Source organism: Gouania willdenowi, chromosome 17, assembly GCF_900634775.1.
Source record: "Gouania willdenowi chromosome 17, fGouWil2.1, whole genome shotgun sequence".
Taxonomy (NCBI): Eukaryota; Metazoa; Chordata; class Actinopteri; order Blenniiformes; family Gobiesocidae; genus Gouania; species Gouania willdenowi.
In genome coordinates this window covers 24278788-24422966 of record NC_041060.1, presented here as the reverse complement: position 1 = coordinate 24422966, position 144179 = coordinate 24278788, and the positions used below count along the sequence as shown (strand labels likewise).

Genomic DNA, 144179 nt, shown 5'->3' with positions numbered 1-144179 from the left:
AAGCAGTTAGAATTAAGACACCAAAGCAAAGCATGTCATGTGATTTGATTGTGCTGGTGCAAAAAAGCATTTCCTTGCTGAGCAGAAACCAGGATGTTTAATCGATGTAAACACTGATAATCAGGATGCTTCTGACACAAATTTTCTCTCCATAGTCAGAGGATGTCCAACATGACTAGTCTAGGTCCGGCACTTGTCCTCACATCCCCCACTTTAAACACACAAAGACGTCATTGAAAGGCTAAAGAGGCCTCTTCAGCACACAAGTGTCCTGACCTCATGCTCTGCTGCTTCAGGACGATTCGGCCTCAGCTCAGATTCAAGCTTTGGTCGAATTATCCAAGCCTTAAAACATCTGCAGCACTTTATTTATCGAGCCTTCATTGATGACAAATCAGAACAGAAGTAGATAAACAAAAAAGGCTACAAACAGGGATTTAATGAGGCCGTGATAAGTTCAGGTAATAGCAGACTCTTCACTCCTCAGGCTAGTTGGACTACAGTGGAACTGACATACAGTGGGAGGAAACCAGAGGGAGAACATGCAAACTTGGAATGAGGGGAAAAAGGGTGGACTCGAACTTAAACTCAAACATCACTCTCTTCATTTTAGATCAAACATATTCGATACTTCGAGATGATCCTGAGAACCTGAAAATATTCCCTCTCCAACAAAGGCTGTGAGTAAAGCCGTGCACATGAAACCGATACATTAAGTTCTACTGATTTCTGTAGGTTACACATAGACACCCAGCTGTTACCATGGCAACATCCCTCCTTACTGTTGCTGAGGCGAGCTCTTACCATTACTTTGGAGACTTAGGGTACTTTCTAGTGCTGTGGTAGTCGAGAACGGTCTCGAGACCAAATTCTAAAGGTCTCGGTCTCGTCTCGGACTCTGAAGCATTTTGACTTGGTCACGTCTCGGACTCGGGCTGCCCGGACTCGGGATTTTCCGTCAAGACCGTTCGAGACCAGCACTAATTCCTGCTATTTTTGAACTTTTTTATATTGTGATAATAACATGGAGAAGAACGGGATAAAATAATCCTTTATTCATTATTTAATCCATCCCGTATAATGACCGCAACCTTCCTTAATGTGACTGAGTGACGTGTGTGACACACTCATACGTGTGTCTGGCTACGGTGTCAATTTGGACCGCGGAGCGCAGGGGAGATATGAACTAATCACCAGTAAAAATCTCAGTAAAACTCCAGAAAACAATCACCAGTAATAAATATTATCTCCCTGGTAAAGACAGTAGCTCTAATCACTGGTAAAATGATAAACTGGTGATATTACAGCCTGTGGATGCAGTATGAAGACGCACTTACTCTGCTTCTGGGTCCTAGTGCCAGCCTACCGGTGAAGCCTGTTCCGTTTACCGTGTGTACCGAGGTCCATGTGTGTTTAATAAGTCCGTGTGTGTCCGTGTGAAAGTCTGCATGTTTATGTCTCTGTCCATCCACTCTTTTCATTATATGCATGTCTTTTAAGGCTTTATTACATAATGTCGGCTGTAGTCCGGGCCGCCGCCATCTTGGATTATGTCGACACCAGCGCGTCATCGCCGTAAGTTGCACTAGCGCAGAATGAGCCAAATAACTGTAAAGAGGTCTTATATTAGTCTATTTTCTTTTTAAAGTGGTGTTTTTTTATGGCTTTAGACTCCAATTACATTTATGTATATAATATGTTCCGCACAATATAAACAGGTTCACAATATAATTATTTTTTATAGTTTCCGTTTCCACTGTATCCATAATAATAATAATAATTCTCAACAAGAACTATTGATTGATTTGTCACATGACTGTTCCAGGGTTTGAGTTTGTTTTATTTAGTTTCACATCTACCTGTAGCTCTATGTTTTTTACACTGCTGACAACTTGTTTGTAGTTTTATTTCAGAAAGTTTCACTTTTATAGTTACAGCTGGAAACCTTTGTTAATTGAATATCCTAGTTACATTACAGTAACCAAAATAAACTATATCAACTAGGAGTGTGGATAGATGAGAAACTGACCTGGAAAAAGCACATACAAGTAGTTAAAAACAAAGTTGCTAAAAGCACCTACATCCTATGGAAATTACAACAAACACTACATTCCAAATCACTGAAGACAATCTATTCTTCCCTTGTTGGGTCACATTTAAATTACTGCTCAGAAATCTGGGGAAACACCTACAAAACGTATCTTGAACATTTATTTAAACTACAAAAAAAAGCAATTAGGATTTTATATAAGGCAGAACACAACGCACACACAAATGAACTATTTGAAAAGGCCAAATACCTAAAACTGCAAGAAATAATACACTACAACACACAAATTCTCGCATATAGGGCATCACTAAAAACACTCCCATACCAAATACAAAAACGTTTCACATACAAACACACTGCTTATGAACTAAGACATAATAATGTGTTTATACAAGAAAGGGTTAAATCTAACATTGGAAAATACAGCACTGTCAACAGAGCTATTACCAGCTGGAATAACCTTGATGCAGAGACAAAACCAGCTGCAAACTTGGCTAGATATAAAGAAAAAACTCGGAAGACATTTTTGCAAGAATACGAGATCAACACATCAATGAGAAAGAAGATGAACTTTTCTTTTGAACTGGAGGAACACAAACAACGTCTGGGAATGAAATCTACGGGGAAGAAGGACGACACGAACAACGATGGAGAGGAAGAATAAAAAAAAAAAAAGAAGACTGACTACAGATGAGAATAAATCCTACACAAAAAAGGACAAAAAAAAAAAGAAAAAAAATGAAATTGTGTTCAGAACCAAAGAATGTTTGACCAGAGAGACGAGCTCTGATGTAAATTTTCTGAGTTCAAAATAGGGGACGGGACTCGGATAAGCAACCTGCTTCTCTCATCTCCTTTTTCAGCATGTACAAAAAAAAAAAAAAAAAGAGAAAAAGAAAACTTCTGTGAATGCAACAATGTCGGAAATAAACTGAATAAATAAATAAATAAATAAGTGAATTAATAAAAATAACCTGTGTAAAGGCTTTTCAAACTAAAAAATTATCTTGTGAAATCTGTGACCTGTTGACCTCGCACAACTCAAAGAATCAGAATCGAGAATAATTATTTCTTGGCAAAAATGCTTTTAAACACTTGCTGTACATTCAGCTGAAATAAAAATCTTGTTTTCAAATATGTACAATAATTAGTATTTTAGTTAATTTTTTGCAGGCACCTTTTTTGTCCGTTAAATGTATTTAAAATAAACTAAAATTAAGGAGAGAATGTATTTAACTGTTGAACCTTGTCATAATTTTATTTATTTATATATTTTTTTAAATTGAAAAAAAAAAATGTTTACGGTCTTGGTCTCGGTCTCGGCTTGTCTCGGTCTTGGTCTTGACTCGGTCTCGGCTCCCGAAAGTCTTGGTCTTGTCTTGGTCTCGGTGCATTCTGGTCTCGGACAAGTCTTGGTCTCGGATAGTGTGGTCTTGAACACAACACGAGTACTTTCACACATATAGTCCGGTGGACTCACAGCTCTTTGCCATGTGCACCAAATTTTTAAACGTCACACGGGCAAAATTGTCAGTCGTCTAAAGACAAAAACGACACTACTGTCAAAAAAATGCTTTTTCCAAAGGAAATCCTCAAACAAACCCAGCAGAAACGTATTAGTTATGATTCAAAATAACCCATTAACACAATTAGGGTGGAAATGTTTTTGATGTGTATGAATGTGTGCTGTCTGCAGGACGTAGGAGAGTCTGAGTATTTGGTCCCTCCTCCTATATTTTCCAAAGGAAATCGGAAAACAAACCCCCCAGAAACATAATTAATAATAATTTAAAATAACCCATAATCACATGATCCCACAACCCGCGCTAATGCTCTACATGAACACAGAGATGGTGCCGCTCCGTCTCACACCTGTCATCATGTCACCGGAAAGGGTGTATAATGTGTGAAAATGTGCAGTCGAGTGTGCACCCATGGCTGACCATGTGAACAGTTTGGGAAGAAGAGAGAGAAGTGAAATAAATTAACTGTCATTTGAGCTATGAAACGCACAAAATGCAGACACTTTCAAACTTATAGGTACTGTAGGCTATCGGAAATTGAAAAATAAATCATTAATAATTATATTATAATTAAAACAAATAATCAAAATATCAATTCACCCTTGGGTAGGCACTACCTACCTTGCCTACCCTCATTGCATGTCACTGGTGTAAACAGAAGAGGAGACAAGACATTTCTTAGCATTATACTTGAAAATTATGACTGCCACATCAGACAGCAAACAACAATGGAATACATGGAGTTTTATAAGGAGGTTTGGAGCGTCTGTCTTCCTGCAGCGATGTCTAGCGGGATGAGATTTTATGGGAGTTACGAGGCTCCTGCCCAAAACAACTTTCAATGGAAACACGTTCAAAGCGTCGACATTTAGAAATATTGCATTTATTTTGCAAAAATCTGGAATGGAAACACAGCTACTGATAATATGGATAATATAATAAATATTATGGCCAAAAATTGTAATTGTTCCTGCAGTGTGAACATAGCCTTAGATCACTGCTCAGCATCCACATGGACAATAGGGTCAGACTTTAATCTTCATTTTATCTTCATATCTGCTTCTCAGAGGTTTTTCTCTGTAGATGTTCCCTGGAGCATGGATTTGTGTTTCTTTGTCAGGTTTGGTGGCAGCGTGAGGTGGATCCTGTGTATCTTGGCGTGGAGCAGGTGCAGTCTTTTAGCCTTGGTCGGATCTCTACGCTACGTTTACTCACAGCATTGTGTTGGACCTTTGTGTCCACTCTTAATGGTGGGCCTCCCAGCTCCAACGCACACGCAGGTCCATCCTCGGGCTCGCCACACGTTAAGTTGCCCAACAATGACACTGAGGACCTGTTCGATAATCACTGGCTTGCCTTGCTTTTCTCCGGTTCAAAAAGAAACCTGCTTTGGGAGTTGGCTCAAGTGGCTCTTTCCTCAGAGTGTTAAGAGCAAAAATGCACATCCTTAAAGATCCCTGTAATCACTAATCATCTTTGAAGGACAATATGGCTTTGGCTAAAAAGTGGTCGGTCACGCCACATAAGGCTGAGGAGGTCCAGAGGCCAGAGCCTGATGTCAATACAGCTTTCAACGCCACACAATCACACTCCTGACACATCTACAGGTAATGGTGCATCGTCGTCCTTTGTAGGCACTCAGTGCTGTCGGTGCCTCGCACGAGGTTAAATGTGGTCGCTGTGTTAATGACCTTTGTATGAAAACCTTTAGTTTGAGAAGAATGACATGGACAAGACATTAACCAGTGTTTGTTTACCATTAGATATCAATTGATTCTGTGAACTTTTTTGTGTACATTTTTTTCATACGTTTTAATCCACACAAGGACTACCTGCAGTTTTATTATTGACAACAAATTTTTTTATTTACTATTAGTCATAATCGTCTGATTAAAATGTAACTTAGTCTAGTTTTAGTCAAGAAAAATACATTAAGATCTTGGACGACTAAATCTGTTACAGATATAGTTGCCAAAAAATATACAGCATCAGAGTTTAGGCAACTGTTAAAGATTGAAATACTAATGATCAACCTGATATTAGATAGTATTTATATTTGTAAATTCACAGACATATTTGATGTGATCACTGTGTAACACCACATGATCAATTGAGTTTTAATTGAATTTTGTCCCATGTGACAAAATTATAGTTTTGTTTTTCATCCAAAAACTAAACATATTGTGATTTAGTTTTTCTTAACATGTATTTATTTTAAATTAGATTTTAAAAATGTAGTTGACGAAAAATTCCCATGATGCTCCTGTGTGATCTGATGATGTTGGCTGACGTCGCGTGCAAATCTGCACAAACACAAAGATATCATTTGAAAGGCTCAGATTTACATGTTTTCACACGCTGAGGGTTCATCACTCATCAAACGACATTAAATCATCAATCATCCTGCACATTATACTGTACGACTGTATACTGTATATCTGTATCACACTAGCACTTGGGTATAGTGAATAAATAGATGGATAAATCAGTTTAAAGGTCGGATCATGAGTATCAGTGAAGAGTGGTGAGGTAGTGACTTCATCAGATTTATTATATTATGAACACTGGGTATCTTATTTACATCCTGATTGGTTTGTTTTTGAAAAGAACAAAATTATACTTTTTTTATGGTCGTACCTTCACCTTCACTCCTCATTGAAGCTGATCCTCCCGGATAGAAATGTCTGTTTCACAACCTTTCGCTGCCTTAACACAAGCTGGTAGTATCTGCTTACTGTTCTTACTCTGAGACTGAACAGTAGAACTATATTTGGGCCCATGAGTGCCCCTAAATAACCAATCTACCTTAGTTCACTGATATCAAAGACTCGTAATAATGCTATGGAGGCACAGGATAAGCTAATCAAATGTGCTGCAGTATCAATCCGAGACTAACGTCCAGTCTTGGATGACAACTGAAACATCTTCATGTTAATCTCTACTAAGATACCAGATACTGCCTCACTTTGTCATTTCACAGTGGTTTATTGATCACTCAGCGACATGTGTTATACACATTATATACATCATCTAGAGCAGTCAGGTGATGTTAATCAATCCGTGTATCATTCGTTCATTTGTTTTTCATTTTGTAACAAAAATATGAAAAAAAAAAAAACACTCATTATTTGATATTTGTTTCCAAAACCAAAATAAAAAAACGGAAAACGCCTTGTTTTTCAAATTCAAGCTCTTTCGCTTCGGTACAGAAAATGAAAAACGAACACCTTTATTCGTTTTCTTCATTACCGATTTGCCAAAGTATGTGACCCGGAAGTGAAGCGTTACACATTCTGAGATATCTTTAGCTCTGCAACACTTAGGAGTCTCTAAATCCTCCGGAATGTCCGTGAGGAACACCAGCTAAAGCGAAAAGGACACGTTTCGGATGCACAATTGGAAGCAGTGATCTAGTCATGCCGAACTGCCGTTAGCATAGCCATTAGCATCGGATGAGAGTACACTTCCCGGTCACGTACGTTGGCAAATCGGCAATGGAGAAAACAAATAAAGGTGTTCGTGTTTTGTTTTCTATACCGAAGCAAAAGAGCTTGAATTTGAAAAACAAGGCGTTTTCCGTTTTTTCATTTTGGTTTTGTTAACAAATATCAAATAATGAGTGTTATTTTTTCATATTTTTGTTACAAAATGAAAAACAAATGAACGAATGATACACAGATTGATTAACATCACCTGACTGCTCTAGATGATGTATATAATGTGTATAACACATGTCGCTGAGTGATTTTTTTTTCATTTTTCATGTTTTTGTTACATAATGAAAAACGAATGAACAAATGATACACGGATTTTAATCAGTACTTGCAAAGCAGTCACAAGTTCTCCTCATCATTAGTGGAAGTTTCCTCCTGGGAATCACTGGGATCTGCCTCTCTTCTCTCTCCTGTTGGCTCCTGTGGCACAAAGCGATAAGTTGCTGGCCCACAGTTTAAATAATGGAGCTGACCGCAGGCTGTGGTTCCAAAGAAGATTCAACACACCCTCGTGTTGTCCATAGTCATGAATAAAAACAATGGAGAGAAAAGCTCCAGACACCTAAATAAAGAGGAACCTATAAGAAAAAAGGTGGAGCTAATGCTAAACACAGAATCAATATATCTATACATCACATCACATAAACACTGGTTAGTTTAAAAAATTTGAACTGTTCAGAAAGTACTTTAAATAAGTTTTATTGAACAATTGTGCACATCTTTGTTTATTAGTAATGTAAAACTGGATTAATGTTGTAAACCTGACTTAAAAACATTATGTTGGTAACAATGAGAACCTGCAACTCACTCTTATTTCTCAGCAGGTAGTATTGAACTGATAAATGCATCATATACGTAAGTATATATATATATCAGTGATGTGCCGTGACCACTAGGGTTGTGTAGGCACGTTCCAAATCGAGACCACCAATGACAATTCCATATGTTTCTGCTGACAAGTGTTAATTCAATTGAATTCAACTTTATTTGTATAAAGTAATTTCCAACAAAGTCATCTCAATGTTCTTATCAAAATATAAAATTCATACTAAGAAAGAAAAAACCCAACAAGATCCACATGAGCAACCATTTAGCCATCTAACAAAATCAACATCATAAACACCATTAAAGAAAGTTAAACAATTATTTAATATAGCCTCCATTCTCTCCCAACAAGTTATATCTCATGACACGGCAGCGCATTCGTTGTTTGTGTTGGAAACACAGATACACAGAGAAAATGACAACAACAACTCGGAACAGCCTCAGTGAGGCTCATCCACAAAGTCAATCCTTCCTTTTGTTCCATTCACTGTGAAAAGTATGAAACATGTTCTGACCTTACCTTTGCTGAAGCTCTGGTAGCTCAGGTGTTGGTCTCCCATCTTTTAAAAGCTGTATTTTTTCCTCAAAAAAAAGTTTCTTTATCGTCTTTCGTGCTGTCATCAATTCACTAATGCACTGTGAACTTACGTATAGCATTTAACATTGTGCGGTTACGTCCAAAGGCAGTGTTTTTACGTAAATGGTTTTCATCTTGGGGAACTGACTGCGCATGCGCAAACACATAAAAACATGCTACGAGATGAGAGGCAGAGCAGCAATGTGCTTTTGAGAAGGGGTGTGGCCTCCTCCTGCCTTACAGCGGAGTGAGACTGTGCAGCGTCTCTGCCGTACCAGGAAATAGCGCTGTTTAGTCATTTGGGCTATGAAACGCACAAAATGCTGACACTTTCAAACTTATAGGTACTGTAGGCTATCGGAAATTGAAAAATAAAAAAATTATAATTATATTATAATTAAAACAAATAATCAAAATATCAATTCACCCTTGGGTAGGCACTACCTTGCCTACCCTGACTGCACGTCACTGTATATATATATATATATATAGTATGTATATAAACCTACTGCTGGAGATCTTTAATGTCTTCCTGCTGCAATGCTCTTGAATATTAAGTAACTCAAACTTTTCTTATTAATTCACTTCAATTCAACTTTATTCATACAGTGCAAATTACAATTTCCCTGAGGGAAATTAGTAGACCCAGGAGGATTAGAGAGAAAACCACACAGCAGGACACAAAGAAGGTCAAACACAACTTGGTAATTAAATACTATTGATTAAATATGTATTATGTCCTCATGCATGCATAGGAAGCAGATATTGTAGCAGGGAGATGTCAAAGACACTAACATTTCTCCAAATTAATATATGCCTCTGAGGAAAGCAACACCTTCAGCTCCTGCTGCATTGATCATGGGTTAATGTACGACTGACTCAGTGCAGAGTCAACAATGAAGCAAATTCATCAGTGTCCATGGAAACATTAGTCAGAAACATCAAAGGGGTAGTTTTATGCAAACAGGTCAACATAGACACAACACTCTTAATCGTTTTTCCAGCCGTGACAAATTATTGTAAATATGTCTGTAGTGAGACCAGCCGTAATGTATGTGCCTGTACTTTATTACAAATGTATAAAGCACTGTTCATTTTGTCACCCAAAAATCTTTGTTGACTACATTTTTTTTGAAGTGAAAATAACTAGAGCATGACTAATTTTAAAAATCACATGTTGACAAAAACTATGTAATATATGGATATTTTTGTGGACTAAAAAAACGGAACTATAATTTCGTCACATGAGACGAAATCCAATCAGAACACATGTGATCATGTGGTCATTCACATTGATCACATCAAATCTGTCTGTGTGTATTTACAAACATTAATATCAACCCATATCAGGTTGATCTACGGTAATTTAATCTATAAAAAAATGCATAAAGTCTTATCCTGTATAGTTTAGTCGACCATATCTGTAACAGATATAGTCAGCTAAAGTCTCAACGTCATTTCTTTGACTAAAAATATACTGACTATAAATGACTATATATTTTCTGTCAAAATGAACACGAGATCTGTTCCTATCCTTTGTGTATAAAAAATAGATTTCTTTTTCTGTTCTCTTTTACAGATGTATACAGAATAGATCTGTTCCTGACCCTTGTTACAGACGTATAAGAGAATAGATCTGTTTCTCTCAAAGTGAAATGCCTAAATGTACAGTCATGAACCAATCATCCATCTAGGCAATTGTATGGTTTTATTAAACTAACTACCTTTAATCCTCTTACTCCCTCCATAAAGGGTGTGTGCTTAACTGGTGAAAAAGTGTGTGACTCAAGCTCGGACATCGCATTGCTGTCTTTTAACGGTTTTATTTCCATGTGCGGTGCACATGCAACGCTATTACTAGCACAGTAATATGAAGGTAGATATGTTGCAAAATGTGAGAGTTTGTAGATTGTGATGTGAGGTTGTGTATAAAAAATCCACACGTGAAATAAATTTAATGTCAAAATTTAGAGACATTAGAGATATTTACACGTAAAGTTACAGCTGCAAACTTGTAATCCAACATTTATTCACATGTTTTTTAATTACTTGCGTAAATGATCGTTTACAACCACAACTCTCCGGTTACAACTTCCCCTATCCACCGCTAAGGAAACACAAACTACTTTACTTGTGTGAATCTGCGCTGCTTGAGTTTGGCAACACATTTTGCGAGACGTTTGTAGTAAAACTGATTCGTGCTCGTAGAAATGGCCCTCCCCTCCCCCATGTGTGGGATTGACCAATCAGAAGCGAGGATTTGGAGACAGAGGGCTGTGTCTTTTTAGCGCAGCAGCTGGTACATGACTGAAACAAAGTCATTTTTCTTCACTGTAAAGGAAGGATGCTGAAATTTGCCTCCACAGATTGTTTGAAAAAGGTTCTTAGAGTCATTTATGAACAAAAATAGTCATGGAGAGTGATTCTCCTTGTTTATATTTAGGCTAACGCTATGTGGAGATGAGGATCGAGAGCTGGCAGCTGATACAGTGGCCAAGCGTTTAACGTATTTTACAAAATCTTAAATTTTATGAGACAGTTCACATACATGTTCATTGTTTTATTGCTTCGTCACATCATACAGATTGTAGACTCCTACGAGCACGAATCAGTTTTGCTACAGACGTCTCGCAAAACGTGTTGCAAAACTCAGATTCACACAAAAAACGTGAATAAATGTTGGATTACAGCTTTGCAGCTGTAATTTGATGTGTAAATATCAGTCTCTGCATTTTTTTCCCATCATTTGTGACATTAAATTTATTTCACGTGAGTGGATTTTTTTATACACAAGCTCACATCACATTCTACAAGCTCTCCCATTTTGCAACACATCCACCTTCATACAGTAACCGTGTCGTTTTGCCATTCAGGTAATCAACTGAAACGACATAACACAAACACACCCACAACATTAACAACACGGACAGAATATCGACTGTATAAACTGCACACATGAGCATCTAAGGTAGTTAACACTGGTTTAACATCTACACATTAACTCACCAACTCAGCTTCACCAGTTTAAACAGTGACATCCGTACAAATGAAATCCAAATGGTAACACATATCACGCCCTATATTTTGCTAGATTAATCCGCCCCAAATGAAATACAGAAAAATGCAGTAATTCCTCAACATAAATACAGGGGGTTCGATTGGTGATAAATCAAAACAAATATTAAATATTCACCAACATAAAAAAATAGGAGAACTCCACACAGTAATGAACATAAAGTTGTTGAACAGGGAAGATGGAAAACATCTCCTGTTCAGCAGTCGTTTCATTTTCCTTCTCAAAGCTCTCCTGGTGGCGTGATGAATAGAGAAAGTTGGAAATGTTTTCCCTCTCCTGGAAATTATAGTATTCCACATATTTTGTGTGTTTTTGGAGTCATGTTATGTACTTTCTTTTTATGACACTGTTTCACATTCCAAACATTTTTGGCATCTTTCCCGGTGAGGGATAAGTAAACTTGAAAATGAATCTTTGCGTTCCATGTATTGCACTGTAAATGTGCTCTCCTCCTTAAAGACTTTGAACTCCATATCAGCAACCAGTCCCACATGTTTTGGGGTAGCTTAGCACGTAGCAGCACTGGCTGAGCAGGGTGGAAGTGGAAAGGGGCGTGGCTATGTTGCTTGGTCAACTTATTGGTTACAAAGGTTTTACCGGGACAAATACAAGATCAGACATTATAGTTATTGTGCTAGTGCTAGTGCTAAGGGGTGACTGTGATCTGTCGTATAAAACACTCTGATTTAACAGAGAGTCGTCACAGATCGTGTCTAATATCTGTGCTGAGTTGGTGTCACAGTTTTTGTTGCAGCTGCATTTGATCAGCCCAGCAGGCTCAGAGGACTGGTTTCAGTCCAACACCTACACATTCACTGTCATGCTTAGCTAACAAAGCCAATCGAAGCATGGATGCACCGAGGGGGGGGAAACATCTCTTTTTCATCCATTATTTCAGCCGCACTCTTTGTTTCCTGACAGACGGACATACACGCCCACCAACACACCCCACCATGGCTAATGCAAGGCTGTGTGTGGGTGTGGGTGTGTGTGGGTTATCATCGACCTGTCACATCATCAACAGGAATTGAACCAAGTGCATAAACAGCACTTGGGGTGTTTAACACTGCTATTTATACCACTTGTGGGAAATTTGATAAATGTGATTGGGTGTGCTGCAATAATGTATTTACATTTGCGTCTCTTAATTTTTTGCGCTACACATATTAATCAGCGGCAAACGCTCTGAATGGATTGTGCGAGCTATGCTGCATGCCTGACAGACGCAAACCTGATTTATTGCGTGTTTGCACCGTTTATAAGCGGGATTAGTGACGTTTGCACACATTTTTACAGGTTCAAACCTGCAGTAAATCTGTCCCTTTTAAGAGCTCTTTTTTGTTAAGGTGCTTCCATATGGATTTCCCAACACCTCAGCACAGAATGTCAAAGAAGGATCAATAAGTGTGTGACATGGAAATGTATGTGATTTCTGATCTAAACATGTTCGTTTTTCTCTGTCTTCCAAAACACTTTGGTGCACAAACAAAGTTTCCAGCACAGCTTATGATCAAATTGAAACGAAAAACAACAACAAAATTTAATAAACTTGAAATTGAAAGTAATGTTCAGAGGAATGTGGAGGATTTCTTTGTACCTGGGCCATCTGTAGCAGTCTGACTCCTTCCTCCTCCTCCTGCTGCTGCTGCTGCTGCTGTTGTTAGGTGCCTTCAGTTTACCTGATTTTAACTTTTGCCTATTTGCCATTGGCTGCAGGCACTGATTATTCAGCAATGTTGCTTACAAGAAACATCCATCCATCCATCCATCCATCCATCCATCCATCCATCCATCCATCCATCCATCCATCCATTCATCCATCCATCCATCCATTTTCAGACCTACTTGTTCCTGTTTTTCAGGGTCGTGGGTACCAGGAACATGAAAGTGAAAAGGATTCCAACCTTTGTCGTCGTGATTTATTTACTCATATTATGTACTCATATTTACGTTAATTACTCTTTATTGATTTCTCCAGAGTCTGAAATGTGAACAACAGAGAATGATGGTGAGAAGTTAAAGGAAAGAGCAGCTTTAAGCAGTCTGGATGAGTTTTTGAACCTAAATCAGAAAAATGTATGTCAAAGACCATGCAAGGAAACAGGCAGTTAGTTTGTATTACGTGTACGGTTCTTCAACTACTGAAACCAACATTGGTAGCTTTTAAACGCAGACTTAGGCCTGTCTGTAACTCAGATTCCATTACAGATTTTTGCAAAACGAAAGCGATATTTCTAAATGTCGACAAAGTCTAATTTCGCTTTAAACGTGTTTAAAATCTCATCCCGCAAGACTTCGCCGCAGGAAGATGGACGCTCCAAACCTCCTTATAACACGTATTTCTTTGTTGTTTCTCGTCTGTGGCAGTAATAATTTACAAGTTTAATGCTAAGAAATGTCCCTGTCTCCTCTTCTGACTACATGTACCGCGTCATGTTTTCTCAGAGAGAAGTGGTCATGTGACCAGGTAGCTCACGTCATGTGACCATGTACGTCGCATTCTGTCACGTGTATTTGCGAAAAAGGTGTTTCCATAGCGCTTTTGTGACACATTTCAATATCGAAACGTCTAAAATTCCTTCTCATAAAAGCGTTTTTTTGAAATGCAGGTGATTCCATTACCATTATTGTGCTGTTTATATTTTGCGCGTTTCCAAGGGTAATGGAAATGCAGCTTAAGACAGCCATCGTAAATAGGTGTTGTGACAAAATGATGGTTTTGTGTAAATAAGGAAAGTTCATTCTGAGAAACCTTTTTACAATTAGCTTCGACACAGTGCCGAGATATCTTTGAGAGTAGCTTGTGTACTGATAATAATGATGATGCTATTTAACGCCTTAGATGTCAAGTGTGAGCTATCAGCGCTGCCGTGAAGATTAGGGATAGGAATTGATAAGAATTTAGCGATTCCGATTCCATTATCGATACTGTGTATCGATTCGATTCCTTACCGATTCTCTTATCGATTCTCATTGGGTGAGGGAATTAAAGAATACAAATGGTTTTGTTTACTTTAACTCTTTATTATCTTATCTTTGTCACTTTAATTTCCTGCAGGAATATCAGCTCTCTCTTAATCCACCAGGTATAGATTGTTTTCACTGGAAAATAATATATACAAAAGCGCGATATAAAATTGATGAATTATTATTATTATTCCAACATATGACACATTTTGGCTACAAACATTTGAGAATATTTACAGTGCTCCTTTTGAACTTGAACAATTTGATCCAAAACTAATTCCGACATGAAACAAACAATTCTTCTGTAAATAAAAAGAACATATTAACCAAAAGTACAGCTGCACTTATTGATATGTATTTAAATGGTAAAGCTTTGCCTTTGTTCACTTTTCTATAAATGGACCTTCAGAGACACTGTCCCCGTTGTTACATGTGATGTCATCAGCCGTGTGTGTGTGTGTGTGTGTGTGTAAGAGCAAACTAAAGACAACTATCAGTACCAGTCCGTCTCCCGTGTCTGATTACTTGTTATGAGGACATAAACTAGCGCCGAGGTGTGTGTTCTTGCTGAAGTTTGTGGTTTTCGGAAGAAAAGTTCGCGCAAGAAGCAACTTTAGCGCAAGTGTACACAACCCGGATGTGAGTAGCGTAGCAACAGAGACGCTACAAACACACAGCAAGGAGGGCAGCACAGCTGTGGGTGGAGGAGGTGGATTGTCAGCAAACAACTATATGGTGGAAGGAGGTTCACTTGGTACTAGCATAAACACAATATACAGGACCTGGAGGAGTTTATTGTTACGTATTTGCGACGTAAGAGGAATCGATAAACGGAATTGACAGGTAAGCAAACAAACGATTCCTAGGAATTGGATTACTGGGAACTGGTTCTCAGAATGAACCAGTTTTCAATTCCCATCCCTAGTGAAGATGATGCAAGATCCACTCCAAATATATGGTCATTCTCTGAAAAACAGACCGGCAACATACTAAACGCAAAATGTATTGCCAAATTTTATGTTACGATGGACATAATAAGGTAAAATATTCCTTGGACACACTATTTAAGGTGTTGTCTTGCATTTAGCATTAACATGGAAAATGCTGACAACGTGACTTTAACAACTCCTGGGGCATCTATCACTGTTGCACCAGCACATAATCAATAGGATAAACTATCCTGAGTCATGATGATATTTAGGAATTCATCTCTTAATTAAGACTTATTATCTCTCGTATCAGAAAACGGCAAGGCTGTGCTGTCATCTCAGTGTGAAGAAGCACCCCCCTCCCCCTTACTCCCTGTGACTGCAGCCATAATGAAGCTAAGTCAATCATACGGTGTGGGTGCTGCCCTCTGCGGCCCTGACCTTCACCTCCCACTCTGACCACAAGCTTTAAATCAGCTGCTGCGGCCCTTTCACAATAACTGCCCCGGGTCCCGAAGAAAGAACTGCAAGCCCTATTGATGAAAGGCCGTGGGCCATCAGAAAGGAAAGGAGCCGGACGGGTCAGGCCAGGCGCTTTGGAGCTGGAGTTAATAGCAGAGCAAGCACTAAAAATACAAGTAGGGCCATTTAATAGGTGGAGCGAAGAGAAAGGCTGCAAACATACAAAGGAAACATACGGAGCAACGCCTCCTTAATCAGGACAGAGTCTGAACACTGATGGCTTTGACCTGCAGTCAAACACACGGGGACGTCAGGCCTGCCTCAGATCCATTAACCCCTCACCATCCGCCTGAAATATAAACACAATTCATTTTAATTCATCCAATTAAACCCTCAAGAGAACTAACAAAAGCCTCACAGCACTCTTTAGCATCACCTGGGAAGACGACTTAAAAACGACAGAGGTTTAGACGAAATATGAAACAGCCTCTGCAAAGACTGTTTTACCATTTTTGGACATTTAGTAACTTTTCACCAAAATGGAAGTAGAAGATACAGGATAACCAGGATGATTAATCTAAGCCCTTTCTGGGCACACTGGCTTTCCCATTTCACCAAACTCAGATCAGGCTAAAGAGCAACGGCTTAGCCAAGCCACCAAGACTGGTGAGTTAGATTACAGATCTACTTATCAGAGATCAACGTATACTGAGACAAGGACTTGACATCATTTGTTACTGAGCAGCAAAAACAAAGGACTGACACAAGGATTCGGTTTCAGAAGTTTCTCGTTACCAGTGTTGGTCAAGTTACTTGGAAATAGTAATTACTTACTCAGTGATTACTCCTCCAAAGAAACAATCCACTTACTTTACTGGTTACTTGTTTTCCAAAGAAACAAAGTACTTTAATTACTTTACGCTATATAATTAATTTATATTTCGAAAATATGACAAAATATTAATCGGTAGATCTTTCAACCTAATTCAGTTATTTTGGCATGTTCTACATCAAATTAAACATTACATTCCACCAAATTTTGAATAAAATGAAACAACTATTTCTTCTATTAACTTATAATTCTGACTTTCTCTGTGGCAGCTGGATGCTGTTTTTGGCTTCAATGGTTCAGCAGCACTAACCCCTGTCGCTCTTCTGTCTATTTTCACCTGTTTAGCACTCGGTGGAAGTGGATGTTATAGCAGCAGCGGGATCTGGGACTTTCTCAATGACTTTTACTATTACTTTTACTTTCCTTTTGTTGGCTAGCATAGTGTTCTACCCACGCTGAGTGCACTGATGGTTAATGTGACACTAATGGTTTTGTAATCTTTTACCGAGTAAAAATCTACGTAATGTTGGTACTTCCTAGAATGAAAAGCTGTTTGGATGTGCTCTCTCTCCCACTCCATTTCCGTGTGTGTTGTTTACTAATGATGTCGCACTTACAGTACATCATTGGCTGGAAACTACGGTGGCCGACTGTGTTATAATGTTTTATAAAACGCGAGACGCCCAAGAAACAGTAGTGAGACGGTTTCATTTTGTATCGCAGCCCGCTTGTGGGAAAATAACTGTACTTTATTGTTTCTTCATTTAAAATCCCTGACTTTACCTGTTAATTAGGAAAATTAATCAGATGACATTTTACTGTCCATCACTGCTCGTGACTTTAAATTAAAGTTGTAAATGGTTGAAGTTGGTATTATTCATTAAATGTGTCGTAAAGAACAACAGCAGCATTAATGATCAGACACAAATCCATATGAGTAGTTACTGTACTGTGGTTGTTGTTGTTGATTTTTTTTTTTAATCAGTCAGAGTTAAAACAAAAACACACAATTCAATCATATATGATTCCTTAAGACTTTTGAGTGTTTCAATGACAAGTTTGTTGAAAATCAGACCAAACAGCTGATAAGGAATGTGATTTTTTTTTAAACATACATATACAGTATGTGCAGCCTTAATGACATAATATAATTGATACACTAGTGTGTAAATGAAATTTCATCTCAATACCCACATTTCTTCCTTATTTTCCTTTTGGCTGTTTCCTTCAGTGGTCGCCACAGCAAATGGTGCACATCCATCTACCCCTACCTTCTGCATCCTCTTCTCTCACACACACTGACTTCATGTCCTCTCTCACTACATCCATAAATCTCTTCTTCGGTCTTCCTCTGGGCCTCCTGCCTGGCAGTTCCAACCTCAGCATCCTTATCTTTCCCTATTCACTGTCCCATCTCTGTACATGTCCCAACCATCTCAGTCTGGCCTTTCTGACTTTATCTCCAAAACATTTTGTGGCATCTGGTGGTGTGGATGGTGATGACAAAAAAGTGGTGTAGAAGAAATCTTCGGGACAACTGAATTGCAAATATTATGACATTTATTGTACAATCAGACTCCAAAAACAGGGTGTCAAAACCTGCTGAGAGCTGCTGGCCAGATCATTGCAAACACTGCAATCTCTGCAAACTCAAATTCTGCAAACCCTAAAGCATTTCTTAGCAAGCTAGTGCCTCTATAGACAAGAGAAAGGTCATCCTACAAGGTCATATCTCTAACCTTAGCTCATCGCCATATATGGAATTATCTTGCTCTTGGAATAGTTGGAGGAAAAAACAACCAATCAATCAATGAAACAGGGAGCTTGTTGTTTGACCCCCAAGTTTAAATATTTCTCAATGGTACACTGACTCAAAAATGAAGACCTCTAAGCTCTTCACTGTGATGTATTGAAAACAGTTAACCTTTGTTCAAAAGAGTGTAAACCTTATAATATCAAGATGTTAAATACTTTGATACACTTCAATTTAACAAGTGTTGTCCCTCCGATGGACTCATTTATGATCCTATCTATCCTCGTCAGTCCCAAAGTGAACCTCAACATCTTCAATTCTGCTCCCTCCAGCTCTGCTTCCTGTCTTTTCCTCAGTGCAATACAACATGGCTGCTCTTACTACCGTCTGTACACCTTTCTTTTCACCTTTCATTTTTCCAGAATTTCCATAATTTTGAATTGCCCACGGACTGCCCGGCGCTGCGCCGACATTCGGCGTTGTAACTCTACACAAGCGTTGACCCTCAGATACTTGGGTATTTGGAGGGAGTGAAACATCGCTTGATCATGTCCATCTGTCACACGGTTGGGTGCCCAGCTCATATGTTGCAGCGAAATTGCGAGAAAACTATGCCTGCTTGTGGGTTTAACTGTTGATGACATTGTAATGGTGCATTCACACCCAACGCGACTGTAGCGCTGCAGTCACTTTAATCGCCCCTGATGAGCTGCTTGCATATAGTGGTGCTTTTTTGGTCACTCCATCTCTCCAGTGACGCGATTCAAGAAGTTAACTGCTTTAATTTTGTCCCGATAAATTGAGGAAGTTGTACAGCCCTCCACTGCAGCCATCTGCACTGAAGCGGGAGGGAGCAGGGAGGGGCTGCAGCCTCCGCTCTACAGACAGTGAAGGATGGGAGAGCTGTCGCTTGAAGTCGCTTAAAAAGTTCAAATTTTTCAACTTTGAGTGACAAGGTCACACTTGACCTAATCGATCAAATCACGCAGGTCACGTCGCTTGAGGGGGGAAAACTTGAGGTTGTGTCATTTCCATTGAATGTAATCTAGTCGTTTCAGTCGCATCAGTCGCTTCAGTCGCTTCAGTCACTTCAGTCGCGTTAGGTGTGAACGCACCTGTAAAGTGTTTAGTGTTGTCAGTCATCACCGTCAGATTGTCGATCAAACAATAGGCAAAAAATTCAGTGAACAGCCCCCTCATCTGCATAACATTTCATTGTTATTTGTGCATAAATGAAATAATACATAAATAAATAGTATTTATGGAATATTGTATATTTAGATATTAAGTGATTTTTTTTTACTCATTTATATCATATATATTTAGCTATTGAGTGATTTATTTATACATTTATTTATCAATGGTATATAACTGTAGGTATTTATTTATTTATTTTTAATTATGGCCATAGCATTCAGCTACACTGTTGACATACCTACGTAGGAGAGAGAGTGGACTTTCCCTTAAATCACTCCCCTAAAAAATAGACATGAACATTAAACATAGGAGTTATTATATATATTTATATTTATATACTTATGTATCTATTTCTTAAATTTTGTTTGGTTTTTATTTCTATGAATATCTGATGATATACTGTTGACATTGATAATTAACATATCATAAATTAATTCATAAAACCAGGTATAGTTATCATTATATTAGTGTACATTGATGTGTAAATGTGTTACTATATGACCATATTGACAATCATATAGAGTTGTAAATAGGAAATTGTGTGTATGTGTGTATAGATATATAATAGAGAATAGGTGATAGAATTAAATACATTTTTATACTTCTTCCTACTCTTTTTCTAGCATGTTAATGATAATGATTGATATATATATACAGTATATATATATATTTATTTATTATGGATTATTGCATTTTTTGTTTTGTTGTGTTGATTTCACTGTCTCACATTCGAAAAAAAAAGAAAGAAAGAAAGAATATTACTCCTAGTTTTGAACCTCACTGTATAGTGTCTTTGAGTTCTTTAACATTATTTCTGACATAATGTTTTTATTATAACAACTGGAAAAAAAAAAAACTTTGTGAGATTAGTTGGAAACTCTGCTGAATGACCAGCAGAATAAACCATGAAGCCTTCCTTTTAGCCTGGTTAGGAAGAGGTTAGTTGCACATAATAAATGGCAACTTATGTGTTTTCTCTTTGCTGAAATTGCTACATATAAAATTAACAGTGTTATCTTTTCACAGGCTGTAAACACAAATAAGTTTATCGATTTTAAAGGATATGAAGCTTTAACTTAAACTGTAGATATTTTTTGGCCCTGAAATGACTGCAGATAAACCCCTTGACCATCCTCAGCCAGTCACGCTAAAAAATACCAAAAACAAACACAAAAAGACAACAACAAAAACATGCACACAAAAATAAAATAGGAGCAATAATACAAAATTAACTTTCATTAACACTATAAGGACACAAAAACTACACCAAAAATGTTTTCTAGTTTCCTTCTCCCTCACCTAAAATATGAATGGTTTGTTCTATTATATTCTAACTCATTCTTAGAGAATTCATCTCTGAATAAAGGGGACGTAAAGATATGGTATGTAAAGAAGGTATTCTCTAACCCGGTGTGAGTGATCTTTGCAGTCTTTAACAGTTCTTACTCAATGATTTCAGGGATTTGAGACTCAGCTCAGTCAACACCAATGTAACAGATCTATTCGCTAAAGTGTCAGATCCTAACACACGTATTTGTTTGGTGCCGACTGACAACGTTGGTGTTTTCTTAAGGCCGGTGATGAAGTGAGCAGAGAGCAAAGATCAGGGCTTTGCTTCCTGAAGATTTGAACCAAGAAGCTGGGACTGAGTTTGACCTGCACAGCTGAGTTAACCCCAATAATCTGCTGCTTCTGATATTGACTGGGCCGTAATTGGCTTGTGGGATTAATGACCTTAGTTTACATGGTGAGCTACAGATAAGTGTAAGCGGGTGGGGGAGGGGGATTTAAGCATTTAAGCCTTTCAGTCAATATGGAAGCTCCCAGTGCAGACTGAGTGATCCACTGCACAGAAGCCAGATCATTCATCACAGCAGAGGAAACATCAAGAGTCCATGTCAGGGCTGGGAAGGAGAGGGATGATCTCACACGTGTCAACACAGACTCAAAAAGAACAAACTAACCGTAAAATATAAATGTTCAATGGCCACGGTTACATGATGTTTATTCATTCCAAATGAATTATTCTGAATTAAAGTGTTTGTATTTACATGGAAATAGTGATTCCGATTTGAGGTTTACATGGAAAACACATTTATTCGGCTTTATTCAATTCCGTTTTAGGTCTGCGGGTTGAGAAGGGTTCTGATTGGATAGGGGGTGAACTTGACGTATCACCCAACAAACCTTTTCTTTTCGGCTATACAACATAGAAAACCACATAATAATTTTATTTTGATTCTAGTTTTGAAGCAGCAGCTCGACAATAACATACGGTTTCACTTTCATCAGCTGAGGAGGAGAAGGAGATAGAATAACGGAGAAGGGAAGCAGACAACTGTACTTTGGCCAATTAAAGCCAGCGGTTAATGCAACGACTGCTTTACCTCCACTATACAAGAGGTTGAGTGAAAAGAGAACTTTATGATGACCTGCAAGTCTTTAGTGAAGCTCTGTGGATCTGATGCAAGGCGTCATGTCCCCTGATGAAGCCTATTCCATTTGTGTAATATGTCCGTGTGAATGTCTGCATGTTTATGCTCGTGTCCATCCACTCTTTTCATTATATCCATGTCTTATAAGGCTCTTATTAAATTAATAGTCTCGGCTCAAGTCACCAGCACGTCATCAGGGTAGGACGAGCATGCACAGAACAACCGGAATTAAGTCAAAGTGGAATTAAGCGTTTACAAGATCTGTGAATTATTCTATTCAGAAATTTAAATCTCAATAAACCAGCCACTAAATTTGTATTTAAGTTTAATTCTGAATGAACATTTTCATTCGGAATTAAAGCTGCAATATGCAATATTTTTTTGGGCATCATTTGGTCAAAAATCTATAATCGTCTCTGAGCATATTGTAATCAAAGAGTGGACAGTGAATCTCTTCTCCTTCTCCTGTCTCTGTTTAATGACATTCATAAATCCAGGAGCGTGACGCTGGACTTCAGCCAATCAGAGATCTTTCTACAAACACGTGTGCTCCATGAGCTGTTTTTGGCATTACTATTGGCTGCTCTACTGAAGTCGGGGGGCGTTCAGGTAACCTTGGTAGTAAAAGTGTAATGACAGACGTTCCAGCAGAAGTCTCCATAACAGCGTTAGACACAACAGTTACACAGCAAATCAAGAGGAAGAAAGCAGACCGAGGTGGAGAAGCAACAGTTTAAATCCACAAACATACTGAGGAGGAACGGATCGCTTTGCTTCCTCATGGATCCCCCTGACTGTGCAGAGGGAATATGAAGCAACTGCTGCACAGACTGTTTGAAAAAACTCCTGAAAGATGTAGAGGAGATTAATTATTTAGGAGTTACTGTGCTTTCACCAATGATTGTACATTTAGTCATTTTACAGATCTATTCTTCATTTGTTTGTATTATAGGACAGAAACAGATCAATTCTTTATATGTCTGCATGCATAACCCCACAACCAAACATTCAAATTGATCTAGACTAGACTAAACTAGATCTTATTGGACTAACTAACTGCTCAGTGACTGTCCGTCCATCATGGCGTCAGTCCGTCCTGTCAGTAGACCACTGGTCCACTCTGTGCAGAGTGCTGCAGTCAAAGGGAAGTCAAGAGGGCTGACAGGGAGCGTGCTACGGGTCGACGTGACCCGACAGTCCGGCCACCCACAACCCCCCACCCCTACCCTCTTCTATACACACAACCATCACCACCAGTTTTCGGTCACCCCCCCCATTACTCGCCATGACCCGATTGTGCGGTCCCAGGCCTTTTCCAGCCGGGTCCCAACCTTTCCTCCCTCCTCTGGGCTCATAGATCAACGCTGACACGTCAGAGCGGAATAGATAAGAGCGACAGGGGCCAAGAACAAACATTGTGTGTCACCGTAAAGCTGCAGTTTTCTGCTCTAGCAGTGAGCACCATAGACTTGCTAAGATGTGACTTTTGGCAAATTACAGAACCCAACCCTCTCAATTAGGAATCCATTTCATTAGTCAGCATCAGTATGTATAACCAGTAGTTGTGATGGACATGGCATTCATTTGTTATTGTCATCTGACAGCAACAGGTATAAGCTACATCCTCTGGCTGAAAAAATAAACTTACAAATGTGGCTTTGAGATGCTAAAACACTGAAATTACAGCAAGAGCAATGACGCTTTCCTTTCCGTGAGGGACACCCTTTATAGGAGGGGTACCCCAAAGGTGACTTGGTGTAGGGCTGTAGAAGCTGAGAATGGAGCGATCATTATACCTTCCACAGAGGCCTAAGAATGTCAGCATTATGTGGACATGTAAAAAATGTACCAGAGTACATAAAAGTCAAGCACATTAAACGTTTTAAGTGAGCATGTTATCTAAAACCTTTACTTGAGCAAGTAAACACTTTGAGGCAAAGCTTGTAAAAAAATGTTTAATGCAAGCACATACTTTTATATAGGCACTTAAAAACTTTTGTTAGCACTTGAAAAAAATACAAAATCGTTTTACTCAAGCATGTGAAAAACTGTTTACTCTTGCATGTATACATTTTTATGTGAACTCAAAAAAACACAAGCACTTTTACAAGACAACTTAAAAACTTTAAAGAAAACTTTTAAAACTCATTCAATTAAAGAATGAATATCCATGTCCATTCAGAAAAGAACAACATTAGTCATCAAATTAATCAAGAAACCAAAGGTTTTATTGGTGTTGGTTTCAATCATTTCATCTTTATTTCTTGAGCTTTTTTCATACACGTGAAATCTACTCAAAGCGGTTTGTGACAAGAACCAAAATTACAAATGAAAAAGTCTTACAAATGAAAACTTTTTAATTCTTCATTTTTGTTATCGGTACACAGACACTAAAACACAAAGCATATGATTAGTAACAATGAACAAATTCAACAAAGCTGGAAGTGGAAGGACCAAAGAGGAAGCATCGTCACAGGAGTTGATTATTTTCTCAATTTGAGGATGTTTTTTTTTTGCGTTTTTCTCCATCAGTTTACCTTTTTTCCTTCCATCTGTAGAAACGGTGTTTTCTCCTTCGAGGTTTTCTCCCAAACACCGATGGAGCTGAAAGAGCAGCAGAGCGAACATGTTGTTAGCAGGACGTACAAGCGTGATAAATTTCCGTTCCCCTTTTGTCAGTGAATACGTCTGGATCCATATGCTGGATTACAAAGCAATGTGAAAGCAGTGTTTAAAAGCCAGGCCCTCCACATTAAAGCCTATAACAATCTGTGTTCATGGTAAGTTATCACTCTCAATTAATCACCGCCCACAATGGGATTTCTGATGTGTTCAAGCCCCCTGAAAGCTGCGGGTCAGGCCGAGGGCAGACTGACTCTGTTCTCCTTTCTCCGCCCCTCTTTTCACTTGATCACTTTCTCTCTGACTGAAGAGCCTTTTACATTTTTCTTATTCCCCTGACTCACTGAAAGAATGACAGAGTCAAGCATCCCACATCCCAAAACAAATCAGACGGATGGACGTTGGTGTGAAGATCCGGGGCCGCTGCTTGGCTCAAAGCCTGTTTGTCTGTTTCCAACCCCTCCCTGCTCATTCCAGCCCGTCAGTGCTATTGTGTGGTGAGTGCTCGGCCCATTCCTGCACTGCTGAATGGGTTGCAGCCCTGCTTTAGATCCAGTTACACGCTTTTGGATGAAAGTGTCCCCCTCCCACTGATTTGGACTCTGTGGTTCCTCCGGCTGACCTGTTTAGAGACTGCTGTGGAAATGTCATGTTGCCCCTCCCATGGGCTGGACAGACACTCATTTTGATTGATAACAAAAATCACTTTAAGGGGAGTGAACTCCTCCCTCTGTGATTATACTCATGGTTTATCTGCAGTGGAGGAAGTGGGCACCATCAGCTCCACATATTGAGAAGTCCTTTACATCCTAAGCATGTTGTTATCACTTACTGATCTTACAGCTGGTCAGTTACAGAACCATCTGGGTAAAGAGTCAAATCTTTGCACTAAATTTGGACCCATGGATCCTCTGAGTCCTCTGCAGAGTATACAAATGACGTAAAGTCAGCAAATTCAACAAAGCACAGCAAGCTTAAAGCATTCAGATAAATTGAATAACTGACTGAAAAAACATCATTAATCACCAGAAACACACAGGACTCAAACAATCAGAACAGGTAGTGGACTCCCCAAAATACGTCAAAGATCTGGGTCCTCGATTCAAATGATAAAAAACAATCGAATCTAATAAATACGATGAATTGAAAAGGGGGTTTGAAATAATGACCAATGAGGAATTACTGCTATAGACTAAGGTGAATTAGTACTTGTAAATTCATTGTCATTTCACAAGTAAATGTGTTTGGTTTTGATTCATGTTTGTTTTGTTGTGTTTTTTTCTTGTCTTTTTGCCTGTGTGGGTCAAAGCCTCTTGGCATGTGTTGTACCCTCTGTATAGTCAGTGTGTAAGTGCTGAGCACGAGTAGGAAGCCCATTCTGCCTTTGGTGTCTCACAGGTGAAGCTCCTCTCCTTGATTACCCTCACTACTGAAGCAGTGTTTGCTGCTTCATAATTGTCCGTCTTTGTGTTATTAAACAGACTTTTGTTTACTCATTATTCCTGCCCCCACCTCTTCCTCCTCATTAGCTCCACCACTACACCTCACCCTTTGATCACTAATCTGACCTCCTTCTTCTGTAATCCTTTCCTTCACTCTTTCATCATATCCATGTAGGATTTTTGGATGGGATTATAAGATTTTCTCTAAGGGAAGGTTTTGGGTCCAGAAGCCTCCAACATTGAGCATCCTGTGAGATTACCATTTTTCAGTTTTTAAATTTTGAAATCTTAACTTGAAACCGAGCTCTGTTCTTTGTTGGAGCGTTGGTGGATCAAAGGGGGAGAAGAAGGAAGCTGTGTTTTCCTCTGAAACAGTGCTAAAGCAGCCCTCCCTCCTCTGTGTGTGTTGGCTGAATGCAGTCTGTGTTGGCGACTCCCTGTGGAGACGGAGGACTTTGTTAATGCACAAGTTGTCAACGTTGCCTGATAATTTATGGCTCTTTGTCGAACTTTATAAGAGAAATCTGAAGGATGGAAGTGTACACAGTCAGAAACTAAAATAAAGTGCAGATGCTAAACTGAGCTTCACTTTAACATCAGCACACTGCATAAGAAAGCCAGTAATCAATTAGCAGCTCAGTCTCTTGCTGTCTGTCAATTAGCCTGATCAGTGTGTGAGGTTATGACTGCTGCTAATCCAATCACAGATCTCTAAGCTGACAGTTATTAGACACATACGGCCTGTTACAACGTGTAGCACGACAACGCGCTCAATAAAGAGCAGCGGCCATTTGACTTCTCGCTTGTATTCATGTGTTCATTGGTCTTATATTAACACTTTACACACAGCAGTGTCTAAACACCCAGGGACAGTCAAACACCGTCATTAGGAAGATTATGTCTTTTAGTCACATAAATTATTCCACAGTCTCACACACACACACACAGAGAGACTTGTTTAACGTTTTGTTTTTTAGTGTTCATATATTGTTCTTGCCAATAGGTCAGGGAATACAACTAGCTGTTGGTGTCTTCAGCCTTTGAAGAGCTAAGTTCATAGTAAGGATGGGAATTGATAAGATTCTTACAACTCCAATATTATTTTCGATTCTGCTTAACAATTTGGTTCTTTATCAAATCTTGTTTGTATTTAACTTCTACTTTAACACACTATTATTGTTCATCATATATACTGTAACTAGTAGCACTCAAATACAAGCTGCTTAATATAAGTTTAACATACATACATACATATATATATATAATTATTTTTTTTTCTCCGGGGAGTAGTTGGATTGGGGTTAAGGGACTTGCTCAACATCTCACAGTGATGGCCCGGGCGAGATTCGAACCGGTGACCCTCCAATTACAAGCCCGCTGTCCTTAACCACTAAGTAAGTAAGTAGTTTATTTATAAAGCGCTTTTTGCAGATAAAATCACAAAGTACAGAGTTGTGGTAAAAGTACAAGTGCAACACAATAGAATAATAAAACAAGAGTGCATAAATATCATAAGAACAGTAACATTAAAGGACAAAAAAATTAAAATCCAGTTAACTAAAAGCTTTACTGTAAAGTGAAGTCTTCAGCAGTTTTTTTTAAAAGTGTCCACACAGTTGAGCTCCCTGAGAGACTGGTGCAGGTTATTCCAGAGTCTGGGAGCTACAGCCTGGAATGCTTTTTTCCTGTACATTTTGGTTCGATTCTGCTAACAATTTTAAATTGCTGCGATTTCAATATATAAATACAAACGGGGGATCATTGCTTCATGTTTTCGTAATTCATGAAAAAGGTTTCATGCATGAATCTTCCTGAAGGTTTATATCAATATGTCAATATAAGAAACAATAGAAGGACATGGTCCTTCATCCAAATGCGTCCTATTGCAACACAGTGTTTCAGTGCAAATGTACAGTTAGAACGTCAAACAATGGTAAGTTTTCAACTAAGTTTAGAAATCCATCGGCTATGACAGACAATACCAGCATTTTACACTTATGTTTTTGGATAGTTGTGGTTAAATGTAACTAAAAGTACCTTGTAAACACATTGGCTATTCCAACATATTAGATACAAATGGTAACTTCATTCAACAAGTAGTTTTTTTTACAGTGTACAAATATCTCCTGCATGTTTGCACCACTACCGCATGTTTCCATGATACACGTTTAGACCTTTGAGCAAACAGAATAGCTTCACATCCTCAAGGTCTCCCCAATGATCCAGAGTCTCCTTAGAGCTTTCTCACTGGAGTTATATTTTACAGCTTGTTGAAGTGTCTCAGGAGGGTTTCTTATTTCATGTCCACCCGTCCTTTCACACACGTCCTCTATTGGTCTGTGAGAACAACGCATATATTGTCAGCGTAGAGGCGCACTCTACACAAAGTAATTGGTGTGGTTGGAAAGTGGATAAATGGCGGTGGCTGGTTGTGGAGGGCTTCCTGCAGAGTTTGACCACTCTTAGGTTAATTGCAGCCCTTCTGAAGCTGGAAGATTTCCCAGTCAGCTCTGGCCACCAGCCACTGGTAGCACTGGTTGTACTGTGTATAGGCAGTGGGAGCCCAAAGGTGGTTTTAAACATTTAATATTTCAGGATCTATGGTTATATTATCACTCTGACATCATATCTGGCAACAAGACAGTTTGAGTCATAAGTGGACCAGAAAATAAAGCTCCGCCCTTTTATGCTTTAAGCCCGCTTAACGAGAGTCACTGGCCACGAGTTTTTGTTTTTTTTAAATTCGGAATTAGTTATTCCGATTTAAAATATTTGGAATTAAAGTGTTCTACTTTGTGTTTACATGGAAATAGTACATCCGAATTGAGGTTTGCATGAAAAACCGCCGGGGGCCCCAATTTTCAAATGACTACTACGTTAGTTCTCGTTAGATCAGAATGCAGTTTGGTATAAATATTCTATGAATGAATATGATGAGACGCTCTGAGCCCTTTTTTTAAATGGGGCCCGAGGGCCCACACCCCATTTCCAGTCATTTCCAAATTTATGGGAACATAGTCATGTGATATATCATTTAAAAGGTAATTCAACGTAGATTATGATTATGCCTTGCACAATTTGATTAGGGGCCCGAAGGGCCCGCTGGCCAACCCCCCTTTTTTTTTGTCAATTTCCATTAAAGTCTTTTTCTCATTTATTTGTGAGTCAAATATTGCAACAGTTGGTGGTACCGAATCATTGACACATACCAATATATAAATGGGGCCATTACTCCGTACGTGCAACAGGGACGCCAGGGGGCCCCCGGGGACCCCATTTTTCAATTTTCAATTGCAATTTGACATGGATATTCTATTACCAGATGTTAAGAGCCTCTCCAAAACCTTTTTGAAAGGGGGACAGGGGCCCGGATGCCCACCCCCCTTTCCTGTAATTTTTTAATTTATCTGAACATAGTCGTGTGATACATCGTTTCAAAGGTAATTCAACACGATTTTACCACGTACAATTTGATTTGGAGTTCAAGCCCCATTGGGAGCCCACCCCCTCTTTACGGTAATTTCCAAATTTATCGAAACACAATCGTGTGATATTTTGTTTCTATGGTAATTGAATGTAGCTTCCAACTATACCTCTCATATTTTGATTTGGTACACATCGGGCGCAAGGGGGGCACCCCTTCAGGGTAATTTGCAAATATATCAGAAAATAGTTGTGCAGTATGTCATTTAGAAGGTACTTCAATGGATATTACAATTATACAGCAGATAATAGGATTTTTGGCCGACCTGTTTTCTGGTCAATTTCCAAATTTAGCGGAACTCGGTCGTGTATATAGTTTTAAATTAAATTCAGTGGTCAACGGATTGAGTTGAAATTCAGTAAAGTTATGGATAATGCTAAAATATAACTACAATATTTGCATTTTCTAAAGCAAATGCAAGTGAGGATGCAGGTGCTGGCTGAATTATTTTGGATAACAACAGAACTCTGAACTTTAATGTAGATTGAACCTTCAGCTGCGTATACTTAATCCTGAAAGCCCATAATGTAGAAATAGTGGATCCGATAACAGTCCGGGTGTGATCACGGATTCACACGTAAACCTCTGAAAAATGTGTGTCGCTAATCACGATATGCCGTTTTGTAGTCACTTCTACAGTTCAAGGGAGAATGGGGTGACTTTTTGCACACATTATTGTGTTCAACATCAAACCCAATAATGTGTTCAAAAGGTGTTGACAGGATTGTGTTTTAAATTATGTTCAAAATTTTTACAGTGCATGCACCAACTACATAACCTTGCCTATAGCTGCGCTGATCGCCATCCTCCTTAGGATGTTTATCTGATAATCAATTGATGTCTTTAAGTAGCGACCGTTTAAGGAAATATATTTGTTGCAGAATGGTTTTGTTTGGGTGACTGGGTCCGTTCTCATCAATGTTGATCTGGTTAAATGGATAAGATTAATGGCACTTTCATACCAAAAGCGTCAGATTTTTATAGACAATATATGGTGAACGCGCTTCTTGGAGCGTCGAGAGGTCCCGCTGCGCATCCCCTGCCTCCTGCGTGGCGTGTTTTGAAGCTTGCGCCATATGCATGTCAAAAGCTTGAAATCTCAAAACGCGCGGATGTGATAGTTGGGATTGTTGAACTTTTGTCAAATCGCGGGCCAATCAGGAGCTTTACCCAACCGTGATGAATTCAGAACACTAATCGGAGACAGATGGACAGGAGCTCTTCTGCTGGAATTGAGCGCTTGTAGTTAGTGTCCTGGTAGGAGATGCCAGTGCTGATTTGGGTCAGCGGGTCGTCAAACTGGGCCCAGGAGAGACGGAAGTTGAGCTGAAAGCGACTCTCGTCCAAGCACAGCTTTGGTGAATCCAGAAATGGCGCCGAGGAGCAAATAAACCCAAGCCACTCTCTCGATAATGTAGAGCCAATGAACGGGAGTCGCAGGTGGCGTGTTCAGCAAGGAAATCCACACTTTAATCTCCATTGAGCCACACTTCTCTATAGCCCTCTGACATCACAGTGCACACACTGAATCACACCAAAAAACATCTGATGTCTTCTCAAAACAATGTTCCCCACCGCTTCACAGTCACTGGATGAATTATGAACGTAACTGATCGCCACAATATCTTTCATTTTATGAACACCACTGACAACAGAGAACCCGCTCCCCAAAACGTGCATTCTTCGACGCTGGTGACAAGCGTCTGGATCAATGAGCACTAAGTGTCCAACCAGGGACACGATTTTGGTGCACGAAACATGTTTGGTGTGAACGCAGCATTAAAATTGCATGCTGACTCACGAGTAGTTCTAAATGACTCAAAATTGGCATAAATAAAAAAGTGCTTCAGCGCTCGTTCTGTACTGTGCTCTGTGAATCCTAATAAAGTTATATAAACTTAAATCTTGAGCTTTGATATTGTTGTGATTTGATATACAGTACATTCTCAACCGATCCTTACTGTACTGGATACAGGGTTTGATCATGGTTCGGTACTGGGTATGAGGTTTGATCACGCTATCGGTGTTGGGAATGAGATTTGACCGCTCTATTGATGTTGAAAACCAGCCCTGTACGTATCGGTGCTGGGAACAAGGTCCGATATTGGCCCTGTATTGCTGCGACACCGATACCAAAATCCAACATCGATGTTGCTCCTCCAATGCTACATGCTAATCGGCGTAGAAATGTTCTGAGGGCCCAGCCGTAGTTCATCCAAACTTGTTTTATACTAAAACTGAGGCAGTTTACTTGAAGTGTACTTTTTATATACTATATTTTATATACTTCAGATAAGTATAGTGAAGTATATTTAATACAGTATATATATATACTTAATGCAGTATACTGAAAAGTATAAAGAATAGTCTAAAACTAAGTACATTAATACTTACACTTTTACTTTAATACTAAAGCTTATACTTCTACGTTAGTATAAATTTTTACTTTTACTTATTTCTACTGCAAAGTACTAATATTTATCTTGATCCAAGTCCAGAATAAGGTCAAGTCATTGACTTGTGCTTACATTTAATTTAGCAGAATAAAAATATTTTTCACTACATTCATTTGCTTTGAGTTATTACCCCTGCTATAAACTTACATGTTCAAGTGCTGGAGTTTAAAAGTTTAAAGTAAATAGTTTGTGTGCTCAATTGCATTATCTTTATCTTTATGTAGTTATTCATTTTTTGTTACAAAGATGTGCACTTTTCTTTTACCTTTTTTTTTTGACAAGAAAGGACTTCAGTTCTCAGTTGGAGCCACTGTTTTATTTACATTTTTACAAGCAAATGCAAACTTTTTACTTTACCATTTTTGACAGAGAAGGACTTGATCTTGGAGAGTTCTACTTGTACTTGTTGTATACTTGAAAGTATACTTTTATTAACTTAAAATTACCTTATAAAGTATACTTAAAGTATATTTTTATAAACTTAAAATGTTCCAATTAAGTCCGAAGAAGTATTCAATTAGTATACTTTCTAGTACGCTACAAGTACATAGTCCATAGTATACTTGCAATACTTATACTCAATAATTCTTAAAAAAATGAACTTTGAGAATATAAATTTTTGCTAAGGGTGGACAGGGGGAGAACGTAACATATCACGTATATTGGGAAAAAACACAAAACAAACGTTTTGCTTTTGGCTACAACATAGAAGACCACATGAGAACTGTTTTCACTTTTATTTTGACCGTAGTTTTGTAGCAGCAGCTCAACAATAACACAATGTTTCACTTTCTTTCGTGGAGCAGAAAAAGAGAGACAGAGCAGCGGAGAAGAGAGATGGAAGTCCGTACTTTGGACAATCAAAGCCAGCGGTTAATGCAACAGCTGTTATACCTCCACTATACACGACGTTGAGTGACAAATGAACTTTATAATGATCTGCGCATCATTACTGAAGCTCTGGTGCTTCATGTACCAATGAAGCCGTTCCGTTTGTCGAGGTCCGTGTGCATAATAAGTCCATGTGAATGTCCACATGTTTATGTTTCCGTCCAGCCACTCTTTTCATTATATCCATATACAGTATTTTAAGGCTCTTATTAAATAAATAGACTGCGTCCGAATAGTCCCTATCTCCTACCTCTTTTCCTATTAACTTTTCCATAACCTCCTAGATGATGTCACGGGGTTAAGGAAAGGTGTTAGGAGAGAGTGGAGTTAGGAAAAGGCGATCACGTTTGTTTTGAAAATCAGACGCACTTCCACTAAGCGACGTAATAATCCAACAACCACGAGGGTTGATGTCTGCCATGGTGAAAAAAGTACAAATTTCCAAAAAATGGACTATTAAAAACGCACTTATAACACTTTCCGCTGATATGATCTCAAAAATTACAAGGTTTGAATGGGAATCAAATTAAATAGGCAGGATACGAGAAACAAAAGTGACTAAAATAACGTCACATTGAGAATGGTCGCTCACACTCACCTTCCACTCAGAAATATCAATGTTGAATAAAACATATATACTGTGGCTAAAAATGTCTCTGATCCATTTTTACATCAGTTATAATCTGATAATATGGTTTACATATAATAAAACAAGGGTCTTAGATTATGTAAGTTGTTCAAGGCATCATATTGCATTGGTAACTTACATGATCTCATCCCTTGTCGGTCATCGTAAGTTTCGGTAAGCGCTCGGGTGTGCGTGTGTCTTTAAATGTTGTCGCCGCAAGAAATAGGTCAGCATTATCTTGTCTCCTTTGGTAAAGGATGCATCACGGTTTCGTAGGTTAAAGGAGGTTATAAAGGAAACACTAACCCTCCTTTCCTTAGCTTAAAGAAAATGTGAATGCTCCTTATCATGGCCGCCACTTAAACACTTCCGAGGGCTAAGGAACAATGGATAGGACAGGAGATAGGAGGGACTATTCGGATGCAACCATATGCTCCAATCCGGGCGGCCGTCTTGGATAATGTTGTCACCAACGCACCATGGGCAAATCGCACATGCGCAGAATGACCGGAATTAACCTAATTTGGAATTAAAATTGTTATAAACCAGCCATCTAATTCGGATTTAAGTTATATAAAATTTCTTTGTCAGAGGTCTGAAGGTATAGTGTAAATTTCTCGTGCCAACTTGAACTTTTTTTTTGGACCAATGCATTGAAAAAATAACCAACTTAGCCCTTATTTATTAATTAGACTATAGCTTTTACCTTCAGACAAAAGTTTAACTCCATAATATCTTTAGAGATTTAAATCAAATCAATACTAAAATTAAAATAAAATGACCTCCAGCCACCATCTCCTATTAGGAAATAATTTATAATCATTGTCATGTACAATTAAACTGTAATTTGCTCTTCAGCAGGAAAACTAACAGTAACACTATTTTTAATTTGACATAAACGCAGAAGATTATTGATATTTAGCAATAAGGATGTAAGGATCGCAGATAAATGAAGGCTTATGACGATTTTTCAAGTAAGATACGTGTTTTAAAGATACCGTGGGGTTGAAGGTGCTGAATTATACTGATGACTAAAATAAAATGAACATTATAGAATTTTCTTCCATAATTTGATTTGTTGACAATGTCCCATAATATGCACAGAACAACATGACTTGAACGGACTGTTTGTTTCAGTATTTCTGCAGATATGATGGTATAACGTGTGTCCTTCCTTAGATTCGAACACTTCGCTCCAAGTTTGACAGGAAAAAAAAAAAACACCACTTGATGGTTTGAGTTTCGCAGCCTTTTGTTTTTGATTGATTTGACGTGCGCATAAAGCTGACTCTCTGCGATCCACCGGCCTTTTTGTGCCACTTGACTTTCTCTCTCACTCGCAGCTGCATTTGTCTTGCAAATCCGACCCCGCTGCGTGGCGTTCAGACGGCCTAAAGAGAGCCGCCGGACGTCAGTGAAGTTCAAGCCGGCGAACAAGCGCAGAGGCTGTTCGTGCGGTGCTGAAAAATGATGCATGCTTCCACTACTCTGAAACCTGGCAACTGTCAGAGCAGCTCGTGGGTGGGGGTGGTGGTGGGGGGCTCAGACCTGAAACACTGTGTGAAGTCCGAGCAGGGACGAACAAAGGAGGGATGAGAGTCCTTTACGCACGACGGGGATCAGCAGCGCTGAGTGTGGGAGATGGATAGAGGCGCACACGTCCAAACGGCCGTGACTGAAATTAGCATTTCAGTAATTTATCACTTTTTTTTTTTTTTTTTGTGGAGTTTTTTCAGCTTTTTTTTTTCTTTCTTGTGTTAAAAATCCATCATCTGTCATGAGGTGGAAATAAGGCAGAACTTATTTATCCTCATGCCTGAGGTTCGCTGCAGAAACGAGCCTGGCCTTCATTTCCATATCCTTTCAATAAAAAAAAACGCTTCCTGGTGAATAGACTGTAATATTTCATGACGGGGCACGCAAAAGCTGTGCACAATGCCTCTCATATCCACTCTGCATTCAGCAGAAACAAAGATCATAGCAAGACGTCTTTGTGGCTAATTCAGTGAAAGGCGCCTCTCCCGCCCTCCGGCTCGGAGGTCAGCCCGCCGTGTTCCGTCCACCAGGGGGGTTTTCAGCGGCCAGAGGCGGACAGCTGCTCCATCAGAACACGCACACACAAATCACTATATGTCACAACAGACAATATACAGAGGTTTTTCAAATATTTGTATTTATTTGTTTTAATCATATGAGGGGCAGACAAATCCCACTGTTTGTTTTCGCCGACATATAACCGGATCTGAAGAATCCCACTGGATATAGAAATATCACTGAATTCCAAAGATAACATGACATTTGGCTTTCTATAATCAAGGAACGCACGCACCAAACATTTCCCACCACATTAGTAACACAACTTTAAAATATTCAAAGGAAGAAATACATATCTAGAAATACTAAAATATCACATGAACGTTGGGGGGAAAAAATGCACAAATACAAAGTTACTTTTGCATTGGGAGGCTTTGGGCGAGTCGATGCATTAACAAGGAACATGTTGTTAAGACCTTGACGCGCCAAGTGCGTGTAATTACAGAGGTTGATATGATGTAAAATTTGTCACAAATGCTTTGACAACGTGGCATCTTGCAAATCTTCAGTTTCAAACGCCCTGTATGTATGGTTTCAATGCTTTCTCCGAGCACAGCCGTGCAGTGCGCACAGCGCGTCCTCAGACGGGAGCGCACCAGACGCATGCGTTGCGCAGAGGAAAACAAATCAAGGACACAAGCTCATTACACTTTAAACTGTTGTTCTATCACTTCGTCGCTGTATTTATGTATTTTAAAGCAAAAAAACAAGGTTTCCCTGAAGCTACATACAGATATAAGCTAAATAATTAAGAATATTGTTTTTTATTTGTATTTTCTTTATTTATTTTTTGTAAATGCACAATTTTATTATTATTGTACAAAAAATAAAATAAAAAAAAAACACTAAAAAGTTTTAATTTAGTTCATACCGTTTAAATTAGTGTGAAATAAACCGTGATCACCATGCAAATACGTCTAATAAATCTAATTACTGAATGTGGACACGTGCCTTTGTCTGCTTTGCGTTACAACTTCAGCTAAAATGAGCTCTCCGATGTCAAATACAATCCTTTTTTTGTTACTGAAATGTGCATTAGGGGCCTGCATTGAATGAGTAAGATTATATTTTGTTATCTTTACGCTGATTCGTCTCAATTGTCCTCCGTGGTTTCCCCAATGGGACAATCTGTTCGTGCGCCCTGGAGCCACTTGTTGCAGGCGCATAAAGTTGGAGCTTTTGAGAAGTTAAATATCCCGCATATAACACAAGTTAGTATCTCAAGGGTTTTAAGGGGACAAAAGACCAGCGCCTTAGCACCATATGCTTAATGGCTACAGCCGTCCAGCCTTTATTAAAGGCAAAAAGTGGTCCTTTAAAAGTTGGAAAGGCTCCTTTATTTGAGTTAGATGGAGCACTTGCGCACAAAACCAGAAGCGCGCGTTGCCATTGACTCGCCCCTTTCCTTTTCTTTCAGGAGCCTGAAGCGGCCACCGTCATCGCCTACCATAAGCTTTTCATCACCAGGCTTTGTTCTCTGTGAAAGTAATGCTGCGAATCAAAGAGATAACAATATTTCCATCAGCTTGGAGACCCTGGACAAGAGCCCTCGAGCTTTGGCAAAAATCAGGGCCGGTTATTCATCCTGTCACTGCGCACCTGTGGTCCCGCATTCAAAGTATACAAACCTGTCCCTATTAACATTAATTATTCACAAACAACACAAAGGCTGAAATAGAGCAGGTTGAAGTCTGTTTATGCCTCTTAAATGTTTTATTCCTCTGAAGATGTGCCCAAACCCCCTTTTTTCCTCTCGTTCGCCACCGAGTGCCCGTTTCTCTTTCAATCTTGAGTAGCTCTACAGTTGAGATTTTACAATCGCTGCATCTGCTACAGCTTGCAGATGAAAATATGACACAAAACGTGCTGAATGGATGATGTGTTGCCTCCCTGTAATGAAGGATCAGTGGCTGAGACAAAGGTGCAGACCTGCTGGAGTGCACGGCGGCGCTGAGGACACTCGGGGTGGTTCCTTCTGGAGAAAGCAACAGGTGATGGAAGGAAATCAGCCTTTGGGAGAAAGAACCCACACCAAATCCTCCTCCTGTCTCTTTGTGGAAAAATAGGAGACATAAATTTAATTGTCTTATCACGGCGCGCCTGGTAATTGGCTGCGGCTGAAGGAAAACAAACGCAGGGACGTGTTTGGCCTGCCCCGCGATGCGCTTTCAGCCCTGTGTCACATCTTTGAAAATGTCCTTTTTTAATGGCAAAAACGTCATGCTTTACAGTGACCACATTGTATCCCGAACAAAGGCGGATGGAACACTAAAGACGTGCAAAACAGTGCCAAAGCTGCCTGAAGACACTGCGTGGGCCTCTCTCTCTCTTCCTTTGCTTGCTTTTAGGCAGCTGCTGTGCAGGGACTGCGTCGCTTGGACGTGAAAAGAGACAAAGTTTGATCTACCAGGTGCATCTCCAAAGAGCGCAGCAGAGACGGAGCATCAGCGGGGAAAGAGGAGCCCGCACCGACCGGTGTAACTCACGCCCTTGACAGGTCTGGAAAAGCCAGCGTGCGTCATGGGAGACGGATCCAGACTGCTGGCATCTCAGCCTGTGCCAACCCAGCGTGGGCACCAGCAAACGCACGTTGAAGGCTGGTGTGTTTCACTGCTGCATCACAGGATCCGGACAGAGTCATGACTGTGAGTTGCTGCTTTTCTTTGAGAGGATTTGACGGATTTAAAGGCGGTGCGACCACTTGATTTCTGCTCAAATGTGTCAGTGAGGGCAGTCAGACTGAAGCATTACGTCCTCCCTGCTGGTATTGAGTCCAACACACACACACTGTGCACACACGGATTTACTTTCAGCCAAAGATGAAGACACACGTTCACAGCCTGTGGTGCGTAAAATGACTTTTCTCAGAAAGAGAAAGTCTGACTGATCTAATCAAATTATCCAGGTTATCATCATTTGACAGATGCTCACCAAATATTTGTCGTTTCATTTTCTTATTTCTAATGTGTGCGGCCGCCTACTTTGCACTCTGCACAATAGTGTTATAAAAGTAAAATAATGTGAAATAACATACTTTGAATTAAAAGTATAGTATATTTTTTGAATGGAAACGTTGACAAATTTAAAGAGAAATCTGTAATTTTTTTTTATCTTCAGTTTAATACAGAATTTTTAAGCAATACAATAGCTGATTTTACTAATAGATTAATGTCCTTAAACACGTACATGCGTGGAATAACATGCATTTAACGGATATTTTACAGTAGTAGCCTTTAATTTATTAGAATAAAATATAGAATACAATATAATAAAATAGAATACGATATAGAATAGAATAGAATATTCCTTTATTGATCCCCAGAGGGGAAATTCGCTTTTGCAGCAACATAATAATACAAGAGCAGAAAGTAGAAACAAAAATAAATATTAATTCATATCAAAGATGTAGAGCTGTAGGTCAAACATAGGCTACATTAGGAAAAAAAACTGACAAAACAGAGGAAAAAAAACCCAACAAAGTACAAATGCCAAGGAACTGAATGATTAAATTATTATGTTACAAATAAAACCAACACTGTAAAATCATATTTATGTTATTTGACTAACATTTCATGCAATATTTACTCAAAGGTGAAGAAAACTTGGTTCTGAAGCCTTTAAGGACAAACAAATATTGAAAGCACGTGTTTTTTTCCAGGCTGTAGAGCTAATTCCCACGATGCATGCCTTGCTCACTGAGTCCTGTGCAGCGTGTCGGTGGCCCATGCATGCACTCTGCGGCCTTTGAGGACGAATGGAAATAAAACTCTGTCACTGTCGCTCTTTTAAGCCGTGCCAAGTCTCCGAGCTGGAGTGACAAGATAGCCGAGGATATTTCAGCCTGTCGCTTCCGCTTGGCTGCGACCACACCAAAGGAGTGTCCGCATTAAGGCGTGGAGGTGCGGGGAAACCACAAAGCTGCTCCGCACTCACAGAGGAACCGGGGATCCTGCCAAAGACACGGAGCTGTTTTGACTTTCTAATGGCTGTAATGGGATTACATGCCCCTGTCGCGCTGGTAAAGAGAAGCGGACAACAGTAGAGAGGAATAGAGGAGGGGTACAATAAGTGGGGTGCCAAATAAGCTGATGATCGTATAAAAGCTTTAAAGACCTGGTTTAGGTGTGTCAAACCCAAGGGCGGCGGGCCAAATTAGGCCCGTCATGCAGGCTTCTACTCTCCCTGCAGGATTTTGCACGAAGTAAAATGTACAGCTGATATATTTATCATTAAGGAAAATGTTTATGACTGATTATTTTGACTAGTGGGAAGTGCATGTCACAATGCATTCATTTTTTAATTCTATTTACTGTCTTATTCCTGCACTGTCTTTCTTTGTATATACAGTTTACATCAGGCAAAAAGCAGGGCACACCCTGGACAGGACGTCAGTCTGTCACTGTAAATAAACATACAGACAGCAATTCACTGTAACCTCAGGGACTCCAATAAACCAAACATGCAAAGATAATTCAGTCGTTAGCAGAAACAAATATGAGAGGAGAAAAACAAAATAAATAAAGAACAGAAGCCATGTGGCATCGTTTAATTAAGCATATACACAAGTGAGCCCATGTGAGGAAAAATCATATTTAACATAATGCACAACCTGAAATTGCAACAAAATGCTTCGAGTAATATCTGTAATATAACTGTGTGAGATGTGGTCATTGAACATGGTCGTGCTGAGCTGACCCACTTCCGGTTCCTGCAGGGGGTTCTGGAGCAGCAATGTGTGCTACAGTTGTGCAGCAGCAGCACGGGGATGCATTCAGACACATGTTGGACGGATGCCTCCACCCCGGGAAAATGTCTCTCTGCAGCACCTGGCATCATTCAACAGCCCTCCCACCGCACTGCTGCACGCCTGTGTGCGCATTAGATACCTTCAGCTGTCCTGGCTGCCCACCGACCTCTCATTAACATCTCATTTGCATATTTATGGTACAATTTTGGGTCGTGGTTAACCGTGTTAACTCTTTCCTTTTGGATCCATGGGGGTTGATTTTAGTTTATTCTAATTGCCTCAGAGCGCATCCAATGAGTTCATGAAGCTGTCATTTTCATAAATACATATTTTATTATTAAAGGACAACAAAGACGGCGCTTTAAAACGTAGAGTTTTTATTTTATTATAAATATAAATCACTTGACACAGTGTAAAAGCCTCTCCTTGTATTGTATTTAAATTAAACATATATTATCATCATCATCAGTGTAAAAAAAAAATAAATAAATGATTGCAACTTGTTTGAATTACAAAAATAAAATTATCAACATGATAAAACCACAGACAACAGTGACTCCATATAAACCTGAGGGATGAGCTCACACACAGTGCTCAGAACATCCCGAAGTGTTAAACATCCACGACCCGCTGCGTGCGTGTCAGAGTCCATCACGGTGCGTGTTTCTAGGCCACCATGAGCCCGAGCGGAGGCTCGTTTTCAATGTCATTCAGCCCGCTTTTACTGTGCAGTTTTCGGGGGTCCTCCGGGGTCCAGACCTTTGCTGTGCGGATGGTGTTTTGCTCACGGAGCTGTTTCTCATCAGACCAGGACAGAGAGTGACCGGCCAGGGGGGGCAGACCATAGTCAGGGTCACTGGGGGACGGAGATCCTGCAAGCAGAGAATAAGACATTATTATTATTATTATTATTATTATTATTATTATTATTATTATTATTATTATTATTATTATACAAGATGTGTGTTGTGCAGAATGCAGTGTGCAATGAAAATGGTGCATATGTTATTATTATGTATATGAATGTTATTAATTACTATTATTTTTCTAATAAATATCGTTATTATTGTTCAGGTCGTGCTGATGTACTTACTCGTCCCCCGGTGGCAGATGATGACCTTCTTGGGCTGCGCGTGCGTCTCGCTGCCAGAGTTCCTGATGGGTAGGTCGGACTGGACGAGCTCAGCTAGGAAGTTGATGTAACCGATGGCGAGCCGCAGCGTGTCCACCTTGGAGAGCCGCTTCTCGTAGGGAAGGGTCGGGATGTGCGAGCGCAACCCCTCGAAAGCGTCATTGATGGACTGCATCCTCCGGCGCTCCCTCACGTTGGCCGCCTGACGCAGCTGCTGCATCTCCGGCTCAGAGCGCATCCTCCGCCTGCGCTTCAGCCCCCGCTGAGGGGACATGTCGGTGCCGTCCGCGCAGCCGTACGACAAGAACGACGAGGACGAGGAGAAGGACAAGTTTCCGGTGTCATAGTCTGCGTCTTTGCTGTAAAAGTCCTGGAAGTGCCGGCTGAGGAAGTCCGCGTCATCGTCCAAGAAGTCCTCCGCGTCCAAGTGTCCGTCCCCGGAGGAGTGGTCGGTGAAAAAGCCGTCCTCGTCAAAGTACGGAGGGGAGGAGAGAGAGTCCAGTGCGGAGAACGGATCCAACACGGTTTCCATGTTCATCACGTGGCTTTGAGGTTCAACACTTGGTTTAGCTGAGAGGCCACGCGAGGTGCATATATAGCGACATCCATAGTCGCGTGCCGTTTGCCAGGAGGGCCAACCAATCAGAGCTCTGTCCGCCAGGCGCGCCTTATTGTGGTGGAGCACGAAGTCCCGCCCACAAGCGGAGCTGACATCTCAACTGTGCTCTGACACCCGGAGCGCCCTGCAGCGTAAAAACCGTGCGTAAAAAGTGGAAATTAAGGGTTTGAGTGTCTTGAAATATTATCCATCAATTAAAACTTGAAAGAAAGTGTCCACCAGACATTAAACTCACCCTGCTGTGATTCACATGTGTATGAGGAAAAAGAGGCTCAATAAGTGAGATTTGAAAAAGTATGCATTAACACTGGAAAATCTAAATAAGACGGTGCTCGACACTTAATTTGGCTGGCCCTGCTGTAGTACAGAAAGGTAAAGCCTTCATGTTATGTTTATGGTTTTTTATTTATTTATTTATTTTAAATATAATGAAAACAAATTACCAATAAAAAAATAAAAAATAAAACAAAAAAGTGTCCAACAACATCATCCGGCTCATTACGCATTATGTTAACTGGTATTAAGGTGAGACGTCTGGTAATCCAAGCACCGAGACAATAATTGATATTTTACAGTTTTAAGATTATCAGCTTCTATATTTAGTTATATGAACTTGACTTGAACTTGTGGGGGAAAAACCCTAAAAACATATATTTTTAAAATAATTTATGACATATCACATTACTGCGCATGGACATTAAACCTATAAAATGTGATGCCCATTGCATTTTAAATTACATTTTATATCTGGAAAACAACTTTATTTGATGAAAAACACAATCAATACCAAAAATCAACATAAACTCTAACCTTCATCTGCAACTTAAATAACAGCCGCACAATACATTTAGCTTAAGCCTATCAAATTCCACACCTTTCAATTCATAATAAATGCAACTTTAGATGAAATAAAACAGCAAAAATCACTGATCTGACATATTGATAAATGTGCAGCATTAACCCTGCAATAAATGTAATAATTTAATGAGTGAACAATTCGTTTGGAAAGAGTACAATGTTATTAATCACTACATATCAATAAAATGTCCTATAATTACATATTTAGGCTATATGCACAAGTCAATGTGTTTATTTATTCATTTTCATTTTCTGAGCAAAAAAAAAAACATGTTTATTTTACAGCCATTAGGTTTTTTTTTTTGTTTTTTTTTTTTTATTATATTTATAGCTACATTTATTGAAGTGTATTATTTGGCGCTTATAGGAAAAGTAATAGTGGCTGATCTCTGTATATCATGTCGGCCGGTCATCCATAATAGGCAGTGATAAGCAGCAGTAGAGTGCACATAAATACGTGCACCAGTTGAAAGATTACTCCAGCACTTGTGCCAGCAGTGCACTTTAAACTGGGAGAAGTGATCGGTAAACAAAAGCCCAGCGGAGGGCCGCGGGGCGCGCGACTCAATGACACTTCATACGACAAATTAACGCACCCGGTAAAACCGACAGGAGACTGGCCACCGGCATTTAAGCACGCATCTATTCAGCCATTCAGCAGAAGTGCTCACTTTGTTCTGCAGGGGGACATCAGGCTGCGTGCGTGTACGTGCGTGTTCCAGCGGAGCGGCCGTGGGAAGACGGCCACTTGCGTCCCAACGCTACACGTCTCGGTATAAACGAGGCTTGTGTGCGCGACAATGAAGCTGTAGCTGACAGACAGTCTGTGCGCGGTGGACATGCTCAAAGCGCTGCAGCGCGCAGCAGGTGCGGGTCCGACCCCGCAGGGAGCCTCTACCTGCAGGTCACCAAGCCGCGGATCACCGAGCAAACAAGATGTTTAATGTGTTGCTTTCTGCTGCACAGAGGGCACTTGTTCTCAATCAATCAATCCTTGATTGTTCCGCACTTTTACACACGCACACACACACACACGCACACACACACACGCACACACACACGCGCGCGCACAAGTGTTTTAGAGCAAACACAAAGGGTTTAAAGAAACACACGGACAGAATCAAAGCAGCAACGTGAGGGGGGTTGTTTGGAAACAGATAAATAGTATAAAAATATATAAACACAATAGCACAAACAACCATCTCACTTCCCCAATTTTCTCCTTTTACGCACGGATTTTTGCGCAGTCATTAGTCAACACTTTTTTAAAAAATTGAATTGAATTTAACTGAATTGAATTTTTTTTTTTTTTTTTAACCAGATCCAACGCATACAATCAGATTTTCTTATAGATATTTACGGAACCTCAGGTGACAACAGATAACAGGGCTGTATAAGATTTATTTAAGACTTTGATGTGAAATTGCGTAAATTCAAGAGCACGTAAAATATTTTAAGTATACAATGTACAAAAACCCATTAAAACAAGCTTCTTTTTCCTCATCCCATACGCACGTACTTTCGAACAGTCCTTAAAAAAACATGGTAACTTCCATATAGGTTGACTTTATGTAGCTGCACGTTGAGCTTTAATAATGTAATATACCACAAATAATTAACAAAAAACAAAACAAAATAGCAGATAAAATGTAGATGAATCACTCTTCTCACGCTTGTCATTTTTCACTTTTACGCAGCCCTTTTGCGCAGTCATTCACCAAAAAAAATAAAAAATACAAATAAAACTGAACAAATATTGGATCCTATATCACTTACAAATGAATAGATTAATTAGACTTCAAATGATGCAAAGGAACCGTTAGAGCAGATATAAAACACATTTACGACTCTTCTCATGTCTCAGACTTTTACGCACCACCTATTGCGCAGTCCTTCTCCAAAACATGTGCGCAAACAGCTTTTGCATGTAAAAAGTGGCCCCCCTGCCTCATCAGTTACCCTTATTTCGCTGCTAAACCAGATGATGCTTCCAACCGGGCGGCTTTTTAACGCGCCGTGACCGCGCTGCACGCCGCCTCATTGTGAGCGAGCCGGGCTGCGCGAGTGCAGCAAGTGTTGAGGTTCCCATGCTCGGGCTCGGTCTGCAGCAGGACCCGGTGCATGCACTGGGGTCGCAGGTGCGTGTGCACAAACACAGAGTCTTTGACACGCACACGCACGCGCACTACACGACGTACTGGTGGGGTAATAGAAAAGTGACTGAATATATAAATCAAGACAACTTTGATCACATGGAAACATGTAAGATTCATGTCACAGAGTAATAATAATCATTCTGATCATTAATCAAAAGAAGAGAGGACAAAGAGTTTAGTTATAATTATGTTAGCTACCACAAACTGTACAGATTAGGTTGATAAAATAAGTTAAGATAAAATGACAATTGTTACGATATGGAGAAAAAGATTCGCAAATTTGTAATTAGATATATCAAAATAAGTTGAATAATCTTTGCATTAACAACAACAACTATATATATATATATATATATATATATATATATATATATATATATATATATATATATATATATATATATACATATTAGTCATGTTAAGATGTGCTGTAGTGAAAGTTTAAGCTACTACTCATCCACTGTTTTTAAAGAAGTAAAAATAAGAAGAGATCACATTCAAAAAAGTGGTTACAAGTTATTAAAAGTTAAAAATAATTTTCTTCCGCTTTAATAATTTGTGTTGCTCCGTTGATGATAAATGAAAATAAAAAAAAAATAAAAAAAACATAGTGACACCAAAAACCTTTGAAACTCCGAATAAGGTCTCCTAAACGTCGGGCACAACAACCTGGCAACATATAGCATCAGTTGCTTTGCATGTTACTGCTATAGTTAAGTTTAAATTACGTTACAAGTAAAAATCAATGAATGTAAATATACTGATAAGTATTTGTACTCCACACACTGCGTGATTCAGTTGGAGTTAGAGGTTTTTTGGGGGTTTGTTGGTTTAGGGGGTTATTTTGGATGTAATGATATTTATAAGGATTTTTTGGTGTTTTGGAGAATTTAAAGGTGTTGATCAAGGCTATTTTTGGGAGGAGGGGGAGGGGGTGTAATTTAAGAGTTTCTTGTGGGTGTTTTGGAAGGTTTTCTTGGAGAGTTTGAAGTTCTGAAGTGTTGTAGAGGTTATGGCTTTTTTGGAGATCAGGGGTGTTTTATCAGTGGGTTTTTTTTAGGGGTGGGGGGGTGGGGGTGGGGGTGTTTTTGGAGGTCGGATGGTAATGGAAAAAAAGGAAATGCAGAAAGTGAACAAATGTGTGGGATTAGAGCTGCAGCTAATCCTCAGTGGCTCTGTGGTAATCCCTGTAATCACTGACCGTCCATCTGCTGAAACAAATGAAAAGGATTTACTGAACTCTCCTTTAACTACTTGATTAGATTCATCATCTGAGTCACAGAGATGCTCTACTGCAGGACATGGGACTCAGGAACAATAATTAATACTGTATTTACATGTTCAAGGGAAGTGGTGTTTCATTTTGCTGTTTTATCTCACTTCTGCCACTAGAGGGCAGTAACTTGGTCTCCTTCAAAACGTCTTAATGACGAGGAAATAAGAAAAGTTACATTTGATATGGTTTTTAAAAAGGCTTTAGTATTAGATTGTTGGGATTTTTGTTATATATATATATATATATATATATATATATATATATACATATTAGTCATATTACATATATATACATGATATGTATATATATATATATATATATATATATATATATATATATATATATATAGTGTATTTTTCTTGTCAGTTCATACATTTCTCTGTTATTTTTGTGTATTTTTTGTCGTCTTGTGCAAATTTGGTGTGTTTCTGCTCACATTTTAGAATTCTTATTTGAGATTTTTGTGTATGTTTGTTCTTCTTTTGTGCATTTTTGTGTAATTTTTCTGTCATTTAGTGTATTTTTGTTGTCATTTTATAAATTTCTCTGTTATTTTTGGGTTTTATAGTTGTGTACGTGTGTGTGTGTGTGTGTGTGTGTGTGTGTGTGTGTGTGTGTGTGTGTGTGTGTGTGTGTGTGTGTGTGTGTGTGTGTGTGTGTGTGTGTGTGTGTGTGTTTCTTTTAATCAATTTCTTTGTTTACTTTGGGTGCCACACAAAATTAGACTGTGGGCAGCATGAGGCCATGTCTGAGCTCGAGGTGATAAAATGAGCACTATACATGTATATATGTAATTACTAGACATTTCAGGCCTGGCATGCATCATATTTTACACAAATTGTATAGGCTATCTAAAAAAATATTAAAACATAAAAGAGATTATTTTAAGAGATGATAAAAACAGTATAATACAGTATATTGGCCTGGACACATTTAGATTAAAACAGAATTCCTCTGGATTTCTGTTGAAAACTCATCAAAATGAAAAATCCTATTTATCCTATATATATTGTATATATACTGTAGTTCACATGAGAAACAATATATCAAATGTGCAAATATGAACATTTCTTGAGAATCTCTCATTACGTCAAATGGACATGTAAACCCACGCAGAGCCCTGAGAGAGAAGTTAAAGTACTCTTTATTATATTCATGGACTTGTTCAATTAGACAGTCTATAAAATCAGTGGATAAATAGGCACAGAACTGAAAAGACATGTTCTCCAACTCAGATACAGATTCATAATCATCATAGTATTATTACTGTGTGTGCATGCGCCGTGAAACAGTACTGTACAAACGCAGAGAGAGAGAGAGAGAGAGAGAGAGAGAGAGAGAGAGAGAGAATGTACAACAGAAGAATGAGCCGAGGAGGCCGAACCCAAGAGGACACACAGGACTCCGGAAGCACTTTGGACACACACACACACACACACACACACACACACACACACACACACACACACACACACACACACACACACACACACACACACACACAGTATCGTTTAATGCAGCCAATATGGAAGTAATAATAATCCTTAATAAGAACAAAAAAATAAAAAAAAATGCAAATAATAATAATAAGTCATTCTTTACATCATTTCTTTTCCACTTTATGTGTCATTTAAAGTTGTTCCTTCATCAATTTATTTTTTTAAAATTTGATGCTAAAGTGACAAATTGTACTCTGTAAAACAAAAACAAAATGTAATGAACGCATTGTACATTACATATCAGTGTACAAATAAACTCAATAATAAATACATAAATAAGTAAAATAACAACTAATAAAATGCATGACATTGTCATAGAAATATTGAAATATAAATAACATAAAGAACGTATTTTTTTGGGACAATCTAATGATAAATGTGTTTTATATACGCAGTTTTTAAATCACCTTTCACGTTTACATGCTAGTTGCAGGGAAAGTGCGCCCTCTGGTGGTACATTACTGTTAGTGTGCGATTTGCTAAACCTCTGAACTGCTTATAAAGCTGCATAAGCACATCACTCACATTTTTAACATGTAGGTGTATAATATCTAAATGTTGTTCTCTGGTAGGAATTTATTCACAAACAAATGTCCAAGGTAGAAATTGTTGCTCAAAAGTCTATCATTGACTCCACCAACACCAATGGGTTTGTTGTCAAACGGTCATGTGACTTGAACTTTGGAAACGTTTACTTCCGGTGATTTCTTGTGTTTCTTTACCAAACAAGACAGTGGTTCTCTTCATATCATTTTTGTCATGCTTTCTGTATTGTGTATTCTGTGGTAGCCAAAATATCAATATATTGTTTGGTTAAAAACAAGAAATGTCACTTTGGTTGAGTTTTTGGGGGTTGCACTAGCATAGGGGATGAGAACAACTTTTGGATGAATTTCAGCTACGTTTAAAAAAAAGTTATGTGGTTAAGCAGCTTGAAGTCATCTATTGTTTCCATTTTGGGCCTGTACTACGAAGCTGGATTTCCTCTTACCGCGCTAACTTCAAGGATTTATTCTGTGTGTGCTGTACTACGACGCGGAGTAAATCACCATGGTAACTTAGGCTGAACGGTTAACCTGGTCGGGACCAGGTTAAAGTTGATAGCTGGCGTTTCTGAGAAATCTTTGTTTAGGTATCATTCTTTTGAAATGCGAAAAAATACCTAACTATTCTTTTACTATGGTCTACTGCCAGTGGTCATTCATTTACATTCATGTATATAAGTCCCTCCTTCATCCTGGAGACCCCTATACAAATGGAAACGAGCGCCATGATTGCTCAGCCAATAGGCTCCAACTTCCTGTTTTTGAGACTGTCAATCAAACCGAATGAGGAACTGTGAAACAAGGCCGTGCGTCACAACAGCAAACACGTAAATATGATTTTGGCTCTTACCTGACCCATAGACCTATATCAATGTGACCTTGTTATGTTCCGCGATGCACGTGCAGAAAAGTAGAGGCGTGGCTTATGGTAAATTGGGAGAGGCAGTGGGAGGAGGAAGTGAGGCTGTTTAGGGCGGGACATCGAGACCAGGGGCGGATCTACCAGGGTGGCAAATGTCACCCGACAACAAAGCCTTGCCACCCCTCTATCTGAGAATCTAATGTGGAGTGATTCTATTGAACAGAAGAGGGCAGCATTACGCTTCTTTTAGTGTACAGCCTGCCAGAAACCATTAGAAGAAGAAGAAGCCTTGCCACCTAATTTGCTCCCCCGCGCATGGAACTATGCGGCCGCGGTCCACCGACCGGTAATGCCCCGCTTCCGCTTCCTGCCTGCGAAGCCAACGTTCAAAAACACCAACGAAGAAGATGTGGAAGTATCGCGAGAGCGGCACGTAAATGCGTTGTTTACATTGGCGCACGAGAGGAAAGAGGTAAAAACATAGCTGTCAACACTTACGCATTTGCTGTGAGCACACATTTCTATCACTCCAAAAAGAAAAAAAAAAAAGTCGTTCCAAAACGGAGTAACAGCCCCTCCCCTCCCTCCGTGACTGACGTCCCACTGCCTTCAGACATCGGTGAGTGCACAGGTTTTGCTCGTTTCAGTGTGTTAATTTACGCAAACATAAACAATATTTTGATGAAGCAATATTTTGTATGAGTCTTCCCTTAAAGACTGAAACGTAGCACAAGGACATGTGACTAGTTGTGGTCAGTGTGTGTTAAGAGCCACTGTGCAGTATACACGTGGCTGTTATTCATGTGAAATTGATTCAGTACAGTAGATACATTCAGAATTTCTTCAGTGACAGTTATTGTCATGTATCGTGGATTAATTTTCCTGCGATTTATTGATTATCGCGTGAAAAAAATTGCGATATATCGCATATACTGTATCACCCAGGCCTATAATTCAATATGCTTTATGTACGTCTGCTATATGTTGCCACCTCTAAAAAATTCCTGCCCCCCTCTTGCCACCCCATTGATTTTTTTTCTTGGTTCGCCCCTGATCGAGACGTTTCTCAGAAACTCCGGATATCAGCTTTAAGTGCTTGGATAAGATGTGAGCGTGTATAAAAGCTCCGCCTCCCGACCTATCAGTGACCTGCCGAAGAATAGACTGGGTTATTCTCTGTACATGTTGCTCCGTGGATCTGATCCGACAGCTGACAGGAGAGAAATAATGGATTGATGCAGTCCTTTCATTTACTGGATGACGTACATTGTGTAGGAAAGATATAGATCTTTATCTGATGGACGCTCCATCATTTGCCAGCTGATAAAACCTGCGTGTCTCTGACCCATGAGCCTCAGTCCTGTAACATAAAGCAGGCTCTATAAAATACAAAAAATGTCCACTTTATGATGTCGGCTGAGGTGTATGAATGCTCTATCAGAGCCACAGACTGCACCCAAAATGAGGCGTATACATGAATAGAAATACGTGAAGTAGAGTCAAGCTGATCAGTGTCCGTTCATTCTCTGATTAATTCATATTCTATAATCTCATACATTTACGCATTAACAGTCATCAAGTCTCTGCCTGCATTCCTGTCTCCCTGCTTTTGCTGCAGCAACGGTATTGTTTTTGGTCTGAATTGTGGATTTTAATTCTTCATATTTTTTTAAAGAATTATTCCTCATGGTGAGAAAGGTGCTCTGCACGTTTTCTCCGTGTTTTTGATTAGTCAGACGCTGTAATCTCCAACCCTTTAATCTTCGGTACGCATTCAGGTTGAAATCACCTGCTTAAGTGAACATATTTATAACCTGCTTCGCAGTACAGCTGCTCTGTGATGCAGAATGTTTGAATGAAGTGAAGCCCTCTAACGGATAGATATATTTATCCAGCTTTGTAATATAGGCCCATTGGCTGCTTCATTATAACATTGACCTGCTTTTGACTTTTCTGCTTCACAGCCACGCTTCACTTTTATCCAACAGCACCGTAAACACAGATTTATCAGATACACACAGAAAAAAAAACATCATCTGTCCCCTTACTGGCTTCCCGTTTTCATGCCTCTTTAGAGTTTTAGGATAAATACAAATGCAGCTTTTAGGTCTTTCTTTTTCACAGTTTTAAAACAAAATAAGGCAGAATTTGGCAGTATACGCATTGGTGGCACATTAGTTTGATTTCTGAGCATCAGCTGTGTCACAGTAACCACCTTTCATCCTGGTTAAAGCTCACAGGTTGGACATGTGTATGGTCACGGTAAAGGCGACCTTCCTGGCTTCCTCTAAAACCCAATCACTCACTACTCAGTGTCTGTCTGTGTTTTGTATCCCTGATGTTCTCAGATGCAACAGTAAAAAAAATGTCTTTATTTGAACTTGCAATAATCGAGGATAATGTGTGTCACTGGATGTTCAAAGGTCTACAGTTGCTTCAGTCGTCAGAGATTTCTATTTTACTTCAGGGGCCACACACTAGCAGTTTATGATGATTGTTCTGTTCATCAGCTCTGTAAAAAGCTGAAGGAGCAGAGAGAAAGTGAAATCTTGCAGGACAGCGGCCCTTGAGGACCTGGATTGCCCAGAGTGCATTTACATCGTGATTTATTAAAAATCATGTCTAACAATTGCATCCCTGACTACATGTCCAGTCAGTGCCTCATTCTGACAGAACGCCAGAGGTTGGTCTGGTTCTTCAACAGGCTCAGGTGCATCATAAACACCATCTCCTCCTGGTCTCTCCTCCTCAGATGAGGAAGAACAATGAACATTACTTATTTTGTAACTATTGGACATTTAGCCTTTTTATTTAAGATGTTTTCAAAATATCCACAATGTATTTGTTAATGTATATTTGTTTTGTATTTTTTGTGGCTCAGATGAGGGGTCATAGAATAAATTATGAATGGAAGTGGATGTTTACGTTGTTGTAGCCGTTGTCCCATTTAGAGCACTGGTAATCCGGATTTGGTAATCTTGAAAACTGTGTATCCGGATCAGGTTGATCAAATCCAATGTTGCTTTGAAAAACTGGCATAAAAGTAAGACAGAATTCCTGATCCTGGGTAGCACAAAAATAACATTTCCAAACCTGGATAATTTTGATCCAGATTAAATGTTTTGAACAACTGGCCCTTGGTGATTGAATGTTCTTGTGAGCCCTGGGTTTGACACATCTGGCTTGTGTTAAATACAGGAAGGCCCCCTTTAGAAATCTACAATAGAACATAGAAACATGTCCAAGCCATGAGCACAAACCAGCAGCTACTGTAAAAATAACATAATCTAGACGTGGAAATCAAACAAGTTATTACAAAGTTATTACTGACAGATTAAAGTTTGGGCTCTGGCCTGCGGACAACTTCTAAAAACACAGTAAGTTATAAAAAAGGAGGGGATGGAAATAAAGAAAAATGTTCCAAATATGTTCAGAAACTGTCATATAAGGACAAAAGAGAGATTGAAAGTAAAAAAAAAAAAAACAACACAGCTGAGGAAGGAAAATCTAAAGCCGACGTTTCTCATCAAATAGGTGAAAAGTTTGTTTTACAGTTTACCATCTGATGTAATCCACCAATAACACAGTCAATAAAAGTGAATTATAGAGATTTAGAGTTTAATAAAAACTATAATAGATAAATATATAAATACATATTGAATTTAATTAGATAAAGGAAAAAAAGTAATTATTTAAAAAATAATACAATGACAACTAGTTTAATTTAAGGCAACAGATTGAACTTAGGTGTTTTCTAACATTAATGTATAATTAAATGATTCTTAAAACATAAATGAGACAATGTACTTATTTATTTGATGACTATTATAATAATACATTATTTCAAACGATTTAAGGTACATTATTTTAAATAACAGTGCAGTCACACACATAAAGATGTGTTGAGAGAAAAAACAAACAAGTAGAAATATAACAACGTCATCGGTCAATGTTTGAGATTCGGAAGCAGAAACCAATAGAGGGACAGATTATCATATGCTCCTGCTGTTTCTCTCACACACACACACACACACACACACACACACACACACACACACACACACACACACACACACACCTCTGTGGGTGTTACGGCCCGTTCCCGTTTCACATGAACTATGGCTGTGGTCAGAGTAAAATCACAGAGGTAATCAGAGTTTGAACTCAAACACTACTACTCTTCACATACAGAGGAAATAAGAAACCCCTCCATCGTCCTCTCCGTCACCCACTCACACCTGTGACCCCCGATTGTCACTATAGGGGAAATGTCACTCGACTGTTGGTTTAAGGCAGTGATTCTTAACGTGTGACTGAACCAAACTAGCAAAGGCTAAAAATGTTTCTATTGTCAATTTTATAAACAAAAAAATAATTGAAAAAAATAGTGAACCTGAGAGAATCCAGAATATTACAGACGGGCATCATTCGCAAAGAATGATATGTGATAATAATGAGCAGCTGATGATGATCAATGCTTTTGTAAGAGGAACACTAAGGTTTTTGTGAAACTTGCTGTGCCAGGTTCCCTCTGACGCCCCCTAGTGGAAAAGCACATAAGACATGTTCACGGCCTCTATTTATACCTCTGCTGAGAACAAACACTCCCAGTTGCCTTTGGAGATGTCACAGGAGTTTTGTTCCGCTGCCATGACGACAGCATGCGTCCTTTGATGTGAGTAGGGATGGATTAAAAATGAAATTACGCCCTCCAGGTGAGCACGGATGTATACTCACAGCCTCTATTTATACCTCTGTTGAGAAGCTGTGACACCTTCAACACTAACCTGTTCACATCAAAGGACATGATAGTGGCAGAAAATTAAAGAAAATTCATAATTATTATAAATGGACTTGATTTATGGTAAATGCAAAAAAAAAAAAAAAAAAAAGCATTACAGTTACAAAAAAGCTATAAGACAACATAGATCTCCTGAATTTTCTCAATGTTTAAAACCTTATTTATAAAAATGATTCTTTATTACATTTAAAACATCTTATTTTGTTTTGTACATATAGCATTCTCACAAATACCTTTTAGTCACTAATTCATTTTATTGTACTTTATTAATTTTATTATTTTGACTGTTGTATTTTAAGTGTTAATTTAATTTATTTATTTAGGATAAATAAGACTACAATATGCTGTAAAAACAAAATTCACATTTACTTCATTTCAATTAATTTTGAATTTTTTCATTTTCATTTTTGCTGATTGTATTTATTTGATTTTATTGGTTGATGTAATTTATTAATCATAATCAGACTTTAAAAACCACATTCAGATATTTCTATAATTGTATTTTGTTAAGTGGACTTCATTGATTTAATTTTATTTTGTTGAATATATTTTATTTCAGCTTCTGGTGTGATTGTCTCATGTTTTGATCATAAACAAACGCGTAAAAAGGCGCTCTGAATCAGAAAGTCAGGAAACGTGACAATATAAACATCCAAATCCTTTTAAATAATGAATTATGCGCTGCTTTTTAAATAGGAGATGAATTAGCATTCCCCTGATGGCTTTTAAAGTGACACAAATGGCTCAAATAGCATCACAGTCTGCCTCTTCTGTGCAGAACTTATCATTGAAGCTGCTCAGAGGCGACTAAAAACCAAACTTAATTTTTAAATGATAGCCAGAATCTAAAAACACCTATGTGTTTGTAAAAAAGGACTCTAACCTCATCGGTATAGTGTGAGGACGGAGAGGAGGATGAAGGTTAAATCGTCATCATGGCATTTTCTCCTTCACGAGAAGCAAAGAAAGACAGACTGTCTTTATATTACAGCAGCCTGCAGGGCCGACACAGCCGTTTAACCTGAAGGAGTTCCCTGTAAGTTCTCCTGTGTTAGTGCGTGTAAACAGTGACATGTTTGACACAAGGTGCACATGTATGATTGTCCATCACCTCTAACGTGAACACGCCGCCACAACTGTCAGTCACATCGCCAGAGGCTGATACGCGCAAAGACGTTTGTGTGTTTGAACCATTTACACACAAAGGAATTGAACTGAGAGGTGGAGAAACCCTGATCTAGTTTCTACCAGTGATAGTTCATGACCTATAGCAGGGCCATCAGTCCACAGCTTTTAAACCAGTTCTGATGCTGAGGGACTTGTTTTAAATTTAAATTTAAATTTAGAGACATTCAGCACATGTCTAACCTCTAACATAGAGCGGACTGACAGATAGCAGGGCTGCAGAGTGATTAAAGTAAAAAAAATAAATAAAAAAAAGACTCATATGCAGACATGGAGCAATGAGGAGGAGCCGTGTATGTGAGGATATTTGTTGAAACTCAGAGGAATGACCATGTTGAACATGTTTGGCAGGTGGAAGACAGCGATGGCTTTGTCAGGAACACACACGTACATCAGGCTCCACTGCATATCCTCACTGTACGATCTGAGATACAACATCAGAATAGCGTTTTCCAGTCAGTTTGGATAGATTCATAAAGTGCAGTGTGAACGCAAACACAAGCAGTTAACATCATCAGCTGTTCTCGATTCTTTGCTATCCTGATGTGAAAGCAGCCTACGGGAGGACAATTGAGGACATACATGATGACAGTAGCTGGGTTTCCATTACCCTTGGAAATGCGCAAAATCTAAATAGCGCAATAAAATCTGGTGATGGAAACACCTGAATTTAAAAAAAACACTCAAATATCGCTAACAAGATTTTATTTTTTTAATGTGTCGCAAAAGAGCCATGGAAACACTTTTTCTGCAAACGCACATCACAGAACGTGACGTACCAGGTCACATGACCACTTCTCTCCGAGAAAACTCTCCGGGACATTTCTTAGCATTATACTTTAAAATTATTACCGCCACATTAGACGTGAAACAGGAATGTGGAGTGTTATAAGGAAGTTTCGCGGGATGAGATTTCACGGGAGTTACAAGGCTCCTGCCCAAAACAACCTTTAATGGAATCACGTTCAAAACGCAATTATTCTTCGTCGACATTTAGAAATATCGCTTTTATTTTGCGAAAATCTGTAATGGAAACACAGTTACAATAAGAAAGCTAAAGCTGTTTTGTTATTTCTGGCGTCAGTAATTAATGATCAGCTTTTACAACTACCAGGCTAATAAACAACACTCAGCAATAGACGTATACTTGGGTAGGTTATATAGCAATAATTGTATTTGGCAATTGAAATTTGTCAAATACATTGTAATTGTTGGAGTTCTTATTATTTTTTAATGTGTGACCTTGACCTTCACTCAAGGCAAAAAACAAAAATATATATATATATATATATATATATATATTTTTTTTTTTTTTTTTTCCCTACAACTTGGCCACAAATTGAGACACAGTGCTCAGACTGGTACCATTGAACAACATTCAGTGTGTGACCTTGACCTTTACTCAAGGTCATATTTACAGTCAAGGTCAGTGTTCTGTTTTTCCTGCATTATATAACTTGTCAACAAATGCAGATACAGGTTGACATTTTTACAGATTTTCAATTGCCAAATACGTATTCGCCTTAAGAATACAGGTCTTGCCTAGTTCAATATACTGTATAATGGTTAAATAGGTAATGATGTATACTGTATGTACGACTCCTGTCTGTGGTTTACTGCATTGCTGGGCCCGACTCCTCACTATGTGTTATCATGATTATTATTGAATGTGTTAATAATGATTATTTTGCGTCTCTTTGTCTTCAGCTTTTTGGTAGGCGGAGCTAAAATGACTCTTTTAATGTTGAGGTTGGTGACCTCCAGACCAGACTATTAAAAATGAAGATAGGAAGACTAAGAACTAAAAATATTATGAAAAAAATTAAATCCGTTTGAATGTGTTTGGGTGTATGAGTAAAACTGAAAGTTATTTATACACTATTTAAACTAATGAAAAATAAAAAAAAAGGCTTCGTATTGTGGGATTAAGGACTTAACTTCTTCACAAATGCTTGTGATTGTCCATCTCAACCCTGATGGATTAATCCTCTGCTGTGTATGTTTGACAGAAACGCTGCATTAACATGTCACATTTTAAATCCTGGTGTGGACAACCATACATTTCTGTGTGTGTGTGTGTGTGTGTGTGTGTGTGTGTGTGTGTGTGTGTGTGTGTGTGTGTGTGTGTGTGTGTGTGTGTGTGTGTGTGTGTGTGTGTGTGTGTGTGTGCGTGCACGTTTTCATAGCCGTGTTTGAGCCTCAGGGATGTAGATCTCGATGCTGTCGGCGCTCTCGGTGGCAGAGTTCTGTCTCACAGACGCCGTCCTCTTGGCGGCCATCAGGCGTTTGCGGGCGTCGTGCCGCTGTCTCTCGGAGCTCTCCAGCGAACGGTCTCTGACCAGGGGCGGGTGCAGGGGGCGGCCCTTTGGGGGCCGCTGGGGCACTGGAGGTGGGAGGCGGCGCTCCTGGTGGGAGAGGGTGGCAGGGGAGGGAAGAACATTTCAGGGGAATACACAAACAAACGTGTGTGTGTGTGTGTGTGCTATGAGGCCATCCCTAGTTCATGTGTGCTTCTACATATACACTCACTTTTCAGCTAATTACATTATGGCCACCTGTGTCATTATTAGGATGCTCCGATCAAACAAGATAAGATTCGTATTAGGGCTGTGCGATATGGACCAAAACGCATATCTCCATATTTGTTCTCAAAATGAAAATTCAAATAAAGTCTGACCAGAAAGACAATTCAGGGTTAAATTTGCTGATGCAAAATGCCACACAGGCACATTTATTAACAAACAGTTGCACAATATGTGCCACTTTTGCCTTTTTCTCCTCTAAGGGACAGCACGTGTGAGTGAGTTCTGTAGTGTGGCTTGTTTAGTGAAAGGTCTGGGTTAGGATGAACTCAGAAATCCATCTCACTGTGCTTTTTATGCTGTTCTGAGAAGTAGGGAAAGCAGCAACTCTTAAAACAAGTGTTTTAAAACAAAATAAGCTATAAAATAAAAACGATATAGGCGATATTGTAATTTTCTATATCGCCAAAACATCAAACTCAATATATCTTGAATCCAGCACTAATCCGTATCAACCATGTATTACTACCTTTGCGGGCTAATTTAAAACTTATAAATTACACTTAAAGTTGTTTTATGAGCTCAGATGTAGGGCTTGATACTACGTATATGTTCTCATACACAATATAGAATCAGAATATAGTTTTGGTAGTTTCCACCCTAACCCAGACTGTGTAGTTTGTTCACACTCCTGCTCCGAAACAAGCCACGCTACACTACTCACTCTCACGTTTTGTCCCTTAAAGAGACAGACTAAAACAGGTCACAAACCCTGGTCGGAGCACCCGTCCTATTTATTGCTACAATTTTCATGTGCTACAGGATCTAAAAATAAGTTCTTCATCTCCAGATAAAGTATTTGGCCTTCAGTTGCAGCTACGACACACAAAGCCACACACAGAGGCGGCAGCAGGGGGAATGGGGGGAGGGTTTGGAGGGAAAGCGTGGGTGAAAGGATGGAAAGACAGACACGATGGATCCACGAAGGCCTGCAGGGTCCAGGCCTGTGGTGCTGTTGGCATTGCAGTGATGTTGATTGATGTTGCGTGGCTGTTTTGCGAAGCACCTTCACTGTTAACACTAAAAAAAAACACACACAGACACAGACAGGAAAACAAAGCAATGAGAGCGAATGGAGAAGCTGCAGCAGTCATTGATCCCAAACACACACACTAACACACTGTAGCACTACCTGCTCATCAGTAGAGGGCGCCATACACCCAAAAAACTTAACTTGCTCTAGTATATGTATATATTATGTTTATTATGCAATATTAATAGCAAACACTGTAAGCTGTTTGCACGTGTTTTACTCTAATTTTAAATTATATTTAGCTTGATTTTATCCTCGCACATCCTTATGCATTTAATAAAATTATGAACTAATGTTTTCCAACCAACCATCCAATAATATTTAGATCTTTTTAACATAATGAGAGAGTGAATCTATTAAAATCTGTAAACAAAAAGCAATTTTGTGTTTTATATAATTTTACTATATATATATATATATATATATATATATATATATATATATATATTAATGATATACAATTATTTGAATCCAATATTTCACCTTTTCATATTTTTTTTAGTCAGTTTATTTTTATTATATTATTCACATGATAATATTCCAATTAATATTATTAATAACATAAATAAAAATGTAAGTCATATAAAAGACCTGCTCCTATGTTTCAGACATCTAAAGCAGTTTTTCTCAAATCTGAGCTAAAAAATGATCAAAAACTAACTTTGGGGTTGCCTGAAATTCTTGATATCAAAATGGGGCACTTAATACTGTTTCTTTCCACTTATTTACAAAATGAGCTTCTTTAAAATGTGTTATCACTTGTTCATTCCGTTATTATACCCTGTAGTTGTTTTTAAGTATTTTTCTAAGCAAAATGTAGTCGGACAAAGGGGGTACTTAGATTCATAAATAAGAAAAGGGGGTATTTGAGCCAAAAAGGTTTGAGAACCACTGACCTAAAGAATAAATCTTGTTCTGTTAAAGTTGAATTACTTGGTGTACAAACACGAGTTACATTAACATGTAGAAGTTTAACTGGAAACATGACAAACGTCTCCTCCTCGGGCTTTCTAGAGCAGTCTGTTTCTAATATCAACTAATTGGAAAAGAATTATGTGCTGTTTGTAGATACTGAATTACACTGCTGCACCCTTGTAAACATTATGACAGGAACAATGCATGGAGCACCAGTTTAATGGGAGGTCAGCAGATCAATGTGCACGGACACACAGATGAGCATCTGATCTCAAGTGATAAAATAATCACTCTTAAGTCCTCATTAATTCTGCAAAGGTGGATTTTAAATGAAAACTACAGGGAAGTGCATGAGATGTGGCTTAAAATGACAAACCAATACAAAGAGGAGGCTTTTATGTCAGCAAAATGATACAAAGGCAACAGCAGCATGAGAGGAAGTAATGTGAGTGTAGTTACTTGTCAGATTAAAGATCAAGGATTTAATTCCCGTTTCCCTGCGTGACTGTATTTTGTATGTTCACCCTGAGTGAAAGTTTTCTTCAGGTATTCTGATTCATCAAACAGAAAGGTTAACCAGGAGTGTGCAAACTAAAGCATGCTGTCTGATTTTCTGCCTCTGTACATCTGTAGTTGTCATTTTTAGCTCCTTGTAGGAACTGAGGAAATCCCCCAAAAAGCAAGAATGAAGAAGCTTTGAAGGAAAAAGACAATTTAACCGGGTTTTACCAAGAGACTGAGTCTAAAAAAAGTGGGTAGTGAGGTTGTATTAAAATCTGATTTTAAGCAGTGATTTTGCTCCTTATATTTCATTATTAGATAACAGTTGTTTGTTTCCACCTGTGTCTGCTTTAATGAGAACTGCAGGAGGCCGATGACTACTGTAAAGATGAGCTGAAGTCTGTGATTTCAAATACTTCCGAGCAGCTGTGAAAATGTATTCACACTGAAATCGTAGTCCAATTAAAAATGAAAGGAAACCATTGTTTCTCTGTGTGTGTGTGTGTGTGTGTGTGTGTGTGTGTGTGTGTGTGTGTACCATTCTCTCCGGGGGATCCGGCACTCTCCAGTTGTTGGCTCTGAGTTGGTGAAGCTCATCGAACTTGAGGCTGATGTTCTCAATGGACAGTTGAAGCATGTCCCAGAACGCAGCCAGATCGGAGGCTACAGGACGAGGATGGGCGTTCGGGTTCTGCGCAGCACAGACAAGTCAAACAGATCAAAGGGAAAGTTTTAGATATCAAAGTATGACAGTGGGGCCTCCATAAACACCTGAAAACGTAAAACCAGACCAGAAACACAGAGCTGATGAACAATGAAAGAGCATGTGCTAAAAAATAGTCATATAAATAAGGACAATTTGAATTAAATATTGCAAAATAATTTTAAGGAGCAAATCCTAATAGCAGAGATACATGATGGATGGAGAGAAAAGGTAGGTAGACATTAGGAAGATTTGATACACTGTGCTTTTCAGGCTTTAGCTCCAGTAAATGTAAACACTGAGAAGGTGGTCTTCAACCAACTGAGTCAATTCTTAACATTCAACAAAATATTTGATAAATTTCAGTCAAGCTTTCGTTCTCATCACAGCACTGAAACAGCTCTGATCAAAGTGATCAATGACATAAGGTTGAACACTGTTTCAAGAAAAGTATTTGTTCTCATTCTATTGGATCTAAGTGCTGCATTTAACACTGTGGACCTTACAATTCTGTTGCACAGACTGAAAACATGGGTTGGACTAAATGGAAGAGTAATGCAATGGTTTAAATCCTACTTGGAGGAGCAAAGTTATTTTGTCAGCATTGGAAACTTTGAATCTGACAAAACAACAACCTGTGGGGTTCCTCACGGCTCTGTTCTTGGACCCCTTCTGTTTTGCCTTTATACGTTTCCTTTAGGACAAATTCCACATAACTGTAAGGTTGATTATCAGAGCTATGCAGATGACACAGAACTATATCTATCACTGAACCCAGATGACTATGCTCCCATTGAGGTGTTGTGTGACTGCTAAGAAAAAGTAAACTGCTGGATGAGTGAAAACCTCCTTCAACTTAACTCTGACAAGATGGAGGTGATTGTCTTTGGTAACAAGGAAAAGAGGACAGCTGTCTAGAATCTCTATCTTCTAAAAGCTAAAGACCAAGTCAAAAACCTTGGTGTTCTGATTGACTCAGATCTTGCATTCATCAGTCAGATCAAATCTATTACAAAGACTACCTTCTACCACCTAAAGAACATCTCCAGAGTGAAAAGTTTAATGACTCAGAAAGATCAGGAGAAACTGGTCCATGCTTTTATCTCCAGCAGACTGGACTATTGTAATGGTCTTCTGACAGGAATCCCCCAAAAGAGCATCAAACAGCTACAGCTGGTTCAGAACGCTGCAGCTCGGGTCTTAACCAGAACAAAGAGGTCAGAACACATTACTCCAGTTTTAAAGGCTTAACACGATTTTCTGTTAAACTTTTTGATCATGTGAAGTAGGGGTGTGCCAAAATATCAATAGGACAGTATATTGTGAGGTTTCATCTTGCGGTACGTTATCGATTCAAATATCAATTTTTTTTTTATTTTAATTTTTTTGTATTGCAACATACATACATACATAACAAAAACTATATATATATATATATATACAGTATAGATATATATACAGTATATACATGATACACAGAAATAATGCAGTACATACACGGTACAATGAGATAATAGATGAGGAGTTAATATTTATAAATTTACAGAACCGTTGTATCGTGATAATATTGTTATTGTGGGCAAAAATATTGCGATGTATTATATTGTGAGGTACCAGGTGATACCCAGCCCTAACGTAAAGCATATTGAATTCCCTTGTGTATGAAATGCGCCATACACAAGATGCTCCCAGCTTTGTGGGAACAGTTTGGGTGAGTCTGAAATACTTTTTGGCTCTGAATGAGGTTGTGCTGAAGAACATGACACCAGTGAAACACTTTTAGAGTATCATAGGAGAATAAAATCCAACATTGGGTTAAACAATTCCCCTCCTGACCTTCAGGGACAGATACAGACTCACCAGGTTTTCTTCACACAGTTCTCTGAACTGTTGAAACTTCTGTGCAATCAGATGTTGAGCACTTCCCACAGCATTCCTCATCTTCCCCACAACTATGAGTAGAGATCAAAGTATTGTTACCCAGGATTGGCTGAAGTTAAAAACACCAAGAGGACCCGCTGGGTGGCACAGGCACAAATGTTTATTCTTACTGTCATCGGGAAGGTCGTTTTCCTGCTGGTCGAGCGCCATCTGTTGACACCAGCCCTCCATGCGGTCTGTCTCTGCCTGCAGCAGCTTTAGAAACCAGTGGCCGTCTCTGGGACAGACGGATCGCTGCACCACCTGAGATTCATACAAGCTGATTATAACAAGGCAGGGAGAAAAATCAGTACTGTTCTGATTTAAAATCTAAATACACCGAGGAATATCCTTTTGTTAACTTCCAAAACTCTTCATGATCAAGCACCTATATATATCTTAAAGCTGATATCCGGAGTTTCTGAGAAATCTATGTTTATGTAGGATTCTTTTCAAATGCGAAAGAATACCTAACTCGTCTTTTACTATGGTCTACTGCCGGTGATCATTTATATACATTAATGTATATAAGTCCCACCTTCATCTTATAGACCCTTATAAAAATGCAAGAAAGCGCTGACTTCGCCCAGCCAATAAGCTTCGACTTCCTGGAGCGAGCCACTGATCAAAGTGAATGCGCGTACACCGTCACAACAACAAACAGGTATGACTGAGCAGCGTCATGGAGGAGCGCTCCGAAACTCCAGTTACCCATTCCACGATTGCCAACATATAAAGCTTCTACTAAAAAAGAAAAGAAAAGTCCGGGAACAAAGCTTGTGGATAAACGTCTTTGTGACCACAACAGAATTTATCTCGGAGCTGCTATTCAAAGGTGGAGGGATTTTCTGCTTTTAAAAGGATTCCGAACAGACCAGGATTTGAGGACATTTCTCATGGACAGGTAATAAACATGTTTTAATCAAAAGTTATGGCACTCTCACAATGAATGTGTAGTTATGGGACTTTATGTTTCACAATGCGCGTGCACAAAAGTAGAGGTGTAGCTTCTGGTTGATTGGCAGAGGCAGAGGAGGAATTCGAGCTGTTGAGGGCGGGACATCAAGACGTTATCTCAGAAACTCTGGATAGCAGCTTTCAAGACTTGTTAATGTTTTAATATTTTTATTTTCACATTTTATGTCGAGCGAATATCCATCCATAATGCAGCCGCACAGCAAACACTGGATCTTTAAATACCTCCAGAATAGACGAGCTGTTGAAGTTGGCCTCCAGTGAGTCGTCCGTCACGCTGTCTATCCAGGGGTCCGGAGGCGGGAGGATTGACGGGTCAAAGCCCACGTCATCATAGTCGTCCGAGGCACAGGCGTGGTAGTGGTTTCCTGAGCCCTGGATGCTGACAGTGGAAGCTGTGGCATCCCGGGAATACCGCGGAGAGAGGGCTCCAGACAGGAACTCCATGGTAATCCCTGGGGAGTCCAGAGGCGTGTCCAGCAGATCCGGCATGTCCATATCTGCCTGTAGGGAATAATGGAAATAAACTCTGTTCAGTGTTTTAAAGTCATTTCAATGATTTAAAAAAAAAAAATGTTCTTTTTAATGAGAGACGGAGCACTATTTCTCATTGAACTATTATTGAAAACATTGTTTACCAAATGTTAAAAACAAAAGCTAAAGTATCACCAACTTATCTTAATTACCAAGGTTTCCTAATTGGCTCCCAAACAACTTAAACAGCCTGTCATTGGTTAATTAATAACTAAATAACACATTTTATTAACAAAAATAATAAAAACAAAAGTCAAGCTTGCATTTAATAAACTTGAAAAACTTTATTAAGTGCAACAAAACAAGCTAAGATACTGTTTGAAGTCAGAAAGCCCTTAAACTTTAAATGCAGAGATGGCTACAGAAAACAAATCCTTAACAGGATATTTTAATACCGATACTTGTATGAATAACAATAATCAAATATAATTTAAAAAAAATACAAATAACCTAATTAATAAAATGTACTCTTGTAAAAGTTCACCTTCTTTGCTTAAATAATAAAAGAAAATGTTCAAAAATGTGTATTATTAGCCTTTACACTTGTATTTTAGCGTACAACGTTAAACAATTTGGTATTTTTGTGTCCTATATTATTTTTCTGTGAAAATGCAACCCTGTTTTGCTGACCCGTCGGGTATTTTGTGCTAGATAACCTTTCAAAAAACTTCACCACACAGAGACTCATCTGTAATACATTAATATCTTAAACTTTAGTCTTCATATAGAATACACCCAACCTGGCAATGCAGCATGTGAAAGAGAACTAATTCATTTACTGCTTTTTCATGCATTTTGTTTCATGATCAACATTTGTGCAAATAAAAAGCAAAAGTTTAGAAAAAAAATCAATGGCCCTAGATATTTCTTAATGATAGTTAACATACCGGAGGAGTTTATGGCCCACATAAGTTTCCAGAACTAATTAAAAAAACTACATTTTTTTTTTGTTAAATCATGTAAATATAATTGTCTCTTAACTGGACGGAACATACCTGTACAGCTGTAGTTACACTGTTGGAGCGCTGAAACCGACGATACCTGACAACAGACATGCAAACAACAATAAATACATGCTCCGTCAGAGAATAGTCAGTGTGCACACAGGACACACAATCACAGACACATGGACAGACAGACAATTACTATCACCCTCTCTCATCCTCCACTTGTATCCCCACAGAGGTGAACTTGGATGGATCTTCTGGATCTGGAAGCTCCTCGGGTCCGTCTACCTGTAGGACACACAGAGGATGTGAAACCACCACCATCTGATAGTGAGACACTTCTAATAACCTGTTTATGTGAATACATCTAAGAGATCTATATATGACAGTCGGCCAGAATATTAGTTATAGGATCATGATGGTCTGCTTTCGTCTGTTGTCCTTAAAGTTGATAAAAAAAATAGACAAACCAAATAATAACTATAGGTGGGTCTGCAACTTGCGGCTCTTGAGCCATTTGTGGGTCGGTAGCTCTTCTGCTGAGGCTCCATCACTGATGAAACATGTAAGCAGTCCCTGTGTTTGTTTGGTAAACTTTCATGAATCGCTGCAACTTTCTCGCACATGTCCAACCACTGTGTCCGTCTCACCATGTTCGTCATCCGACTCATCGGTTGTGGTTGAACACAGTGATGAACGTTTCGACAGAAACCTCAGCACTGAAAGAGGACGTCATCTTACTTACTGCATGTCAAAGATGGAACTGAGCAGGAGAGTTCATCTTACATCAAATACAGAATCTTTGGAGACTACAGTGAAACCACTGGTAATGAGTATTGACAGATCAACACCGGGATCATTCTGAGACACACTCTGTAATACTATGGTGAAACACAAGTAAAACTGTTTTTGAGTGATGTTTTAAATGAACTGGTGAGCCACAGTTGACTGAGTTTGAGTATTAGCCTAATGTGAGCAGAGGTCAGTCATTAGTTAAAATGGACACTAGTTTCGGCAAAACACCAGTAAACCTCTGACCTACTCATCGTGATTCAGCAGTTATTCCTCAGTAAATCTAATATAATTTTTCATTTTCCATTCATGTGTTTATTTAAAGGGTTAATTACACAGTGCAATTTTCTATTTACAGTTTCATTTACATCAGTGGTCTCGTACCCCTTCATACATTTAACCTAAAGCCATGTACCCCCTACTCCTGCAGAGTTAAAAACACAATATTGTAATGTCATATACAATGTAGCCCTACAGTGAAATTTGTCTCTGAATTCTACCTATCCTGTTGAGGAATACTATATAATAACATAATCATAATAAAACATCTTATTTTGATTTTTCACTCATTTTACTTAATTAATTAGCCTAATGTCATTTTCAGTGCAAAAAAATTGTATTTTATTTTGGGGAAAAAAATCTACCAAAAATTTGTTGATGGAAAATATAGCAGTAATACAACACAATCATTGCCTAGAAACTGTGAAACACAACTCAGTACAATTTGAATGGGAAGGTTGAGGTTGAGAGGATGCACATCACTCTGTAATGCCTGGCTGAATTTAAGAGAGTCTGAGTCTTTAAGCGTGTTTTTTTTTTTTTTTCAAGTTTGTCAAAGTTGAAAATCCACTTTCACACGTGGTAGCAAAGGGCATCGAGCATATTTGGCTAGAGCAAAGCATTGTAGCTGTTGCCATATTTTCACTTTTTTGATGAGATGAGAGTTTTACTGTCATGTCAAGTTGGCAGCCTTACAGAGACCAATGTGTAATTTGTGGCAAAGCATGCAGGCTCCTGACTGCTGCCCTATTATATTCTAGTTTCCAATCTTGTCACTTTAATTTTTTTCCCACTGCATACCTCGCTTTGGGAACCTAGGATCTACAGTACATAGTGCAATTACTTTTTATTGTGTAATTATTTTTATCTTCATTTTATTACTGTATTTTTGAAGTCTCACGTGATGACAGTGTAAGAAAGTTGTAGCTGCATTTGTTATTTTAGGCTTCAGTGAATCATGGTGAGGCTTTACAACCACCAGGCTGATCAACAGCACCCAGCAACACAAGTCATTATTATGATTAATATCATTACCATTATGATAGAGTGGAAATTAACCAGAGTTTTTCCATGTTTGTACGCACACACTTGGCCAAACAAAGCTGTGTCTGATTGAGCGATACCTGAATGCCGATGGAGAGACATTTGCCCTTCCTGAGTGCTTTTTTCCTGTACTCGTCCCGGTGGTCTTCCACACTCGGCCCTCTGCTCAGGTCTGAGGTGAGCGGGCTGCCGACCATCATGGCACTGTTATTGACGTGCTGACTGGCTGGTCCATGTATCTTCAGGGTAATTATGACAAGATATAAAGTGAATCTATCTGATGTTTTCTAATTAAAAGATGCTGGTGATAAAAATAAAGCAGAAACCTGAGCGTTAGCTGCTTCTATGGCTGCTGTCAAGGCCTTCATGCTGTCGATGCTCTCTGTTGAGTTACTGAGCCCTGATTGGATGGTCATGTCTCCTCTGGGTCCCTCCTCCTCCATGTATGCATCCTGGTTGGAGGATAGCGTGTAATTTGTCCAAAAGCATCATTGTATGTCATTAAAAAAATCACCAATAGCTCGTCCTTGCAACAGCAACACTTTAACTGACTTAATAACATTACATTAAATGCGATTAGGGGATTGTTGTGCTATAAAAGAAGGAATCAAGGCTGTATTTCAAGGTTCAAGGTTCAAGGTTCATAGTTTTTTATTGCAATTTTTCAGTATTTCCATAAAAAACAAATTTTGTTCCTCAGGGCCAGCAGCATACAAGAGAAATATTAATGGAAACATAATACTATATAAACATAATAAGATAAATAAATAATAAAGGGAGTACTAACAATACACACAAGTACAGAAATAAAAAGAAAAGATAGATATTGATACTTCAGTTGATAGTTAAATACATTTACTAGTTCATCTTATATACAATACATTACAATAAGGAGCGTTTACATCAAAACCACATACAGTATATATGAATAATTATTTACCTTGTTAAAATATGAATATGACATCATTAACTGAAATAAGCCACAATGACAATACAAAACTTGGTCCCTCTTTCAGGAACTCTGAACTGTGCATGTACTTTTATTTTGAAGGAGATTTACTGATGCAGCAGGGTATTATCACTTCAGACCTCTGATTAGAGGTGATAATAATGTGGTATTTAATTTGTTTAATCAAGTTCATTTGTATCTAGGTGATTTTTGTGCTTTACCTGTGCTGACTCGGTGCTACTCTGGGCTGTGATGGAGATGTATGGTTTGGAGGCGGTGGAGCAGGTGGAGGTGCGGGGGGGCACAGGTGGCGGTGTCTTCTTATAGGTGGTGATGCACGATGAAACTGTAGCCGACACAGAGGAAAGAAGTATTAGGATCATTGATGAACAATATTGTGATCTGCTAAAGCAATAGACCCATTTTCAATGTCAATTATGCGGCGCAGAAACCATGTTGTTTACGTATATGTGACGCTTGAAAAATTGAAAAATGACAATGAATGAACCACTGTTAAGGCCAAAAGATAGTTCAAACTATGTAGAAAGCTTGTCACCTGAGGACACGGTCACTTATTTAAAGCAACACTGATAACTGTTGGCCACTAGGGGCGCTAGACCTGTAACTTTCACATCAAGCTCCCCTAGTGGCCACAAGCGCTGCAGCACTGTCGCAAAAATCAACAAACAGTCAGTCGGACCAGCCTCCCTTGTCTTTTGATTGTGTATGCAGACAGTAGTTGACCTGTTGGTTGAAGAGAGATCATCGACTCACTATTAAAGAACAGCAAAGTTAGTTTTATGTAAGTTTGCGCGAAATACCTGAAAGTGCGTTCACACCGAACGTGACTGAAGTGATTGAAGCGATTAGATTATATTCAAATCAATGTAAATGACGCAACCTCAAGTTATCCCCCCTCAAGCGACGTGACTTGCGTGATTTGAGCGACTAGGTCAAGCGCGACATCGTCGCTCAAAGTTGATAAATTTGAACTTTTTAAGAAACTTCAAGCGGCAACTCTCCCGTCTTTCACTGTCTGTAGTGCAGACGGCTGCAGCGGTAAACTATACAGCTGTACTACACTTACTCAATTTATTGGGGGAAAAATTAAAGCAATTCAGTTCTTGAATAAGTCTACATTCTGAGTGAACTCATTATTTAGTAACTTCAGTAAGTTCATAATTTAAAACGTAAAAGCGGAGCTGTCTATGATAAGTGCTGTAAACATACGGCCTGAGAAGAAGGAAAAGAAGTGATCAGACCTCTCTGTCTCTGTCATCGCTTCTACACACACACACACAGTGTTCCCTGGTCATCGCGTCACTGGAGCGATAAAGTGATGGAGTGACCAAAAAGCACCACTATGTTCAAGCGACTCATCAGGGGCGATTGAAGTGCCTCCTCAGAAACAGTTTTTAAATATTTTGCTTGTCTCGGCCATGACCAGGAGTCAGTCAGGTGGAAAAATAGTAGCTAAAGCTTTAGCTCCATGAGTATATCAGAGCCTGTGGTCACGTGACTGCCGTAAAGTGAAATGTTCTCCAGGCATTCTCCAGGTCACATGATCTGGCCAACGACGGCCCGTCTTCTCCAAACTTACATGGGCGGTATTTCAAGAGGAAAGCTCCGCTCGGAGCATTGATATACTGTGAAGCGCTGTATAGGCCTGAGGAATCAGTTAAAATAACTCATACGGGTCAACTTTTTAGGTCAAAAAGTCTGCGGTGTGCCTTTAAGGAAACTCACTTTAAGTATCGGTGAACAATTGAGAGACAGATGCAGCATTCCCGAAAACGAGGGGTTATCCGATGCGCGCTCCTGGCACGATGTTCAATGGCCAAACATTTATACATATCTGATAGAAAAACCCAGTGTATAAACAAAAGAAAACCTAAAAGCATGAAGTTTATAACTACTTGTTATGAACGGGCAGGTAGGCGGGCTGCTGTACTGCTGTCAACGAAGGTTTTTGTGTAATTTCCGCATATTCTGATCAGTTTCAACGGATGAGTTTCCATCTCTACATTAAGTCTCCTCACTGTCCCACGTCTGCACATCAGTCCATTTACAGCTTTTTATGGTCACTTTTTACTGGATCCAGACGGAGATAGCGCTCCGTCCGCTCCCGTGCACCATCGCCTCAGCAGCAATTACGTCGGTATGTTGTAAAATTTAAGTTCTGGATTGTTGGTACTCCTATTTGTGCAATCAACAACACAACACGATGGCATTGTGTTGTTTTTATAGAAAAACAAAAGTGTGTTAGTACAATGCAGTTCTTCAGCTGTTTTGCACCGGGCCTGCGTGCACATGCCCCTTATTTAGTATGCATACGTCACACAAAATCGGTCTATTGGAAGAGCCAAGTCTACCTAATTACATAGCCCCTTTGACGCTGCTCAGCCATCGCTGCTAAGTGCTAAGCTAACCCTAATATTTGGGACTGGTTGCTGCTATGGAGTTCCTTCAGATTCTCAGAGCAAGACAACACATTTTGGCAAAGAGTTAAATAAGGATTTCAAAAACCTGATACCTGACAACGTTGCTGTCGTGTGTGCGTGTGTGTGTGTGTGTTCTGTCTCTTCAGTCGTCCTTTTGTCGTGCATTAGGTAGTGTGTGTGCAGCAGCGTGGGCGATCCCTGCCTGATTCTGTCTGACTGTTTGAGTTTTTTTCATTCTATTTCAGATCACAGTGTGTGCTGCAGGCGGCCTTTTCAACCCGTAGCGTGTGTTTTACCTGCTGCTTTCAGCTCCATCATCACAGCTATTCAAAGACACACGTTTGGACTAAAGCTGCTGCCATCAGGGTTTAAAAATCCGTTCAGATGACGGATTAAGAAAAAATTAGGCCTACATAATTATTCATGAAGCCATATTATTAATTGAAGTATTCTACTCAGCATTCATTCATCTTCCGACCTGCTTCTTTCGGTTCAGGGTGGCGGGGGTCTACCGGAGCCTATCAACAGGCGCTAAGCAAGGGTACACCATGTAGCGAGCACCAGTTCATTCCATAAGAAACTCTAGACAACATTGTTTACACGTGTTAATATGATGAGAAGTTCAGAAAGTATCATGATTGACCATATTTTTTTTGGATGTTTCTAAAAGTGTTGCATTAAACAAGCACCAAAAGATTTCTGGTGGCTTAAACAAGACTGGCATGATGTGTCAAAGGGGTTGGGGGAGAGGAGGACCCCAATGTAAGAGATAAAGGAGGATTAGGATGACATTAAAGGAGTGAAAAACATTTCTTTTTTTTCTTTCTTGTCTGCATCTGCTACTGAAGATTAACACTGTGTGGTGACAGCTATACATGTATTATTTCTAAAAAAAAAACAATTTATTTATTTTGTTGCTTAGTTGTGACCAACACCAGCCCTAAACTAAACTTTATTATGAGGGAATGATATAAAAATAGAGGGCAGTGTTACACCCTAGTGAGGGGGAGGAGAATAAGTGACAAGAAGTTAGGGTGGGACATTAAAAATGATTTAGATCTAAGCTATTTTGGCTGTGCCGTGCCAGTCTACTGATATATGTAGAGTAATTAAATAGGGTGAGCTCTCATGCTGCTTAGGAATAATGAAGGTGACTGTGAACAGAGGGAAAGGGTGGGTGCTTGCACCTGTTATAGAATTATTAGTTGAGAACAACTTGTCTAAAGTTAAACCCAAACATAAGCTTTCCCAATGCACAAGGCATGCCAGTGTATCTACTACGATGTGCGTGCCATATTGTTGTAAACCATGGAGCCACCGCGAACCTGTGAGAACAGCCAAGCAGGCGAGTCACACCCCCAGCACCTGGGAGCATCAGCTGAGCTCCCCAGAGAGCCCCAAGCCACCTGTAATGTTGCCTCTCAAGCAATAATCACTTTACATTGTCTTTTTTTTACCGTCTTTTCTCATTCATAGCTGCACCCAGGCTGCACAGAGAGCTCCTACACACAACCTGCTGCAGCTACAGTGCATAAACTAAGCGAAAATCTTTAAGAAATATAATTTTCAATCTGTGAACATCAGCTAAGAGGGGATGTTTTGCTTGGACACTAAAGGCTGATGTAGCTGAGCCACACACACACTGCACCGTGCTCTATTACGATCCCTCTAAAAGATGTTTAAAAACCTGTTAATGTAGGTGAACACTAGCATTGTGTCTGCAATGTAAAACCCCTTCTTCCATGGAGCAAAGTTTGTTTATCTCTTCCCAAAGCTGCGCTTTAGCTTTGCCAAAATATGGGCCTAAACCTACCGACAGCATTGGGAATTAAACCAAACAATTTATTAACACAAGAACAAACAAATAAGATCCAACTCAATATACAAGGCCAAAAGCAATGGAAAGGCAAATTCAGAGAGACTCACTGGGGCTTATTACAATGGCCCTTGAAACTACATCACAGTGACTTATTACTGTGTGCCACCCAACCAACTAACAGGGCAGCAAGATGCAGAGAGTTTTATAAATAAATATTGACTAAAATACTAATAACATTATTAAAATATCTATTAATTATGTAGCTAATAAATATGACGAGCAAAATATTGTTGAACTATGTATTTGTAAAATATGATGACAATGATATTTATTCGTTCTGCCAAAGAGGTCATATTTTCACCTGCTTGTGTTTGTTTGCTTGTCTGTTAGCAAGATTACGCCAAAGCTACTTAATGGAGTTTCACCAAAGATAGAACTTGTGCCATGGAAGATTCCATTAAATTGTGTAGGTGATCTGGATTACTATACATATCTGGATCAGTTTGAAAAATTAAAAAATCCCTTATTGAAAATCTCTTATTTTTGGGACAATTTCAAATATTCATATCTTGGTTCTTAATTGACCGATCTTTATTAAATTTTACTCTTGTTTACTAATGTCGGGTTGGTTTCTCAAATACCCCACTGAATATGGGGTGCTTAAACATTTGGACCTATACTATTTGAATATTATTGGGAATGGAAATTTCTTCCAAGCCTTTATTGTGTGAATGATCTGGTATCATGGTCAGATAACTGCCAATTACTGGCAAAGAGGATATTTGGTGCTTGGCGGAGGTTTGCGCTCTCTGAGTGTTCGTTTTTTATAGAATAGATTAATCAAAATATTTTTATGAATTATTTGTGTATTAGTTATAGATAAAACAACGTAATATGTATCTATGAATAATGATGACTAAATTATTTAAAAAAATATCTAATAACAATGATAACTGAATATCATTTATTATCTATTTTAACAGGGATGTTTGATGACATGTTTGTGTAAAACACTAAAAAAAAAACTGCCTTGTCACCATCACGTCTTTATGGAAACGAGCTGCCAAAGCAAGTATGCTTTCTGGTGCTTGTCAAAAAAAAAAAAACACAGCACGGTGTTAGCATTTCAAGGGTTTCAGCAAAACATTCTCGCTGAATGTGGACAAGGTCAGGGGAACTCGCTGCTCTTAATGATGAGTCGGCATATTTTGAAAGTTGGATGTTACTGTGTGTGATGTCAGACTGACGGGTCACATGTGAGGACATTCAACCATTTAAAGGCTGTTTACTGCTATGGCTTGGAAGAAACCTGCGCGTCATGCTTGCAGACTGGCTGCATCCTGCAGTATTAAAATCGCAACTTGCCAAACTACTCAGGTAGAATGTGGTGTTCAAACACTGGACTTGGCTACAGCAATGAAACCATGAGTCAGCAACAAGGCTGTAGGGTTCAAACAATGTTTAATCTAACCTTGATTTAGCAAATATACTCAGATAAATGATGCTGAGCAAACCATGACAGCAACAATGCTCAAGCCATGACACAGCAAAAATGTTTAAAACCCATGACTTGGCAATTATATTCAGGTGTTCAGACAAACTGAAATCAGAAGAAGAGGCTCTCATATTTGTCAAAACGCGCACGTATAAGAGTGCACAGAAATGTTTGCTTTCTCCGCCTTTTCTTTTACAACATTCACCAATGAAGCAGCGACATGTTACTGTGTTTTTATGTTTTTTGGTAGCATAGCTGGTATCCTGCCCACCCGCCTACATCATCTTTGACGTTTTCCGTGTTTGGTTCGAGCTGTTTGTTTGTGTTCGCAGTTAACCTGAATCACTCTAGACTTTGATTGGTAATATTCAGAGTCTGGCAAAAACAATCGCTCAAGAATTCTCTGGCCTGATCCTCTTGAAACTTTGTTTGCACGTCCACACCGCCCAAACGAGGCAGACTATCTAAGTAAAAAAAAAATCCGAGGACGTTTAAGTGTGAACGAACACTCAAAAACAATATTTGAATAAGTGGTGATACTGAAACCATGACTCAACAACAATGCTCTGGAAGGCGGCAATGTTCCAACCCACTACTCAGCAACATCGCTCATGTAAAGCAGGACCTGACAATTATACTTAGATAGGCTGTTGTGTTCAAACAATGACTCAGCAACGATGTTCAATCCAACGCCTTAGATATGTTGTAGTGTTCAAACATGACTCAGAAATAAAATTTTAATCATGATACAGCAACAGTACTCTGAGAGGTTCGTATTGTAACGCTGGATTTGAAATTCGTCAGCTATTTTCACCATTTCTACAGCTGTCTTGTGGCATTTGAACAAATTTATATAATACAGAGGCTGGTAAAAAGTAAAGCTACGTTCTCCTTTATAGTTAACAGGAAGCTTGAAGCGTTGTGTTGACATTGTTGGAGCTGCTTCACTGTAGCCGCTGGTGAAAGTTTGACTGTAGCAGGCCTGAGTGAACAATGAAGCCGCACTCAGCGTCATTGTGTCCAGCCATGTGGAAGTGGAGCTGGCCTTCTACAGGCCTGAGCCACGGCTGGAGAACGTGCGACAATGTGCCCAGAAAAAACTTGTTTACACACACAAGCAGTGAGTGTGTGTGTGTGTGTTGATTATGAATAATTCTCAGGGGAGTAACAGATGTAGGTCATCCCTGGTTGGGAGTGGAGATTTCCCCGTGGCACGTAAAGAAAACCTTTTCGTCTTTGCTGAGTTGATCTTTGTGTGATTCAAGTCTTCATTGTTGGCTGACTTCAGAGTGCAGTTATGCGCGTAACTGCATCCTGAAGCATTTTGTGACTTTTCTGCCTGAATGAGAGTTAGTGAGTAAGGCTGCTTGAACCAAAACAAACACAATGCAAAACAGGAGCGATAAACACACTGGACTGAAGCATAATTGTCAGTTAGATAACTTATCAGTTGACTAAGTTGTCAATTATTGTAATCAAGGTTTTACTTGATAAGTAGACCAGATAACGGAGCTCCACTTCTTTCTCCTATGACCCTGCTCAGCCAGTGTCACTACGTGCTAAGCTAACCCAAACATGTGGGACTAGTCGCTGGTATGGCGTTCCTTCACAACCTCTGAGGAAGACAGCACATTTACTGTCTGCAATATGTAGAACACACAAAAACAAGTAATTCCCAAGTTTCCTGATCCCTCACCTGGAAAAACACCATCATTGAGAGGGCGTTTGGGAGAGAATATGAAACAGCCACTGCACAGACTGTCAGAATAAGACATAACATGACTTTAACAACAAAATTACCGAAAAAATACAACCCAAAACCTACAAAACGACAGCAATACACCAAAAAACAAAACTGTATCCTATGGAAAGAAATGTACAAACAGAAAAAAACACACACACACACACAATAACATAAAAACCTTATTCATCACTGGAAAAGACATTGTGGCATGAATGTCTTTTACTGTGGGAACATGAAAATTCACCTGCACAGAAAAAGCAACAATATGAATACAAATACACCTCCAAAATACACAAAATTATATTTAAAAAAAAGAAACACACACACACACAAACAACACAATGTCCACACTAAATGACCACAAAATGTAAGAAACAATAATAAAAACACACAAATACCACCAGAAATACAAAACGTTACTATGAAAACAGACAAAAGAAATAAAGCTTTAAGAAGGAATATGAAAAAGACTGTTATAATGCTGTTATAGACGTAATTCACTCCAGTATGTAAACTTCAATATCCTCTTTCCTACCTGTGCTGCTCTGTATCGTTCTGACGGTTGTGGCGGATGTTCTGGGTGGAGAAGATGGCAGCAGCAGCAGCGGTCTCCCTCCCTCTCCTTCTTCCTCTCCTGAGCAGCCTTGGTCGATGGCCCTCACGTAGCTGTGGCTTCGCATCCGGAAGCACCCGGGCATTGGCAGCGTGTCCATGGTGTCCATGTTGTCCATGGACGCCTCCATAGCCTGAGCCTGAGCCTGCAGCTGACTGTAGACCTGCTCACAAACCTGTTCAATTTGTCCGTTCACCTCCAACTCACTCAGCTGGAGCAGATGCAAACATCCCACAGGACAGAGAAGAAGAAGATAAACTAATTAGTGGAGAATTTGTTTTTTTTTTTTTTAGGTTTTCAACTGGTCCCAAAAGTGAAAATAAAAGTTTTCTGACATTTCCAAAATTATTTTGAAGGGGATTTCAAAAAAAAAATTTCTGTCTAAGCCAGATCTAGAGCCTATCATGAGGAGAGAGCACACCTGATCCTGATTTACCTGATGTTTGCTTTTTGATATTGACAAATACACAATTGTGTCTGGGCTTCAAGCCGGTCATGTCCCTATAGGTGTATTTCATCAAACCCGGCACAGGGATTTTTCCAGGTTAAACCTGAGAGTCTGGCTCAGTTAAACCGGGATCTCACTGGAACGGCATATTTCATGAAGTTACCATGGTGATAAAGTATGTGCCGCAAACCTGCTCCCGACAGGTTTAGGCAGCAGGCATGGTTTACGTGCTGCTTGGGCTGCAGACACACTCGTATGAAAGCACCTCATTTCTTTGAAAGCTGTTGCTTACAATGAGATAATCCCAATTTGAGATGCTTTAAAACACTCAACAAAGATCTACAAGTGCAAAAGGGAGTAAAAAACTCATTGCATCGTCATTCTTTTAAACGCTAACAGGTGTCAAAAACATAACAAACTCACATACGTAGCTCTGTGCCTGATCATACATGCGTCAGTTGTTTTCTGTGATACATTTACCAAATGACACCAACTTTAACTACCGTAATTTCCGGACTATAAGCCGCTACTTTTTTCTCGCACTTTGAACCCTTCGGCTTAAAAATTGAGCTCCGTCACATTAGACCAGGTGGAACAATGAAAACGTGAACATTAAATCGTTCTTGCTCACGCAGAATCATTTTGTCATGACACACACTGCCTCATCATAGCAACGACACAGAGGAATGTTGTCAGAGAGAGAGAGAGCGCCCGCTGCAGCAGTGTGGATGCAGTAAAAGTCAACCAGTTTGTAATAGAGAGATAAACAGCATAAAGTTGTTAAATCACCACATTAGGTTTGTTCAGGACTGATCGGTGCTCTAGACTCTGAGGCTGATGGAGATGCTTCTGTAAGGAGGATGGACAGACTGAGCTGAGATCAGAACTCCGCTCCGTCTACAGTAAAAGTCAGCCAGTTTGTTATAGTAGCACAACAGCATGACGTTGCTAAATCACCACGTTGGATTTGTTCAGAAGCATTCGCGTCCGTATTCTGACTCAGAGTCCGACTCGCTGTGATCGCGGTAAGAAGAGCGGACAAAGCGCTGTACCAGTCTGGTTCCAGTAAAAAGTGACCATAAAAAGCTGTAAATGGACTGATATGTAGACGTGGGGCAGTGAGGAGGAGACTTTATGTAGTAAAGGAAACTTATCAGTTGAAACATTTCTCTGCAACCTAACTTGAGTACAGCAGCCCGCCTACCTGCCCGTTCTGACTGGCCGAGTTGTCTGAAGGGCACCCTCATCAGCCAATAGGGTGAGGCCGAGTTAGGCTGCGACATTTGTGTGGCTTTTCTTCGTAAATTGCTAAATTATTGTAATGCGGCCAATAAAACAGTGCGCTTTATAGCCCAGAAATTATGGTATTACTACTTTTAAAATGTTGAAACCACAAGAAACGTCTTAAACACATCGCCATAGTGTCTGCTGGCTTGGCTGAACGGCCATATCATCAAACCAAAGCTTGATGATATATGAACAAACCAGCATGACGAGAGAATACTTGGGTAAAGCAGATTTAACTTGTAATAAGCCTGGTTATTCTCAGTGCACTTTGATGAAATACCACCTATGTTTGTGACTGTTCACCTATTGATAGGGTAATATCAGCACTTAATCTTCTTGAACTAGATTCTGTTTAATAGTGTTTGAATGTGTGCAGCAAAAGAACTGTTCTATGTTTAAATAAAAAGAAGATAATTGAGCCAGTGAGTCATATAGTCTTTGAAGGCCCTTAGTCATCAGGTCATGGTGAATGTTTTATCTTTACAAAGTTTCACCTCTTATCCATGAGGCTTCTCCAGTTCTTTCTACAAATTTTGATGACTTATTACAACCAAAAATCCTTAACAAACAATGTCCAGATTCCAAATATCAGTGTTTCTTTGTTGTTCCTGGAAGCGAGTCACAAACCAAAGCAGCATGCAAAGACTCTTTGTATGTGACTAATCTATGAAGTATCACATTTTTTCCTTTCCTTTTCTTTCTGCCGAACTGACCTCCCATCAGTCAGAGAATAAACACAGCAGGTTGAGGATAAAGCATGCACACCGTGCAATGCATGTTGGGAAATGGTGAATCAGGCTGAGGGTAAAGTGGGATAGGCAAAGGCTACAGTCTGTGGCAGCAGCATGCAAAGAGGATAGATGGTTAAATAAAAAGGGGTCCTAATCCTAAAATAAATAAATGTGAAATAATGCATGAACTGTTCATAGTTCTACATGTCATTGTAGTTTATTTATTCTATTCTTTCCAGCTTTCACTGTAATTAAGAAGCTGCATAATTTTTTTTCACTGTCCGAGAGCGTCTGACTATGTTAATGTCTGACAAAAAAAAAAAATCCTATAATTATAATTCTATTCCATGCTATAGATTTTTTAAAAGCCAATTTAGAGGCTGTTGAGAATGTATTATTATTATTGTTAATATTATTATTTTAATGTAATTTAAATTGCCACTTTATTGCATTTACTTTTTATTATTTCCCTGTTTACCACACTTTATTTTGGTCTGTATTTAATTAAATAATTTTTATTATTATTATTATTATATTCGTCCTTTTTTATTTGTTTAGCACTTTATTATTCAAACAAGTGGCATGAAACATACTTTTAAATGTTAAAACGTTAGGATATTTATTTATTTGTTTGTTTAATTATATTTATTGTTATATCATTTCTAAAGATAAAATATGTAATGTACAGTAATCTGTAGTTGTGAAAGAAAATACAAATAAGATAAAACCTGTACTTTTTGTAGAGGCTGATTTAGTTTTACCTCTGTATGATGTAGGATTTAGAATATTGTAAAATAAATATGTTAATGTTGATACACTGGATTTTTGTGTGGTTTGACGATGATGTCCAACACACACGGATTCTTCCCAGTCTGCGTGAGATGATCCTGTAAGCTGTGTGTGACCAACCTGACTGATGGTGCTCATGGCTCTCATGTAGCTCTCATTGCGTGAGCGGTATTGGGGTGAGGATAGCAGCGATTTGGGGTCGAGGAGGGTTTTGGGGTCCAGGGTATCCAAGCTTCTATTGATGGAGACCTCACTCACCGCTCGCAGGTAACTGTGGCTCCTGATCTGCAGTTTGGGCGAGTGCTCGGTAGAAATCCTGCAGGAGGCGACAACACGGAATCAAAAACCACACAGGCTGAAGGCCAAGCAGTGATGTGCAGTCAGTGCAACCAAAAAAATCTTAAAATGAAACACATTTATTAATGCATTCATTCATTTTCCAGATAATTTCAAATATTTTAATCCTTTCTTGTTGAATTTTCTCATTTTGTTTAATTACAGAGACAAGAGCAGACACACAGTTCCTCGAGGATTGAACAATCTCTAACAAACTGTGCTGCATGCTGGGGAATTAGGTCGAGTTGTCTGTTCTCTGTATGTCACCAACATAATACTTTTAAACACTTCCATTAAACACCCTGATTTGCCATAATCAAGATGATGAATATAATATGAGTGTTATGTGTCTAGTCTTGCTGGTCGATCAAGTCAGTGAGGCAGTACTCTTGCCTCATGTAGGGGGCAATTGTGAGCAGGAAGCTTCTTTTACTGTTCATCATTCTCTTACTTTATATAATGTATATTGTTGTTGTAATAGACATTTTCCTAAGGCTGTGTTGTGGTAACCTTGCCTGCGAGATGGATTTTCCTGGTGTTCACAAACACCAAAATCTATCTTGTGCTGTTCCCACCTTTGCCTTTTGAATCTGAACCGAAACGGTTAGAACCAATCATGAAGCAGTGTTGTGGTTTAGGGCGGGATATCCGGGTGTGACGAAGCAAAACTGGTGCATGCGCAGTTGCGAGCAGAGGAACTAGCTGGGCTACCGCTATTAGCATAGTTCTGAATCAAGATAAAAAGATGTTGACACAGGAAGATGGTTATCGCGCCCTTAACTCGCATACTCGTGTTGACGGCAAAAGTCACTCAACGATATAATGACCGCAGCATTACTATCCCAAAAGAAAGTTTTCACCAGTGGAGTCTTGTTGTTGTAGCAGCTGCCGAGGACGACATCATCATTTGTTACCGTGTGATTGGCTAAAACAAATCATGGTGGACAGGTGCTTCGCCCAATCAGCTTCAAGCATTCTGTTCATGTCCCTCCCTGGTTCAGAAAGGATTCGCCAGACACAGACCAAGATCGATGTGGAGAACTCGAGTTAGAGGGAGGGGCTACACATCAATCTGGCTCTTGCCAGGTTGGTGTCATAGGACCCCTCTGCCCTTCCAGCAGCTGCGCGGAAAACCCGAAGCAAAGGGAAATGATCCTCGCTCTATAATGAGCTACATGGAAAGGCATAAGCAGAGAGCACGGTCAGCAGGACCCCCTGGAACAGAAGCACAGACGTTAGATGGCAACGGGAGACACTGTTTAATTAGACAGAAGAGGGGGAGTTGGGTTGAGAGGCGTTGGACAAAGCGTGCGTAAGTAGTTTAAACACAGAGCTGTGACTAACTCTAACCAATGAGAACCATGGAACATGAATTAGGGGATGGATGCTGTCAGCTGATGGGGCTGGGACAGCTTTATTTCCGTGCCTGTCTGAACTAACGCAATTTTTGCTGCAGGCGTGCACAATGTCTTCCCTCCTGATGAGCAATTTTGTTTTATTTTGGCGTTTTTGTCCTAACAAACATTTCTATTGCAATATTTGTAGCATCTGGTGAATCTAGTACCTCACCAGCTACAACTCATACTGCACATCCCTGGTTTGGAGAACCTGTTACACTTACTGTAAGGTGGTCATCTCGGTCAGGGATGGCTGTGTGGCTTTCAGGTAGCTGGCTCTCCGCGCCTGAACCTTCGGGGAAGGCTTGGGACTTCCGTCAGAGTCTCCGCTGTCGTCCTCTGCCATGGCTTTAACGTAGCTGCCGCTCCTCATTCTCCGACAGGGAATGTCGTCCTCCTTCCCTAACGGAGAGAAACCGCTCCATTCGTCCTGAGGAACCTGATGAGCAGGAGAAACAGAGAAGAATACACAGTCAGGAGGACCTGCTTCGGCTTGGTTGAGACTCACCAGATGGTGAAAGAAGCCAAGTACAAACACACAAGCATGCAGAAACAAAACACATAATGCAGAACGAGAAGCATTCAAACACACGACTGAACAATATATATCTGTCCGACTAGTTATCAGCTGATAATGGAGTTTTGCAATTTTTAAAATTTGACCTGCTAAGTCAACCGGAAGACGTAGCCAGTGTTGCTATGTACTAAGCTAACCCAAACATGTGGGACTGGACGCTGGTATGAGCTCCTTTACAGTGTCAGAAGAAGACAACACATGTACTGTCTGCAATGCATGGAATGCAAAGATTCATCTTCAAATATGATTATCACTTACCTGGAAAGATTCCAACAACATAATAATGTTGGCGGGGCGGGGCGGTGGGGGGACGTTTATCTGTTTCACAATGGTCACTAATTACATTTCTCACCTTTCCAGTTAAACAGAGCTGCAAATGTGCCTCAAGGGAGAATTTGGCTTTAGTTTGTGTATTTAGTCATTTTACTTCAACAGGAAGAAAGGTAAAATGAAAGGAGAATTAGAGTATTGTTTTTAAAGAAAAAAAAATGTCTTCAGTTCCCATTGAAGTGGAATTATATTAATTTAGAAAAAGTTAGAAAAAGTCCATTGCTGTGTTCGAAATCACATACTAACGTACTACTCATACTAAGACTGATGTCAAAATGAGTATGTAGTGCATTCGCATCAGATAGTATGGAAAGATTGAGTATGCGAGAAATACCCGGGTGTATACTATATCAGGAGATTTTAGAAGTATGCACGTTGGGCACACTAGTCATATTCAACCGCCCCATGATGCATTGAGAGGGGAACGTAAAAACGTCTTGGGACAGGTGTCATGTACTAAGTGCGCATTGTACTGAGATTGTATATGCGCATGTGCACACATGGGCACTACCGGAAAATGAATTTTTGTTTTCAAAGTGAACAGATATATGTTTTATTTGTTTATTGGATTATGTTAGGGTTAGATTAGGGTTAGGGTTATAATCTCAGTACGGAGGTAAACTCAGACCGTGACACCGGCTTCAAACTAAAAATTAAACATCCCCTTTTCAAAATAAAAGCATCTCTTCTGGGCGACCGTGGTTCAGGTGGTAGTGGGTCGTCTTCTGATCGAGAGGTTGGGTGTTCGATCCCAGTACCTGACTATGTGTCGAAGTGTCCTTGGGCAAGACACTGAACCCTAAGTTGCTCCCAGTGGTCGACTAGCGCCTTGCATGGCAGTCCTGTCCCACTGGTGTGTGAATGTGAGAGTGATTGGGTGAATGAGCTGATATGTAAAGCACTTTGAGACTGCTTCAGTGTGGTGATAAAGCGCTATATAAATCAAGTCCATTTACCATTTCTTGTCTTCCATACATTTTTTGTAAATAGGGCTCTTGTTTGAAGTTAACTGGAAGTTAACTAGAAGCACAATGACGAGTCTTCGAAATGTCGGCATGAAATGTGTTTTCTGCGAGTTTCATGGATCAAATGACCACATGTTGATATTCTACTTGGTCACTTTCTTGCTTCAAATGTTTTCAGAACTTTCAAAGGTGGCGAATCAACAGAGATATTTAGCTTCAGTGTGCTTCAGGTTTTTATTGTTGTAAGTTCAAAATGCATTTTTGGAAACTTGGATGTATAATTCAGTGGGAACGCTCATCATCCCAATCTTAATCATCCTAATCATACAATTAGCACAGTAAATATTAGACAGTATATACACATTGAGTATGTAGTGTGTAGTGCGTTAGTATGCAATTTCGAACACAGCCCATATCTGTGCATCACCATACTGAGCTGACGGCCTCTGTATGGCAGTTAATTAGCATGGAACAGGATGTGTGCATGGGGCTAACTGATGCAGCTGCTTTGCAGCTTTGAGTCCTTTTGGTTCACCGTGTGTGAGTCTATACACACGTGGACGACAATCTGACCCAAGGGATTGCCAGTTTGCCGACCGGATGCAGTGAGATGGAATGTGACAACAGCACAAACACATGCTCAAACTGAGCCAAATATAACAAATTAGCAGCAAATAAATCACCGCTGTCAAAGAAAAAGAAAGACTATATTAAACCTTATATACAAGTTTAAGTATTCAACTTTAACCCAGCAGTGGCCAAGATTATTGGACATCATAAAACGTTGAGGGGAAAAACACATTTACTAGCTGTAAACAAATATTGCTGGAAATTCAGATTTTCACATTAGTGAACACATCCTTTCTAAGAAAATGAATTGGTTTAACCAGATGGATGTTTTACCAGCTTAAATTTAGTTTCACCATTAAAATAAGCTATTTTACAACTTCATATTATACAGTCATATTATTTACAGTATTATATGCATGAGATACACCAAAATGAAAAAAAAAAATATCTTAAATCAAATTTTGTACATTTAACATGTGATTGTTTAACCTGACTTCACTTTTTAATCCCCTGCATATACCAGATACAGCTATGATCAAAAATATTTTACGAACAACTTTAGATTTCTATTTTGTAAGAATTTTAGAAATACATTTTTAAGCAAATTTATTAAAACCAACAGTAGAGACTACAACTTTTCAAGTTTCATTGGCTTTCCCTGTAGTTAGATGTCATTATTAAATGTCCCATGTTAAGCTAAATCAACTTTTCTGTACTTTAAACATCATAAAGTACTATATGGGCTTCATACACATGCCCAAAGTGTTTTTTTCATTGATTCCCTCAATCGTTAGTTAGAGGGTGATTTGCTTCTTTCTTACTGCAGGGTGAGCCCAAACACCTCGCTCCAATTTGATGACGCGTTCCCACTTTGATGACGAATTTGACAAGGCACTGAGCTGGAGAAGCCGCGCCTCCAGGAAGCTCTCTGCTGTGATTGACATGTAAAAAGACACGCCCACGAAGGTGAGCATTTCAGCGTCCTTCGTGCAGTGCTATGTATGTATTTTCTACAGTCTATGTATGTACCGGCGAACGCCCCGCCCCCACGCTCTGCTGAGCTCGGCTACGGAGTGGGTGGGAGGAGGGTGGGCCGTCCTCTGGCCCTACGTCACCATGCGGGGTGGGAGTGAGTGTCTATAGACACGCCCACTCATGAATATGCATAAATAGGCCGCAAATCAGCCTGTTTGTGTAGAGTTGTTCAGAAAGTGACTTTTCAGAGGCTAAAACTCTGGAAAACCGGCAAGTTTGAGAAAAAAAAAAACCCTCAAATACTATGTTTTTGTGGTTCTTAGAACAAATGGAGATGGGTGAAAAATAGCATGACATGGGACCTTTAAACTTCTGTAAATTGTGTCAAACATGCTCAATACTGTTAATTGAGTTAACTGTTGTTAATAGTTTAATATGATGTAGATAGTCCTGCATTGGGATGTGTTAGACAGTTGCAGGAAGATTATGTGCTGATGAATGTTTTGGGGGAAAAAAACACTAAAGCTTGCATTTGAACGACCTTGTACCGATTTAACAGATTTAGTAAGGTTGAACCAACAGTCCCTGTAGATGAACACAGGAATGAAGTGCTGAAAATCAGGTGAGCTGTGTCATAGTGCCGAGTGAATCAAAAGGACTGCCAGACATTTGCTGAAACATTACATAAGAGTCAGAGTCTGGCTGTCAAGTAGCTGTTGTTGAGGTTCAGGTTAAGAAGAGAATCATTTCACTGTGAGGACAGGGACACATTTAAAGCCTGCAGCAGATGATTCAGAGCAAGCAGTCCATTTCTATTTTCCCCACTTTGTTTGTTTTTGGATTTAAATTACTTTGAAGAAGAAGTGCAATCTGGGAAATCTTTACTGATGCATCATTTGGCAAATGTGTTACACTTTGCTGACATTGATCTATTTTGTTAGGTTATTTGGTAGAGATGACACGGTGGAGTAGTGGTAAGCATGTCCGTCGCACAGCAAGACAGTCCTGGATTCAAGCCCTGGGGTGGACACTTGGGTCCTTTCTGTGTGGAGCTTGCATGTTCTCCCCGTGCTTGCGTGGGCTTCCTCCCACTATCCAAAAACATGACTGTTTGGTTGATTGGAGTCTCTAAATCACCTGTAGGGGAGTGTGTGGTTGTGTTTGTTGCCCTGCGATGGACTGGCGCCCTGTCCAGGGTGTACCCCTGCCTAACACCCAATGATAGCTTGAGATGGGCACCAACAAATCCCCGCAACCATGAAAAAATGAGTAAGCGGGTCAGTGAAATGGATTAATCGATGGTAGACATGGCCGATATTATCAGCCAACCAATATAAAAATATATAAAAAATATAAAAAAATGAACAAGCTGCTTTTTCCATTATTGAAGTTGAATAAGTTTTCTTATTTTGCAAAGACGTTTCATGTGAAATTGCGTATCACATTAAAAGTGGGATTAACATGTTAATTCCATGGCGTTATATATAATGTTAATTAAATGAGGTGGATGTTTGTGTGGGTATGCACACATATACAGTATATGTATATCATACAATGTCAGAAAATAAATGTTGGAAAGTTCTTAATGCAATAACTTATGTCATAAACATGTTTTAGAAGACTAAATCTATTATTATATTACCAAGTTATATGTTTATATGTCACTAGTGAAATTTGTCATTTGAATGGAAAGTTGCTCCATGCAACAAGTCGCCTGTTGGAATGTTAAGCTGCTTCCAATTGGTTCGGTTAGCATGGTTTGGGCAGTGGTGGCCTAGTGGTTTAGGAACCAGCCTTGTAATCAGAGGGTCACTGGTTTGAATCTCAACTGGGCCGTCACTGTGGGACGCAGTTAGGCTAAGTCCCTTAATCCTAACCGCTCCCTGGGCGCTACACCGTGGCTGCCCACTCATCCCCACCTCAGGGATGGTTGAAATGCAGAGACAAATTTCATGTACCGGTATGTAGCTGTAAATATATGACAATAAAGTATATTCAAGCGTGCCTGGGTTGAAGAAGCTACCAATCAAATAACTCAGTGTGCTTGGGCTTTAGATTTAATGATCTACAAATGCCTGCTCCTCCTCACTGCTCCACGTCTGCATTACAGTCATTTACAGCTTCTTGTGCTCAATCTTTCCTATAATCAGGCTGCTCCGCTCCCTGTCCCGCTACGTCACCGGGCACACCCCAGAATAATTATAATATATTTTATTATAGCTAAACAAACTTTCCCTTACCTTATTTTCCAGATATTTTGTCCATACTTTAATATTTCTCATAATATCTACCCATGTCAAGACTGAACGTGCACGATCGCTATTTGTTATTTTTTAGGCCGGGCTACCGGACTTAAAACGCCACTCACTTTGTTCTACTTGTTGTTGTTGTGTACACTAGTTAAAATCGTGACTCTGCTGTTATTTGTGAACGGATCAGGTTGAAATTTGGTGGGTTTAATCTATGGATGTGTACGGATAGATGTTCGGAGCCTGATTTTCAATTTGGGTCCCGGGGGGGGCCCAAGAAGCCCCAAAAGAAAGAAAAACTAAAGTCGATTTCTCATTTATTTGCCAGTCAAATATTACGACAGTTGGTGATACCAATTCATTGGCACATACCAATACATAAATGGGCCGATTAACCCTGTACGTGTCCCGGTGACACTCCCACGACTACTCCTCCGTTAGTTCTACTTAGATCGGAATGCAGTTTGGTATGGATACTCTATGAATGAATATGATGAGACGCTCAGAGCCCTTTTTTTGAAATTAGGCCCGGGGGCCCACCCCCCGTTTCCTGTCATTTCCAAATTCATGGGAACATAGTCGTGTGATATATCGTTTTAAAGGTAAATTAACATAGATTATGATTTGTGTGTTTTCATTCATTTGTGAGTTCAACATTGTGACAGTTGGTGGTACCGAATCATTGACTCATACCAATATATGAATGGGGCCCATTACTCCATATGTGCCACGGGGGCAACCGGGAGCCCCATTTTTCAAATGACTACTCCTCCGTTAATGCTCGTTGAATCGGGCTGTAATTTCACATAGATATCTATGAGCAAATGTCAAAAGCCTCGAGGAGACCTGATTGGAATATAGTCGTGTGATCTATCGTTTCAAAGGCAATTCAACATAGATTACGGTTTTGTGTCGCATAATTTCATTTGTTTTACTCGGTGGAACCCAGTCATTTCACTGAATTCTCGGGAATGTCGTACGTGGTATCCGGCGTGGGCCGCGAGCCCGGCCATTGTTTTTCAGAACTTGTTATTTAAATGTGCACAAAGGTCAGAGCTCGGTGCAAAGCCACTATGCATGTACACGGACATGCAGTCCACACATTTACTCACTAGATGGTACAGCCGGCTGAAAAATCCACAGATACGTTGTTGCGATCTACAAGTTGCTTCATCAATTTTGAATATAAAAAAAAAAGGTAGTGACGTGCAGAATAAAGGCTTTACATGCACAGTGTGAGACACCTAAAGTGATAGACAGTAATCCAAACGTTTCAGTGCTCTGATTAGATGTGAATCACTGGGGAGAAGAGAACATACACACATCCTTCTGCATGTGTGTGCATGACGTCAGAGAGACACAAATGAGCAGTTTGGCTATAAAAAGCCGATGCGGAGAGAAGACCAGCTGCAGTAGCATCACTAGCACTTCTCACCCACGCACAGGCTTCACTTCCACTGCAGCGAGCGGCTGCTGTTCCCGCACACGCTCTCACTCTGAGGCAAGGGTCTTGATTTAATCTCAGGTTGGACAGATTAGTGAAATTATATCAACAGGGATTAAAATGTAAAATGTGATAAAAAGGCATGAAAACACTAGTTACGCCTCATCACATCTCATCACCTATACTTGCTTGAACCCCCTGGAAAGATAGCCAAACACTAGCACTCTATTAAAAAAAAACAACAAAAATAAACAACCTTTACATTAGCTGTTTCTAATGTAAATAGTTTTACTTCTAAGGTGCAAAGAATTGAGAAATAAATGTATGGAGATGAATATTGAATGTTTTCCCTGGTATTTTTGCTTCTACAAACCTGATTAAATGCTGTAACACATTTTGCCCCCGAGCCATGAGTTTGACACGTACGACTTCATTTTGCATCCTACTTGATGATTTTGTTGTACATACTAACAGCGTGAAAGCCCCGTTCGTGTGGTGTTCACAGTGACTCAGTGTGCTGAGTGTGTACTGTGGATTTTACTGTTTCCTTGGCAACGCTGTTTTGATGGCTCGAAGCAGCGGCGTTGGAGGGAGAGAAAAAAAATCAGGTAGCGGAGCATCTCTGCCTTCAGCCACACGGTTTAAAGACAATCATTATCAGGTGGAATGTGCTGGAAAACCTCAGAGGTTTGTCACAATCAGAGAGTCTTTGTGAGAGATGAAATAAAGTGTAGCACCGGATTTCCGCTGGATTCCACTGACTAAAGGTTTGTCCTCTATCCAAAGTTCATGCGGTGAAGTCTTTATTCTAAGCATTGAAACTAACTTTTTATATTTGTATAACCCTTAATCTTCAGTCTTTCAATAATACTGCATGCAATGTGAGGGAAAGTTAGTCACCATTAGTGGTGGGAACCTCTGGGTACCTCGCGATACGATACGATACGATACGATACGCGATACAAAGTTCACGATAACAACTATCTCACGATATGACGATACTGCGATTATTAATGTATTGGTCAGAAATTAATCTACGATAATCTATGACATATCAAGAAAAAAAAGATTAAGTGAAAAAATACAATTTTTATTTTACATCTCTGAAAGACAATAAATTGAAAAAGTGTCCATGTGAACAGTGACACTATTTTAGTGCAACAATTTCTGTAAATAAGGGTCAACATACCAATGTAAACGAATAAGTATCGCCAATAGTGCTTTCTGTAAACAAAAAATAGGGTCTTTCTTACCAGTGACACCATTATAGCGCAATATTCCAGTAAACAATATATTGGTTCCTTCAACAAACAGTGACAACATTTCTGTGAAAACCTGCCTGCACATTTTAGTGAAGAAACAGAAAAAAAGAAAAATAATTAATGAATTTCTTTTTTGGAAATCGATACTTAGCGCGAGCATATCGATAATTGATCGTGCGGAAAAATATTGTGATATATCGCCGTATCGAGATATCGTCACACTCCTAGTCACCATTCAAAACGCTGTGAATCATAAACTGATCTGAAAAGATGAACCGATGACCCAGGTTAAGCAAACAATTTTCCTACATCAAACAATTACTTGCTTATTATCTATGAAGTATTGGTTGAACTCTTGTTTCAACGCAATCCATTGTTTATGTATTATCATTGAGTCAGCTTACATTTTATATATATATATATATATGTATATATTTTTTTTTAATTAGCTTACTAAATTTCTTCTTTATGGATTAATGAACATCACTTCCTCTGTTAAACATAAGCTTTACACAATATTATAGTATTCCCGTTCATATTTTTCTGGTTTTAGCTGTGCACAGTGTAAGCAGATGGCATTATTTTAGTATTATTTGCTTTTCTTTTCTTTTTTGCTGGCACGATTTTGCAGAAATCTATTTCTATTTTTACTGGGTTTTTTTCCACCAATCTTTGGGGTTGCGTAATTGAAACAAAAGAAAATTAATGCATTAAATTTTTCATTACGCAATTATTTGATCACTAATCTCATTATAGTGCACCCACTAAAGGATTTGCTGCATTTACTATACACTGTGCTGTATACAACTTATTCCTAGAGGTGCTACTGTGGATGATTAGCACACATAAAACTATAAGTGTACAACTATTTCTTTATCTTAAAGGAAGCTTATTCATAAAATATAAGCTGCGTTTCACACTATCGGCTGAATATTGCTTCAGATATTAGCATCAGTCTTTCTACACGTTATATTAATTTATGTCCCACAGCACTTTATTAAGAAATGTACATCACATTAGAGACTTGCTGTACCACCTACTGCCACCTATAGGTGGGGCAGGGTGTAGATTACGCTCTCTGTGAATGTTAAAAAGGCTAAAAGCAGAAAATTGCTGAAATATTTCAACAAAACTCACAATTTAGGCTAAAACTAAATATAATGGGACAGGTTGTTCAGGCACAGTGGTTGAATATATCTTGTCCAGAAAACGTGCAAAACAAAATAATGCATGCAATTTTAAAAACCAACTGGCATTTAAGAAAAGCTGCCGTAACACTCCCAATACAAAGAAGACCTTTAACTGGCTGGTTCTGATTTAACACAGTGTAAAGTATATGAAAACTTAGGGATGAACAAGAAATAACAGGGATTATCTCAATTTTAATGTCTGAAAAAGTTTAGATTTTTTTACGTTCGTCCCACGCAAAATAAAACCGTAATCTTTGAACCAAATATAAATTTTGGCTTAGACATTATTATCACACATTGTCCTGATAATGCACAAAAATAACCATTGCATGCACATTTTAGAACATGATTGGCATGTTAAAAAAGAAGCTCATGCAAATTGGAGACACTTAAACATAAACCAAACCATCACTGCGGTCCTTTAATCGCTGGTTCGTCACAGAAATAAAAGGTAAATTAACCTGTTTTATTTTAATTTAAAGATCTAAAAAAAAAAAAAAATGCTAAGAAAATCTAACAAATTCATTTTATTTGTGACTTTTCATATTCTCTCTGATCCTGCCCACACAAAATAAAACTGTAATCTTTGAACAATGCTGTGTTTCACACTCCAGGCTTCATCTTGGCTCGGATGTCTATATCACGTTAGTAAAAGTAAACAAAGCAAAACACATGCACATTACAGACATGCAGAACCACCACTTACGACCTTTACCTGGCTGCTTCTCAGTCAACACAGTGCAAATTAGGGCTGCACAATAAATCGATTGTAAATCATAATTAAATTAATAATCCAGGGCAATGTTTAAAACTTTGCTTGAGGTCAATATGGTGCTGCTTATTGTAATGACACAATTTATTTTGAATAACTTACTCCTTTAACTTCAGTAGTATGAACAAAAAAAATCCTATTCATAAAATGGCAATTTTGTTTTGCAGCCCTACTGCAAAGTATTTACTGTGTGTCGTAAAAGCTTAACAAGCAACACGGCACGTCACAATAAGCACAACACAGAGCCAAACTAGAGCAGAGGGAGGAAGGGAGATCTACAACCGCTCTCCACGAGGTCATGTGATCACTTATCAGTCAGAGAGTAAGGCTGCTACTGGCTCTGCGCTTACTTCTCACTTAAATCAAAGGGAGGAAAGAGGAGGAAGAGGAGAAGGAAGAAGAAGGCTGGCCAAACTTAAGTTGGGATGTGGGGGGGAAAGGAGGGTGGTGGCAGTGTGGCTGAGGGGCGTGCGGGTCAGTGTGTGGGGAGGGGGTGGGGGGGACACCAGTCAGTAAAACAGACTGGTGTCAGGCAGCAATGTTTCCTCTGAGGCTGTGAACCCACTACAACCTGTTCATGTCACTGGCAGACTAACAAAGTACACGCCGGTGTAGCAAAGTATTGGTGGCATTTGGACTTATTTTGGACATTTCCATCAATAAGGTATCCCTTTAACCTCAGTTACTGCTATATCAGTAAACCAATCAGTAATGACATTATGACCACAGCCAGGAGTGAGGTATGGATATATATTAAATAAGATTAAACAACATGAGATAACACAAGTTGAGGTAAGAGGGGAAAAGTCAAGACCAGGTAAGAACAAATGAGATCAGATACTGTAAGATGAAGCAAGACTAGAAAAGATGAGACAAGATAAGACAAGAAAGGATAGAATAAGGCGAGAACAGACGAGAAGTACTGGAAGAGAAGGGACAAGACAAGATAAGTAAAGACATGATGAGAAGAGAATAGAAGAGACAAGACAGAATGAGGTAAGATGAGATGAACAAAACCTGAATAGGTAACTAGGTAAGGCTGGATCACATGAGATAACATAAGAAACTAAAAGAGACAAGGTGAGATTGATCAGAATAAGATATGATGAGGAAAAAGATGATGCACAACGTAGGGAATGAAGATCCAACAAAAGAGCTGCTGGAGCTCAAAATACTGAAGATGTTTGTGGTGTGACAAGTATTATCCTTTAATCTGACATAAACGCTTTTTCTCATTGAATTACTTCACTAAAAGACAAAACAACCACCACACTGTTGTTAGCTAAGCCGCCTCTGCACATAGTCTGAATGTACAGTAGTTTACCTCTAGTTTGTTGTTTTACGATCTGGTGGTTGTAGTTTGCCCCCAGCTTTAACCAGTGGTGTCCAGTGACAATCACCCAGTCTCCCTAACCCAAGCTGATCCCTGATGAGATGACAGATACTGTATACTCCTTTCTTCAAGCAATGATATCCGATGAAAATCATATCATCAAATAAAATCCTTAAAAAACAATCAGTTTACCTCAGCCGAACCAGACAACATATATATTGTTTTTATTTGTATAGATGTATTTGATTTTCAATTTATGTTTGTTCATATATTAAATATGTCCATCTTTCTGTCCTAATCTATTTTCTTTGCTCACTTGGGTGTTTTGCTACTACGGTACTTCAATGTTCTGCTGAATGTTTTCTGTTGCACTTTTTGATCATGTAAAGCACATTTGAGTTGCCTTGTGTATGAAATACGCTATACAAATAAATTTGCCTGGCCTTACTTAGAGACTAAACGCTAATAAATGCAGAAACATTCAAACTATCACTAAAATGCACCGAAATTTCTTTTTTAATTAAATAATGAAAACTAGACCAATATGATCTTAACAATTAAGAACAATCTGAACTGATTACATGCAGTGAGTGGCAAAATTTGAGGAAGGGGTGAGACATAGTGTTATATGAGCCAATCAGAAGTCATTTCAAACTCAAATTATTTAGAATTTTGTCAACTAAACTAGATTTAAACTGCAGATTACCAATTAATCAGACTAAAACTGGGGTTAAATTAAAGTTTGTTGTTAAAATTGACGCTATATACCGTACAATCTTTTAATTTTCTACCAAGAGTGACTCGGCGTCATCCCATTCTCAGTAAGCCCAACAGAATATCTAACAAATCATGTGCTGGAATGAGATAACATCTGCTCATCAAGCTCTCAACTTTCCAAAACGTGTGACCTTAGAGGTCACATGTTGCAGCTTTTAATGATATGAGACTCTCCATGAACAACATGTTCATCATAATGTTCCTGGTAGGAGTCAGCGGGTCATTGTCTACCCAAGAAGAAGGCTGATAATGATCTATTCACAGTCACAGCACGAGCAGCCAAATCACCCAAAAGTGAAACTTGACATTTACAGTCAATCAGTAAATGTAAGATTTTTCTAAAACTCTTAGACTATTAAAGGCTTTATAAATTCATTATTACTATGATTCTGTAAAGTTTTAGATAATGGAATGTCAGTTTCAACATTAGTAATGACTTGAACTTGTCATTCACATGCTAACTGTAGCGCTAGCATGACCAAAGTCCATTTTGGTGTTTAAGGAAATCAAAGAAAATCAAGCATTCAAATAAATTCTTGGCTTGGATAAATGGTCAAACTTGGAATGAAAGTGTTTCAATGAGGCAAGCAGCTAGCTGTTAGCATTTAGCGTTGCTACCGTAGGGTTCGTTATTTTGCTTCTACATATTCTTCTAAGGTTACAGCTGTGTGGTTGAGGCTATACTGGAAAATCAAAATGGTTTTTAACATCAAAATGTTCAGTTGTTCAGGTTTGTTTTATAGCTGAACACTTTGCTAATTGCTGATAATCATCCAAACTTAATGTCTGTATGTTTTTTGCTTGTTTAGTTAGTATGTCTGTTGGCTACAATCAAGTGTCGCTAGTTGACTAACGCATGCACACATGCACACGCACACACACACACACACACACACACACACACACACACCTAATAATAGTTAAGGTTCTTGATATTTCTCCATCTCTTTGGGCATTGTTGGAGTAAATAAGAAAAAAATATTTCCTGCCATTTGGTAGTTGATTTTTAAACTATACTCAACTGTTTTTGCTCTTTTTTTGGTTCGCTTATTTCTGTTGGGTTCAAATTTCTTTGCTTTTCTTGTTTTCTCTTTAATACATGTTTAATAACTTTTTAAGTCTGTCTTGAAAAGTGCTCTATAAAGTTTTTATGTTATGATGGATTGCCAAAAGTAATTTTCACAGTAAGGTCATTTTTTAAAATCAATAACACACTCTATATCTACAGCAATCCTATACTTCAAAGCCTTTGAAACCTTGAAAGTTCATCGTTTAATTCAGGCAATCAGATTTTCTATTGTTAAAAACACAAAGTTTGCTAAATTGTCATAATGAAAACCCTTAAACTAACAGACTGGACACCACCAGCTCAGAGAAAACATTGGTGACGGTGATAAGTAGTGAAAAAACAAAAAGGGGAGGGGTGATTTGATTGGGTTTGAATAGAAGTTGGGAGTGAATATTTACCTGTAGAAAATGGCATGAGCGCTCCTGCTGCTGACTGCCCTTAGATTTGACTACAGCTCTATCTAGGTTTAGGTTACCGGGTCCGTCACGTAGCTGCTTGTGGCTGGTGTTGTTGGTGTAGATCTCTTGAGCCCTGCTCACCGTTAAACTTGAAGACCATGCCCCTTTCTTCACCAGGGGCCCGTCCACAAGCCCGAGTGGCAGCAAGGCCCCACTTCCTCCACCGATACCGCCACCGCTGTTATTGCTGCTGCCACTAACAGGCAGGCATGCCGAGGGCGTGGAATACTTCAAATCGTTGTTGCTCCGGGACACTTTGAGTGCAGAATGGTGGTGTGTGTGTCCATGATGTGCGTGGGTGTGGGTGTGGGTGTGCTCGTTGAGTGTGCTGTAAGGGTCCATCATGAAGTACTGCTGGGACTGAGAGGAGGCCAGACTGGGGTGGGGTGTCGTTTGGGGGAATTTGTCGGGGTTATTGCCCGGGTACCGGCCCATAGTCATGGCATTAGGCGATGGGGAAACAGATGGGGAAGGGGATGGCGGAGGCTGGTGGTGGTGAGGGTGATACAGACACAGCTCCCGTTCCAGCTGGTCATCAGAGCTCCAGTATCCAGAGCCAGGAGCCGAGGCGGAGCCGTGGAGCTGGTGGTGATGGTGGTGGTGGCTTCTGTGTTTGGGCTCGGCCGATCGACAGCGCTCCCGGCTCTTGCTGCGCTTACGATGACGCACACCTGCTGGTGGAGTTTCCCCATCCGGGCTGACCCTTGATCCTCCACCACCCCCACCACCTCCACCACCATTAACACTCCCCACGTTTCCCCCTCTGGAGGACTGTGTGTGGTGCGGCCCCTCCAGCGAATGTGATTTGGTGAAGAGCTTTTGGACTGAATGGACAAGGTGACGGATCCTCCCCGGGCTGTCGTTGTTGACATTGTTGGCATTGTTGGTCACTGATCCTCCGCTGTGTGTCAGCGCTCCTCGCTTGTACTGCAGGGTGTGGTAGCCATCTCGGGAGAAGGACGACTGACGCTCAAACGACTCTGCAAAATTTGCCGGTACCCTTGTTGGCGTTTTACCCCCGTAGCCTCCTCCTCCACCTCCTCCTCCTCCTACTACATATGGCACCATGGCCATACACTCATCCTTTACCTCCGGATGGTGGGACGAGGAGATTGAATGGCACCTCCTTGGGAATGTTCCATAAGGGACGATGCTGTTGTCGGAAGGGTACGATGTCCGCTGAGCGTTGTAGTAGGACAGCTCAGCTGGATGTGGCATGGGAATGGGTAGAGGCATGTCCATCTGACTGATCAAATATGGCTTGCGGTCAACATGGTGACCCATAGGATCGTATGACGGCTCATAGGAGACCACATGATGGTGACCTCGACTGCCGGCCATGCTTTTCATGATAAGGGAGGGATGAGTGGATAGAAAAGGAAATAATGGGAATGACAGGTGTCAGGCAGACCCTTGTCAGGCCTGCAGAACTGCAGACTCTGGAAGATAAGAACACAAAAAATATCCACATCACTTTTTGCAAAGTCAAATCCAAAATGCATCATGAGGAAATATGAAAAACAAGTAATTCTTTCAGTAAAGTGTGCACCAAGAGTTATTTCTCACTTGTTATGTTTATTTCAGTTATTCTGAAAATCATTAATGCTGAATTAGCGTATTCCCTGAAGTTTAGAGAGGCAGAGAAGGCAGCTATGTGCACATCACAGCTTGTACAGCACATCTGATAGTTTGTGTTCATTATAGATTTCTGCATCATCCACATTGAAATTTGGTAAATTCATACACATACATATGCAAGTTAATTTATTAGTTGTTTGGATAAGCTTGACACATATTTTGGTTTTTGCTATTACCTGACTGTTTATTGAAAGGTTGAGAGTTACTAAAAAGTGTCATTATTTTTAATTTAAGGAGAAGCAGAAGCTAAATTAGCTTGACTTCTCACTCTTTTACAGACAAAACATATAATAAAGTAAGATAAGACATTGAACATGAGATGATGAACTAGTTTAAATTACTAATGGTGAAATTATTTTAGTTTTTATAGCAACAATGAAAACCACAAAAATCCAAACAACAACATAGAGTAACATCTTCACAAATATTCACATGTATATCTGTCATGTGGCATGTCCAGGTCCGGACCAACAGGGGGCCCCAAACGGACCCAACCTATGTACAGACAAACCTCATGTAGTGCTTCTATTTTTAGCCTGCGCAGTTATTGCAGTCCTACAGTTAGCATTGTAGCCGACAAGGAAACGCTGAAACCAATTGCATACGAGTAATGCCGTCCCACGTGATATGGCTCAACCATTCCGGTTTGTGCATTGCCGTCGGTAAACATTGCAACTCAGACCAGAGACGTGTGGGAGAGAATCGCACAAGGAGAAAAAATATTTAAAAAAAAGTAAAATTATGACGGAGCTGAAGGAATTAATAGAGAGATACGGTACAAAGAGTAGAAGGAAAGGAGAAACTCAGACGATAGCGCGAGAGAAGATGGAGCCGTGATGTAAAATATGGAACAAATGACTCTCAGCCAGAAAAAAGAAAAAAAGAAAGGTGAACAACAGCTAAAGAGCATTTAATCCAGAAAGCTCTTTTTCAGTTTCTACTTCCCACAGGTAGCACTAAACCAGGCCGCCTCATCTGTTCACAAACTGTGGCACTTATTAGAAGTGCCATTGTGAAACAACAAGAGAAAAACAACGGTTTTGAACAAATATACCACTGAAATCTGAAGCTAGAGGATCAGATCTAAAAAATTTAGCTGTTCCAGTATGACCAGTTCACCAGGTCCCTGAGCCACACATTCACTGCCAAACAACGTGTCCACTTAAATAGAAATTACACAATATGATTAGGCATTCTGATTTTTGAACTACAAAATTGCTTGAAGAAACATCCGCTTACTGGACCTTCTTGAATTTTAGTTAAAGGTCCTATATCATGCTATATTAAGACCTTCAAAAATCAACTACAGCCACATATGGGTAATATTTTACATTTTGAAAAATAAAATACTAATTTAGTAAGAAATATGACAATGACCATCCAAACAGATGTTCTTCGGCCATTCGTTTGCCTCTAGCACCAGAGAGAATGGGCGTGTATGTTCAGCTGTCAAGGCGCGGCACCAGTAGCAGGCACTTCCTGGAGGGAATGGTTCAGAATTCTATTGACGATATGGCTGCACAGTCTCACTCCGCTGTAAGGCAGGAGGAGGCCACACCCATTTCCAAAAGCACATTGCTGCCCTGCCTCTGGCCCCATAGTGTGTTTTTATGTGTTTGCCCATGCACAGTCAGTTCCCCAAGATGACAACCATTTACTTAAAAAGGCAGCTCTCTACACTGTCTTTGGACGTAACCGTGCAAAGCTAAATGCTATACGTACCTTCACAGTGCATTAGTGAATTGATAGAGCGTGGCTACTGCTGCTACGCTCTCTAGCTAGTGGGCGGGATAACACTACTGGCATGATGACAGCGCTAGAGACGATAGAGAAACTTTGTTTTGAGGAAAAACGACAGCTTTTAAAAGATGGGAGACCAACACCTGAGTTACCAGACCTTCAGCAAAGGAAAAGTCAGAAAATGTTTCATACTTTCCACAGTGAATGATACAAAAGGAAGGATTGGCTTTGTGGATGCGCCTCACTGAGGCTGTTCCGAGTTGTTGTTGTTGTTATTTTCTCAACGGATGCGCTGCCGTGTCATGAGATATATCTTGTTGGGAGAGTATGGAGGCTATATTAAATAATCGTTTGTTTCTTTAATGGTGTTTTACAATGTTGATTTTGATTGATTAACACTTGCCAGCAGAAACATATGAAATTGTCATTGGTGGTCTCGATTTACAACGTGCCTTCCTAACCCGAGTGGTCACGGCACGTCTGCTTCTCTCACCTTTCCTTTTGATCACATTGGCAGGTCAATTAAGGCAAAGACTCTCCTTCACTTACACTACTTTTAACAAAGGTTTCTACATGTTAAAACATCGTTCTATCCCAGGTTTTATCATGTCAATGTAACTTCTTCAGGTGATCGTTTAGAATCAGTCTTTTGATGTGAAAACCGCTGGCAACACTGGTTGGTTTCATGCATCACTACATGTCAACCAAAGAAGAGTCACAGGATTTTGTCTAAAAATAAAGTTCTGAAGGAAAAAGTGATTCACACTGTCCATTGATGACTCATTGGGTCAGACTGTACTGGATACTAGGTTAAAAAAAATAAGCTGCTTTTTATGAACATGATCACAAGTGAACTCTGTATGTGATTGGATGTGTAGTTTTGCTCATTTAGGTCAGCATAAGTCTATCTGTAGTACATCTAGACATTTTAAGGTATGAGGCCAACGTGCAGCACTTTGAAAGCCCCCAACCAGTCGGCTTGAGGTTAATAAGAAATAAAGATCTCATGTTGGACACGTCATAAAATCCTAAAAATGCTAAATTTTATGGTCATTGTCATAATGTTAAAAAACGAATATGTACATAGTTCAACTTATCATATAGATGAGACTCAATACAGGACTAGGGCTCAAATATTGCATTATCTTTTGAAAATCTTGTGAGATCCTCAACCCACACAAACTAAAAATGAAAAGAAGAGTTGCAGGTTCATAACATTTGAAACAAACACGTTCACTTTCAGTCCCAGCGGTTAAAACACAAAGGCAGGAAACTGGACTGGATTCTCCACCACAAATTACTGATAGTCACTCCAAAAGAATAAACCTGGTTATTTTTGTTTTTTGAAACGGGAAACAAATGGTTTTACATTTTTGACAAAAATCTGACAGCAGAAGGGTAACAGACTGCCAGCAAAACGAAAGATGTATACCCAAGTATATGTTTAATTGAAACCTCCTAACACGCTCTAATATGCAAGGAAGGTATGAAATCCTCCAAACTGCTTCACCGCACTTCAGAAAAAAGAAAAAACACCTATATAAGAGTTTGTGTAACAAAAATCCATGACCACAAATATAATTTCACCTAATCTTCCTGTCATACAGCTGCAGGGTTTGGTAATCCCAAACAAAGCTAATTGGTGATGCTTATCACTTCCTAGTAACTGGCGAGGGTCATCCCACTACCATAGAAACACAGTTTACAGCACAATAAGCCTTTTTATAGAATACCCTCTTTTATTTAAGTACTTTGTATTTATTTTTTGAGTTATATATGCCCTGTGCTATTTTTCAGTTACTTGTATTGCATGTTCTGTTTGTGGTTCTCAAACTTTTTCTGAATCCAAGTACCCCCTTTTTCCAGCTACAACATTTTGCTCAGAATACTGTGAAAAAACAACTGAAGAGCATAATGATGGAATGATTGAGTGATAGTTTTGTGAATAAATCACACATAAATAAATGAAATTAAAACTAGAGAAAAACAACAATAAAAGACAATGATCAACAGATTAGACAGAAAAGCGACATTAAATGCAGATAAAACTACCAAATGAGATGCAGATTTACATTAAAGACACAAAACTATAGTAGGGAAATGTAATGAATAATGGGAAAAGGAAGTTTTTTTGTTGATCCATGAGCCATTGTTGTATACCCTTAAAGCAGAACTAAGTAACTTGTGCTTAGCGCTCCCCCTAAAGGTCTTTTTTTGGTTATGTCACTGTCGTAAATACTCCACACAACCCGCCGCCTGCCCCTCCCCACAGCTACATGCGCAGCTTTGCTCTCCCAAGACGGTAGCAACCGATCACTGAAAAATCCTAATACAACAGGGACACTAAGGGTGCTTTCACACATATAGTCCATGTCACCATGTGAACAGTATGAGGAAGAGAGACAAGTAAAATAAATGAATGATGTGGGAGTAATACGGAAGGGAGTGTGGAAATGTGTGATGTGTTTGTTTGCTGACAAAGCGGATCTGAAAATGGATGGATAGATAGATAGATAGATAGATAGATAGATAGATAGATAGATAGATAGATAGATAGATAGATATTTGTGTGTGTGCTGCCTGATGGAGCACTGGGTTGCAAATGTGCGTGCGTGCTTGTTGCGCAATCACACACACTGTCGTCATACACTTGTATTACCCTCACAGGGACTATGAATAGGATTTATTACGGTTCTGCTTTAATATTTCACTTTTTTTAAAACCAAGGTGACATAATTCTTAAATGCACAAATATGTAAAGACAAAAACAAACTTGAAACACAATGTTTGCTAAATTAAAAAAAACATGTCATCATTAGCAATCGCTGAGTTAGAAAAAATATTGAATTAGCTAATGGTTTTTTTTTTTTTTTTTTTTGCTTGAAACAGTCTCAAGTAGCTTTATCATAATTTCTAATACTTATCTCTGCAACACAACACAAATTCAACAAGTTCAGAGGACCCATACCTATTATTTCTTGTTACACAGAAAATGTGCTTATTTAGATTCTTCAACAACAGTCAAAAATATATGAACTCCACACCTGTGCAGACAAATATACTGGTCTGTGCTGCATATATAGCCTCTGTATCTGCAGGTCATCTCTGCTAATAAAACACCTCCAATATTAACTAAAACCAACAAGGTTTAGCTAACTGCAAACAGAGAGAGCTAATGTATTAGTACTGTGTTAAGAACAACATATATCTGTGTATTCTCTGTGTGCAAACAAGAACTTAGTTTTACTCGCTGACAGCTATGCAAACTCTTTATCTGCAGCAATGTGGGCCTCAACCCAAACAGCACAAAAAAATTAAATGTTTTTTTTTTGTGCATTTTATAAAGTTATTGTCAGTGGTATACAATTACTAAGTAAAAATACTATTGTGGCATATTACTTTATTTTCAGTTGACTTTTACTCCTAATTTAGAACGTTATCTTGCAATTAATCACACAAAATGAGACAATTAAACAAATTATAAAATGTATTTATTGACCCTAACTCAATATTACACAGAGTCCCTTGTTTTTTGGTGCTTGTTGGATACTTGTGATTGTGAAGAGGGGGATGAAGTAAGACAGATGAGACTCTTTTTTTATTTCTTGTTATTTGCTTTTATTGGAAAGCACTTTGTGTTACACTCACATGTATGAGAAGTGCTCTACAAATAATGATTGATTGAATGACTACATGAGGTTTCCTGTCCTTCCACAGCAAGGAAGTTGTTGCATTGTAAAAAGTTCAGTTTGAATTATACTTCCTGACAAACTGTAATCCAAGTGTCAATTCTCATACATCAAGACAACATGTCTTATGAACGGAGCGCATGGAGAGCCACGTTCACGAGCAAGATGAAAGACGTTGCATAAGAAAAGCCGAGAGGTGGAAATTAAGAGGCTAAAATTAACCTCCGTGTGATTAAACTGGAGAAAAAAACGGAATGAGAGATTGACAACTGGTCTTTAGCATCACCTCCTGCTGCATTTATCAAAGTGTGTGTGTGTGTGTGTGTGTGTGTGTGTGTGTGGGTGGAAAAAGAGGAATGGAAATAGGGCTGAGATCAAGTTATTTTAGGGTAAATGGAAGCTGGCAAACAAAAAGGCTTTGAGTCACCATCTGAGGGTGGATTACAGAAACGGATTCAGACAGGATCGACTCACCGTGAGCGTGATGGACTTGTGCTTTCACACAGACACACGAGGAAACACCTCACATTGAAATTATGTCAAGTACAGGCTTTGAAAACTGTAGAAAAAAAATGATTTATGCTTCTTTTTTTTTTTTACATTTGTAGTACTGAGTTCTTCTTCATTACACCTGAGCAGATCTGTAAGGAAGGGGGAAGGGTTTAGTGGTGCTGCTCTGTGGGCGTCCTGCTGAAGACTCCAACAGAAAAGGTCAGAAGTCTGGGTCTGAGCGATAAAATACTCACCTTGCAGTGGATGAATTTGATTTACCTTCGCTTCACAAGGTTCACTATCACGCTTCATTTGTGAGTTCTTAAAAGGCCTACAGAATAAAAGCATATTATTGTCTTGCGTGTTGATGTGGTAAAGGACCTTGCGTGCCCCAGTGGCTTGGAGAGCCATGACGGAGGAGAAGGTTCAACCAACCAAGTCAGGCAGGTCAAAGGGTACAAAAGCCAGAATAACTACAATGCGGTGGGAGAACACATACAGGTTTGTCTGCCTGGGTGAGTCACTTCCCCCAGAAGAAGGAAAACTGATTTCAAACATCTGCTGCATGGCAGAAAAATCCAGCAAAGGAAAAAGGCTTGAGGAATAAACCTCAAAGAAACACCCGGAGTGGAGCTCGTAAGGTAGTTTGATGTTGACCTCAATCTCTCTCTGGCAGCTCCTGGGATCATGTTGGCATCAGACCTCGGCAGCCATGCTGTTTCTTTGGATTTGTCAGTGAGGTGAGGGGGTGGAGGTGGAGGTGGTGGGTGGGGGGGGGGCATACTGTACGTGGGCTACAGCCTTTCCTACATGCAAATGCCCAGGCTTACATCTTGAATACAACTCTGAATTCTGCTGACAGTTACTGCCACTGAAGCGCAGCAAGGAAGGCTGCACATCCAACAGACCAGAGATGACACACAGGTGTGACCTGTGAGAGAGACGGCCACCCTCACATCAGTCTCTACAGTAGCTGGGTTTCCATTAGCCTTGGAAATGCACAAAATCTAAATTGCACAATAAATGCAACTGGTAATGGAAACACCTGAATTTCAAAAAACACTGAAATCTATCGATCAAAAGTTTTTACGCTTTCATGAGGAAACATTTTAGACGTTTCAATATTGAAATGTATCGGAAAAGCGCTATTTCACTTTTTCCGCAAATACAGTACACGTCACAGAACTTGACGTTCCTGGTCACATGACCACTTCTCTCTGAGAAAATATGGCACGATACGTGTAAACGGAAGAGGAGACAAGACATTTTGCAGCATTATACATTAAAATGATTACTGCCACATTAGACAGCAGAGGAAAGTGCTATAAGGAGGTATGGAGCGTTCATCTTCCTGCCCAAAACACAGCATCTGTGACATACTGTAGACTTACTGAGCACCACCGACACAAAAGTGGTGGCCTCGGAGTGGAATAATAAGCACAGGATTGCAGGATCTGAATCACATCTTGACCTCCACCAGTGTGAATCCTTGAGCAAGGCATTTGATCCCTAAATGGTCCCTTAATGCTGCTCCGTGGCTGCTTACTGCTCCTCAGGGATGGATCAGAGGCGGAGAGCCAGTTTTGTGCTTGCAGTGTCATCTTTGTGGTCCAAACACATTCAGAGCTCATGATGGAGCCAATAATGTGGGATGATTTATTTATTTATGGACATTTTATTGGAGGATCAACCCCATGAGATGAATCATCTCAATTTCAAGGGGGTCCTCAGCATCTTGATCAAAGAAAATAGAACAGAGAACAGCAAAGTAGATACAATCAAATAAAACAAAATAAGGTTTAGGGTTTCAGTATAAAAGCACATAAGAAAGCCTGATGTAAAGGAGCTATACTGCACGTTATAAACACCAACCAATGTTATTGTGTTTTAAATGTTTCACTCTGCCAACCTACAGTATGCAATACACTTTTATCATTTATATGAGGTGACACATGGTCTGTAACAGTTTGTGAAAAGATCAGCAACTAAGTAAAATACCTTTGTGTAAATATGTGACACTTTTTGGATAATTTATCAAAGTTGTGTTATTTACATCTTGTTTTTTTTTTTTTCAATTTTGTACAAATGTGTTTAAGAGTATTTTTTTTTATTATTTTTGACTCGTTTTGCTAAGGTTTATATATATTTTCTAAATAGATGTGTATAATACATTTGATTTACTGTATATGTTGTTTTTTTGCAGTCAGTCGTTTATTTTTGATTATTTTCAAACTGGATTTTTTTTCCCGCACATTTTCTGTTTTTTGATGAAAAATGTATTTATTAATATTGCTTTAAATGTGTTTTTACCTTCTCATATCATTGAGTCACAGGTGGGTAAACCTGAGAAACGACCCCTAGGGACAGATATGGTGTCTCTTACGGTCCTTTATAAGGATTTTTAAGCAAAACCTGCCGGCAAAAGTAAAAAGCATGTGACACCATGGTAACCAACTCAGTATGCGACAAATAAAGAAGCAAAAACAGAACATGGAGCGAAGCACTCACTACTACACCACATACTATAAAAGGTCCCCGAGCTGCAGCAGGTGGAAGCAGTGAATGAAAAACTTCATGCTTTGGTTACTTTGATCCCTTGGAAACAGGACCTGTGTATTTACACTTTAGGGCTCAAGTTTTTCTTTTTTTAATTTTATTTCTTTTACAAAAACTCACACAAATTACTAATTTCCTTTAACATTTTTTAATCATGAGAGATTAATCAATTACTAAAATGACAGTATTGCAACTTTGACACCTTTACAACTTAAGAGATAGAAACCTTTTTCATAAATCTCATTGTAAAATCCAGTATGATGAAATTAAAATCAAAGTAACGGAAGTTCAAAATGTAAATTAATAATACTAAATTAATAAAACACTATACATAAAAACTGAGTAGTGATGCTAAGTGTAACAAAGCACAGTAAAGACCTTTTAATAGCATCACCAAAAGGAACAGACGCAGTGTGTTCTCTTCACGTGCAGCCTGTCAGACTAAACGCAGGGCACAATTTTACCATAAAGATGTTGTAAACTGATGAAAAATGCTCAGTGTCTCCTCTTAGGAGCTTTCCATATAACTTTTAACCAGGAGTGGTCACAGCACAGGAGGAAAACCGTGCTCTCTCTGAACATGTTCATGTTCGATGAGGCACGAGTGATAAAAGCAAAGACGGCGTGGTGCTCTATTATGTAACATTTCTATAAAAAATGTATCAGGCCACACTCTGGGTGTTCAGCTCTCGTTCCCACACTGGTTTGTTTAGCCAAAGATTGCTTTCTCTGGATTACTTTCTAGAAAATAAGGATTCAATTCCCATTTTAGTATAATCCAGACATTAGTAATCAATTTAAGAACAAATGTTGATTTTAAACAACACAAAGCATTACAAAAGATTGTGATTTAGATTGCATTGTATGCTCAATGAGTGAATGGGATGAAAGTGAAAGTTGTTCCTTTCCATCTTGAAAGACAAGTGACAAGTAATGTGCAATGCAATAATCAAAGGAGTTGATACCAAGTTTGATAAGTTATTATCCAATATTTGTTATTTTTTATTTTTTATTTTAGAAATTTCATCTGCTTCCAGTTCAGGCCGAAATTGGAGGGGAACTGATCATTTTAACCCTTTAAGTGCCAAAATCAAATTATTGTCAGAATTTCATAACTACATACTGCCAGATGACAAACGCTTTCAGCTTCAATACAAAAGTCATTTAAAAGTCTGCCAATGTTGAACTTTTTTAAAGAAAAACTGTTTGAAGCCTGCCATCTGAGACTGAGTCACCCCCCATGGTTGTGTTCTCAGTTTACTCCTTAACTCACTGTTCACTCATGACTGTCTGCCATTTATCTGTTCATAACCAACGACAACAAGACAGTGTACAGACCAGGCTACAAATCATGTTTATATATTAGGGTTAATGAAGTCTGGATAGGGTGTTTATAGTTTTTGGGGAAAAAAAAAAAAAAAAATGTAAAAAAAATAGTGAATGTAGCCATGTCGGAAATAAACTGAATAAATAAAAATAAAATAGTTCAGATATATTTGATAAAGTTTAGAAGGAGAAACAGAGGGAGCGTTTGAAGATTACTTTAATGTACGTAGTTTCTAGAGTTCCAGACCCGGACCCCAGACAAACCGGACTATAGTTACGGCACTTCCTGTGCGCATGCGCAGTTCCCTGCCGGACCTTTTCTACATAAGTGGCTTAATGTACTTATTTTACCACTGTGTCTGGATGGCAGAGTGGTCTATGGCGCCAGAGTCAAGGACTCTTCCTTCCGCTGGCGTGTGTTCGAATCCCACTTTTGAGATATATCTTTTTTCCTTTTAACATATTTAACACTACAAATTCCACCTTTAAAAATACATATATGAAGAAAAAAAACATTTTATGCTATTTCCTGTATTAGGGTTAGGGATAGGGTTAGGGTTAGGGCTAAAATAAAACTGACAGAACAAAAGCTAGAAAGGGGACGGGTCCGGCAGTGACGGAATTACCGGCATTCGGCTTACTGCGCATGCGCACAGGAAGTGCCGGAACTATAGTCTGGTTTATTTGGGGTCCGGAACTATAGCAGCAGCCTTTATTATATCTCACTGTACGTCTCATTCAGGACTGTTATTTATGAATAAAATCTTCCAGTCACTGTCCAAGTTACACATGCATATTCAGTGATTTCTTCCTAAGAAAGCACTTTAAAATGTTCATCTTTCTGAATTGACAAAAAGAACATTACACACTTTTGGGGACTGTGGTCTAAAGGTCAGAGAACAGGGCTGACGTATTGGAGGCAGGGTTCAAATCCAGTGTGATCCACTTTTGGGAAAATGTATACACTAAGAAAAATTCTAAATGAATTCTATTTACACGTGATTATTTATGTGGAGAAATATATTATTTATACATTTTTAGTCATTTATAGTCATTCCCAAGAGCCATAACAATTTTTTTAATGAATCACACACTGTGGGATACAGCTGCCTGTATTTATGCATCTGGCCAGTAGGTGGTTTTGTGTACATATGAAGCATCAATAAATGAACCATTGCTCGAACCTACTGGCTAAAGTATTAAGATGCCTCACAAAGCTTCATTTCACCATCACTCCTGCACACTTATCATATTGTTCATTTGTATTTCAATTAATTAATTTTCTTTCTTTTTGAGTTACCTGTGGAATGTCTTCCTGGTCTGGCAAAAGATGGTGGAGAGGGCGGAGCTGACTTTTATGCTGAGGCCCACGCCCATAGGGCCAGACTAAGCTCATTGACCTCATGGGGGGAATTGGGAGTTCTTTATGTTAGATTTTAGTTTAGCTATTATGTTATCCCCTGTGTGTGTTTGATGGGCTGATCACCTGTTTCCTGTTCCTTGGCTGCTTGATCCACGACACCTAGCGTCACAACAATGACTTGATCCTCAACACCACCAAGACATGTGTCATTGACTACAGCAAACATAAGGACAAGGTCTAAAGATCGTAGGAGAACTAGCGGAGACACTCCAACAGAAACTGCTCCCCAACTTCTAACAGAGCACCATAGAAAGCATCCTGAGCGATCAATGCACATTGTGGTTCTCCACGTGTCCACCAGCAGATCACCAAGACCTCTTCTACCATCATCGGTGCACGTCTTCCCCTACCCAGGTCAGAGTCTGTGTGACACCCTTCCCTTTGCAGGCTCAGGGTCAGGAGGACATGGACTGAAAGACTCAGCTTTTTTCTAAGCCTGAGACCGACCTGCAGCTTTACAAACCTCTCACAGCTTCTAACGGCTGATTCTGACTCTGAGGGAAAATGTTTTCTTCTGATGATGACGAGCAGTCATAGAGTGAAAGTGAGAGGGACCAAGCAGGGGAGGGTCAAAACATTTGTAAATCAGGTTTGAGGTCAGTAAATGATGATGATGGTGGTGATGAAGACGACAAGGTTTTTTGTTTTATAGTCATTGTACTTGCGTTGCATCAGAACCTTGGATAAAACTGTGGCTTCAACTGAAAATCACAAATGCCAAACTCTAGGATCACATACTTTGGATCAATTTAGTGATGCTGCAAAAATCCAATTAGATTAGTATATTAAGGGCCTGATTGCCAAAACGTCAACATTTGTAAATCTGTGTGCAAATGTTGCAGTTGATCTACTAACAAAGACTGCGTCCATCACACACGCAAAAATAACTCTAGCAATCCATTTAGGGTGTTAGCCTCTAATGAATATGTAATCTGGGTGTTTCTGCTGACAGATGCAAACAGGTCGATTCAACATACGCGAAGTGTTTTACAGGCAGGTGATAACTGTCACAGCTTTACTCACAGATGGCTGCAGTTAATGTTGGAGGGGCAGACGTAGGCAGAACCAAAGGCCACGGAGAGAACGCAGCTTTTCTGCCGAGTCAGCATTTCTGGAATGAATGAATGAAAAATAATGTAAACGTTTCTTCTGAGCCCTTCTTGTCCTTTGGTCTTCTTTTTCTATCTATCCATCTTTCTTTGACTTTCGTGCTTACATTCAACCATATGTTTATTCTCCTTTTCCACTCACGACTCCAACATTTCACTCCGCTCTCCCACGTGTATGCAAAAACCTCAATTAAACACGGCGCCTCTACCACTTTTAGCACCTGTTACAAACTGCACAGGCAATAGCAGCACATGCAATGTATTTGCGTGCACAAACAATTTAATGCTCTTTATTTGGAATCATAGTAAATCAGGCTGGAGCCCAGAGCTCACAGTAAACATGGCGATGCTGCGTTTAGTTGTTATGCTGCAAAGAAGTAGAACAAACTGCCAGCAGAGCTGAAGTCAGCATGTAAACATTTTTAAATCACAGTTAAAGGCACTCTTTTTCTCTACTGTGTATGATTGAGATGGAGATTTTTGGCCATGTTGTTGTTGATGTAATGTGTTTGTTGATGATTTTAAATATTTTTACTGATGATTTTAAATGTTTTGTTGCCGACTTTAATGTTTTTAAGCTGTTGTATGTTGAACTTTTTGATCAGGCCTTTAGATACAACGCAGAAACCCGTTTCCCTGCGACGCAGGCCAGTGGCAAACACTACAGCTTAGGCTGCAAGAGAGGAAAATAATAAATGTCTAATTAAAAGTATAAAGTACACAGAGTCAGACATTATGCAAACGGAGGGTGCCAATAATGTCAGCTGTACATGCTAACAAAGGTTTGTGCAAACGTGTTGTAGTGCATAGAATGTAAACAGTGAGCCGTTTTGTCAAAGGTTTCTAGGTTGATGGTGTGGGGAAGAAAGAGTTTTTGATTTCACACTTGTGAACTTCCAATCTCAGGGAAGAAGTGTGAACAGTCAGGAGGTGGGTGGGTACTGAACTCCTGCAGACTGAGACGCTGAGACTCAAATCCAGCACTGATCAGGAAGGAAATACACATAAGGAAGACACAGCTGCTGATCTTCTACGACTCTTTAGTGGAGAGTGTACTTGCATATAGCCTGAACATTTGGTCCATAGGCTCCACAGGACAGGAAAGCAACACAGAGGACCATCAACATGGCCTGGATGGCAGATCTAACTGCCTCAAGAAAACCAGTATATAACAGGAAACCAATAAGTTTTCACATCCTCTATCACGTGTTTGACCGGTTGTCCTGGTGACAAAGTGGTGGCTTGTCCAGAATTATTTTGAATTTACAATTTGTAGGATTGTAGGTCTTTATGACTGGGGTTGGGGGTTGGTTCAAAGTGGCTGACTTTAGTAAGAGCGTTTGGCTCCAAATCAGTGAAGCCAAAACTCTCTCACCAAAGCCCATCAAGACCCTATCAAAACCTGAGAGCAATGAACAAGCTCTTTTGGAGCAAAAAAAAGTCATATTTCTAGCTGCTGCCCAGCATCAACGTAACCTTTGTTTGCTATGCTCGAAGCGACTTATAGAACCCCCAGTCATTAAGACCATCAGTACCCTCCAAACATACCCCCAACAGAGAATAGGGCTGTGTTCGAAATCTCATACTAACGTACTCTAGGCTGAGGTCAAAATGAGTAGGTAGTGCATTCCAATTAGATAGTATGGAAAGATTGAGTACGCAAGAAATAACCGGATATACACTACACTGTATATCGGGACGTATGCATGGTGGGCATATTAGTCATACTTAACCGCCCCATGATGCATTGTAAGCATAGGCGGAGTTTGAGATAATTGCCAGGCGGGGGCAAAATTAAAAAAAAAAACCAAGAATTAAATATAGAACGTCTCTAGATTCAAACTTTTTTTACTTGATTTTATTTCATGAACCTTTGAATTTTATATCGCCGTTTTTTATTTCCTAGTTACTGTTTTTTGGCACTTAAAATGATTGTATATTATGTAAATCATATCAAGAATCGGGAAAGCTGTAAGCGATGCTCCCCCTGTTCCCCCTGCAAACTCCGCGAATGATTGTGAGTGAACGTAAAATAGTCCTGGGACCGGCTAAGCTAAAAGGAAAACATCCCCGTTTCAAAATAAAATCATCTTCTATTAGTCTTCTATTAGTTTTTAACGCTTTTGTAAATAGGGCTCTTGTTTTGAAGTTAACCAGAAGTTTCGTCAGGAGCATAACAGCGGGTCTCCGAAAATCTCAGAAAAGTCAACATGAAATATGTTTCCGTGAGTTTTATGGATCAAATGACCACATGTTTAACTTGATATTCTACTTGGTCACTTTCTTGCATAAAATGTTTTCAGAACTTTCAAAGGTGGCAAATGAATGGAGATGTTTAGTTTCAATGTCTCACCATGTAACGGCATCATTCCAGTGCTGTCTTAGTATATTGTGTAATATATAATGTGCATTTTTAACATTTCTTTTAAGGTGTATATGCTGTGAACTAATGTGAATGAACCGTGGGATGATGAAACAAAGGCCTATAGTTAGTATAGTTTTTACCTCCATTGGTCAATCCTCCATTTGTCTGTATCTGTCAGTTTTTGGTCCTGTTTTGGTTTTTTTTTTGTCTTTTTTTTTTCTCTGTTATTGGTTGAATTTCTGTCATATATATATATTTTACACCCACATTTTACGAATGTGGAGAATCATGTGAACATTTATTACTATTGGTAACACGTTACATAATGCAGCCTCCCCACATAATGGCGTTAGGAGGCAGTTAAAATAATTGCAAACCATTTAAAGATCTCAAGCACCCTTCACAGAATTAACTCAGTTCATTGCCATTATTGCTCCACATTCCTGACAAATAAAACCAGGAAGCGTTGCAGCATTTTATTTAATCTGTATATTATTAGGTGATAAACAGCATTGCTAGAAGGTTTCTTTTTCATCATCCAATCCATGCACCCCCAATCAAAAACTGTACAGTATGTCAGAGTCTTGGTGGAAAGGATTTTTTTTCTTGCTTATCGCCCACTGACTGCTATGATTCAACTCAGCCTTTATAGCAGGGCTAAGAAGAGAAGAGCGTGGGATTAACTTGCTTCTCACAGACCCGCTCTCTCTCTCTGCTTTTCCATAGCGGCGAGCTGCAGAGCTACTTTCTCGACTGAAATGAAATCCTGCGTTTGTGCCGCCGATAAGGACGGAGCGGTGGAGAGGAACAGCTCAGTGGTGGGATGTGTGAAGGAGGTGGATACGGAAATGACCGACTGACTGACAGAATTGTGAATCATAGAGAGACGAGCAAGAGTTTCAGGCAGGTGGAGAATGTTTGTAAGTACGCTAAGAATGATTCCAGAAACATAAATAACAGATCAGAAACAAAAAAGAGCAAGGAAACTCAAATAAACTCCAAACTATGTGAATATTGACGGTGAAAGTAGCTATACTTCTACTACTGGATAAATAAATATAAAATAAATATTAGCACTCATAATATAATAAAAACACGAATAAATCATGAATATTAATATTAATGAAAATTAAATGTGAAAACAGGGGATTTAATCTGATTTATTGTTTTATTTGTTTAATCTGATTCATTGATTAATTGGCAAGATTAATGTTTGATTAAACATTATTTGTGGCTCTTCTATACATAGAGACTTTTAAAAGCTCCACTCGTTTCTCCCCTTTGATTCTCATAATTATCTTATCCAACTGAGTGACCTTTACCAGTTTGTGTAAAGGTCACACAGTGTAACTAACACACACACACACACACACACACACACACTTACACACATGCCTGTCACAACATGAACACACGGAGTGGAGAGTACCTGCTGCACCGTGACATCGGACAGCAGCTCGTGTCCAAATAATCGGGTAGATTCAGATCTGAACATATGTGCACTTGTTACACATCAGAACTGTGTGCAAACAGAGCCAGGGTTGCCAGGTTCTGCGTTTTCCTGTCCCTTGAGCAGTTAGGTGAACTCTATATTATAATATTTTCTTCAATGTTGCACTCAAAGCCCTTGATTTTCATATTTCTCTCAAATCCTTTCATCAGCATTCACTATATGTTCATTTCCCTACTTGTTTCAGATCAGTTACTTGTTCTCTGTGTGCCAAAAGAACCCTGATAGGAAGGAATGTAAAACGATTCCTGCACAGACTCTCAGAAAAGCCAGAAACACGTTCATGGATGATTTGGTTCATTTTTCAATAATTAGTCGTTTTACTTTGAAAAGAACTGATCTGTTCTTTAGTTTGTAAGTTTGTAACAGAGGACAGGAACAGATCTATTCTGGATATGTTTATAACCTAGGTTACCAAAGTGAGGTATGGGTACCCCCAGGGGTATGCAAATAGTCACAGGGGGTACATGAATAAAAAAATTAAATTGTAAACTAAAATATAAATCAACCAGCATTTTAGTGTAGTTTTTACATTCTTAATTTTTTTTTATTTTTTCATTCACATTATTCAGTTATAGAAGCTCAAAAATGGAGTAGGCTGAAGCTAGAAAGTCAGGAGCCTCCATGCATTGCCACAAATTACACATTAGCCGACTAACCATGGTTACAGATTATTACGTTTTTTTTTTTCTTTTCATCACAAATTTTTAGCGTCTCCAGACTATTTTTCCTTTCGAGTATTAGCTTATGATAATGTTTGATGTAGCCAGGATTAGTGACAAAGATACGCCAGCTCAGATATTTTCATACTTCATTTCATTTTAATCAGTATTTTTTTTTATTATTATAAATGACTAGAAATTTCAAGGGACCCCATTTGAATTCCAGGCGACCGCACATGGGGTCACAACCCCAAGGTTGAAAAACCCTGCCATTACATTACTATGTTTTTTAAGTGTGCAGCGGTACGTGGCCTCAGGTTAAAGGTCTGAAGGGGTACGGGACTGTGGAAAGTTTGGGAAACACTGGTCTATAACAAAGGACAGGAACAGATCTATTCTTTATACATCTGAAATGAAGGAAATCTGTAACTAAGGATGAAAACAGGTGTATTTTTTATACGTCTGTAACAAATGCCAGGAACAGATCTAATAATGACAAGACCACAGATAATAAACTATAATTATGAAATTATTTATATAGCTCTAATTACAAATACAGTCATCTCGTAGCACAAAACATCAAATTGTTAAGCAAAAATCCAACAATTTCTCATGAACGAGCATCAGCTATGTTAGGTTCATTTGTTTGTATTCAGATTATAACAGCTCCACATTCTAGAGTCTCTGTGCCATTAGACAACTGTGTTGTATCGATAAGTAGATTAAACTTTGATTTGTGTCTTGTACAAAGAAGATAAAGATCAGTTCTGAGGTCTGTACCATGAAGCTGGATTTTTTTCTTGTCGAGGTAACTTCAGGGGTCTGTACTACGATGCTGGTTAACTTCTTACGGGGTTAAATCACCATGGTAACTTATGCTGAATGGCTAACCTGGTCTGGAGCAAGTTACGTTGTGGATAACTGATCAGCGAGTATTCTCTTGGAAAATGGCCTGCCCATTCGAGAATAATAATAATACATAAGTTTTATACAGTGCTTTTCAAGGAACTCAAAGACGCTTTACGAATTGAAACAGACAGATAAAGAATGGGAGTGCTATTGTAGGTTGTAGGCAAAGAATGTAGAAGGTTGTGCAGGACATTATTTGTGCAGATCTGACAGGTGACAGGAGAGAAAGAATATTGATGGATGCAAGTCTTTTGCATTTTCCCATTGGCGTCCTACATGAAAGCTATAGACTTTTGATCTGATGGACTGCGCTACATTAGTCAACTGATGGAGTCAGACGTTGCAAATGTAGCACATCGGTCGCTTATGTACCGCAGACTGTGTGCATTGCGCAGAGGTTTTTTGCCACTGGTAGATTCATCAATCAAGTAAGAGCATTAGAAAACATTAGTGGTTGTACTAATTTAAACTTTTCTCAATGAAACTTATGGTGTCTTATAATCTCATGTGGGATGGATCGCAAGAAGAGATAAAATGATTTAATTCACTCAATCATTCATAGGTACTTCTATACATGCTGTTGGTGACCCTACGTGTATTAAAGTGAAACTGACTCAGAGTGCTGAGCGTGTATATTGTTCGATGATTTATTATTGTATAATCTCATGAATTAACATTTCCCACCAGCATTCCTTCTTTTCTGTCTTTTGCTGCAGAAACAGTGTTGTTTTAGGCCTAGATTGTAGATTTTATTTCTTATTTTTTAAGCATGATTGTCTGTTCCTCCATGGTAACGTAGGCTGCTCTGCAGAGTTTCCCTGTATTTGCTATTGGTTTGACGCTTCAAACTCCGCCCCTTTTATGTGAACATGCGCTGATCCAGATTGGAAACCCCTGGGTTAAATTACCGAGTTGATAACCAGCTTTGTAGTAAAGCTGATTTGGAAGGAGAATGTCTTGTAAAGTCAACCCAGCTAACAGAGAGATATCCTTGTTATGTTTTTCCAGCTTCGTACAGGGCTCTGCTGTGACATTCAATCTCGGTTCTACCAGCCGAACGAATCGTGGCTTGTTTGAGGGGCGGAGCCTGGAGAGACCTGGGTCTCTCATCAGAAACATACAGCCACACACTTAGGGCCTATACTACGAAGCTGGATTTCCTCTTATCACGCTAACTTCCGAGAGTTGTTCTGCGATGTCCGTTTATCATCCCATGGATTAATATTGTTTGATCTCACGCTTTTACGCATTAACAGTGTCAGCAGCTTCCTGCCTGTATTCCTTTCTTCCTGCTTTTTCTGCAGCAACACTGTTGTTTTTGGTCTGAATTATGGATTTAACGCTCTCCAGAATTTCTCTGTTTGTGATTGGTCTGATGCTGCAATCTCCACCCCTTTCACTGGAGTGCGCACAAAGCCTGGCTGAAATCACTTCGCTTAAGTGAATGTGTTTATATCCTGCTTTGTAGTACAGGTGCTCTGTGACGAAAAATGTTCGTTTAGGTGAAGCCCGCTAACGGAGGGATATCCCGGATATACTTATCCAGCTTTGTAGTACAGGCCCTTACCGTCCGACGCTGACAACAAACAACAATACTCAAAACAGAGCACAAACAAGAGAACTTAAAAACATAGAACAACAAAAATACACAAATTAAATAAAAGAAACAAACACAAAATGACACTCAAAACACTCAAATGACAACATAAAAATGAACCAAATAAATACACAAAATGACAACTAAAACACACAAAACTAAAGCGTAGCCTAACCATCAAATGTGGTGATACTTAGTTAAAGATTTCAAACTAAAGATGGTCCAATAATGGTTTTTATGCTAATCACTGATTGATCATAAAAGTAAAAAAAGAGTCATTAGTTAGTCCCACAGCACTATTTCTCATTAAACTATTCCAGACAACACTGTTATCAAGTGAATCAATGAGCAACATGTGACTCTACTGGTGCATTCACACCAAACGCGTTTCAGGCGTCAAAATCATGCCTCACGCCCCTAGTTGGATGCTTAGTGCTCATTGATCCAGACACTTGTCACAAACAAGTTGGGAAGAGAGTGCGTTGAGTGCGTTTTGGGGAGGGGCTTCTCTGTTGCTGGTGGTGTTCATACAGTGAATGATATTGTTACAAATACAGTTACGTTCATAATTCACCCAGTGACTGTGAAGTGGTGGGGAACAATGTGTTGAGAAGGCTGTGTTTCCGGTCAGATGTATTTTGGTGTGACTCACTGTGATGTTAGAGGGCTATAGAGAAGTGTGGTTGAATGCAGAATAAAGTTTGGAGTTCCTTACTGAACATGCCGTCTACGACTCATGTTCATCACTCTATTCTAGCAGAAGAGCGCCTGTCCATCTGTCTCCAGTTAATGTTGTTTTTTTTCATCATTCTGAATACGTCACGGTTGGGAAAAGCTCCTGATTGGTCGACGCGTCGCAATATGCCCCAAAAGTTCAACAATCCCAATTTTAGCGTCGGCCGCGTTGGAGGCGCCGGACGCACGTCAAAAGCTTTAAATCTCACAACGTGCCACCATATATTGTGTATGTACACCTGACGCTTTTGACACTTTCGACTCGTTTGGTGTTAACGTGCCATTAACCTATAATTTACTAACTTACCTCATTAGTTAGCATTTATTAGTTAGTGTTAGCATTTATTAGTTAGCATTGGCGTTTATTAGTTAGCATTAGCGTTTATTTGTTAGCGTGAAACAAAATAAATGTGTTTTTATAATATTAATGAATATAACATACAGAGTTATACAATACAGAGCTACCAAGGAAGCAGATCAAAAGCAGTATAAATACTCTAAAAGCCAGTTTAAATGTAACAAAAAAGCTAAAGCTACTCAGCCCTTACTTTTCTCAGCATTTAACACAAAATCCTGGGCAATGAAGTAATAATAATACATCTTTTTTATATATAGCGCTTTTTTGGACACTCAAAGACAGAATCAAGGCATTATTCTTTCACTCCACACTGAGTGATGGTAAGCTACTATTGTAGCCACAGCTGCCCTGGGACAAGGCTTCCGTCAGTTTGTCCCAGGGAAGCTGTGGCCATAGAGCGCCATCGGCTCCTCCGAACCACCAACAACACTCACTCACTACATTTATACTAGGCAATGTGGGTGAAGTGCCTTGCCCAAGGACACAATAACAGATACTGTCCCCCACTGTGGCACCTGGAATTCTCAGTGGTCTCCCATCCAACTACTAGCCAGGCCCTGACCTGCTTAGCTTCCGAGATCTAACAAGATCGGGCACAAAGTGGAAGTGACAGTACATTGTATCAATGACCTTTATGTAAGTATTTTTCAGACCCAGCAAAATCACCAGAAAAGGGGCTACATTTTAGCATACAAAACATAGGTTATGATGTTCGCTACGCCCACTGATTTTTTAAGGGTACCAGCAATCATTTCCCAAGTGATCAGAGCATCCCTTTCAAAACAAAAGGCAGCAGAACACGAAGAGCAAAGTGCGAGTGAAGCAGAAAGCCCAAAGAGTCCATCTTCAGCAGGACAGGAATATCACATGTGAGAACCACTCAACGTATGTTTCATTTATTAGAGTCCACCAAAATACACACACTGAAGTGAAGATGGACACAAAAAGCAGGATGAGGTTTGCTGCTCCCAATGACCAGAATAGGTAGCAAAAACACAGTTATCACATCATTCTGTTTCCAAATGTCCTCACAAGACATAATCAAACCTTTATTAACCCTTTAAGCAACCATAACTTCAACAATAAGGAATGATCTTGTTGCAGCTACTGCTCCATTAGGAACAGTAATAGTCCCAATAGAAAGACAGTTTACAACCAGCACGCAGTCAGCTCGGGATCAGAGCAGAGCAGATTACTGACAAACTAAGGCTGCGTTCACGTCAGTCCTTTTTTTGTTCAATTCAACCACACCAGGGTTCGGTTCTCCGTGAAGTCTGCATCGTTCGTCCATGCGGGAAAATACAACCAGCCAGTGGCACGGATCAAGTAAGCGGACTCTAATCCAGATGTAGACGGCCCAGTTGTAATTGAACTCTGGGTTGATTCCTTCTCCCTGAGAGCTGACGGATGGAGCTCTATGGTGGCAGTAGGACAGGCTCTATTGGACACTATTGTCCTATTTTTGAGATTATGCCCATTTGTTAATTGATCAAATAGAATATAGTAGAAAAATAATTTGGCCTAAATAAAAAAAGTCAGTAAACAAGTTCTGATGAACTACGACCGGGCCCGCGGAATGTCTCCGGGCCGAATAGCATGTACCATGTTCCCGAGAATTCAGTCAAATGACTTGGTTCCACCGAGTTAAACAAATGAAGTTGTGCGACGTAAAATCATAATCCACGTTGAATTGCCTTTGAAACGATATATCACACGACTATTTTCCCATAAATTTGGAAATTACCAGAAATGAGGTGTGGGCCCCCGGGCCCCATTTTTTAAAAAAAGGGCTCAGAGCGTCTCATCATATTCATTCATAGAGTATTCATGACGAACTGCATTCCGATCTAACGAGAACTAACGTCGGAGTAGTCATTTGAAAAATGGGGCCCCCGGCACACATACGGTGTAATGGGCCCCATTTATATATTGGTATGTGCCAATGATTCTGTACCACCAACCATCGTAATATTTGACTCGCAAATGAATGAGAAATTTACTTTTGTTTTTTTTCTTTTGGGGCCCCAAATCGAAAATCGGGCTGTGAGCGTCGATGTGTACACATCCCTAGATTTTACCTACCAAATTTCAGCCCAATCCGTTCACGAATAACAGAGGAGTAACGATATTAACTAGTGTACACAAGAAGAAGAAGAAGAACAAAGTGAGAAGTGTTTGGAATCCAGTAGCCCGGCCCAAAAATAAATAAACTACATATTTACACGACCATTACAGGGGAAAAAAATGTGACTGTGAGAAAAGTATCTGAAAGATAGCATGTTGTACTCTACAGATGATATGATGTCATTATGGTAATTCTACTCAGACGTGTGAGGGAACCCTTCGAAGCAGCCACTTTGTTTTGACCACAACATCAAAGAAAAACCTTAGAGAAGATACAGTAGCTGCTTAGCTTATCTACTATACCAGTTGTTCTCAAACCTTTTTGGCGTACGTACCCCCTTTATCCTATTTCTGAATCCAGGTACCCCCTTTTTCCATAGTTTTTTTTTTTTTTTTTTATCATTTTTGGTCATCTCCCAACTGGTGTGGGAAATTGTATTTTCAGTACTAATCGAGATCATTTCCATCATCATTATTATGATTATAATTTTTTACTAAAAATAAACATTATAAAACCACATACTTTTTATTTTTTTCATTTGTTAATTTACCATTCTCTCTCTCAAGTACCCCCTGTAGTGCCATCACGTACCCCATTGGTGAAACAGTGTACTATAGTGTATATTTTTCTACAACACATCTTCTCAATGTCTGGGTTGAGGCCCAAATTGTGTTGCACAACCCATTTTGTTCACAAAAAGCGAACCAACGTGCAAATATTTTGCTCTTATGGGGGACTTAACCCTTCACACCTCTGACAGCAAAGGTCCAATTTTACGAACTAGTAATAAGAAGTATTTATTTTTTATACTTTTATTTTTAAATTGATTTTTTTTTTTAAATTCTGTTTATTTTATTTGGATTTTGGAGATCAATACCGCCCTTATTCTTTTGTTTGTTGGGTTTCATGGCATTGAATTCAGTAAAGTTGATGTTCCTTAGTTATTTTTCAGAGAGTTGGCAGCCCTATCCACACACCCACAGCATGGACTGTCCTCCCCTCTCCACGCTGCAGGAGGTTCTGCAACTGTTTCATCCCACAGGCCACAGGACTGCTGAACACATCACGAACCACGCTACACACACACACGCAGACACCAAAGCTACACACATGGCTGCAGAGTTCATTCTACTGTTCAGTGCACCTTCTTTTTACAATTTTATTGCCTTTTATTACAGTTCCTACATTTGATTAACTCCTTACTTATTCTTTTTTTTTTTTTTTTTTTTTTTTTTTTTAAATTTCGATTGTAGTCATTCTGTGTTTCTTAGAGCCATGCATTTAAATTTTAAATGATGCTGTTCTTCTCTCGTGTGTTCTTTATGACAGTAAAGACTGTCTCTACTGAAGTGGAGTAGAAAGGTTCAATTTTGGGTGTTATGAACTAAAAGTAGATTAAATAAAAAAAGGTAATGTAATGTCAGTTATTTTGTGTGGGTAGCACCACTCCCCTCCATCCCCTTTCTATTAATTGCACCTCATACATTCACTTAACATACACATTCACACAGGGGATAACAGGGTGGTGGGTGGGTTTACACATTTAGGCCTGTCGGGTAGGGGCCTGGCCCCTCTGTTGATAGCTGTGCCACCATGTAAAGCACAAATACATCAACGTGGTGCAGTTGACCGTGGTGGGGGGGTGTTGTTGGGATGCTTTCTTATGTGGGCCTTGCTATCTGCAGGCCGATGGGTGAGTCCGGGCACCCTGGGCTGGGGGCTGCTAAACCACATCAGGTGTGTGCCATTGGTGTGCCTCCCTCTCGCGGTAGCTGCCGTCGGTCAGTCGCGCCGGTTGGCAGGAGTTTTTGGGGTTAAGGGTTGGGGTCGGTGGCGGGGTGCGCTGGGTCCTTGGCTCCTTTGGGTTTTCTCGGGTGTGTGTGTGTGGGGGGCGATGGCTGCCTCTCGGCCTGGGATGTCTGGGGCATCTGGGGGGGTGCTCGGTCGTGGGTTGCAGAAGTGGTTCTTGCACAAACACTGACATGGATGCACTGGCATGTCTTGGGCTGTGGGATGAACTCGTACTTGGCTAAACCTTAGACACGTAGATCCCAAACACCTGTTTTAGGTTTTTAGGTATAACCACTCACTTCTTTCCTCTGTTCTTGGTCACCACCATTATACTTAAGCTAGGTGCTGTGTCACTCGCTTCAATTTCCCCACACTTGTCTCCAGACTGGCTGAACGGATTACACAACACAATATGCACAACTATAACATCACATCTCACTCTGACTTTAAAGCAGTCAACTCTTCCTCATCCCTTTCATTTCCTACCCTGACTCCCTCTTCCCTGTTCCCTTCCCCCTCACCCAGGTGTAACACTGCCCTCTCTTTCTATACTCTCATTTAATAAAGTGTTTCTTACCCTTCCTTAGTGAGGGCTGGTGATTATCACAATTATGCAATAAAAAATGCATTTATTTAATTGCAATAACAAAACATGCATTGCTGTCTAAAAAAAAATTGCACTTCTTGTAATGATGACCTTCGACAACATGTGCAGACAAAGTAAAAATATGTAAATTAAAAATAAAAAAAATACATGTGCACTTTTTCATACCTGATTACCAATTATTAAAATTGTTACTATATTTATTATATGAAGTATCAGCCTGTGTATTAACTGGAATGCCAGGCATAATATAGTCTAAGAAGAACTCAATGTTCCTAAAGATATTTTAATTATTGTAATAATTATGAAATCCATTATTAATATGTATCATGTATTCTACAAATGGATGGTTAAAGTCAGTCATTTAAGTTTAGTGGAAATGGTCACACTGGAAAGTGATCTTTATCCATCTCATCACACACCAACACAACACCTCTTACCAAACCACAGCACATTCTACACACCTCATTAACACACTAAGTGTAAATAATGTGGTTATACTACTCAATAGTTATTCAAGTGTTTCATTATATCCTTCACATCATATGTTGTTCAATTACACATCTTTGTAATACCAGTAATTTCATGAATTAAACTTTGTCTTGTTTAACTGACAGGACCTTGGAATCAATGTCAATAGTAAATCATTAGTGTCCCTTTTCATCAATCATACAATCAGTGTTGTGGTTTTTGTTGTTGTTGTTATTTTGGTTTGGGGTATTTTGCTTTTACTGTTTTTTTCTTCTTTGTGTCGTGTCTGTGAGTTTTTTTAAGGCACTATATAAATCTATTGTATCATTATTACCCTGCGACAAGGTTGTTTCTTGCAGTGCGTAAAGATGTTTTGACTCTGCTTCTTTGATTATAATTACCGTAATGGTGTGAGTGACTATACCATATAAAATAAAATGGTGATCCTGTATGAATGTTGAATTGAAACGTTTGAATTTCATGTGATAAAAACAATTTTGGCATCATCAAGGCTAAACTGATCACTTTTAGGTGATTGTGAAGGGTTGATTTAATCAGTCATTGTGCACCTGACATTCATTCGTCCTTTCATACAAAATTGCACAGAATGGATTCTTCTTTAAACAAAATAAAGCTTAAAAGGATAAAACAATCATATGAGATATTGTGATTTACCTCAAATGTGAGAATGACAATAATTTGATCTCTAATTATACGCTAAAAATGATATGAATAATTTAAAATAAGATTTTTTGGTAACACTTCACTTGAAGTTGTATACATAAGGCTGACATTACGCTGTCATTAGCATGAATAAGGTATAACAGCTAACCCTAAACTAGGGGTGGGAACCTCTGGGTACCTCACGATACGATACACGATACTAAGCTCACGATAACGATTATCTCACGCTATGATGATACTGCGATTATCGATGTATTGGTCATAAATCAATCTACGATAATCTATGACATAACAAGAAGAAGAAAAAAGATTAAGTGAAAAAATACAATTTTTATTTTATATCTCTGAAAGACAATAAAATGAAAAAGTGTCCTATGAACAGTGACACTATTTTAGTGCAACATTTCTGTAAATAAGTGTCAACATACTAATGTAAACAAATAAATATCTCCAATAGTGGTTTATGTAAACAAAAAATGGGGTCTTTCTTACCAGTGACACCAGTATAGTGCAATATTTCCAATTGGTTCCTTCAACAAACAGTGACAACATTTCTGTGAAGACCTACCTGCACATTTTAGTGAAAAAGCAGAAATCGTTTTGAAGAAAAAAAATTAAAAAAAAGAAAAGAAAAAAAAAAATACATATATGTATATGTATATATATATAATCGATACTTAGCACAAGTATATCGATAATCGATCGTCCGAAAAAATATTGAGATATATTGCCGTATCCAGATATAGTCGCACCCCTATCCTAAACCCTAACCCAAAAAATGTTAACGCAGCTCCAAAGGTGTCATTATTTAGCAAAAGTTGTCATAATTTAGCGAACAACACTTAATGGCGGCCTTCATGCCACCTTATTCATGCTAATGACAGCGTAATGTCAGACTTATGTATCAAACGTCACGTTTTGTTTTCCAATAAAAATCATGTTCATTTCTACAGATAGTATTCTCTCTAAAGTTACCTTATGTGGCTTTTATTCATTCATTCAACATTAGGATGTGTGTTCATTGTAGTGCCTCACAACTGAACAGCAGAAGTCAATAAATGGAAACAGAAACTAATGAGCCTCTCAGACATCTTTGATGATCTGTGGGCCTGAGTTTCAGCAGCAGAGCTTCGTTATCCTGTGACTTTCATCATGGATCGGAGAAGAAAGAAAGAAAGGAAGCGAGCGTGATTTGCCTCACAGAGAGGGCCCGTGTGAAAAGTCTGGAGAAGCTCAGAATGACACTTGTGTCATGAGGACGAGTGTTGCTTTGTTAATGATAGCACATAGTGTTGCCTCAGAGGGACACTTTCATAGCACGGAAGCTCACATTGATCAGGAACTGATCGTCATCAACTGATCTGACGTATGCAACAGCTGGAGAGGAGACCCTTTGATTATATCCAAAGTCAGATACCGATACAGAGGTACCATGGATCACTTTATGGGTTTTATAAATGCTGAGAAAAGCAAGGGCTACCTGACTTTAAACAGGCGTTTAGCCTTCTTGTTCAACTTAATAAAGGTTTGTTTAGGGTTGATCCATCCTCAGTACACCCATCAATCCATCCATTCATCCATCAGTCCACCTATCCATTCATCCATCCATACAGAAATATCTATGGTAACACTTTACTTGAAGTTTCATACATAAGGCTGACATTACGCTGTCATTATTATGACAAAACACCTGTGATTAACATCAATAAGGTGTCGTGTAGGCTGTCATTAACCCTTTGTTACGTTAACCCCCAATCCTAACCATGTCCCACCTAATCCAAAAAAGGCCAACATAGCTCCAAAGGTGTCATAATTTAGCAAACAACGCTCAATGAGAGCCTCCTTCATGACACCTTATTCATCCTAATGACACATAATATACATTAGTGGGATCCTCCTAAATACATCTCTTTTGTGTCCACATACCATAAAATTTACAGTATCATTTGTGTATTCCTGGTTTTTCAAAAGAAAAGTAAAATGACAGGAAGTATATTTCCTATAAAAAATAAATTAAATATATTGGTAAATGTGACATGTCAGATCCATCCTTGTCATTCCCATTGAAACCAGTGAGGACAATAGGTCCTACAGCTCTAATGGAATTATGAATAATCATCAGAAAACATGCGGAGAGGCTGCATGTCCCTTTAACCCTGAGAGCCAGGGAGCTTCTCTGAGCTCACAACTTTCCAGCGATGCAGAAGATCCAGCAGGACTGACACGCACACGCACGCACGCACACACACGTACACACACATATAAGCACGCACACACACAGCGGCTGTGACTCATTCCCATGACAGTCCTGCACTGCAAGCCTGCTTCCAGCGGGAATGACGGACCTCTAGTGCTCTCTGAGAAGGATTCCTCCAAACACACACACACACACACACACACACACAGGTGTTCTCCTGGAAACAACATCCATCACTGAATCTCTCACACCACACCATACCATCATCATCATCACCACCATCATCATCATCATCACCATCATCATCATCACCATCACCATCATCATCATCATCATCATCATCATCATCACACCTCCTCCGCATGCAGCAGCCGCAACATCAGCAGCACCGGGTTCGGTAGCACCACTGACCGACACACCGGACTCAGCACCGGTTCCAAAGTGTCTCTAAAGAGCTGGAAACGGAACCGTAGCACGGGGACGTGCAGCAGCAACTCACCTCCAGCAGCTCGTCACAGCATCTCTGAGCGCAGTAAATCCGAGGGAGCGACGCGGCGGTTGCAGTCACTGCTGGAATGATGCTGTGCGTGCGTGTGCGCGTCAGCGCGCGTGTGCGTGCGTGCGTGCACTCAGGAGGCGCAACCAGGCAGTCCGACAAGTGCGGTAAATGTGTCACAGACACGCAGGAACTGCACGAAATCTATAGCCGCGCATTCTACAAAATAAAAGGACAGGCTCGTAATCAGCTGCTTATGACCCCCACAATAAAAGCTCATTATTTACAACTCAAATCAAGGGGAATGTTCAAATGATCCAGCTTATACTGTGAATACAGAGATATTTTTAACACAATATCATTGGACACTGGAATTATTCACATGCACTCGGCCATTTAAACTGTCAGCATACACTTAATCATTTTAAAAATGTTTTGTTGTCACAGATGTAATGAATATTAGAAGTGTCCCGATCCGATATTGATATTGGTCCAATATCAGCCAGAAAACGAATATCTTATTTTATCGGACTGCATATATTATATTTATTCAATTGTAGAATATTGTAGATCAGTGACATGCAGTCAGGGTAGGCAAGGTAGTGCCTACCCAAGGGTGAATTGATATTTTGATTATTTGTTTTAATTATAATATAATTATAAATTATTTATTTTTCCATTTTCGATAGCCTACAGTACCTATAAGTTTGAAAGTTTTGTGCGTTTCATAGCCCAAATGACTAAACATCACTATTTCCTGGTACGGCAGAGACGCTGCACAGTCTCACTCCGCTGTAAGGCAGGAGGAGGCCACGCCCCCTCCCAAAAGCACACGACTACTCTGCCTCTGTTCCCATAGCGTGTTTTTATGTGTTTGCGCATGCGCAGTCAGTTCCCCAAGATGAAAACCATTTACGTATAAAGGCAGCTCTCTATGCTGCCTTTGGACATACCCGCGCTATGCTAAAGGTTATACATAAGTTCACAGTGCATTAGTGAATTGATATCACGTGACCGCTGCTGCTACGTTTTCTAGCTAGGGGTGTGCCATCTAAGGATGGCTCGGTGAGGAGACACTGATGCCAGGACGGCACAGATGCCTCTTGGCCAACTTTGAAATCATAGGATACAGCACTTCTTTCAAACACTAGTGTTTAATCCGGATGAGTGAATCTCCTGCTCAGAAATTGTAGCTAAAGAGTTAGCTGCTGCTATCGCCTCCTTCACCCGGTCCATCCCTTCAGATGTCCGAGCAGAATGCGCAACTTGAACTTTCGTTCCGCGAGCAGCGATCATGTTCCTGTCATTTAGTTATTATGGAAAAACATTTTTTTTTTTAACATTTATGAATCATTATTGAATAATCACGTGTTGAATCACAATGAATCCAATAATCAATGTATTGGCACACTTACGTTAATAACTGTCATTTGAAGTGGTTGTTTTATTATTTGGAATTTACTGTGCCACCTTAACCTGAGTCTGTGTCAATGCAGTGCCCCCCTAACCAAAATTTCCTAGACTCGCCCCTGGTGATGATCATGCAGGCGAAAACAAAGGGACTCTAAAGGCAGGCACGTATAGGTCTACACCGTTATTTTTAGCCCAAGGTTGAGTGTGGATGTTTAGTCTATATAAAGGCAGTAGTACAACAGGCAACACGGTCCAACAATCCCTAGGAGAGTAATCACAGGGTAATCTATGCACCTGGGAAAATGAGCTGATGAGCTGCAGCTGGGAGACACGGCGATTAGCAGAGCTTGGAGCGGGAGCCGTGACAACCGGGCTGATACTAGTTGGATAATGGCACGGGGAAATAAATGTGAAACAAATAAATAAATATTGTTTTTACATCACATGTCAGTGTGTCTAATACTGTGCAGGCACAAAGTCAAATGTGTGTGTGACAGACATGGGATACACAGACACCCACCCTGAGGGCTTCCCTGACTTGGCCTCATCTGTTGAGTGTTTAAGGAGGATTTCTCTGAAATCTTTCACAAATCCTCAACCATCTGAGCAATAGTTTGTCGAAAAGATTTCTGAGCAAAACACAAGGCAGCAACAAGGAAAAGCAGCTTTGGATGAAAATGGGAGATCTGTTCCTACAGCAGCACATTCACATTCACTGTGTATATACTGTAGGACTGTATCAGTGTTCACTATCCATCAGTACACTCTTAAAAAAATGTATTTCAGCTGTTGTTGAGTAACTTAAAGTTCTGAGTGAGTTTCATTCAGATTTCTGCTTTAGGAAAGGAAGTCTGCAACCTGCTATTCTCATTTGAGAAAACCTGCATCAATCAGGTTTCTTGCGATGCTGTGCATCTGATAGAAAATGATCTAGAATAACATCAAATTTTATGTTTAGTTTTAGATTTTCTGCCAACTTAAAACTGCAAAATTAGTTATAAAGCAAAGAAAATGTAAATTTAAGTTTACTAAAGTATTTTTAATTGAACAATCATGCAGGTTAGGAGCAGAGTGGTGGAATAATGGTTATGGAAGCAGACTTATAACCAGAGGGTTGCTGTTTAGATCCCCTTCGTAGGTCATCAGTCTGGGTCCTTGAGTAACACCCTTTACTGTAACTGCTCCACGGTGCTGCATCCTCAAGGAGGCAGAAGGAAAAGAAGAAGAAGATAGTATCAGGTGAAAAAGGAGCAGTATTTTACTTTTGGGTTATTGGATCTAAAATTGAAAGCTTTAAGTTGACATACTGCCACTTTAAGTTGGACTAATGCAAAACATTGATTTTAGAATAATTCAATTATTAAGTCCATTTCTGACAGAAGCGTGACTGCCAATAAGCCTTTTCACACTCTGGAACTGCACGTGTGCGATTACACCTCTCGTTATAGGTTGAGAGGTGTAAAAACGTCAACAAACTCGGCCGTTCTGTTGATATTTCCAACCTAACGTCGTTTGTCATTTTAGTCAAGAAATCTTTAGTGTTTTAATAGTGTTTATATTATTATTATTATTCATATTCGGACTCGGGGATCAAACAGGGCTTTACGCTGATACCACTTTCGGCACAATCCGAGCACTTTTGAAAACCTTTTGCTTTCACTCTCCTTCTTTTATTGACTGCAGTCAAGAAGAAGGATCCCATTGCCCTATTAACCCTAACCTCATGAGGTTACCCCCTGGTAGACAAAAACACCGACTTCCTGGGTCTCCAGTGGACGCAATTCAGACTCTACTCAGGAATTTTGCACCTATCCGAGCACTTTTGAAAACCGATGGGAGAAATCAGTATCAAAATGAGAGACGTCCCTTACTTCCATACTCCTTCTCCCATTGAAGGGACTTGGTCTCTGAGCGACAAGCCCTGATTTCCAGGGCCTCCAGTGGACCTGTTTTGACTCTACCCGGAAATAATGTACATATTCAGATTTGGGGGGACCGAGCCTTTCCACTGATATCACTTTAAAACCAAAACCTCCCTTGCTTTCACACTTCTTCTGCCATTGATGGGACAATCAACATTTCTGAGAGTGGGAAAAGTCTTACCATCCATGTAGCCCATCACCATCATGGGTCTATCAATTCCTCCACTTCCTCCATACTGGATCATTTGATTCCCAAGTGTTATCCTTTGTTTAATTTTGCTTTTGATGGGTTTTCTTTATTTTCCACTCTGGTGTATGAACAGCAGGCTCTTAGAGATCTCACAAGATTTGGGTTAATGCAGACAAGGCATTTGTGTGTTCTGATGCAAAGATTTGATTATTCTCTGAGCGACAAGGCCCGACTCCCAGTGTTTAGTGTTTCCAATGCTTTCCGAGTTTACACTTCTTAACATTTGACCTCACTCATGTGAGATCTGGATGAAAACGACATTTCCGAATGTGCGAAAAGGCTTATTCACGCATACTCTGACCACAACCAGCGTTCATGCACAATTCATACCAAATCATTTGAGGCAAAGTGGACAAAGTGTCTTGCCCATGGACACAACAACAATGACAGAGATTCAAACTGCTTACCCTTTGTTATTGGACAACTCTACTACGGCCTTCCATAGCTTAGTGGCTTTATGAATAACTTGATGTATACAGTTTCAAAACTTTGGCCTACATTTACCTTCCCACTGCTTGATTCTTTGTTATTTTATTTTCATACACAAGAGGGCAGCAAACCCCATCATTAAATTTAACTAACGCAGAATAGTGTGAATTTCCTCCACTCCTGACTTTTGTCAGTTTGACATTCCATTTTCATTGAGGAAAAACTAGACTACGACTAAATGCCCACAAAGGCAAACATACTAAAACTGAAATGCATGACTTTTTCTATTTAAAAATAAAAACTGAAAAATAAACAAATAAAAGCACTTGTTCCGCGCAGATTTTCGCAAACGGCCAATTGGCAAACTTCAGCCTGCTGCCAAATCAACATTCTGGATCGGATCTGTACAAAACTCAACAATTTGATGGAGGTCACAACCCGGCATCAATCCACCAGATTTGAATTAAATCAAAACGTATTTAAACTGTATGGGATTTTTGAAAGTGGTAAATGGGCTTTCCAATGTTAATTAAAATAAATTAAAAAAAAAATATATATATATATATGCAAAACTGAACAAATCAATAAAAATGTGACGGAGAACAGTGTTCCAATTGTCTCCATGGAGACAATGGTATCACGGAGACAATGGTAGAATCAACAGTGATGATGTCAGAATTCCAAAATTTGGATGGGAAAATGAATGGGATATATATATTACTATATATTTTCTTTTGGTAGCCAGAACATCGCCAAAATTAAATCACCTATTCCTTGTCCCATTGATCAATTTTTCTCAAAATTTCATCAAAATCCCTTCATAACTTTTGAAGTTATAGTGTACACAAACAGACACAAACACACATGACGTCAAACATGCTTAAAGTAATAAATAGCAGCAGCAAGGCAGTCCTGTGAGGAGGGCGGAGGTTTCGGTGTATAAAACGCGCACTCTCTCACTCACTCACGCACACACGCGCACACACATTCTAACGGATTACCTCAGCAGCAGCAGCAGCAGTCATGTCTCACGGATGGGGATATGGACCGACTAACGGTGAGCGTGCGCGTGACGTGGATGCACATGTGCTTTCAGTGGTTCCTCTTTTGCAAATTCTAAATAGGCTTTAAATAAGTTTGTGTTTTTATTTTGAAATATATGTAATAACGTAGTACCATCACTACTTTTTACACTGAGTAATTGCAATTACTTATTGGAAGAAGTGATGCGTATTATATGGTCCTGATTTTATTTGACATAATCATCTGATTACTTTTATTTCAATGATATTCATACGTATTATATTAGGAAGAAATATTATATCTGGACTACTGCCCACATTGTTTCAATTACCCATGTTCAATTGCAATTCAATTGCGATTACAGTGACCAGAATTTATCCCACTTCCACTTAAACTCCAATTATTTTTTATCCTCAGAAAGTCAATTACAATTACGTTCTCAATTACTAAAGTTCATTTACAATTAATTGCAAATATTGAGCCTGAAATAAATAAATAACCTAATAAAAGTTAACCTTCCACTTGTGCTAGCTTTGGGTCCTAAATCAGCTGTAAAATACATTAAAAACAAATATCTATCATCTAATTTCCACCCTATCTATTGGTTACCTTGTTAGGCTTCCTAATAAATGAAAATATAGGTTTTTAATATTTTTGGTGTGGGCATCTAAGCCTTTTTTTTTTTTTGTCGATATACCCCTTGATTTCAATTTTAAATGGTAAAATGTGAACATATTTCAATAGTTGTTGACTACATATGTGTAGAATTGTACATAGAACTGTAACATGGTTTCCCAGTTTTGCGTTAAATTATAATTGACAATTTTTATAGAATTTCCATGGCAATTTACAATTACAAAGTTAATTTTCTAAACTAATTTTCAATTAAGATTATAATTATGCCGTAATTGTAATTAATTATCAATTATGCGTTTCAGAATCAGAATCAGAATTCCTCTATTAATCCCAGGGGGAAATTGCTTTTGTTACAGCCACAGAACACATCATAAGTGTATAATTATGTAAAAGACTGTTAAAAATGGGGATCAGAAATACACACATTACAGTAGAAAAAAGTAGGATAGATAATAATAATAATAATAATAATAATAATAATAATAATAATAATAATAATAATAATAATAATAAATACAATAAATAAAATTAATAAATACAAATATATACCAATTTCCAATTATGATTGACCACAACCCTGGCTAGCCTATCAGTAATAAAACATTCAACAGGCTCTGACAGCAGTGGTCAGAAATCTGGGGCTCTCAAGCCACAGGTGGTTCTTCAGCTCCTCTCCTGAGACTCCCATCATGATTCAAGAAAAAAATCACTCCCTTCATTTGTTGTCAAAGAATCAAAAACACCCAGCTTTTAAAAAGACACACAAATCATAAATCATAACTGAAAACATGATAACAGAGACACAAAAAACAATTTAGGGATGAAGAAATCAAACAAAACCCATCAAAACACCAACTGAAATTCTAAAACATCAAAGACACACAAAACAACAACAAAACGACACAAACATTTACAAATTTAGACCAAAAATGTGCTAACATAGACCAAAAATGTACAAATTTAGACCAAAAATGTGCTAACATAGACCAAAAATGTACAAATTTAGACCAAAAATAAACAAATACAACAAAAACAGACAATATGACTGCATAGCAGTACATCTCTTGCCGTTGAGTATTGACTAGTTTGCACTGCAGTAACATTGCCGTAACATTAGCTCATTCTGTGATGTTGCTGATAAGAGACTCCAGTGACTGTTGCTCAGAAGTCAGTCATCAATTATCACAAACACCAGTTTGAGCAGAACATCAGTGAGGCAGGGACTTGCTGATATATTGTTGGACACAGTGAATAATTGTCCTTCTTTAATTTAGTTTTTAGCACTGATATATCTGACAGGAAAGATGTTGTGATTTGTTTCCACTATGTTTTTTGTTTCTTTTGGTCTTTGTGAAGGACCGGATAAGTGGATTGAAAGCTACCCGGTGGCTGATGGACCCAGACAGTCTCCCATCAACATCGTCCCTAAAGAGACTCAGTACGATTCCTCTCTGAAGGCTCTGAAGCTCCGCTACAACCCCTCCGACGCCAACGGATTGCTGAACAACGGCCACTCCTTTCAGGTGGACTTTGTGGATGACACAGACAGCTCCAGTAAGAACACCGTCATCCGTCCCAGCTCTTATTGTTTGTCTGCCACTCATTTTTAAGCCTAGACCATACACAGAGTTTGCCCCCCCAGTTGTCAAAAGTTTTCATTACAGTTTTCCCAAATTCATTCAAAGATATACAATTCTTAATATACAAATATTCTAAGTGCCATAAAACACCATCACTGAACAGCATATGAATTCATTTGAAAATATACAATTCTTAATATATAAATATCTTAAGTGCCATAAAACACCATCACTGAACAACATATGAATTCATTTGTTGTAATGAATTTATTGTAGTATAAGTTTTCAGTGAAATGGTCCCAAACTTTTAAGACTTTAGGTTGGTTCTTCTTTTGTTGTGAGATTCATCTTCACAATGTAAATGGTGAAGCGACGCTGAGCCCATCAGTTCTTATATATGGTACAGCAGAAGAAATAAAGCAGAAAGCGGCCGACAGCCTGACTTAACATGAATTTACAACATTGAACATCAACATTATCAATTATGTTACTAATGATTTTTGCATTATTGTATATGTTACACACATTGTGGTTGGCGTGAATCTTGAGGCGGTCTATATATTTAATTCTATTTTTTTTCTTTTGCACCCCCTGTCAATTAGAATCTCAAACTCCGCCTATTAGACTCATGAGTAGAATCCCTTTTTGTTTTGACGGCTCACAGACAGGCCTATATTCCCCAAAATGACACTCAAATATTTAGAATTACATTGTTTTGAAGACATTTCTACATTTTTTTCTTGGTTAAAACTGACCTATAAAGGAATGATAATATGTTATCAACTAAAAAATAAATTGAACATTGCATGAGATAGCCATAATTATGGTTTAACGTTAATGACGGCCATGTGTGTGTGTGTGTGTGTGTGAGAGAGAGAGATGTAAAATAAGCCTGCATATCTCTGCTCTTGGCTCCACCCATGTGCTATGATAAGAATGTTACATGATATGATTCAGTTTTGTTATCTGGAGGTCACAGAAACCTGCAGAGCCTCGTTCCTCCTGCAGGGTTGTTTAATATGTGTATAAATAGTTATTATGAAAAAGTTATTAAAAAAAAAAGGAGATCATCAGTGATGTGTGTCTGTGTGACTGATTGATGAGTTCTGATGAATTCCAGCTCTTACTGGAGGTCCCATCACCGGCACGTATCGTCTCAGGCAGTTCCACTTCCACTGGGGAGCCAGTGATGACCGTGGATCCGAGCACACCGTCAATGGAATCAACTTTCCCTGCGAGGTACTAAAATATTTTCTATGTTTAATCCATGTGTGCACATGTGAAATCCACTCAGTGACACTGAAAGATAGAAGCTTCCACATCCCTCTTAAAGTATCTCAGAGTCAGCCTGTGTGATGTGGCTGATTAAACACTGCTAATAATCCAACTCATCAAAGGAGAAAAATAATAATTAGAAATACAAAAAATAGAACATTATGGATGCTACACTTTCTAGATTAAATTTCCACACTTATCAATTAGTTTAAACCCATAACTGAACCTAGTAACATAGCCCCGCCCCTTTACACTTTGACCCTGCTCAGCCAGTGCCTCTACATCAGGGGTTTTAAACTCATTTTAGTTCAGGGGCCAAATACGGAGCAATTTGATCTCAAGTGGGCCACAGAAGTAATTTTAACATTATTGTGCAATAGTTTGCACTTCTACGTATACATAAAATACAAAATATGTAAGAAACAAACAAGTGATAGATATCAGTCTCGAATGGATTTTCACTTTAAACTTCCTGCAACCAGATTTTATTTAAATATTTGAGAAAAAATTAAGGATTTTGTAAGAATTTTGAGTTTTTTCAGCTGTTTAACACTGAAAATGACCATGGGAAAAACTGAGCCCCTGTAAATATTGTTGAGTTTCATTTACACAATAATTCATGTTTTCTCTGTCATTTTTACTTTCTCCTACCGGCCAAATTGGATGCTCCAAAGGGCCGGATTTGGCCACCTGGGCCATGACTTTGACACATGTGCTCTAGATGTTAAGCTAACTAAACAGGTGGGACTAGTCACGGGTATGGAGTGCCTTCACAGTCTCAGAGGAAAACAACGTATTCACCTGGAAAGATACACAACATGAGAGCGTTAAGAAGGAATATGAAACAGCTGATGCACAGAAAGAAAAAAATGCCACACATTATGTGAAGGAGACATTTTTCATTTTCAGTTATCATCCTTAGAAGTATGAAGTTATTAATTATGATATGTTTGAATAAATCCATATCTGTGCAACGCTAGATTGAATCGTACTGAATGTAGACCCTGAATTAAAATGAGTTTTATACAAATTTCCTTTCATGAATCTGTGTTTTTTACTCGTAGCTCCATCTCGTACACTGGAACACCAAGTATCCTAGCTTTGGAGAGGCGGTCGACAAACCCGATGGACTTGCAGTAGTCGGAGTCTTCCTCAAGGTAAAGTATTTAATAATGGCAGAGGCGATCCGTACGGTTGCCATATCAGTATACCGACATTCTCGCCGTACGCAGCATCACTATTTACCCAGTTTAGGTCCTGTGACTAAGACTACACTTAACCGTAAACCTAAAAATTGTTGCGATATAGGGTAAACCTAACCCTAAATAATAACAGACACTTTCTTTAATAATGAAGAGGCATTACATGTAACAGAATAACAATCGGACAAACCTTCTATAAGTATCTAGCAGAATCTTTATTATCTTTATTATTATTTGATAATATTGGATCATCAATTTATTGTTTTATTTTCTATGTAATTTTATGAAGGCTACCTTTCCCCAGGTCTCAACGGATAATATGATACACACATTTTAAATTCAATACATTTCTCACTTTATAGACATTTGCTAATATCTTAAACTCTATATTTTCAATATGATGTCTTAGGGATGTAACGATTAATCGTAAGGCAGTTAAAAATCGATTCATAGGTATCACGATTGACATCGATACTTTGAAAATTGAATCACAGTACTTTTTTTAAACAGCAGAGGGCGCTAAATATTTATCACTTCTCTTGTCCAGCAGTGTACCGGCAGGCGGAATCTGCTACTATTTTCTTTCTGGCCGTCTTCTACTCTTACATGTTAATGTTACATGTTAATAAATGATTCTTTACCCCTTTAGCACCGAAAGAATATTTGTAATATTCCGTGAATATCTGTAAAAGGCACGTTTTTCTATTACCTCTGTCTGCTAGCATAACATCTCTTCTTCACTGCTCGATTAGATGCATGATAACCGACCACTGGCTACCCTCTGCTGGTCCAAACAAATATCTGACGTAAATCAGTGCAGTGACGGTTTTTTTTTTTTTAAAGTCCAATTGTTAAGGCACAAAATACATTTTCAGTTGCACTTTTATAAAGAAAAAAAACTATTACGCAGTTTTGCATTGTTTACTATAGAACCAGAATTTAAATTAATAAGCTTCTTCTTAATTTGTATTATTCCTTTATTTATTTCATTCAAGATTTATTTTTAGTTAAAGTGCATTGTTTTGAATAGTTTATCAAGGGATTATTTTGACAATAAAAATAAAAGGAAAATAATACAATATTTTTCAGTCATCATTTGTCTACAGTCCCATTTTGTAAAATAAATCGTGAGAGAATTGTATCGAGAACCCAGTATCGTAAATCGAATCGTATCGGGAGTTGAGTGAATCATTACATCCCTATGATATCTATATGATCACTTGAGCTGTTTTGTGTATTTGTGTCAATGTGTAAAAAACTCATATTCAATCCGTCTCAGATTGGTGCTGCCAACCCTCGTCTACAGAAGGTGCTGGATGCTCTGGATGTGGTGACGACTAAGGTGAAGCTCAGAGTTCAAATACCTTCCATCACAGGAAATGCTTCGGTTTTCACGTGTTTTCTCCTCCTACAGGGGAAGCAAACCAGCTTCTCCAACTTCGATCCCAAGACCATTCTTCCTGGTTCTCTTGATTACTGGACCTATGAAGGCTCGCTGACCACGCCCCCTTTACTGGAGAGTGTCACTTGGATTGTCCTCAAGGAGCCAATCAGTGTCAGTCCTGCTCAGGTAGAGTCTTGTTCTACTTAATGCAACAGATAAAGTATCCATTAAAACTATTATAGGTGCTCCTATTAGGCTTTATTGATCACTGATTGATCAATTAAAAATTAGTTATCAATTAGTCCTATTGCACAATTTATCATTGAACTTTGCTGGACATCATTGGTTATCAAATGTTAATATGGAAAGATGAGAAAGTATCAAGTGCAACAAAAATCATCTTTTGCCAAAATAGTGTTTGAAGTCGATCGGGTCTTTTCTCAGCATTTAATAAAAAATAAATAAATAAAGTGGCAGACAACATGTGACTAAAACTTAAAGGTCCATTCTATTTTTCACCCATCTCTATTTGTTCTAAGAACCCCAAAAACATAGTATTTGAGGATTATTTTCCCAAACTCGCCTGTTTTCCAGAGTTTTAGCCTCTGAAAAGTCACTTTCTGAGCAACTCTACACAAACAGGCTGATTTGTGGCCTACTAATGCATTTTCATGAGTGGGCGTGTCTATAGACGGGACACTGACTTCCTCCTCCCCACACGGTGATGTAGGCCCAGAGGACGGCCCACCCTCCTCACACCCACTCCGTAGCCGAGCTCATGCTGCTTTATAAACACAAGACAGAGCGTGGGGGCGGGGCTTTCACCGGTACATACATAGACTGTAGAAAATACATACATAGCACTGCGTGATGGACGCTGAAATGCTCACCTTCGTGGGCGTGTCTTTTTACATGTCAATCACGGCAGAGATCTTCCTGGAGGCGTGGATTCTCCAGCTCAGTGCCGCGTCAAGTTTGTCATCAAAGTGGGAACGCGTCATCCAATTGGAGCGAGGTGTTTGGGCTCACCCTGCAGTAAGAAAGGAGCAACTCACCCTCTAACTAACGATTGAGGGAATCAATGAAAAAAACACTTTGGGCATGTGTATGAAGCCCTAATAACACTTTAATGATGTTTAAAACACAGAAAAGTCCATTTAGCGTAACATGGGCCTTTTAAATACCCTGTGGTTGGTTACTGATAGAAGTGTATCATTAGTTGTTAGCTGTCTGTACAACAAGTAGAACACCTCTTTCTTCTTGTTTTATGGTTGGCATCAAACTTCATGATGCATTATCACCACAAAACACATTTGTAAAATCATTTACAGCCCGTTTTCGATCAGCTCTCTTGAGAATTCAGTCGATCTTTATCTGTTTCCGATCAACCGCCGCATCCTCGTTATTCCACATCATCCTCATCCATGAGGTAGAGTGTCTTCTCATCCCTGCATCAGTCTCAGGTTGGACTTGAGTCTGGTGACTCTGGTCCTGTATATCATGTGAGCAGCAGAGCAGGGTGTGTTGGCTTATGTTTCATCAAGATTACAGCGACCCCTTCTATCTCCACTCAGCATTCATCTCCCATATCTCCATTAACCACTCAGGAGAACCAGTTAGTGTCACTGTTAGTGATGTTTACCAGCCACTAGATTAATTAGACCAATTTAGTTTTGTTTTATGCAATACAATCATCGAATAAAAAACAATAATGAGGCAACAACAGTAAAATATGCATTTGATTAAAACTATGACCTGTTACCAACACATCTTCTCATTATAAGGATTCTAACAAGCAATAACGTTTGTTGACTTTATAGTGACTCACTTGGGGTTGGACTGTGCTCCAGTGAGCTTCTTTATTTAATGTTTGCGCCTGAGCGCTGCGGGGATGTTGCATAGAGACGGAAAGCAGTGAAACCTTCCCATGAGGTCGCAAATATCCACAGAAGGTCAAATCAAAGCCAGATGAGCAGCAGCAGATTCTCAGTCTCTCTTAGAGGATTTAAAGCGAGTGTTAAAGAATTTCTGCACTTTGCTCATCTCTGTATTACAGCACAACATGAACTGTAGAGATACGTCAACAAAGTTTTTAGTGCTGGGCAATGATTCGATATCACGATTAGTCACAATCCGGGTTTAATGCCAATTGTTCAAAAATATACAGTATCTACACTAGAAATAGGCAACTGGTGATCCACGAACCACATTGCCCCATTATGAAAAGACAACAAGAATGCACAAGAGGCATGAGTCCAAAAACACAAAATCATGCCAGAACAATTCACATTAAATATACACAGAATAACAACATAAAATATACAAAATCAAAGAAAAACATACAAACCAACAAAACAAAAATACACATTTTTATTACAAAAACGCACAAAACTAAAGAAAAACACACCAAAATATACAAAATTATTCAAAACCAAAACGTTATATAATCTAGTATTCAGTGATGTTATATTGACAAAAGTACATCAAACAAGTTTTTATTGACTTTTAAAACTGTTTAAAAATTCAAGTTACACTGGGAACCTTTACAGTACACAGGTAATGTGGTACCTTACCTAAGCAAGCCGGGGGCCCAGGTAGTATCTCAGGTGTTGGGGCCAGTGATGCACTAAGCTCTGTGACCATAGGGGACGACATTTCACCACGTCATTTTGTGCGTGGTAAAGTGTAAATACGTTATATGAGGTTTACTTGACGATTAAAGGGTTCCTTTGGTGAAATTTAATTACAGCTCTATAAAAAATTATGGATATACAATACACAAGGTTTAATCTGATAACATTGGCCATTAGTTGTTGTAAAGCAAAATACAGATTGTAAATCACAAAAGAATGAGAAAACAGTGGTTTCCGTTGCAGTGAGAAGTGCAGTGTAAGTATGTGAGCTTTGTTTTCTCATTCTATTCATTGATGTACAATCTATATCTTGTGATAAAGCAATGTTTCATTACATGTAAAATCTGACTTATTCAACTAAATACTTACATGTATCGCTGTTTTTGGGGCAGTGGTGACCTCATGGTCAGAGTTGAGGGTTAAAGAACTGGAGGTAACAGAGGAGAAACAAGCTGATCACTATTATCACTGTGGGTACCAGAGCAACAATCCTGACAAATAAATAACACATTTTTAAATGTATTGAACTAACAAAGAACAAGTAACATCATTTTTCATAATAAATAAAAAATAAAAAATAAACTAAACACCTGCATAAAAAATGTCTAAAAAAAAAATGCAGGTAATAACGAAACAGTGTTTACAATCTGTGTCATGAATGAAATGAACTAACAGGTAAAATGTAACATCATGTTTCGTAATGCAAGTAACATATTTTATTAATAAATCACAGCTCAAAAACTAAATTCAACCAATCGCATGGGTATGGGGTGTGGAAAGCAGTAGTCAGTGGCGTGGAGTGTTTGGTGAAGTGTATGTGGAACAGGGGTCAAGGGATGGAGTTGGTTACGACTCCAGTAAGGGTTAGGGTTAGGGTTAGGGTTAGGGTTAGGGTTAGAGTAAGTCTGAACACGATTGGTTTATTGAATGTTGAGTGCCGCTCCGAAAGTTGAGCGCCGCCCCGGACTGCAGGCTGCAGGCTGCAGTCTGGGGCTTCTCCGCACTGGTGTAATGTGACTATTTTGATCAAGTGCTGCAGTATTTACCTATTTTCTCCCTGTAGATGGCGCTGTTCAGAAAACTGCTCTTCACTAAAGAAGGAGAAGCTGAGTGCTGCATGGTGAACAACTACCGTCCTCCTCAGCCAATCAAAGGACGGCAGGTCCGCGCATCCTTCAAATAGATCCATCCATCCATCCCTCCATCCATTCATCTGACCATCATCAAGTTTTTACCATTTGAATGAATTAGAGTAATAAAGCAAATCCTTTCCGCTTTGTGTTATGTTTATCATTTGTGGCTGAACTGCCTTAATCTACAAATAATTGTTTTGGAGCTTGTAATTTATATTTATAACCCTTTTGATTGATTAATATTAACCTTTGATTGCCTGTGCTGTAGAGAGAACTGAGAAGCCTTCACAGATCCTTCCTGAGCCTCCCCTGCTCCTCTCTCTCTCTCTCTCTCTGTGTGTGTGTGTGTGTGTGTGTGTGTGTGTGTGTGTGTGTGAGTGTGTGTGTGCGTGTGTGTGTGTGTGTGTGATGATTGTTTTGGCGTGAGAAGCAGAACACTGTGATTCTGTATTTTATCACTCTGAGGTGATAAATTAACTTTTACTAAGTGTATTTAAGAAGTGTTTAAAGGAACATCTGGGCCCGCCCCAGTGAGTGCAAACATCATAACCAGTCAAACCTCAGGAGCAGGGATTGATTGAATATTGATTGAGTGTGTGTTTTGTGTGTTTTAGTGCCTTAATAAATACACCCCGTGTTCAGACGTCTCACGTTATCCTTATTTTTGGTTTTTAAAGTTAATTTCTGGCTCAGACGAGCTGCTGCAGTTACAGTTAAGAGTTTCATTATGAAATGTAATGAAGAAATTAACAATGCTCATTTGTGATGGAGATACAGTATATCGTCAGTATGTTACAATCACATGAGACACTGAAAGCTTCCGAGGCAAGACATAAATCATCTTTCATTGAGATTTTAAGTGATTTCCAGAAGTGTGTTGTAATGTGAAGTTAAACTTCCAACCAATTTTGACGAGTTCTTCTTCTTCTTCTTCTTCTTCTTCTTCTTCTTCTTCTTCTTCTTCTTCTTGTGTACAATCGTTACTCCTCTGTTATTCGTGAACAGATCAAGCTAAAACTTGGTAGGTATAATCTATGGATGTGTACGCATCGACGCTCTGAGTTCGATTTTTGATTTAGGGTTCCAAAAGAAAAAAAAAAAAGTTGACTTTTCATTTATCTGCAAGTCAAATATTACAACGATTGGTACCGAATCATTGGCACATACCAATATATAAATGGGGCCCATTACCCCATGCGTGTCACGGGGTGCCAGGAGGACCCCGGGGGCCATTTTTCTCATTTATTTGCGAATATTAAACACAAAATGTTGAACTTTAAATTTGGTGTCTGCGCATGGGAAGTACAGAAGAAGAAGAAGAAGGTTACCAATTAGATTAATAGCTTTGCCTTTTGGATCGGCTCAATGTCCCCACTTCCGTCAAAGCTCTATAGATCCTGGTAGTGCACGTGTGGACGCCCATTATGCTGAAACATGGTATTGGCAGGGAATATCTGTTTCTGTAGCTGAAAACACATTTATGGTCACTGTGCACATACGTAGGTTATTATACACAGACTTTGGTCTGAGTGACAATCATCATATTTTAAAGTAAATCATATTTTCCTACTGAGGAGAAACCGTGTTGTTATAAAACAGAGATTTCATTAAATACCTTTGGTCAAACAGAGGATTAGTTAAAAGCCTCTCTACTGACACACAGAGATTAAAAACCATATTTACACCCCAACAGAAGCTTCACCTGCATGATTCTATTTTCTTTTTTCCATCGGGTCAGTAAAACATAACCAAGGTCATCACAAGGTGGTTGTTTTTTACACAGAGGTTGCACTTTGACAGAATTAGCTGTGTTAGCAGTGAGTGAAATTCAATTTTTAGTCTTTGTTTTGTGTCTTTTTTTTTTGTTGGTGTTTTTCTGTGTATTCCTGTTGTCGTCTCATCCTCTCCGAAGCTCTGAGAGCTTCTGTTGGTCAAACCTGGGAATAAACCCTCCATCTGACTTCCTTCTGTCGGTGATGATCTGGTCATGAACTCTGTCTTCAGCACGTCTCACAGCTGAAGACAACCTGATGATGTGTTTACAGTCAAAACAGAAACTCAGAAACTTCAGACTGACAAACCTTAATACAACACTGTTAGCTGATGTCATCACAAAAACGTGTCTTTAGGGATAAAAAAATAAATAAAGTAATTCCATTTTATTATCAAACAAGGGCCAGATTGCACAGGTGAGTCAAAACTGAGTCTATAGACCAGTGTTTCCCAAACTTCTTATAGTCCCATACCCCTTCAGACATTTAACCTAAAGCCATGTACCGCTGCACACTTAAAAACATAATAATGTAATGCAGGGTTTTTCAACCTTGGGGTCGTGACCCCATGTGCGGTCGCCTGGAATTCAAATGGGGTCCCCTGAAATGTCTAATAATTTATAATAAAAAAAATCAACTTTTGAAAAAGTTTTAATTGATATATGTTTTAGTCTAACACCACGCACTAAACAATCTTAAACAGCTGTAATCTATACTTTCACTCTTTCAAATATAAATATAGTTCAAATAATGCAGTATGAAAATATCTGAGCAGGTGAATCTTGCCACTTTGTGCACTAATCCTGGCAACAACAAACGTTATCATAAGCTAATTCTAGAAAGAAAAAAAGTCTCTGGAGACGCCAGAAATTTGTGATAATAAAAAAAGTTGAAGACCACTGATGTAATGTCACATACAATGTAGCCCGACGGTGTCTCTGAACTTTACCTATTCTGTTGAGGAACAATATATAATCATATTTTTTTTAAAGAAGAATCTGTAACCATGGGCCATTGGCTAATGTGTAATTTGTGGCAAATGCATGGAGGCTCTGGACTGCTGATTGATTTATATTCTTGTTTTCAAATTTTATTTTTATTCATGTACCCCCTATGGCAATTTGCGTACCCCTGGGGGTACCCATACCCCCACTTTGGGAAGCTGGGCTATAGATTATTATTATTCACTGTTTCTTTTGATTCTAAAAAGCTTTAATGGAGAAAGGCCAGTAAAACGTACACACAACACATGAAAACCAATGTCACACTAAGGTCATAAGTTAACAGTGAGTCCTTATTAACGCCTGTTTGTGTTTGACAGTCTGTGCTATTATATATATATATATATATAATTTTTTTTTTTTTTTTTTTAATTGTTTTGGTGTTTC

General features: G+C 39.1%; 3 protein-coding genes across 5 annotated transcripts; 1 reads left to right on the top strand and 2 right to left on the bottom strand.

Moving 5' to 3' along the window:
• Positions 1 to 41150: 41150 nt before the first annotated feature.
• ptf1a (pancreas associated transcription factor 1a) lies at positions 41151 to 42148 on the bottom strand. The gene is made up of 2 exons (XM_028473445.1): positions 41578 to 42148; positions 41151 to 41356 (listed from the first exon to the last, which is right to left on the bottom strand). The coding sequence occupies exons 1-2, from the start codon at positions 42146 to 42148 to the stop codon at positions 41151 to 41153; spliced, it is 777 nt and encodes a 258-aa protein (XP_028329246.1).
• Positions 42149 to 57480: 15332 nt separating this feature from the next.
• Positions 57481 to 126227, bottom strand: LOC114478707 (disks large-associated protein 1-like). Of its 3 annotated transcripts, none has more exons than XM_028471870.1 (16): positions 126143 to 126207; positions 109550 to 109637; positions 95603 to 97101; positions 81916 to 82130; positions 80079 to 80274; positions 76626 to 76914; positions 68813 to 68937; positions 67969 to 68094; positions 67723 to 67881; positions 65733 to 65815; positions 65576 to 65621; positions 64272 to 64550; positions 63203 to 63335; positions 63012 to 63103; positions 60987 to 61139; positions 57481 to 57822 (listed from the first exon to the last, which is right to left on the bottom strand). In XM_028471870.1, exons 3-16 carry the CDS (start codon positions 97010 to 97012, stop codon positions 57598 to 57600), a joined length of 3531 nt encoding a protein of 1176 aa, XP_028327671.1. In that variant the 5' UTR covers positions 97013 to 97101; positions 109550 to 109637; positions 126143 to 126207; the 3' UTR covers positions 57481 to 57597. The 3 variants fall into 3 exon arrangements, with proteins under 3 accessions (XP_028327671.1, XP_028327672.1, XP_028327670.1); XM_028471871.1 differs by having other exon boundaries at positions 57598 to 57822; positions 95744 to 97101; XM_028471869.1 differs by lacking the exon at positions 109550 to 109637 and having other exon boundaries at positions 57598 to 57822; positions 126143 to 126227.
• Positions 126228 to 130905: 4678 nt separating this feature from the next.
• Positions 130906 to 141662, top strand: LOC114478724 (carbonic anhydrase-like). The gene is made up of 7 exons (XM_028471911.1): positions 130906 to 131210; positions 133169 to 133366; positions 134513 to 134631; positions 135732 to 135824; positions 137149 to 137211; positions 137284 to 137439; positions 140950 to 141662. The coding sequence occupies exons 1-7, from the start codon at positions 131177 to 131179 to the stop codon at positions 141067 to 141069; spliced, it is 783 nt and encodes a 260-aa protein (XP_028327712.1). The 5' UTR covers positions 130906 to 131176; the 3' UTR covers positions 141070 to 141662.
• The last annotated feature ends 2517 nt before the right edge of the window (positions 141663 to 144179 follow it).

Bases quoted from the DNA above. Each gene is read 5' to 3' on its own strand.
- ptf1a (XM_028473445.1), bottom strand. From the start codon at position 42,148: ATGGAAACCGTGTTGGATCCGTTCTCCGCACTGGACTCTCTCTCCTCC. The intron at 41,357-41,577 runs GTAAGTACATCA...CTCTGCTTGCAG, and splicing joins CATCTGCCACCGGGGGACGA to GATCTCCGTCCCCCAGTGAC.
- LOC114478707 (XM_028471869.1), bottom strand. From the start codon at position 97,012: ATGAAAAGCATGGCCGGCAGTCGAGGTCACCATCATGTGGTCTCCTAT. The intron at 80,275-81,915 runs GTAAGTGTAACA...CGCCTCCTGCAG, and splicing joins ACCGAGATGACCACCTTACA to GATTTCTACCGAGCACTCGC. The intron at 61,140-63,011 runs GTGAGTCTGTAT...TGTGCTGCGCAG, and splicing joins AACTGTGTGAAGAAAACCTG to AACCCGAACGCCCATCCTCG.
- LOC114478724 (XM_028471911.1), top strand. From the start codon at position 131,177: ATGTCTCACGGATGGGGATATGGACCGACTAACG. The intron at 133,367-134,512 runs GTAAGAACACCG...GATGAATTCCAG, and splicing joins GGATGACACAGACAGCTCCA to CTCTTACTGGAGGTCCCATC. The intron at 137,212-137,283 runs GTGAAGCTCAGA...CTCCTCCTACAG, and splicing joins TGGATGTGGTGACGACTAAG to GGGAAGCAAACCAGCTTCTC.